Source organism: Taudactylus pleione, unplaced genomic scaffold (genome assembly GCF_031769625.1).
Source record: "Taudactylus pleione unplaced genomic scaffold, aTauple2 ptg000061l, whole genome shotgun sequence".
Lineage (NCBI taxonomy): Eukaryota > Metazoa > Chordata > Amphibia > Anura > Myobatrachidae > Taudactylus > Taudactylus pleione.
Genome location: NW_028284463.1, coordinates 18,805,468 through 18,949,646, shown reverse-complemented (window position 1 = coordinate 18,949,646; position 144,179 = coordinate 18,805,468). Strand labels below are relative to the sequence as shown.

Here is a 144,179-nt window from a genome sequence, read left to right as displayed (position 1 = left end):
CTGCACTCGCATCAAAGAGTTCATCAATGGGGTGCTTCCAAGATCAGATTTTTACACTGATCCAATTAGATGTCCACACTTAATCCAGTCTCCTAGATAGGAGCACTCACTAATAAAACAAAACCGAAACGTCGACAATACCGTTTATATGGCTAAGTGTGGACAACATCTTTAACCCTGAAGAATAAAATAATGAAATTTTTTTTGGACTTATTATTTGATATTTTTATTGGTGAGTGTTGAGACTGGATTAAGGCCCTCATTCAGGCCCACTCGCGAGCGGCTGTCCGCTCGCAAGTGGGTCGATGGTCTGCACTGCGCATGCGCACGACGGAGGGAGCTCCGTCGTGCGCATGTGCGAGACGTGACGAGCAAAGGACTTTCCTTTGCTCGGAGTGTCTCATCAAAGGGGGCATGCTGTCGATGTTGACTGACAGCACACCCCCTTTGGTGGGCGTGCCGGGGGCGTGCCTGCCAGACGGAGGCGTTCCCAAGGGAACGCCTACTGTCTGAAGCCGGCCCCACTGACATCACTAGTAATGTCAGTGGGAGTGATTTTGGCTCTGATAGAGCCAAAATCACTCCTGGCCTTGCGGTTGAAAAACTCAACCGCAGGCTTCTGCTAGCAGTGGCGATGGTCGCGATGGTCAAGACCATCGCGACCATCATCCTGCTCGCTCGTATATGCCGTGGGTGGTGACCCACAGCTATACGAGCGTCCAGGAGGACGCTCCATATTACTGGAGGTGGGCCCTGATTCAGAGCGAGCGCTCTGAATCAGGGCCTAAGTGTGGATATATATTAGGGATGAGCGGGTTCGGTTCCCTGAGAACCAAACCCACCCGAACTTCGGGGATCCGAATCCCTCTCCGAGGCAAAACCTTGAGATCTGCTGTCGGATCTCGAGGTTTTGCCTCGAGCGGCCATTTTAAAAAAAATGCCTTTGCCTTTAATGGGCAAAGTGCTGATTGGCTGACAGAGCCGTCTGTCACGGCTCTCAGCCAATCAGCATTATGGTGCTCATTTGCATGTAGCACGGACTCGTGAGATCCGTGCTACATGCATCTGTGTGACTGACAGTGACACAGAGCACAGATGGGTCAGTGAGACCCGTCTGTGCTGCTGTGTATTTCAATGACACAGATGCACGCACGGACCAGGAGATCCGTGCTACTTGCATCTGTGTCATTGACACAGAGCACTGACGGGTCCGTGAGACCCGTCTGTGCTGCTGTGGTAAAAAAAAAAAAAAAAACCTGTGTAAAAAAAGAAAAAAATGGCGTGCACCCCCCCAAAAAAGAGCAACCAGCCCCGGGCATTAGTGACCCAGTGCTGGGTGTGCTTAAATACAGGGGACAAACGACGTAGGGGTCCCCTGTACTTAAGCACAACCAGCACCGGGCTAGTCAGAACCAGCGCTGGTCGCCAAAATACGGGGGACAAACGATGTAGGGGTCCCCCGTATTCTGCGCAACCAGCTCTGGGCTCTGATCCGGTCCTTGTTCTGGAAATACAGGGGAAAAAAATTAGTAGGGTTCCCCTGTATGTTCCAGAACCAGCACTGGACTTTTTCTAGCGGGGGGCTGATGCCACAGCCAGGGGAGCCCATTCACAGGGCCCCCCAGCCGCAGCATCAGCCCTGACCGCTAGTCAGCCCAGGCCGGGGATCCCTGGAGAGCTGGGGACCCCCCCAATAAAGGGGTCACCCTCTCCAGGGCACCCCAGGCCCAGGCTGATAGCCCGGGGCTATCCCTGCCACCCCTGGTGGCGGTGGGTGGCGGGTTGATTGTGTGGTGTGGTGTAAATAAAGAATATCAAACATTGTCTTTACAAGTAGAACTGCAAGTCCCAGCTAGCCTGCCCCGCATGCTGGTACTTGGAGAACCACAAGTACCAGCATGCAGGGCATTAAGGGCCCACTAGTACCTATAGTTCACCTGTAAAAAAAATGTTTAAAAAAACACAGGACACACACACCGTGACAGTATAAGTTTATTAAACATACATACACACACACACACATGTACACATACTCACCTATGTAACCTGTAGCATCGGTCCACTTGTCCGGTAAAGTATCCATAGGGGACCTGTGAAAAAAAACATACTCACCATCTCCTATGCGAGGTTCTGTCCTCTTCGTTCCAAAGTAGGCATCCCCGGACTTGGCAAAAAAAAAAACGAAAACGCGATCCACGAACTTAGTACCGTTCTATAGAACGGTACTTCCCGAATGAGAGCTTAGCGGCGGGGTATCACCATGGAAACCCCGCTGCTAAGCGTTCATTGGCTGAGAGAGGCCATCTCCCGTCTCTCAGCCAATGAACGGCTCCCTCCATTGTAGTCAATGGTGGGATCCGCAAGGTTATTAAAGTTTACCCTGCGGTTCCCACCATTGACTACAATGGAGGGAGCCGTTCATTGGCTGAGAGATGGGAGATGACCTCTCTCAGCCAATGAATGCTTAGCAGCGGGGTTTCCATGGTGATACCCCGCCGCTAAGCTCTCATTCGGGAAGTACCGTTCTATAGAACGGTACTAAGTTCGTGGATCGCGTTTTCGGGTTTTTTTTTTGCCAAGTCCGGGGATGCCTACTTTGGAACGAAGAGGACAGAACCTCGCATAGGAGATGGTGAGTATGTTTTTTTTCACAGGTCCCCTATGGATACTTTACCGGACAAGTGGACGATGTTACATAGGTGAGTATGTGTACATGTGTGTGTGTGTATGTATGTTTAATAAACTTATACTGTCACGGTGTGTGTGTCCTGTGTTTTTTTAAACATTTTTTTTACAGGTGAACTACAGGTACTAGTGGGCCCTTAATGCCCTGCATGCTGGTACTTGTGGTTCTCCAAGTACCAGCATGCGGGGCAGGCTAGCTGGGACTTGCAGTTCTACTTGTAAAGACAATGTTTGATATTCTTTATTTACACCACACCACACAATCAACCCGCCACCCACCGCCACCAGGGGTGGCGGGGATAGCCCCGGGCTATCAGCCTGGGCCTGGGGTGCCCTGGAGAGGGTGACCCCTTTATTGGGGGGGTCCCCAGCTCTCCAGGGATCCCCGGCCTGGGCTGACTAGCGGTCAGGGCTGATGTTGCGGCTGGGGGGCCCTGTGAAAGGGCTCCCCTGGCTGTGGCATCAGCCCCCCGCTAGAAAAAGTCCAGTGCTGGTTCTGGAACATACAGGGGAACCCTACTAATTTTTTTCCCCTGTATTTCCAGAACCAGGACCGGATCAGAGCCCAGAGCTGGTTGCGCAGAATACGGGGGACCCCTACGTCGTTTGTCCCCCGTATTTTGGCAACCAGCGCTGGTTCTGACTAGCCCGGTGCTGGTTGTGCTTAAGTACAGGGGACCCCTACGTCGTTTGTCCCCTGTATTTAAGCACACCCAGCACTGGGTTACTAATGCCCGGGGCTGGTTGCTCTTTTTTTGGGGGGTGCACGCCATTTTTTTCTTTTTTTACACAGGTTTTTTTTTTTTTTTTTTACCACAGCAGCACAGACGAGTCTCACGGACCTGTCATTGCTCTGTGCCAATCACACAGATGCATGTAGCACGGATCTCCCGGGTTCGTGCTACATGCAAATGGGCACCATAACGCTGATTGGCTTCCTGTCTGCCACTGCAGTGCCACTCCTAGATGGGCCACGTGTTTATGCCGCCCACTTGTGTCGCTTAGCATAGTCATCCAGCTACCTCGGTGCAACCTTTTCGCCTAAGAACAATATTGTGAGGTGTGAGGTGTTCAGAATAGAGTGGAAATGAGTGGAAATTAATGTTATTGGGGTTATTAATAGCGTAGGAACAAAAAAAGGCCCATTTTATGTGATTTTAGCGTTTTTTAATTTTTTAAGAAAAAATCCAGATCCAAAACACAAAACCCAGAACCCAAAACACGGAAGGGTGGTTTTGGCAAAACCAATCCAGATCCAAAACACGAAGAAAGATCCAGATCCAAAACCAAAACACAAAACACGAAAAGTGGCCGGTGCACACCCCTAATATATATATATATATATATTAGGGGTGCTCCTATGCTATTATTAACCTCAATAACCTTAATTTCCACTCATTTCCAGTCTATTCTGAACACCTCACACCTCACAATAGTGTTTTCATGTCCAAAAGGTTGCACCGAGGTAGCTGGATGACTATGCTAAGCGACACGAGTGGGCGGCACAAACACGTGACCCATCTAGGAGTGACACTGCAGTGGCAGACAGGATGGCAGTTAGAAAAACTAGGCCCCAAACTGTACATAATGCAAAGAAAAAAAAGAAGTGCAAGATGGAATTGTCCTTGGGCCCTCCCACCCACCCTTATGTTATATAAACAGGACATGCACACTTTAACAAATCAATCATTTCAGCGCCAGGGTCTGCCACACAACTGTGGCTGAAATGATTGGTTCGTTTGGGCCCCCACAAAACAAGCTGGCAATTAATGTGTCCCTGCACAAACTGGCTCTACGGAGGCAAGATGTCATCCTCATCCTCCTCATCCACCGATTCCTCACCCTCTTCAGTGTGTACATCCTCATCCTCACAAAGTATTAACTCGTCCCCACTTGAATCCACCACCACAGGTCCCTCTGTACCTTCTGGAGGCTGGTCTCCCTGGAAGAGCTGATAATTCATTTTGATGAACATCATCTTCTCCACATTCTGTGGAAGCAACCTCCTACGCCTTTCGCTGACAAGGTTCCCGGCTGCACTAAACACTCTTTCGGAGTACACACTGGAGGGGGGGCAACTCAGGTAAAATAGAGCCAGCTTGTACAGGGGCCTCCAAATTGCCTCTTTTTCCTGCCAGTACAGGTATGGACTGTCTGACATGCCTACTTGGATGCTGTCACCGATGTAATCCTCCACCATTCTGTCAATGGTGACAGTATCATATGCAGTGACAGTAGACATGTCAGAAATTGTTGCCAGGTCCTTCAGTCCGGACCAGATGTCCAAACTTGGTCCTGCCTGCCCTGCATCACCGCCAGCGGGTTGCTTAGGATACCTAAGTTTTTTCCTGGCAGCCCCAGTTGCGGGAGAAAATGAAGAAGGAGCCGTTGACGTGTCACGTTCCGCTTCAGCTGACAGTGTGTTCACCAGCAGGTCTTTGCACCTCTGCAGGCTTGTGTCGGCCGGAAAGAGAGACACCACATAGGCTTTAAACCTAGGATCAAGCACGGTGGCCAAAATGTAGTGGTCTGATTTCAACAGATTGACCACCCTGGAATCCTGGCAAAGCGAATGAAGGGCTTCATCCACAAGTCCCACATGCCGAGCGGAATCGCTCCGTCTTAGCTCCTCCTTCACTTTCTCCAGCTGCTTCTGCAAAAGCCTGATGAGGGGAATGACCTGACTCAAGCTGGCTGTGTCTGAACTGACTTCACGTGTGGCAAGTTCAAAGGGCTGGAGAACCTTGCACAACACGGAAATCATTCTCCACTGCGCTTGAGTCAGGTGCATACCCCCTCCTTTGCCTATGTCATAGGTGGATGTATAGGCTTGTATGGCCTTTTGCTGCTCCTCCATCCTCTGAAGCATATAGAGGGTTGAGTTCCACCGCGTCACAACCTCTTGCTTCAGGTGATGGCGGGGCAGGTTCAAGAGTGTTTGCTGGCGCTCCAGTCTTCGGCACGCAGTCGCTGAATGGCGAAAGTGGCCAGAAATTTTTCGGGCCACCCAAAGCGTCTCCTGCACGCCCCTGTCGCTTTTCACAAAATTCTGCACCACCAAGTTTATTGTGTGAGCAAAACATGGGACGTGCTGGAATTTGCCCAGATGTAATGCCCGCACAATATTGGTGGCGTTGTCAGATATCACAAATCCCCAGGAGAGTCTAAGTGGGGTAAGCCACTGGGCGATGATTTCCCTCAGTTTCTCTAAGAGGTTGTCGGCGGTGTGCCTCTTACTGAAACCGGTGATACACAGCGTAGCCTGCCTTGTAACGAGCTGGCGTTTCTGAGATGCTGCTACTGGTGACGCTGCTGCTGTTGCTGCGTAAGGTGATACATCTACCCAGTGGGCTGTCACAGTCATATAGTCCTTAGTCTGCCCTGTTCCACTTGTCCACATGTCCGTGGTTAAGTGGACATTGTGTACAACGGCATTTTTCAGGACACTGAGTACACTTTTTCTGACGTTTCTGTACAGTCTCGGTATCGCCTGCCTAGTGAAGTGGAATCTAGACGGGATTTGGAACCGGGGACACACTACCTCCATCAATTGTCTAAATCCCACTGCACTAATGGCGGATACCGGACGCACGTCTAACACCAACATAGCAGTCAAGGCCTCAGTTATACGTTTTGCTTCAGGATGACTGCTGTCGTACTTCATCCTCCTCGCTAAGGACTGTTGGAGGGTCAATTGTTTAGTAAAAGTAGTGGTGTTCCTACTTCCTCTCTGGGATGATGAACGACTCCCAGCAGCAGCAACAGCAGCAGCGGCAGCAGTAGGCGTAGCAATGCAGGATCCTCCAGAGGAATCCCGGATAGGAGAGTCAGTCATGCCAGTGACATGGCCTGCAGGACTACTTCCGATCCTGACTAAGGAGGAAATTGACGAGGAGGGAGTTGACGGTGTGGTTTGCAGGCGCTTGGATACAACAGGACAACGGGATTTAGGTGTCCCTGGACTGCTTACGGTCTTAGCCAAAGTTTCTGAACTTGACAGTAACTTTTTATGAACGCGCTGCAGGTGCCGTATAAGGGAGGATGTTCCTAGGTGGTTGACGTCCCTACCCCTACTTATTTCACCTTTACATATGGTACATATGGCAAGACAGTTGTTGTCCGGATTTGGATAGAAATATTGCCAGACCAAAGAGGTGGAATGTTTGGTCTTCTGCCCAGGCATGACCGTGATGGGCTTTTTCATCCCACGGACAACAACTGTCTCCCCCGGAGCCTGATTTAAACAAACCACATCACCATCAGAATCCTCCTCGCCAACTTCCTCCTCAGCGCCAGCTACACCAGTATCCTCATCCTGTTGTACTTCAACAGTGACATCTTCAATTTGCATATCAGCAAGTGGACTGTGGGTGCTCCTTTCAGCACTTGCAGGGGGCGTGCAAATGGTGGAAAGAGCCACCTCTTCCCGTCCAGTGCTGGGAAGGTCAGGCATCGCAACCACCACCACACTTGGACTCTCCTTGGGGATTTGTGATATCTTCTTAGAAAGCACAGTTCTTCGCTGTGCTTTTGCCAGCTTAACTCTTTTGATTTTTTTAGTGGGAGGAGGGCTTCCATCGTCATGTGAAGCTGAACCACTAGTCATGAACATACTAGGGATCGACCTTAGCCGTTCCTTGCCACTCCGTGTCGTAAATGGCATATTGGCAAGTTTACGTTTCTCTTCAGCTGATTTAAATGTCTTTTTCAAGGTCATTTTCCTGAACTTTGCCATTTGGGATTTGTATGTGCCCTCTACTATGACATTGGGCATCGGCCTTGGCAGACGACGTTGATGGCATGTTATCGTCTATGTCATGACTAGTGGCAGCAGCTTCAGCACTAGGAGGAAGTGGTTCTTGATCTTTCTCTATTTTATTTTTATCGGAGAAAGTTTGGTCCTCCATTTATGTTATATCGATTTGATATATACGTGCGGCTAAACACAGAAAATAATTTTTTTTTTGGTTTGGACTGGAGTGTACTTTGTGGGTTACAGCACCCTTTAACGGTCAAGCCAGCCGGCCCTTTACTTATGACACAGGCGCACTCTTGGCACTACTTTGTTGATGCACGTGCGGCTACTGCGCACACAATTCACAAACACAGAAAATAATTTTTTTTTGGTATGGACTGGAGTGTACTTTCGGGGGTTACAGCACCCTTTAACGGTCAAGCCAGCCGGCCCTTTACTTATGACACAGGCGCACGCTTGGCACTACTTTGTTGATGCACGTGCGGCTACTGCGCACACAATTCACAAACACAGAAAATAATTTTTTTTTTGGTTTGGACTTGAGTGTACTTTGGGGGTTACAGCACCCTTTAACGGTCAAGCCAGCCGGCCCTTTACTTATGGCACAGGCGCACGCTTGGCACTACTTTGTTGATGCACATGCGGCTACTGCGCACACAATTCACAAACACAGAAAATAATTTTTTTTTGGTTTGGACTGGAGTGTACTTTCGGGGGTTACAGCACCCTTTAACGGTCAAGCCAGCCGGCTCTTTACTTATGACACAGGCGCACGCTTGGCACTACTTTGTTGATGCACATGCGGCTACTGCGCACACAATTCACAAACACAGAAAATAATTTTTTTTTTGGTTTGGACTGGAGTGTTCTTTGGGGGTTACAGCACCCTTTAACGGTCAAGCCAGCCGGCCCTTTACTTATGACACAGGCGCACGCTTGGCACTACTTTGTTGATGCACGTGCGGCTACTGCGCACACAATTCACAAACACAGAAAATAATTTTTTTTTTGGTTTGGACTGGAGTGTACTTTCGGGGGTTACAGCACCCTTAACGGTCAAGCCAGCCGGCCCTTTACTTATGACACAGGCGCACGCTTGGCACTACTTTGTTGATGCACATGCGGCTACTGCGCACACAATTCACAAACACAGAAAATAATATTTTTTTTGGTTTGGACTGGAGTGTACTTTGGGGGTTACAGCACCCTTTAACGGTCAAGCCAGCCGGCCCTTTACTTATGACACAGGCGCACGCTTGGCACTACTTTGTTGATGCACGTGCGGCTACTGCGCACACAATTCACAAACACAGAAAATAATTTTTTTTTTGGTTTGGACTGGAGTGTACTTTGGGGGTTACAGCACCCTTTAACGGTCAAGCCAGCCGGCCCTTTACTTATGACACAGGCGCACGCTTGGCACTACTTTGTTGATGCACGTGCGGCTACTGCGCACACAATTCACAAACACAGAAAATAATTTTTTTTTTGGTTTGGCCTTGAGTGTACTTTGGGGGTTACAGCACCCTTTAACGGTCAAGCCAGCCGGCCCTTTACTTATGACACAGGCGCACGCTTGGCACTACTTTGTTGATGCACGTGCGGCTACTGCGCACACAATTCACAAACACAGAAAATAATTTTTTTTTGGTTTGGACTGGAGTGTACTTTCGGGGGTTACAGCACCCTTTAACGGTCAAGCCAGCCGGCCCTTTACTTATGACACAGGCGCACGCTTGGCACTACTTTGTTGATGCACGTGCGGCTACTGCGCACACAATTCACAAACACAGAAAATTATTTTTTTTTTGGTTTGGACTGGAGTGTACTTTGGGGGTTACAGCACCCTTTAACGGTCAAGCCAGCCGGCCCTTTACTTATGACACAGGCGCACGCTTGGCACTACTTTGTTGATGCACGTGCGGCTACTGCGCACACAATTCACAAACACAGAAAATAATTTTTTTTTTGGTTTGGACTGGAGTGTACTTTCGGGGGTTACAGCACCCTTAACGGTCAAGCCAGCCGGCCCTTTACTTATGACACAGGTGCACGCTTGGCACTACTTTGTTGATGCACGTGCGGCTACTGCGCACACAATTCACAAACACAGAAAATAATTTTTTTTTTGGTTTGGACTGGAGTGTACTTTCGGGGGTTACAGCACCCTTAACGGTCAAGCCAGCCGGCCCTTTACTTATGACACAGGCGCACGCTTGGCACTACTTTGTTGATGCACGTGCGGCTACTGCGCACACAATTCACAAACACAGAAAATTTTTTTTTTTTTGGTTTGGACTGGAGTGTACTTTCGGGGGTTACAGCACCCTTAACGGTCAAGCCAGCCGGCCCTTTACTTATGACACAGGCGCACGCTTGGCACTACTTTGTTGATGCACGTGCGGCTACTGCGCACACAATTCACAAACACAGAAAATAATTTTTTTTTGGTTTGGACTGGAGTGTACTTTTGGGGGTTACAACACCCTTTAACGGTCAAGCCAGCCGGCCCTTTACTTATGACACAGGCGCACGCTTGGCACTACTTTGTTGATGCACGTGCGGCTACTGCGCACACAATTCACAAACACAGAAAATATATTATTTTTTTAGCACTTGGGGGGAGCACCCCTGATGGACAGAGCACCCCCTGGACAACACTACAGCACTCCTTTAGGACTGGGACACTGCACAGGACTTTGGAGTGGACACAGCCCCTATGGAGAACTGACTGCACAACACAGTCCAGCCAGCCCCTATGGACTTTGAAGTAGTGGACAACAACAGCACTACACTACACTACACTACACAGCCCTAACTCCCACCCTCCCTCTTCACTGTCCACAGCCGAGTGAGAAAATGGCGCCGACGCGGGTACCTTATATAGGATCCAAAACCCGCGAGACTCGGAAGGCGGGATGATGACGTTTTGCCTCGATTTCAGATCCGAGTCAGGCGGGAAAAGTCGGGCCTGACTCGGATCGGACTCGGATCGGGGGGGCTCGGGGGGGTTCGGATTTCAGAAATCCGAACCCGCTCACCCCTAATATATATATATATATATATATATATATAAAATCCCCATAGGCGGCACTCCGCGCAAATATAAGACAACAAACAGGATTGTGATGAACTCACACACTGACGTTTCGGGATCCTTTATTGCCCCGTTTTCAAGGTAACCAACACATTTATACTCACGCCGCCCGACCATCAGGTGAGCGTCTCAACCAGACGCGTCAGTGCCGGAAGACGCTCACGTGATGGTCGGGCGGCGTGACGTCACCATATGGCGACCCGGACCTGGAGCCCCTGAGGGCGCGAAACTACACAAGGTGTTATGTGAGTATACATTTGTTGTTTGTTTGTATGTGTTGGTTACCTTGAAAACGGGGCAATAAAGGACCCCGAAACGTCGGTGTGTGAGTTTATCACAATCCTGTTTGTTGTCTTATATTTGTGCGGAGTGCCGCCTATGGGGATTCTACATGGGGAGACAACTTGTCTTTCTGAAAGGAGGGCACCTGCTACACCGTTTACCTTATTGGGAGTGCCACCCGCGGACTTTCTATATATATATATATTAGGGATGTGCGCCGGACCATTTTTGCCGGATTTGGATTTGGTTCTGATTCGTCGTCCGGCTTTGGATTTGGATTTGGATTTGCCAAACTGCGGTGACTGGCTTTGGATTTGGATTTGGATTTTTTTACAAAAATTGACAAAAAAAGCTAAAATCACATAAATTGGTCTTTTTTTTCTTCCTAGAGTATTATTAACCTCAATAACATTAATTTCCAGTCAATTTAGACCATATCACAGCTTATAATATTATTTTCAACATTATTGGCCAAAGGTTGCAGTGAGCTGACTGGTTACCAAGTGACAAAGCAGCGGCACAACAACACAGACACCACAGTATAAAGCACATCTATGACACATTGCCACACAGCAGTGGCAGAAATTAAAAGTAGTGCACCCACCCAGTGGGTACGGCCAGCAGAGTCACAGTACTTGTTTACATAGTGGGCTACGGCCCAAGGAGTCACAGTGCACAATCTTATTCACATTACACCGCACATAGGGCCTGATTCACATTACACCATAAAGTAGTGTCTCTTATTTATGTTACGACAGTAGTGCCCCTTTTACACAATGCCCACAGTAGTGCCCCTTTTACACAATGCCCACAGTAGTGCCCCTTTTACACAATGCCCACAGTAGCGGTGTCCCTTACACAATGCCCCCAGCAGTGGTGCCCCCTATGCAGTCCCCTTAGTAGTAGGGTCCCCTATGCAGTGCCCCCAGTAGAATGCCCCCCAGTAGTATGCCCCCCATTAGCAGGCCCCCCCAGTAGTATGCCCCCCATTAGCATGCCACCCAGTAGTATGCCCCCCATTAGCAGGCCCCCCCAGTAGTATGCCCCCCATTAGCATGCCACCCAGTAGTATGCCCCCCATTAGCAGGCCCCCCCAGTAGTATGCCCCCCAGTAGTATGGCCCCCCCAGTAGTATGCCCCCCCAATAGTAGGCTGCCCCAATAGCAGCCCCCCCAGTAGTAGGCTGCCCCAGTATTAGCCCCCCCTGTAGTATTAAGCCCCCCCCAGTAGTAGTAAGCCCCCCCCAGTAGTAGTAAGCCCCCCAGTAGTATGCCCCCCCCAGTAGTATGACCCCTCAGTAGTATGGCCCCCCCAGTAGCAGACCCCCCAGTAGCAGACCACCCCCCAGTAGTAAGCCCCCCCAGTAGTATAGCCCCTCAGTAGTATGGACCCCCAGTAGCAGACCCCCCCTAGTAGCAGACCCCCCCAGTAGTATAGCCCCCTCCAGTAGTATAGCCACCCCCAGTAGCAGACCCCCCAGTAGTATAGCCCCCCCAGTAGCAGGCCCCCCCAGTAGTATGGATCCCCAGTAGCAGACCCCCCCCCCAGTAGCGCCCCCGGCCCTTGCACAAGTAAAAAAAAAAAAAACGTACCTGTATCCCCGCTCCCGCGCCGTCCGCTCTGCTGTCACACGCTGAGGAGGGAGCCGGAAGATGGAGCTAATGTGTGAGCTCCAGCCGGCTCCCTCCGTGCAGCAGCCAATGAGAGTCTGTGTGACTCTCATTGGCTGCTGTAACAAACACACAGCTGCCGCTGGCAGCTGTGTGTTTGTATCTGTGTAGGGCAGAGCGCTATCACAGTGCTCTGCCCTACACAATAGGAGCCCTGATGGGGATCCGAGTCAGGCGGGGAACACCCGAAAAGGGTTCGGGTGGACTCGGATCCCCAATGTTCGGAGCGGTTCGGATTCCACAGAATCCGAACCGCTCATCTCTAATATATATATATATATATATATATATATATATATACATATACAATGGTGGATAGTCCGGCACTAGATCCTTCAATAAGGATAATTGCTAGGGTGCCTTTCCAAGTATAAACTGAATATAAATGCAAAGAAAGGACGGCACTCAGAGACTGTACAACAAAACACACAACTACAATCCTGTAGTCAACGTTTCGAAGGGGAGACCTTCTTTATCAAGGCTGGAAAACGATATGACAGAAATAACAAAACTTAAATACCTTATCACATCACCGACGTGTCTTGTGCAGCAAACTCCGATTCCCAGCTGAGACACGGTGACGTCACAGACGTGACGCGTCGATGGCCGGGGACTCCCTGGGGGGAGTGGTGAATTGTGAACCCATCACCATGGTTACAATACAGACATGGAAGGCACACTGACATACGTGCTTTCCTGTTACAAAATAAAAAGCATATCAATGACAGAAATATGACTGTGACAGCATAACACAAACATAATGGAGAAAGACAAAATTATGTATATAGCCAATACTGCAGTATAGAAGCGCCTATATTTAGACAACAGAAGAATGTATGGAAAACATATTAAAGAAAACATGTGAGGGACAAGGTCTCATTGAGACCACGGGGTTGCACAGTCTATAGCCTATGAATCCACTTGGCTTCCTTTTGTAGCTAAACTCGATCTCTATCGCCTCCCCTTAGATTAGGGGGTACCCAGTCTATCATTTTATAATCGTAGATAAGTTATGATGATGTTGAAGCAAGGACTGCCATATTCTCAATTTTTACGGATTGTACGTATATGCAGTGAACCAGAGGATGCTATTCAACAAATTGATCTAATGATGAGGAAATTTACACAACGTGGCTACAACCTCAAAATTCTAAATAAAGTAAAGACAAGGGCATTATCCATGGACAGAACTGTTACTTTAAAAAGTAAACCCAAAGAAAAACAAAACAAATCGATTGTCTGGACCCCAAATTATACTACAGAAAGTACTGATTTAGTTACAAAAGCGAGAAGTATTTGGCCCATTATATCTGAAAACATTCAAACTCCTACTCTTTACAAGAAATCCATTCTCCCTTCATTCCACAGAGGTAGAAACATCAAGGATGTGGTTGTGAAAAATGATATCAGTTCCCTAAGGCAAAGATAAACCTACACATTTTCTTACTCGTAAACCAGGAAATTATAAATGCACTGGCTGCATCACATGCAGATTTTTGGAAACAGGAGATACTTTCACTCATCCTAGATCTTGTAAGCTTTACCATATCAAATTTGCACTTATCTGCTCTAGCAGGTTTATCATTTACTTCATCCGATGTCACTGCGGTTTACTCTATATTGGTAAGACTACACGGCAAATGAAGGAGAGAATGGCACTGCATAGATCCAGTATCAGAGCAGCTTTGGAAGGCAAAAATTCAGACCTTCCTGTACCTAGACATTTTCAAAGAACATCATCCTAACTTATCTACGATTCGTTATAAAATGATAGACTGGGTACCCCCTAATCTAAGGGGAGGCGATAGAGATCGAGTTTTGCTACAAAAGAAAGCCAAGTGGATTCATAGGCTACAGACTGTGCAACCCCGTGGTCTCAATGAGACCTTGTCCCTCACATGTTTTGTTTAATATGTTTTCCATTCCATACTTGTTGTCTAAATATAGGCGCTTCTATACTGCATTATCAGGCGTTAGCTTTTAATTATTATATACATAATTTTGTCTTTCTCCATTATGTTTGTGTTATGCTGTCACAGTCATATTTTTGTCATTGATATGCTTTTTATTTTGTAACAGGAAAGCACGGATGTCAGTGTGCCTTCCATGTTTGTATTGTAACCATGGTGATGGGTTTCACAATTCACCAGTCCCCCCAGGGAGTCCCCGGCCATCGACGCGTCACGTCTGTGACGTCACTGTGTCTCAGCTGGGAATCGGAGTTTGCTGCACGAGACACGTCGGTGATGTGATAAGGTATTTACATGGACGGTCAAGGTGAAAGGATCCAGATCAGCTGCACTGCACAATCACACTGGGAGTACTCACGGACCAATGAACCGAAGGGTGTGGGGGCCCCCCTTGCAGTTCTGTCCTTAGGTTCCCGACGCCATCCGTTATGCCTGGTGGCCGAGTTGACAGCTGCCGATGCAGTGTGTAACGTATTATGGAGTTCTATTTTCATATATATAATTTAATTATATGTATATATTCGTGAGTACTCCCAGTGGCGCTGTGATTGTGCAGTACAGCTGATCTGGATCCTTTCACCTTGACCGTCCATGTATGTTAGCAGTTCAGCGGCAACTCATCTGTTTTTAACACAGTAATATTTGGCTCTCTAATAACACTCGGGTCATCTTGGGCTTACACAATATTTACTATATATATAAGTCCTTTATCAGAGCTACAATTAATGTCGGAATATTGCACGAGTTTTACAGCTAAACGTTATCTATTTCTTAATTGCTGTTCTTCTAAGGAACTGGGACATATTTTCCACTATACCATTAATACGCATTCGCTGTATCCACTGGAGATCAACATCAACTGCAATATTTTTTTTTTTTTTTATATGCTACAAATAATACTGACAGTAACTAATTTTTTTTGTGGAAACATTGTTACTTGGTACGATAAGAGCGCTCTACAGTACCAGATTCTATCAGTCATACAATTTTCCTTAGTCGGACTGAAAAGGTGTTTAATCACAGTCACTGGCAACCATTTTTATGGTTTATTATTTGATTGGTGAAATTTTTCACACAATCCCCATTTTTATTTTTATTGATATTGTCATGAATGTTAATATGTATTAAATTTACTATCTATTTATGCTCATACTCACCACCTGCTTGTGTTTTAATTCATTAATTAGTAAATCATTATATATGCTACATAAAGAGAGCGCAGATTCCCCATTTTCTTTCTGCATCCAATTTGTTATGGCTAGGTGACGCCTTCCCTATCCAGGATTCCTCAGAAGAATCCTTCAGCGCTAGGCCTGCTGCTGCTGCTGCTGCTGCTGGGGATGGATCTTCATCCCAGAAGGGGACCAAAAAGACCAGTATTTAAAAGAAAAAAAAAACTGACTGTGAAACAATCCTTTGCAAGGAGCAATAAGTATGACAGCTCTTACCCAGTATCAAAATTGAATATTGAAAACAATATTGTGAGCTGTGAGGTGGTCAAAATTGACTGGAAATGAGTGGAAATTAATATTATTGAGATTAATAATACTCTAGGAATTTTGGGAAAAAAAACAAAAACAAAACCAGTCACGGCAGTTTGGCAACACCAAAACCGGACGACAAATTACTGTACAACAAAAAACAGCAATAATGGTCCGGCTTACATCTCTAGTTCTTAGTGAAAGGATAGGCAGCATTTTAATGAAAGTGTGTTGGATATTCTGTTATCTCAGTTTCTTTTGAAAAAAAAAAAAAAATTAAAATGTATACAGGTTGAGTCCAGGTCATTGAAACGTCTACAAAATGTGATATTCCTTCAGGCTAATTCTAATAAATCAAACCATTGGGCCTGATTCAGACCCATGCGCAAATTGCGGCCGCTCGCTGGCAAAAAGGGGCTGGATATTTAAATTAAGCGCTCGCACTGCGTCTCGTAAGGACGCCCTCTATGTATTAGCGAACCCCGGCTAGTGTATAAAGATGCCCCCTTGCCACTCGCAACACACATCGTCTCCGGTATTTGAAGGATTAATCGTAACATCAAGAGCCATCAGAGCTGCTCGCAGCACTTCAGGTAGACCTTACCCTCCCGCAAGCACTGCGAGCAGTTCAGGGTAAAAAACAACCAAGTGACGTGTACAATGACGCTACGTTGCTAATTATGCACACCCATTAAACTCCGATCTGACTGTCAGACACGCCTGCATTCGCAGTACCACTCCCTCGTTCACAAGCACCTTCCCCTGTTACCACCCACAAACTGCGCTATCTGTCACTCATTCCACTGGGCAGTCTTTTCAGGGCGAGTGAGCAAAATCTGATCACTCATACTAGTCTGGGCACGCGCACTGCAACTTATATGCATGCGCAGACGGGCGACCATCACTCAGAGCGAGCGTGCGCAACTTAGTGTCCGAGTCTGAATCAGGCCCATCGTCCCATGTGGGTGTATTATTGTGTACAGTATATCATGCTACATATGCAAATATATGTACTTTTTAATGCGATTTGATAGGGAGAAGATTTTCCTTTTAGTACTTTGTTACAGTACTTTACATTTTCTTTATTTTTGTTTTCGTGGCCTCGGTGGAATATTTCAAGTTGAGCCAATCTTATTTTGTCATCCCCAGGGAGGAGAGTCATGTATAATATGCACATCTTTAGCGGAAGCAAAAAACTTTGGGCCTGATTCAGACCCACTCGCGAGCGGCTGTCCGCTCGCAAGTGGGTCGATGTTATGGACTGAGCATGCGCACGACGGAGGGAGCTCCGTCGTGCGCATGCGCCAGACGCGACGAGCGAAGGAAAGTCCTTCGCTCGTTGTGTCCGATCAAAGGGGGCGTGCTGTCAATGTTGATTGACAGCACGCCCCCTTTGGTGGGCGTGCCTCCCTGACGGGGGCGTTCCCACGGGAACGCCTCCCGTCAAAAGCCGGCCCACTGACATCACTAGTGATGTCAGTGGGAGTGATTTTGGCTCTGATAGAGCCAAAATCACTCCGGAGCTTGCGGTTGAAAACCTCAACTGCAGGCTCCGGCTCGCAATTTCGATGGTCGCGATGGTCTCGACCATCGCGCCCATCACAATGCACGCTCGTATAGCCTGTGGGTGGTGACCCACAGCTATACGAGCGTCCAGGAGGACGCTCCATGAAAATGGAGCCCGGCCCTCATTCAGAGCGTGCGCTCTGCTCAGAGCGTACGGCTCTGAATGAGGGCCTTTGTTCTTGTGTTCAACTTCCCACCGATGGAAAAGACATTTATAATAAAGGAATATTAACCCCTTGGCTAAAGCACAATAAGGGGTCTATGGTCCTGATTCAGGTTGGATCACAAGGCTGCGTTCACACGCAGCCAGCCGTTGTTTGCATGCTGCACATATATATAAGACGCAGTTCGGTAAGCGATCACAGTAAGCACGCAGAGTCTTCACACAGTGATTGACAGGAACTGACTATTTGAGGGTGGCGAAGGGGGGGGGATCAGAGAAATGCAGGTGTGCCTGGGCGTTTAAATGCTATTACAGGGGCGTGCATAAGCCCCTGCGATAGCATACGCTGGCAGAGGTCTAGATGGCGACAGGAAGTTCAGCAGTTTGTGTGGTAGGATCAGGTCAGCCACAACTGTGCGTATGGTCCCGATGTTACCGATGTTTTCGCTGACTTGTGGATGCATGTAATGGGAAGTGGGCGGCTTTATACAGTGGCGGGCGTCTTGGTATAGAGCTGCGGTTGCTGTGCAATTTGCATTCATTAGCATATTTTGACAGCGAGCAGGGTGCGTGCGAACGCAGCAGAGGCAAACCAACCTGAATCAGGCCCTATGACAGCCATGAGCTGATTGGTTGGTACTTTATCTCTCTCCAAGGCTTAGTACATCTACCCCTTATTATGTAAATTTTGCACATGATGTTTTCAGACCTTTATTTAATGACCCTAAACAATCATCGAGCCACAGCAACTGCCACCGTATTGTGGGTTGAACATGTGTAACCAATACATTACATTAGCACAGCTTGTTGAGTGACCAAGAACCAGTGACATCACCGAGACATGAGGCACAAAGTTGTTCATGCTTCATTGATGTCACTTGTTTCTATTCACTGTTGAAAATGTGTGTACAATTTGCTGTTCTAGCAGAGTTGTGTACACATCAGCGGATATATAAAGAACCCAACTAGTCTAGTGGAAATTAACCAGGAAGTGTGTTTTATTGTGTACACCTGTACTCACTGTTACACTGGTTTTGTCCAAGACATGAAGCGGAGCCTGTAGCGGAGTGGGGTTAGGCAGCATACAAGCCGGTGACTGTCTCATGTACTGTAGCAACAGTTCAGGCAAAGGAACAGTGGAGGTAAGTGGTTACTGGTCTCAGGTCTGAGGAGCTCATAGTGTAGCAAGATGGCACCGCACATGCACAGCTAGGGTATCGGTGGCCATCTTGATAAGGGGACAGTAGTTTCCCTTTAGGAGCCATGCTGTTGGAGACTGCGCAGTACCGCACTCCACTTCTAACATTCACTAGGTGCAATCTCTGAATACCATTTCAGCCCACAGAATGGTTGTGTTTAGTCTCTACTACTCCGTACAAGAGACTTTAGTGACAACCTCATTTCCAATTGTGGTGTAGAACTGAATGTAAAGTACCATGTACATCCCAGGCTCTCAAACTGTGGTATGTGTAACCATGTGGGCTGGGCTGCCATCAGAAATTGTGGGGCCTGGTATTGACAAAGTACACAGGGCCCCCTCCCTCCCCACGGGGGGAGGGAGGCTCAGGGCTGAGAGGGGGGCAGGACAGTGACGGCTGGCGGTACTAGAGGGGAGACGCACGGGGCAGGGAAGTCTGGCTGGACTAGCTGGGGAGACTCAGGGCAGAGAGGGGGAGCACAGGGAAGGTCAGGCACTATGTATTACCAGGTTGTGCTTCTTCAGTTGGCGCGCTGACGGCCAATCAGGATCATATATGTAGAGTTGCACTGTGACTGGAACTGTGCTGCTGCACCCACCAACATTTCACACATGGTGCCGGGCCCGAGCCAATCAAAGTTTACAGACCGGCAGCCAATCAGGAGCGTCTGCTACTGATTGGCTGCCGGTCCGGGAGCTTTGATTGTATGGCGCCGGGTGCGAGCCAATCAAAGCTCATAGACTGGCAGCCAATCAGGAGCGGATGCGCGCTCCTGATTGGCTCCCGGTCCTCGAGCTCCGGCTAGCTTGCGGATGGCACCATCTTTGTAATTGTAATGCAGCACTGTCAGGCGTTATATCAGTACTCCATGGCTGCCGGCGCAGCACTGCAGCCACCCAGGCCCCCCTCTGTCTCTGCTCTATCCGGGCCCTGGACTTGAGGCCCGGCGGCTCCTACCTGATGGCGGCCCTGCATGTGGGTATAGTAAGTAAGCAGATTCAAGCTTAGTATATATTACTTAAATAACATAATCTTTTTCAGTAATATTAAAGCATCTAAATGTATGGGGAGTGGTTTGGGTACTTCTAATCACTTAATGGTTCCCAGCAATCAAACTGAAGCTAGGTACTCTACAATTAGCGGCCGCTGATTGGCTGGCGGGTCCGGCTTCAGACATTTTACATGTGGGGTCTCCCGTCACCAGCCGGGTTTTTGCCAGGGCTCGGCCAAACTCACCTATATCTGAAAGGCACCAACCAGGGAACATGTTCCCAGGTTGGCGCCCCTGCTATTGACCAGGGTTTTTCCCAGGACGTATGTCCCGGGTTGACAACCCGGGTTATGTGTGAATGGTGCAACCCGGGATATTACTCCCGGGTCGCCCAAAGAAGCTCTTGATTGGCCAGCCGGGGCAACCTGATGCATGCTGATGACATCATCAGCTGCACTTGACACGTCCTCGCCTCATGAATGTCTTCAAGTAGTATTATTTAATATCTTATCGAGATTAAAACGGCTTTCCACCTGGGCAATGATTTATTAGTCTCATTCTGCACAATTCATGTAATGATGATAATTTAGCCATGCCCACATATATGAAGATAGTGCTGAAAAGGTCTTCATCCAGCAGCAACATTGATCCAGTCAATCCTTTGCATCACTTGTCCTGTCCAGTGTCACCATCCCCCTGTGTGTGCACAGATTCAGTCATTCAGCCAGAGCCGGAACTAGGGGTCCCGGTTCCCAGTGCAGGCCACGCCCCCTCCTCGTGTTGTTATATGGAGGGGGCGAGGCCACAATCGCCAGGAATTACAGCAATGCCCGAAGCATCCTCAGGATGTTCCGAGAGGCCGCCAGGGCAACAGAGTCCACATCTGATGCGTCTCAAGGACACTCCAAGCGGCACTGCTGCGGAGATTTTGGCTGCAAGATGACTTTCCAGGTACCCTTCTAGCCAGATGCAGGGGCTGCGGGTGAGCAGTGATCCCAGCACAGAGCTTTGCGTTCTGCGCAGAGGCATCGCTTGCACACTCCTAGTTACGGCTCTGCGTTCAGCGATCAGATTGGATATGCACGTTTGGACGACATAATAAAGTCAGATGAATAACTTGAAAGATGACACATAAACTGCCTTGCTAGGAGCTTCACTGTATGCACGAAATGTCATTATTGTGGGACAGCAAAGTGTCCCCTTTAAATGGCAAAACTGTATAAAACACTGAAAAACCTTGCTTATGTCTGAAAGGGGTCGACCTGGGAATTTCCCAGGTCTCAGGTGTAGTGTGAAATGGGGTCTTCAAAAAAATGGGATTATGCAGAGGTGAAAAACCTGGGTCTGAGCGGGGAAATTCCTGGATCGTATGTCTGGAATTTGGCTTCAAAAATGGCTTGGTGGCTGGTGAGGGTATTAGTGTTCTGCAGAATGTGGCTGATGTGTCCTGAGGTTGTGTTTTACATTGTTGGCGCCTACATACAGCAAGTGGGCACTGGCATCCATTTACATTCTCATGATATAACTGCCAAGGTAATGAAGTGTCTGTAATAAAAAAAACTAAAACACTTTCAATGATACTGAAGACTCCAGCAGGGATTCATTATACATTCGTTATCTGGGCTGTCATTGTCTCAATTTAGTGGTGCAGCCAGCTGGGAAACAGGTCAAAGGCCAGGACAGTGCGTTACAGGAAACTCTCCATCACTTGCACATAAAAGAGCTGATAAGTCAGCTGCTATTGCTGGATATAAAGTGCGGGATTGTATCTTGTGCTTATGTGAGGGCACAGGAATGAAGGAATATGGTTTTATAAGAGTATGACATAGGTACTACTGTAACTTCCTATGAAACGCAAGTGTCATTACTATATGTACAATAAACCACTCTAAACCATTTCTGTAGGAACAGTAAAGAGGGATATAAAGGCTCCTGTAAAGGGGGGCTCGTTCCCGAATTTTCCAACTTTGGGGCCTGATTCAGCAAGGATCGCTATTGCGATCGCAATAGCGATTACGCACGCAGTCTCACTGCGAAGAAATGCTAATGATTGCAATCGCAATGCCACACACAGTCTAACATTAGGATGCCTCCTTTACCTCACACATTCATAATAAATAGCAAGACTGCGAAACCATCGGAAACATAGAGTACCATCGGAGCCTCACGCACACTTGCGTCTGACCTTACACAGAAATTGCCAACCTCAGCACACACAGTGAAAGCCCCTGCAACAGCGTTGAAACACACTGACATGCCAGCATTTTGCCGACCCCCCCCCCCCCCCCGGCACCAACCCCAAACTGTGCTTCCTGTCACTCACTCTGCGATGGGTCTGCAGTGGAGACTTTGCTCACTGCGATGCTTACGCATGCAACAATCATCCGATTGCGTGTGTAATCGCAATAGCGATCCTTGCCGAATCAGGCCCTTGGTTCATTACTCGGTCAACATCTGAACCAAAAGCAGCAGCAGGTCCTTAAAGCTTCTAAAATGTTCTAAAATTAAAAAAAAAAAAAAAGGCTTTTAATTGTAATCTGTAAAGAAATATAACGAAATAACTTTGTATACTCAAACTGTTTTGCTAATGAATCATTATAGTTTGAATTTGTAGTAGAATATTTTTTCTCTTTTATTCACCAGAATCAGAAGTGCAGGTCCGGTAATGCGGGACGTCCCCGAAAATCAGCTTTGATTGGGAGAGTGCAAAATCCCTGCTTCTAGATTAATTATTAACACTTAAGTAATATAAAATATAATTCAGCCACGCCTGTAACCAATAAAGAGTTGCAGACTTTGTGCTAATCACTCATCTTTAAGCCTAATAATATACTCGAGAGAGAGGTCATTATCTGAAATTATCTACTGAACAGTTCATTCACTTCATAAAGCACTCAATGGGGAAGCTACACGCGTGCTCAACAGGCAATGCATACGATATGACTAACGCAATAGCACAATCTAGACTTTAAAAAAAAAAAATTGGATCCTTAGCGAGGTAATGTCACGGTGTGCAGTTGCGCATTTTGCAAAAATTACGGTCCCCCAGCATCGTACATTTCCTGCGCACCCTCTGCGTGCGACACTGGCTGCCGTGAGGTGTCGGCACGTCGACCGTTACTCCGGCACTTTGCAGACATCACTTCTAGTGGAGGAACAGGCATCGTTTGTTTGTGTACAAAAATATTTATTTGCCAAATCGTGCATCGATGTATGTAATGTGAGTCGCCATGTGCAGAGTTTCTCAAAAGTAGGTTTGTTTCTTCTCTTTAACTATATATCCCATTAAACTAATTTTCTTCATGAGGAAAATATAAAACATAATACATTAACACACTTTATACATAATTAAAGTACTTTACCAGTTTGCTGCGCATGCAAAACCAATCTATACAATAGCTGTAAGGTGCAGGCATCACATTACTGATTAGAGATGAGCGGTTCACTTTTGGCTACGATCTTCCCGACGAGTTCGGTTCTCAAAACGAGGCAAAACGTCATCTTTCATGGACATCTGCGCCTAGACGTTTTGCCTCTTTCTGAGATCCGAACTTGGCGGTAAAGTCAGACCCAAAATCGAACCGCTCATCGCTACTACTGATGTTCACCGATGGACCCACTAGACCCGCCGTACCAGGTAAGTCACCATTAGACCACCAGGGACATATTGTCGACATTCTAATTAATTTCTTCAGTGTCTACATGAAAACTGTTGTCGTGGTCAATGTTGACATGCCAAGCATGCCGACGTTAAGACCATGCCAAAATTCTGATGCCAACGCTATCAATGTCAATATGATGAATGATGACAAAATATTCTAATAGCCTCTTAACAGTTATTGGCCGCCCTATTTTTTACATGTGAGCCTCCTATTGGTCCCCTGCAATGTATTTCATTAGACTTACAGACAGCAAGTTTGGTATCCATAGAGGACATTGCTTCCATGGACACAGCCTTCTGATAAAAATCTTCAGATTAATCTCTTAGTGACCATCTACATTCTATCTACATCCTGCTGCGCTGGGTGAAACCGGTGCATAGATATCCATCGTGTTGTCTTGCGTGGCCATTGGTTTTCAGAGGACTACACAGAAGATGGTTCTTTGGGTTCCCGGGTGGTCAATCAGCAAAAAGTAATGTAGGTCTCCTATGTGCCCTAGCAATAAGAGGGCACTTTTTGACAGACGCCCCGCCACCTCTTTGATATACTGTATGAATGGCACACATATTATATATACACATACCGTATATATATATATATATATGAACTGTACCCTAGAATCGTCTACAAACTTCCATACAACAACAACAATATATGCTGAGTGGAACGGCTCGGCAGCACCACCTGGTGTTCACAAAGGGTTACTGCTGGTATGGGTGTTAACATTCCATTAATGTTCTTTCATCATGTTTGCTCTCTCTGCTGTTTTTCCCAAGTCAAAGGCATGAAACACAACTTGTTTTAAATAGTAAATGAGTATTTTCTGCATCTCCCCTTGCTGAGTAAAACATAGGTACTCCTATGTCTTTATGCTTTGTTCAAAAGATATTGCTGAGCAAGGTAATAAAACATTCTACCATTTTGTACTATAGCCACTGGGTGGCGCTATAATATTGCCTGTGGATCGAGAAGTACGGGCTTTCTCTAAATCCAAACAAATATATAGACAAATATTTACCTGTGCACACTAGGTTACACCCGTGCAGGGGAGTAACGTTGACCATGTCCCTTTCTTTACACCCTCCATCCTGGGGCTCATTGTCCTCTTCCCAACCGCGTTTTCATTCCCCACTTCATGTCTCTGCTAAGGTTATTGTAGACGACAAGAACCCTTGCGCAAGCATTGATGACGCAGTACCACTGAGGTCATGGAATGTAGAACGTTACTAACCGTTAATAAAAAATAATACCACACTTCACTTAAATACAATATCGGGAGTATATGCCATTTATTTCATGTGTTTACTTATAATACACATATGGGATCTCTTATCTGGAAACTCTTATCAAGGAAATTTGAACCAGAGAGAATGGAAGTAAATCATTTGCTGCTGCTCTATGATGTCATGGAACAAAGATATGGGGGTAAATTCACTAAGGGTCGAATTTCAGTTCCATTCTAATTAGTGGCGATTTTGAGGTTTTGAGGTGATTTTTTTTTTTTTTTTTTTAACAATCAGGTATTTACTAAAGACAAAACTGACTCAAAATCCCCAGAAATTCGACTCCACACACAAATAGAACTTCAAATAGACCATCAGTACTTCCCCATAGCCATCAAGTCAACCCAAAATCGACATATTTAATAGAACCATCAGAAATAGTTCTATTTGATTTGAAATAATGTAGAATTGTCTGAAAACTCAATATGATGGAAAAAAACATGGAAGAGAAGCATGTGGGGCAATCTGGCTGTATACTGTACATATCAGGCATTTAAAAGCATAGCAATGATTTTAAAAATAGTGGATATGCAAATTAGCACTTTGATGAAGATGTTTGTGGGCAATACAGAGCATGTGACATGTTTTGGCCAATAGGAATACTTTTTCATTTTGGGTGTCAATGTTGGGTCGATTTTTGTGAATAGAACACATTTAGAACTTCAAATAGAACTTTAATTATAGAAACCAATGCACCATCAAAATCAGAATGGAACCCAAAATCGACTGTTAGTAAATGATCTGTTTTGAATAGAAACACTGTGGTCGATTTTGTGGGGATGTTGGTTCTATTATGGTTGATTTTGAATGGAACCAAAATCGACTTTTAGTAAATTTACCCCATGGTCGTCAAATGCCTCTGCTTATAGTCGCTGTGGAATAACCTAACTAGAAGGGGAATATAAGGCTAGTGGGGTGAAAGACATAAATAATACTCCAATGCATGAGGTTTCTGATTACAAAGCAAATACCAGCATTCCGAATAATAGGTCCCATACCTGTACATACATACCATTATAATATCATTTTATAAGAGATAATAAATTGACAATATCCATGACGATATAAAGGCAAAATATTGTTCAAAAGTTAAAAAATTTTTTAACTAAAATGTGATAAACAGAACCAGAATATATTTCGTAGATGTGCGTCATGTTGAAAAAAACAAACAAACGTCTATTGTTTCTCGATAAGAGAACTAGTGATAGAGAGCCCTGGGGATCTCCTGTGTAAAACGAGAATGATGGTAACTTTCAATATCTCAGTACATAGCATTTGTCTTTGTCCATTACCTGTCCCTCTGGCATGAATAGTGATTAAGTCCCAGCAACATTCAGCCATACATAGCACATATTAGTATGGAAATGTGATGTGTGTTTACATTACAATGCTGGATCCACTTCACGGGTGTTTTAAATCTGTCCATGGACCAGACATGTTGTTTCACAGCTGTAATTGCAGACAAAAATAGCCTCACGTGAACTGACTACCAAGTGTTTTTCAGTGACTTTCACAGTGCATTGTTCTGTGGAGGGATGTGAGGGGTGGATCGGACAGGGTAATGCTCAGGATGTGAGACGGGGACGTCATTATCAACTGAAGGAATCAGAGATGACTTTTCCATAAATACTGCAGTCAGAGTTCATTTATATGTGACTCAGTCGTATTTATTGATAGGAGCACGGTCATCTTTAAATTGATTTAGTTCAGGACCCCCCCCCTCTCCCTCATCGCATTGAGTCTCGTTTCCAATCCACGATAAGCCATAGCCATTTGCCTTGAGTGCTCTGTCAATATTTACATACTCGGCAGGAACAGGGGTCGTGTTTCAGACCTTGCTTGTTTGCATGTGCCCATTGACTTCCGAGTTACGCGATGAGAGCATGGTTTCCTGAATGCGGCTGCTTTTCTCCTGCCTGTTTTCGGTCAGGTCAGCGTCTTTGATGCCGTTGCTTTTGCGAAGGCAGAGAACCTTCTGAAAGCTCTGCTTGAAATTGTCTGACAGGAAGCCGTAGAGGATTGGGTTAGCGCAGCTGTTGGCGTAGGACAGGACAACCACAAAGAAGTACACGCCAACATAAGCTGGTTCATTCGGCACAATAAACGTTAAGTTTACTATGTTGAGGATGTAGAATGGGAGCCAACAAAACACGAAGACAGCCACTATGATGACCACCATTCTGGTGACTTTACGTTCTGATTTCCGACGCCTAGTGGATCCAACACGAAGACCAGATGATTTCACCTTAATGACAATTAAAAGATAGCAGAGGCAAATCACCAGCAGAGGTCCAAAGAACCCCAACACTGATGTGTAGATAATGAATGCAGTAGACCAAATATTGATTGGATCTGGCCAGTTTATGTTGCAAGTGAGGAAGTCTTGCTGGATGTCTGAGAAGATGATGACTGGGAGAACAACGAGAAATGAAAAAGTCCAAACAGTGGCACTGATTAGCTTTGCCACCCGAGGTCTCCTCCACTTGGTTGACTTGATTGGGTGCACCACAGCCAAGTAACGGTCGATGCTCATCACAGTTAGGCAGAAGATGCTGGTGAATTGGTTTATACCATCCACTGTCATCACCAGCCTGCAGAGAAAAGTGCCAAAAGGCCAATACGAGAGTGCATTTTGGGTGGCAAGAAAGGGCAGACCCAACATAAAGAGAACATCTGCAACCGCCAAATTCAGGATGTAGATGTTGGTGACTGTCTTCATCTTGGCATAACGGAGGACAACATAAATTACTAGGGTATTTCCACTGAGTCCGATGGCACATACCAACAAATAAATAAAAGGAATGACTACGGAGCTCATCCCTGACATTGAAGGCTCCACCTCTGTACTGTTCTCAGTGAAATTTTTGAATGCCGTGAAATTGGGCTCCCTTGTCCCAGGCTCTAGGAGAGACGCCATTGGAAGAGAAATGGCTTCCATTTTTTTGTTACGACTTAATCTCCCTCAGGGCAATAAGATCAGAGTCCTAACTTTCACTGAAAGACAAAAAAGGGCACAAAACACTGGTTATTGGTTGAATTGATATAAAACTATTAGATGCACGCAAGATTACCAAAATGATAACTCAACAAGATGACATTCGTTACATATTGTAATTATATTGGCTAAAAAAAATAGCATTTTTAATAAATACAACCGGTCGGACAACTTCAAAGTCCCTATAGCAAATCTAAAGGAACGGGAAAAACATAATTCATATTCCTTTAAGAGGGGGGAAATCCTTCATAACTTCATAATTGTAGCCAGACTGCTGGTAGACCTACAGTGTATTACATTATTAATGATGGTAGCTCTATATTTCTATTTATTACACTGGTCTGCGTCATTTCATGAGGTTAAGGTTTTTTTAGGTGATGTTTTATAATTAGTGGATGGGGAATTCAAAAAAACTCAACTCATTTTGCTCAATCAGGTCAGGTCTCAAGTTTAAAAAAAGTTCACATTTTGTAAATAAGTTGGAAATTATGTTTATTGTTTCAAAGCAGAGTTACATTTGCATCAATTGTACAGTATATATATGAAATGGTACACAAATACAGTTATTCTGGACGAAAGGATATTTTCAAAGACTTTTGTGTGTGTTTTGCACCTGGTACATCTCTCTTGAGGCACCAGCAATAGTACGCTAGCATCATAGGCAAACGCAGGGGGGGTTTCCATCTGCCTGGAAACCCCCCTCCCCAGCACAAACCATGACCACAATAGAAATAGTAAAATAATAGAATATTACTAGCGCTGCATGTTCTTCTCAGTATCACAAATTAGCACCACCTGTGGATCTTTTAAAATGTGTCAGCCAGTAATAAATACACCTGTGCACCAACTAGGAGATGTGGAAAACATGCACTGCTAGTGGTGCACTGCCAGGGCCGCAACTAGGGGTTGGGCTAAAGGTGCACGTGCACCGGGTGCCAGAATGCAGGGGGTGAAAAAAGGCTGACTTAACCCCTGCACACCCCGCGCAGTCTTGTAGCGCACAGTGACTTGGGGGCTGCAAATTCCATGCGGACGACTCCATCCGCATGGGCTCTGCTGAAATCGGCCATCCAAAAATGGCCACCGCCGAGGAGAAGACAGATGCTAGAGGTCCTACTGGACCTCTAGTGTCTGTTAGGCTAGCGCAATGCACATAGCATTCCCGGAAGTGCCGGGAACGCTGGCGCTACCAGGAGAAGATGCAGAAAGCTGCATCTTCTCCTGTGAAACACCCTGGCAATGAGCGTGAAACCCCCTGGCTATGAGCGTGAAACCCCCTGGCAAAGAGCATGAAACCCCCTGGCAATGAGCATGAAACCACCTGGCAACGAGCATAAAGCCCCTGACAACGAGCAGGTAATTTTAAAGTATTTAAAAGCCTTACTGTGGGGCATAAAATGGTGTCGGGCAAATATTTAAGTGGTACTTTGGTAATAGGTATTACAGTGTGTGGCATAATGTGTAATGGGCATTATGATGTGTGGAATAATGTTAATCACTACACCAGGGACGTCTGACTAGTACACTGCCTTATGGAGGAGCAAGGACAAAATCCAGGTACGGGAAGGAAGGGGGCGCAAAATTACTGCCTTGCATCGGGTGACAGATATCCTAGTTTCGGCCCTGGCACTGCTATAGACCATCAATAGGGTTAATTATTAATACTGTATAATAATACACTATCCAGTACATAAGGAGACCGATATGTACATATATGTCCAGGGGAGTGCTAAGTTCTTCTGCTGCTCCCTCTGACTCCCGGACTTGTTCCAATGCTCAGGAATGGTGCCCACATGTGACATACTTTAGAAACATTCAGCTCAGACAGGATGGACCTACTTCTGTATCTAATGGCGTACTATGATCGCTGGTCCTGTATATGCTGGAATTATGCAACACAATATACTTTGTATGTAACATATTAAAGCAGAATAAGTGATAATTATACCCTCTTCATGGCCTGGCCACACTCACTCTAAAATCAAGGATTTGGAAACCCCCCTCTAGAAATCCTGCATTTGCCACTGAGCATATTCACATCCCAGCGGCCTAGGTACCTCTTTTCCATCACTCCAATGTCTTGTACCATTTCATATATATACTGTACATTTGATGCAAATGTAAGTCTGCTTTGAGACAAAAAACAATATAATTTTCAAAGTATGATATAATTTATTTAATATAACTTTATTTATTGAAGTTATTGAAATATGAACTTTTTTAAACTTGAGAGAGCAAAAAACCTGATTGGGCTAAATGGGTTATATTTTTGAATTCACCATCCACTAAGTAAGTATAACCGATCACCTTGACCTCAGTAAAAGGAAATGTAAAATGCAGACCAGTGTTATTTATCGACAGTTAAGCCGCATACACACTAGACGATGTGTGTATGCAACGACACCGCCAGCAGCGGGCCCAGCAGGGGTGCCAACATCGGCAAGTGTATACACACTTGCTGATGCCGACCAGCAACGAATGACGGCGGGTTGGCCATGCTGGCATCGCTCATAATATTCCCAGATTGGGCTGCATGGACAGCCGACTGGGCATATTGTTAATGACCCATCGTTGGTCTTTAGGACCATACACACTAGACAATACACAATATCGTTATCCTTCATATCGTTCTCTTTTATAGTCTAGTGTGTACGCGGCATTACTTATATAGTGTACACATCTCCTCAGCACTTTGCAGATAATATTTGGCCATTCACATTAATCTTTGCTCCAGTGGAGCTTACAATCTATATTTTCAACCACACACACTTTAGGGTAGGGGTTCCCAACCACGGTCCTCAAGGCACACTAACAGTCCAGGTTTTAAGGATAGTCATACTTAAGCACAGGTGACTTAATTAGTACCTCATTTATTTTTATTTAATGTGCTTAAGCATGGATGTCACTAAAACCAGGACTGTTGGTGTGCCTTGAGGACTGAGGGCCTGATTCAGAGCCGCTCGTAAGCGGGCGCTCGTTCGTTCCGAGCGATGTTTGCCCAACTGCACATGCGTACGGATCGTAATACGCATGCGCGAACCAGTCAGTGCGGACGAAAATCGTTTGTTCGCTAAATAGCGAATGCCTGCTAATATGAGTGACAGGAGGAGGCGTATGTGGGTGGTAACAGGGGAAGGTGCTTGAAAACGGGGAGTGGAGATCAGAACGCAGACGTGCTTAAAGGTCAAAACGGGCGTTTTATGGGTGTGCATAATTAATACAGCAGCGTCATTGACCACGTCACTGGGTTATTTTATAGTCAGAACTGCTCGCAAGATTGTGGTAGGAAAAACCAACCACAAGAATAGCGAGCAGTTCATACGCTGGTCGATGTACTCGATTAATCTAATAAATAGCGGACATGACGTAGGATGCGAGGGCCAGGGGGCGTAGTTATCCAAAAAACAACCGCAAGTTTTGTTCGCTCGTTCAGACATAGAGGCGTGAACAGACTGCAAAGAGCGAACGGTTCATTTGAATAGCCACCCCCTTTTTTCTGAATGAACGACCGCAAATAGCGTCCGGCTCTGAATCAGGCCCTGAGTTTGGGAATCACTGCTTTAGGGTATAGCCATTGATGGCTGTCAAGTAGTGAAGTTTTTTTTCTCAGCAGACCCACCCCCTTTCCTGATTGGCCTGCTGCTCCCCTCTGCAGGGATGGCCATTGATGGTTTCCATCGAAGGTTTAATTTAATTGATGTAAACTTCAAATGGCACCATCAGTGGTTAACCCAGTGATGGCCATCCCTAATCTAGGGTTAATTTTTTTGTCAGAATCCAATTACCAGCATGTTTTTTTTAATTTTTTTTTTATTGTTGATGGAAACCAGCGCACCAGATGGAAACCCATGCAAACACGGGGAAACATACAAACTCCACACCGTTTGGTCCTTGGTGAGAATCGAACCCAAGACCTCAGTGCTGTGAGACAATAATGCTAACCATTGCACCAACCGTGCTGCTTGCATGGATATAAAATCTCTGGTGTGCATGTAGATTGCATAGTATTTAAAAAAAACATCAAGTTTATTGCAAACAGTTAACCTGTGCACCAAAATAGAATCATTGTCTACTGACGATTATATCAGGACGTAGAACCAGTGACCTTCTAATGAATCTGTATTCAGGAGCTAATGGTTCAGTTTGCAAACGGCCACCTTGCTACAACTGTGTGCAGCTTGTGGGTAATATAAATACTGCAGCACCCGACTGATAGTAGTTTTAACATCGCATTAAAAAGCTGTCTTTCTGTGCTTTGTTTGAACTACTTTACTTAACTGTGAACTGCCCATTTAGCCTTTTTTATTTTTTTAAATATAAAGTTAAATCCATTTGAAGCATTATTGTTAGATGTCCTCCTACAAATTATAGTGTATCCTTTTCAAAATCTCTCTTGATGAGAGACCAATGTGCATACTTGCCTACTTTTAAATCTCCTCTCTGGGAGAAGCCAGGAGAGGAGATGCAGCTGGCAATTTTTGGGGTTTTCGGGCTCCTATGTCATTAGGCCCTGTCTCCGTCATGGCAAACTGCCGCAAATTGTGGAACCGTGAGGAGGGGCGGGGCTAAACTATGCAGATCTGCGTCATTTAGCCCCGAACCTTCCATACGGAGCAGTGATTCCCGGCAATTATCTACATATCCTGCCCACTTCACTAGGAGGTGGGTGTGTTGCGGGAGATCCGTACACTCTTCAGGGGGTGAAGGGGACTGCCCCAATATTTGTGAGCCTCCTGCAACGTCCAGAAGAGTAGGAAAGTATGCCAATATGGCATTTAGTTACACAGGATCCTGGCTTTCCGCATGCTACTGTATGTGGAGTTTTTTTCAGTACACAGAACAGATTAGGCTCAGAGGGTTGTTTCAAAGCCTCTCTGCTCACTAACATTATGTGCCACATGACTGTGGTTACAGCTGTAGTCAAGCCCTGCAGAATTATAAATAATGTATAGCAGACTGAGGAAACCATCCAAGGAAAAACAGTAATGTCAAACATTATTTTATAATCTGCCCTAGAAGTTTATGTAAAAAAGAAAAAAATAATGTAAGAAATATATGTTTAATAGGTTTTACCTTATCCAATATGACACATTTTTATCACAGAACAAATTATTTTGTGTTTAACCAATTCTGGCAGAAAATATTATTATTTACAGTACATTGCAGATCTAGGCAGTAACATCTTGACAAGAGGGTAGACGGTATTCTGAGCAAAGTTTGCTTATAAAACCTCAATTACTCCAACATGTTCTAATACGTCAAGGACACCCAGATTGCCTCTTATACTCTCCCTGCAGTGAGAAAATTCATAATCCTGTGCGCAGGCCTGGCTTATCATAAAACACAACATCTGTTTACTCAATTCGCCTTCCTCGCATCAATAACCCCAATGTAACAGAGAGACCTGCTGAATCGTATGCATAGTCAGGTAAGGGAATACAGTACATCTTTATTCAATATAGAAATTCATTGGGGGATATTTACAAAACAAAAAAAAAACTGAAAAACAATTAGCAGCGATACAAGGTTCTGTAACCCATTGTAACCAATCTGGTTCAATCATACTTTTTAGTTAAATAAAAAAAAAAAAGCCAACATCTGATTGGTCCTCATGCATTACACCCTCTTTTCTCACAGTTTCCCAGGCACCAGGTTCAATAAATGTTCCTTATTTTACATTCATTCATGTACATGGATCTTTTATTTAGTTGGAATACACAAGTTGTTTTGGGTGATTCCCGGGATGTAGTTACAATCCTGGCAGTAGGGATTCTGGTGCTCAGAATACTGGCGCCGGAATCCCGACAGCAGTTGGAATCCCGCTGCCAGAATCCCGACCGCCGCAATCTTGATGGCAAGTATTAGGGTTAGGGAGAGGATTAGGAGGTTTAGGGTTAGGCAATAAGGCAAATGTAGGATTTCTAGAGGGGGGTTTCCAAATGCTTCATTTTAGAACAAGTGTGGCCAGTCCATGAAGAGATGGCCTCTATATGGACTGGCCACACTTGCTCTAAAATCAGCACTTAACCAGCTATAATATATGTGATACGAAGTATAGTGTATGTAGTAATTCTGACATGAACATGACCAACGATCACACTGTGCCATTATAACCGGAAGTAGGGCTTGAATGTTTTTATTTCAAATGTGGGCTCCATTGCAGATCATTTGAGCAAGTTCGGGAGTCTGGGGGAGCACCAAAAGAACCTTGCACTGCTCTGGATATATATGTACAACTTGTAATAGTGTATTGTTAAAGAGTATTAATAATTTATACTATAGATGGTTTATTTTAGTGCACCCCTAACAGTGTTTTCCAGATCTCCTAGTAGGTGCACAAATGTATTCATTTACTGGCTCACACATTTTAAAAGATCAACAGGTGCTGCTAATTATTTCATTTGTGACATTGAGAAGATCTTAAAAATAAGCAGTATTATATGCTATTTTTATTGTGGTCATCATGGTGTGGGCTGGGGAGGGGGTTTCCAGGCAACCGGACACCCCCCTGCGTTTGCCTATGCAAGGGGAGGGTTAGGGTTATGCTGCAGGGGGAGGGTTAGGGTTAGGCTGCAGGGGAGAGGGCTATGTTTAGGCTGCGTGTGGGAGGGTTAGGCTTAAGCTGCAGAATGGGGAGTGTTAGGGTTAGGCTGCAGAATGGGGAGGATTAGGTTAGGCTGTGGGGGGAGGGTTGGGGTTAGACTGTGGGGGGAGGGTTAAAGTTAGGCTGCGGGGGGAGGGTTAAAGTTAGGCTGCGGGGAAAGGGTTAGGGTTAGGCTATGATTGGGGATGATCAGGGTTAGGCTGCGGAGGAGGGAGGGTTAGGGTTAGGTTGCTGGGGGGAGGGTTAGGATTAGGTTGCGGGGGAAGGGTTAGGGTTAGGCTATGATTGGGGAGGATCAGGGTTAGGCTGCGGAGGGGGGAGGGTTAGGGGGAGAGGGAGGGGTTAGAAAACTTATCTAGTTGGGTTGGTATTCTGACCGCCAGTGTCCTGACCTCTGGGATGCTGTACCCAACCCAGATTCCCATACTGTATGTAGGTTTATTGTCTCTCCCAAGGCAATAACTGTACAGTATGTCTATTATGAGATACTGTACTTTCTTGGTAAGGTGGCAGATGAGGAATATTTCTGAGTACATTGAAATAACAGACATGTTTCTGAGAACACAATAGTAGTGAATTTGTTGGATAATACGTGGTGCTGAAGAGCTGTTTATCAGACCTGTGAATTGAATTATTAAGCACAGAACATTTACCTTTTAGTTGAGTATTAGTGGTGCACTTGCCTAATTGTGAATCTTCCTCCCCAGAATATCCCTGAGACAATGTAGAATTAGGAGATACGGGGGCATCACAGCACTAATTGCATAATCACGGCATCATGAATCGGACCACCCAGTGTACTGGGAAAATAGGCAGCATCCGAGAGGCTTGTTCACTCTTCCAGGAGAGCTCCCCGAAGTTCAGGAGAATCCAGGAGAGATTTCTGCACAACTGCTTCAATGTTTCAGACACTTTATTATTTTCACAGTGATTAGAATATTGGACATTTATGTGTGGTACACTGGTACATTACCTCAACCGTCACCAAATACTGTATGCAGAAATGTTATACGGCTCACAGTAATCAGCAGCATTCACCAATATCTGAACCTGTCTACTGTACAGCACAAGAAACTGTACAGACTTTCATTTTTTTTTGTGCAATTTTAAATAAAAAAAGCAACCAATCAGACGCTTGCTTTTATCGCCTAGCCTTCACCAAACAGATAAAAATGTATTTCTGATTGGGTTCACGCAAATTTTCTGCATAAGTATAACATTGGTGAATGAGCCCTAAATACAGTAAGGCCTCCTGTTTTTCTGTGCTGCAGATGGAGAGGTCGAGATGTTGGCAAATGCTTTCTGTAGACAACTGTTACAGTGACATCTGGAGGTTACACAATGTGCACACAATTCAATTTATCAGACACAGGGAATACTTCGGAGGTGGATGGCGATATTCATTATTCGCACAAACGGCCAATGTTCTCTCTTTTGCGCATGCGTGTTCATACAGAGATACAGTCGCGATTTGGACGCAGGATATTTGAATTATATTATGTGTTCCTAGGTGGCAACTGGGAAGCAACATGGCGGGTTGCAAGAAAAGCGCCCAGGGCTCTATTCATCATGTTAATTATCGGGGTCCGAATACTGAACATTTTTTCACGGCGCGAGCGCCAAACAATTCATCATTGCTCAGGCGCGGATACGGCTGATCCGAAAATCAGCTGTCTCACTATAACTTTTCACTGCTCCTTTCGGAGAAGTGTTACTGGCGCGCCTGTGTGACCTACAGGTCACGTATGAGCACAAGAGCCTCGGCGTCCAAAAAGATCCCTTTTCACGGCCAGGGACTCCTTCCTATAAGGAAAGAGCGGGTTGCGGGAGCTCTCAATATTGTGAAAGTCCCTGTGTAAACAGCAGGGTTAGAACTATAAATCAATACTTTCATTGTCTGAGTCTTACTGTAGATCAGTGTTGGATAAGCTGTGGTACTTCTAGGCGCTGTGAAACTACAAGTCTCAGCATGCCCTGACAGTTATTTTCAGAGCATGCTGTTTTAGAGTTTTACATCCTATTGACTGGGATCAGCGGTCTTTTCATATACATTGCTCTGACATCGGTCACATAGCAACACGAGTGGACAATAAGATAAAGGAGTCTGATTTCTCTCAGTGTGAGACTGTTACAGTCTATTGTTATAGCTGCTACCAAATGTCTCTGACCTGACACATGGCTCACAGTGGGTCCTGCCAACCGATTATGTGTGATCCGGGGATTCGTCACAGTCTGGTCTGCACTACTCCTCGTACACGTCTTCTTATTGTGGGGCCCATTTATCAAGGATCGCTTTTGCAAAGCGATCAGGGCATGCCAGTAACGCCCCCGATCGCTTTGTGAAAAGCGATCTCTTCGGCCGGATTTATCATCCGGGACATGCAGGGACACGGCTCCTTTCCCTGCGATGTCTCCGGAGAGCAGCCGGCCACTGCAGGGGGTGGTGCGCATGTGCAGTCCCGTGGACTGCACATGCACATCCGCCATAGCCGGGGAGGGTTCCGGCGGATACCTCCACCGGCTAGTAGTGCGCAGTGTTGCCCATAGGCTACAGTGGCTAACGCCACCTTCAGATGGCGTTAGCTGCCGGGGCCAATATCTGGAATGCATCGCATTCCGGATATTGGTAAATTTGGCAGCATCGTTTCCCCCATAGAAACCTATGGGGGAGGCGACTGCCAGTGGCAATGGAGGGATCACAGCCCATTTATCATACATACGGTATGATAAATGGGCCCCTGTACCAATGATAAGTTATTTCCCTTCCCTACTGTGCCCTCTAGTCACTGTGCTCTGCATGTAGTGATAAGTTGGTGTAGCCCAGTGGAGATGGACTGTAGGCAGGATCCAGATTCCTGACAATCACAATAAAGACAGACGGTGAGTATTAGGGTTAGGGTTAAGCACTAAGAGTACAGTACTCCTCTCTTCCTGCTTACCAGTGGCGGGCTGGGCCGGGGGGCAGGGTGCCATGTGCCCCCCGGGCCTCAGCGTCATGCGGGCCATGGGCCGGTGCAGTCTGTGTCACTGTGACACAGACTGCACCGCGTGTATAGCACTGACCGGACGGAGTTCGGTCAGCGCTACACAGCACAAACACACAGCCGCCGGAGCCGGCAGCTGTGTGTTTGCTGTAATCAGCAGCCGCTGAGAGTCTGTCAGACTCTCATCGGCTGCCGCTGCTCCCACTGCGGGAGCCATCTTCCGGCTCCCGCAGTGGGTAATGGGAGAGCCGTCATCATGACGACGTCTCTCCCATAATGCAAAGCGGCCAGAGGAGCCGGTGGAAGCGTCGGGACCAGGAGCGGGAGTTTCAGGTAAGTGTTTTTTTATTTTTTTATTAAGTCTCTCTCTCGCTACTGGGGGCACTACCAGGGGGGATTACTATGGTGGCACTACCAGGGGGGGATTACTACTGGGGGCACTACCAGGGGGGGATTTCTATGGTGGCACTACCAGGGGGGGGATTACTACTGGGGGCACTACCAGGGGGGTGGATTACTACTGGGGGCACTACCAGGGGGGGGACTACTACTACTGGGGGCACTACAAGGGGGGGACTACTACTACTGGGGGCACTACAAGGGGGGGACTACTACTATTGGGGGAACTACAAGGGGGGACTACTACTACTACTGGGGGCACTACAAAGGGGGGCTACTACTGGGGGCACTACAAGGGGAGGGGACTACTACTAGGGGCACTGCATAGGGGGGAGGGGACTACTACTAGGGGCACTGCGAGGGACCACTGCTGGGGGCTCTATATAAAGGGCAATACTGGGGGTACTGCATAGGGGTGAGACTACAACTGGGGCCACTATTTAAGGGACATTGCATAAGGGTTACCACTATTGTGGGCACTGCATGGGGGGGTGGACTGCTACTGGGGGCACTGCATAGGGGGTACCACTATTGGGGGCACTATATAAGGGGCTTACTACGGGGGGCACAAGGGGCACTGAACAAGGGGACCACTACTGGGGGCACAAGGGGCACTGCATAGGGGGGGATCACTACTGGGGGCACTACTGGAGGCCTGCATAAGGGTGTTATCTCCTGTGGCACTGCATATGGGCACTACGACAGGGGGCTGCCCCTAATCTTTATTTTTACCTTACATTAATCCCATATGGACCCGCCTCCTCCCTGAAACACTTGAGTGGGGGCGGTGCCGTAGCACGCACGTTCTTCGGGCACCCTGGCTACACGCTACTCCTCTGCCAGGGCCGCCTGCATGCATTTGCCCCCCAGGCTAAAAGTTGCCAGCCAGCTACTGCTGCCTACCCCATCTGTTTCACCCCTGTCTGTCTGTCCCTCCCCCTTAGAATGTAAGCTCCTATGAGCAGGGCCCTCTACCCTCTTGTGCATCTCCTTACTATACCTTCATCTACTTCTTACTCTCTACCAGGGCACCTAACACTTGATTGCTTTGCATTGTTGCTTATCTGGGTGTTATGGTCGTGACTGTAGCAATGTATATTATCCATGTCCTGTAATGTATTGTACTGTACTGTAAGTCACTGTAAATCAATCTATTTGTTTATGTACTTTGTAAGGCGCTGCGGAACACTTGTGGCGCCATATAAATAAACGATAATAATAATAATACTAATAAAAAGTTGAGGTTAGGTTGCGGTAGGGGACGGTTTAGGTTTAGGCTGCTGGAGGGGGCGGAGGCATACTTGCCGACTTTCTGGCTGCTCCTTCCGGGAGGGAGCAGCCAGATCGGCAGGGCAGGGAGGCGTGGCCAGTACAAGGAGGGCATGGCCGGGCGGGTGTCTGGCATTTGTGGGTGTGGTGGGGTGGGGCCAAACAATTGCATCATTCTGTCCCCGCCCCCGCTACACAAATGCCAATAATACAGGTGCTGTGAAGCAGGGGGCGGGGACAAAATGACCGGCCCCCCCTGCTGCGGGGGTTTAACTGTTATTCACGGGAAGGCTTGCCTGCCTTTCCGAGGGGGCCGGGAGCTGTTCCCGATTTTTGGGAGGCTCCCGGCCGAATCGGGAGGGTAGGCAAGTATGGGCGGAGGCATTATTGAAGAATCCATAAAACCAAAAAATTTAAATGCAAACTGATTTTATTGACTGTTTCCAAGGACAGGGAATTTGGCATGTACCTCAGAATATACTAATCAGACACATAGGACCTGACTCTGAGCTGAAACTGTGCACCTGGACAAACCATGCTCCAAAGTATGGGGGGCAAATACATGTATAATGTTTGCATGCAGTGTAAATACTGGTTGCTTCTGCATGTAGCCCACAAATACACGGACAGCTTCATTCTTGCACTGCAATTTAGATTTGGGTTTGGATACACCACCTCTCACATCTACAGAGCTTATTCAGAGATGGACGCTAACGCCGCAGTATGCAGCTGCTGTGCGTATATGTATGCAAATGTTGCAGCATCCTGGATTGATACTTTTGTAAAAACCGCCCTCAAGTGTTTTGGTTCGGATTCGGTTTGTTTTCTGGATTTCTTTAAAATTGCTAAAAGCAGCTACAATCGTGTCATTTGGACCTGTTTACATGCAATCCAAAACCAGAGATTTATTTTTGAAATCAAACTTACAGCAGACCTGAGCCAGGACTCTGTTCTACTTAAACCCTAAAGTGATCCGAGCTGGGACTAGATTTCACTCGGAACCCCGAAGTTCGGGTGTGTTCGGCTTTCAGGAAAACCGAACCGCTCATCTCTAATACAAATACAATTAAAAATGGGTACTCGCCCCTACTATTTGTCTTTTAAAAGTTTTATAGATACCTTAATAATAACCCTACCAAATCTGTACACACTGGGCCTGATTCAGCAAGGAACGCAGTTGCTAATACGAACGCAATCGGCCGATTGTTGCGTTCTGCGCATGCGTATGCATCACAGTACGTGAACTAGCTATTGCGATTGGGATTGCGATCGCAGTGACTACACAGACCCATCGCACAGTGATTGACAGGAAGTGCCATTTGTGGGTGGTGACTGGGGCATGGTCAGGGCAAACGCAGGCGTGCCAGTGCGTTTCAACGCCTTGGCAGGGGCGTGCATAAATTATCCACTGCGATGCCTTACGCAGTCTGAGGCCTCATAGCGTGCGTGGTTGTTAGCAATTTCTGAGTAAGGTCAGGTCTTCTGCAATGGTTTCACAGTCTTGCTAAACATTACCGATGTGTGCTGAGTAAAGTGGGTGTCCTTGTGTAGTGCTGCGAGGGAATAGCAATCGCAATGTATTAGCATACTATCGCAGTTGAACTGCGTGTTTAATCGCTATTGCATATGAGTATGGTAGTGAGTCAGACCCACTGTCATGTTCCGCTAAATAGTCCAAAACTTTCGGCTGCACATTTTGCCCAACAGAATGTGGACTCAGGGCCTAATTCAGACCCGCTCGCGAGCGATGAGCGCTCGCAAGCGGGTCGATGTTAGCCCAGTGTGCATGCGCCCGATGGACCCGGCTCCGTCGTGCGCATGCGCGAGATCCGGATAGCGACGGCCAAGCCGTCGCTATGGGTCTCGGTACAAAGGGGGCGTGCTGTCGATGGTGAGTGACAGCACGCCCCCTTTGGTTTGCGTGCCGGGGGCGTTGCTGCCCAGACGGAGGCGTTCCCCTGGTAGAGCCGAAAGCACTCCAGGGCTTGCGGCAACGAGACCCTACCACAAGGGTCTCATCGCAAGCCCGATGGTCGCGATGGTCTTGACCATCGCGACCATCTTTTTGGCCGCTCGCTACAGCTGTGGGTGGTGACCCACAGCTATGCGAGCGGCCAGGAGGCCGCTCAAAAAAAACAGAGGGACGGCCCTGATTCAGAGCGAGCTCTCTGTCAGAGCGTCTGGCTCTGGATCAGGGCCTCAGGTTCAAGTCCTGCGCCAACCACATTATGCATCAGAATTAATAGTCTGTAGTCAACGGTCACTCCGCAAAATCAGAACTTGGGCGTTGTAGTACCAGAACTTCGCACCGCTCTACAAACTGGGCTGCTAGATGCTCTATTTCATACTTTCCTACATTTTCAGCCTCCACTCAGGGAAAGACCAGGATGGAAATTACAGTCGGAAGTGCAGGAATGGCAGCTATGCAATGCCACGAATCGCAGTATCACCCAGCGCCATGCTCCTGGACTGTCCACTTTACTGGGGAATACAGTCTCCTGGGACTGCGGGCAAACTCCCCTGAAATTCAAAAATCCATGAGTTTATGTTAGCACCAACCTAGATCTCGCCAAGTAACCAACATGTTTATTATTATTCATGTTCCATACACAACTTCATGCACTGGATGTTTTTGCACCCAGTTTTCCTGCCTACTCATGGTAGACAAGAAAATACTCCAACAAGTGAACCTATTACCTGCAAACAGCGGAAGCAGCCATTTTGTTGGCTCAACCAAAGAGATAATACGTTGGAATTTTTAGGAACAGAGTAGCGGCATTGGAAATACAGTGAACTAACACTGGGTGGAATTATGGTTATGCAGAGCTCCCTTAGAGAGCAGACAATAAGGTGTTAAGTGTATAGCCCAGTAGGTGGTGCTGGTGACAGTTAGTCTGCACATGGTATACTGTAGGTTAATCAGGTCTTAGGTTTATTAAACCAGGTAGACCAATAAGTAGCATAAGACACAGGGATATAACAGGTGTACAAATAGTAGTATTAAAGCAGCCTAGAGCATTAGGGTATCGCTTTGCGTTGTAGTGTGCCTGTTGTTAGAATGATATATGACTCGTTGGAAGGTTTCGCTATTCCCCTCTAATGTAGCAGTGGTGAAATAATGTACCTGTGGTACTCAGGGGCACCGAGAGGGGGCGGGGAGCGTGTACTAATTACCCGGGGTTGTTGGAAGGGGCCCAACACCGCACCCCATCCCTCTTACCTGTCCCGCTGCTGTGTGCTGGGCTGTAGTGGGAGACTGCAGCTGCGGAGCAGCAGCAGCAGTCTCCTCTCCTCTGCCTGTGGAGGGGAGTGATCACACTGATTGCCCCCCCCCATGGATTTGCGACGGGCTGAGGGGCTCACAGCGCCCCCCCATCCCCAGCGCAAATAATAATTTAAGGGGGCATGACCACGCCTCCCGCGCTTAAGGCACGCCACCCTCAATAGTAATGGGGCACGGGCCGGCTGTCAACCACCTTGGCTGTCTCTATAGACACTGTAACGCTGACTGTATCTGGAGAGTCTCAGAGGTGCATCCATTAGCATGGCCTTGTATGGAGGTCATGCCCACTCTGGGAAACTTAGCTAAAAAAAAATTGTGCTTCCAGCCAACCAATGGGAATTTCTCCACCTCCCGTGCACCCCAGACGAGCCCAGGTAGTCAGTACCTGCCCTGCCCATCTCTGCGACCTTGGAGAGAAGAAACAAAAAGAAATGACAACCTGGAATTTATGTCTAATATTTCATGGAGAGGTAACTCTTGTAACTGAACACTAATTCTCCATTTGCTCATGAAATCGAAATGTTAACTGTAACGGAGCCTATAAATATCCTCGGGAATAGCTTTGAAATGGAATAATTGAAAAGTATTAATAGTGTCTAATGTAAAAGTACACTCAGCGCACTCCATAAGCGTGTACAGAAGACACAGCGGCCGGCTGGTCCTTGGGAAGCTGGACATCCTATAAACTTTAATTACAGGTAAGCCAAGGACTGGGGCAGAATATATGCTTAAAAAATATTTGTAAAAAGTATTCTAAAGATTGTGAAGCCTATTTATCAATAAAGCCCAAGGGGTAAATTTACTAAGAATCGAGAATGGTCGAGTTTAGTTTGTTTTAATCTCAATTAGCATCGCCGAATCTCGGATGATTTTCCTGTTTTTCATCTCACACATTTACTAAGAAGTGAGTTTAGCTGAAAGTGAGTTGGCCGATGGTGAAGCAGATCGAGATATCTCCCCTAAGTTGCCAGTAAAGATGAGATAGCAGCCTTCACATATCAGTGAGATATGTGCTGGCTGCTTGTGTGTTAAGACCTATAAAAAACGGGTTAAATGTTATTACAAAAAATGATGCAGGGTCCCCCCCCCCTAAAGCATAACCAGCCCCTGACTTGCCAGCCAGTCCTGGTTCTTACAATTATGGGGAACAAAATGTGTAGGGTTCCACAGTAATTTAAGAACCAGCACCAGGCAGCAGGGCCAGACCTGGTTTTAAATGTACGGTGAAAAAAATCTGTGTGAGGTTCCCCCTATATTTTAAATAAGCTCCGGACCCTGTCTAGCGAGGAACTGATGCCACAGCCAGGGGAGCCCTTTCACCGGCCACCCCAGCTGCAGCATCTGCCCTGACAGCTAGTCAGCCCAGGCCAGGGATCCCTGGGGAGTTGAGGATCCCCCCCAGTAAAGGGATCCCCCTCTCCAGGACACCCCTGGCCTAGGCTGATAGCCGGGGCTATCCCCGACACCTCTGGGCGATAGGGGTGGGTTTATAGTGTAGGGGTAGTGTAATAATAGAGAAGTTTTCACATTGTATTTACAGTAGAACTGCAGGTCTTGTGTATTTTTTTACCCATTTCTTTACAGGTGAACTACACGTACCAGCGGGCCCTTAATGCCCCGCATGCTGGTACTTGTGGTTCTCCAAGTACCAGCATGCAGGGGAGGCTTGATGGGACCTGTAATTCCACTGTAAAGACAATGATGAAAAATCTAATTTTTACACTACACCTTACACTATCAACCCGCCACCCACCACCTTGGGGTGGCAGGGATAGCCCCGGGCTATCAGCCTAGGCCAGGGGTGCCCTGGAGAGGGTGACCCCTTTATCGGGGGGGTCACCAACTCCCCAGAGATCCCTGGCCTGGGCTGACTAATGGTCAGGGCTGATGCTGCGGCTGGGGGGCCCGGTGAAAGGGCACCCCTGGCTGTGGCATCAGTCCCCTGTTAGAAAGTGTCCAGGGCTGGTTTTAAATATACGGGGGACCTCACATCATTTTTTCTCTCCGTATATTTATAACCAGCTCTGTCCCTGCTGCCTTTTGGTGGTTCTTATATTACAGTGGATACCTACACATTTTTTCCCTGTAATGTTAAGAACCAGGACAGGCTGGCAAGCCCTAGGCTGGTTTGTGTTTTTGGGGGGGACCTCACATTTTTTTTTTTACAAATTATCCCTATTTTATCCATTTACAGAAAGAAACATACACAAATCACAATGATTTGTGTATGTTTCTGACCAGAGTTTGAAAAGTGATTTTGACAGAGAGTTTGCTCCTATCTCACCCGAGCTTGTCATCCCAATTTTTGGTAAACTTGAGAGATGTATGTTTTAGGTGAAAAGTACTTCCAATTTGGCCCGATGGTGATTTGATTTGAGATTGCTTTGATTTGAGATTATGAGTTAGATGAAAGAAATCTCTCTCTAACTCACCCGACTTTGCCTTTAGTAAATTTGCAAGCAGGGAAAAAAATCAATAAATCACCCGAGATGGTCATCTCGACCTATCTCGAATCTTAGTAAAGTTACCCCTTATAGTCTAAAGAGAGAGAAGCACAAAGCAGTTGGCATATAGGAGGATTGCCTTCATTTAAGTAGTTATCGTCAGACGCTTTATTTATATGTGCTAGAAGATTTTTTCTACAATAAAAAGTAGAGATGTGCGCCGACCCCCGTGTTTTGGTTTTGGATCTGGATCTCCCCTGGTTTTGGATCTGGATTAATTTTGCCAAAACCTCACCTCCATGTTTTGTTTTCGTGTTTTGGTTTTGGATCTGGATTTTTTCTTAAAAAAAACAGATAAAATGGGCCTTTTTTTTGTTCCTACAGTATTAATAACCTCAATAACATTTATTTCCACTCATTTCCAGTAAATTTTGACCTATTCACAGCTCACAATATTGATGTTTTTCATCTAGTTATAGGGCCAAAAGGTTGCATCCAGCTTGCTGGCTCAAAACTGATTGATATAATTATTAATAGAGTTGAGGACTGTGCAAAGATGATGGTTGGGATACCCTTGAGGACTGAATAATTGATAGTTGGTGCAGCCCCTGGCTGTAAAATTGATAATAAATTAATTAAAAAACAATTCATTGATACAGCCCTGGGCTGAAAAATTTATAATAATTTAATTAAAAAAGTAAAAAACAATTCATTGGGTGCAGTCCCTGTCTGAATAATTAATAAAAAGAAATTCATTTGTGTAGCCCTTGGCTGTAAAATTGAAAATAAATAATTAAAAAACAATTCATTGGGTGCAGCCCCTGGCTGAATAATTAATAAAAAACAATTCAATGATAATAAATTAATTTAAAAATAAATCATTGGTTCCTAAACCAACCATGATAATTTAAAATGTCAGGCAGCAATGCCCCAATCAGCACGTAATGGAATGGAAAAAGGTGCAAGATGGAATAGTCCTTGGTCCCTCCCACCCACCCTTATGCTGTATACGCAACAGGACAGTTTAACAAACCAGTCATTTCAGCAACAAGGACTGCTAATTGTGGCTGAAATTATTGGTTTATTTGGACCCCCATAAAGCAAGCTGCCAATGTGCATTGGACATGGAAATTAAAATGATCCCATACACAAACTGGCTTTACATTACAAGTTGTCATCATCCTCGTCATCCCCATCAGTGTGTACATCCTCTTCTTCACACAATATTAATTTTGTCCACGCTGGATTTCACCATAGACGCCTCTGTAATTTTTTTATGTAATTGTTGATAGAGGTCTTCCTTGTGGAATTTGTAATTCATTTTAATGAACATCATCTTTTTCACATTTTGGGGAAGTAACCTCCTATGCCGATCACTGACAAGGTTGCCAGCTGCACTGAAAACTCTTTCGGAGTACACACTTGAGGGAGGGCAACTTAAGTAATGCAAATCCAGTTTGTGTATGGGACTCCAAATTGCCTCTTTTTCCTGGACTGTCTGACATGCATATTAGGAAGTTATCTCTGAAATAGTCCTCCACCATTCTGTGAATGGAAACCGTATCACACATAGTCATGGTAGAAGACATGTCACTAGTAGGCAGTTCTCTCAGGCCTGACCAGATGTAATTTTTTGGTGAACGATCTGCATGATTAGAGGGCATTCGGTAGGGAAAATTGAGTCTTTTCCTGGCAGCTGCAGAAACTGAAGGAGGAGATGATAGAGTTTCATGTGCGGCTGCAGCTGACAATTTTTTTACCAATATCTCTTTGCACAGTTTTAGATTTTTGTCTGTTGGAAAAAAAGTCACAAGGTAGGACTTAAACCTAGAATCCAGAATGGTCGCCAAAATATATTTTTCAGATTTCAATAGATTGAAAAAATGTGCACCACCAAATTAATTGTGTGAGCAAAACATGGGACATGCTGGAATTCGTCCAGATGTAATGCTCTCACAATATTTGTGGCATTGTCCGAAATCACAAATCCCGAGGAGAGTCCAAGTGGGGTAAGCCATTTAGCAATGATTTCCCTGAGTTTTTCTAAGAGTATCTGAGCGGTATGCCTCTTAGTGAAACCAGTTATACAAAGAGTAGCCTGCCTCTGTATCAGCTGTCTTTTGGTAGATGTTGCTGCTGCTGTTGCTGTTGTAGGCAATACACCTACCCAGTGGGCTATCACAGTCATGTAATCCTTAGTTTGCCCTGTCCCACTTGTCCACATATCAGTGGTCAAGTGGACAGTGGGTACAAGGCATTTCTGAGGACATTAATAAGGTTTTTTTAATGTCCTTGTACAGATTTGGAATTGCTCTTCTAGAGAAGTGGAATCTAGAAGGGACCTGGTAGCGAGGACACAGGACCTGAATTAACTGTTGAAAACCCACTGCAGTAATAGGGGATACTGGACGCACATCTAATACCAGCATAGCTGTTATGGCGTCAGTAATCCGCTGTGCAACTGTGTGATTGCTGTCATACTTGTTTGACCTTGCAAACGATTGTTTGACAGTTAATTGTTTTTTGGAGGCTACACTACAAGTAGTCTTCCTCCTGGTCCCCTTCTGGGTTGAAGATCCACTGACAGCAGCAGCAACAGGCGTAGTCATCAAGGATCCTTCTGAGGAATCACGGATAGGAGAGGAGTCAATCATGCTTCGAATACCAACATTGGATGCAGCAGGACTACTTCCGATGACGAATAAGGATGTTGATGATGCAGGTGTTGGTGTTGGAGATCGAAGGCGCTTGGATCTCACAGAGAGGGAGCAGGTAGGAGACACTGGACTTGTTACGTTTTGAGTCTTGGAACTTGGCGACGTACACTTTGATATTTGATGAATCCGCTCCAAGTGACGTAACAAGGAGGAGGTTCCTAGGTGGTTTAGGTCCCTCCCTCTACTCACTCTTGCACGGCAACGGACACATATGGTTTGACAACTGTTGTCCGGATCAGGGTTGAAATAATTCCACACGTGAGAAGTGGATTTTTTTGCCTTTTGTCCCGGCATGACAACAATGGGCTTTGGCTTTTTCAATCCATGGACAACAGCTGTTGCCTTACTTACACAAAGGACATCCTCGGCATCAACATCCTCATCACCAACATCTTCATCATCAATATCCTCATCCTCCTTAGCACCTTCAACTACCAAAATATCCTTCTCCTCCATGTGCAATTCCACAGAAGCATCCTCGATGACTACGTCTGCAAGTTGTTGACTGCCCTTCGCCACATTTATAGAGGACACACAAATGGAACTTGGAGGATCGTCCAGTACACTAGTATTTAGGTCTGGCTCACACATGGCAACCGCGACACACTTGCACTCTCCTCGTGGATTTGTAATTTTGATTTCTCAGGGCACACAGTTGTTTTTTCCGAAGGGCAATCAGCAGTCGTCCAAGGTCTTATCCTTTCCTTGCCACTTCGTGTAGTGAAGGGCATATTGGCAATGTTTTGTTTATCTAAAGGCAACTTGCCTTTTGAGTTTTTTTCTTACTTTACTTCTGTAAAAGTAGCTTTACCATATTGATGGCGTGACTTAAGCCCCGGGGCATGGGTCTTCATAGAGGACGAGGAAGTTGACGGCCTTACACTGCTGGCGGCAGCTACAACATGTGGTTCTTGGCCTTGCTCTCCTGTCATGCCTTGCCCTCCATATTTTCGGTGGTCTTGAAGCAGTGTCACAAGCACCAATAATGTAGCTAAGGTGCAGTTACAAAAATTCACACACGTGCAGTCGTGCGCTCACACAAAAATATTAGACCAAAAAAATACACTATTTGTTTGATTTATTTCTGGTCCAGACCTTGGGCCCAGAGCACCGATTGATCACGCCTGGACTCGGGCAGCACTAGGTTGCAACTTGCGTTGCTGGCTGGATCTTGTGCGGACCTGCGGTTAAGCCAAACATGCACGCACGCACACGCAGAAAAATATAAACGACACTTTTATTGAGTTATTTTTTTTAGCACGACTGGAGTCGGGCAGCAGCACTACTTGCGTTGCTGGCTGGATCTTGTGCGGTACTGCGGTTAAGCCTAACACGCACGCACACACACACAGAAAAATATAAAAGACACTTTGATTTATTTTTTGACTATATATTTTTTTTTTGAGTCCAGAACTTGGGCCCAGATGGACACAGCACCAGCCCAGAAGTATGTGCACTAGTCCAGATGGACACAGCAGACAGCAAAGCACCAGCAAGCACAGGAGGACACAGTAGACAGCACAGACAGCCCAGATGGATCAGCAACAGCCCAGATGGATACAGCAGACAGCACAGTGACAGCACCAGCCCAGAATGGATCAGAACCAGCCCAGGACACAGCAGACAGCACCAGTACCTCTCCCAGCCCTACATTACCCACCCTCCCTGTTCAGTCTCCACAGCCGGAGAGAAATGGTGTCCGTCCCATGGTCCCTTACATACTACATCATAGAGACGAAAGTTTGCGAACCGTGAGATTTCAGACTCTATAGTTTTGCCTCGATTTGGAGATCCGAGTCGGCGGGAAATATCCGAGCCCGTCTGGATTCGACTTGGATCCCCTTAGTTCGGGTGGGTTCAGTTCTCTTAGATCCGAACCCGCTCATCTCTAATAAAAAGAAGTACGTTAATCTGTTAGCCTATTGACAGCGATTGACTTTCACACAACCACAGGATCCACCGCGCGTCAGGAACAGAAATTCCTATTAGCCAACAAAGTCCTAAACTTTACAAGTGATAGTAGATTTAGTAAATTTCAAGTCACAGTTTCCAAGGGAACATACAAAACTCTCTAGGTCAGTCTATCGCCCAGGATTACAATACAGGAATGAAAAGGATTTTTGATTCAAGTCATCTGCAAAGGACTTTTTTTGGCCTTGTGAAACTTTTCCTTTTTTTTATCATACAGTGACACTAGACAAGATACTAGGGAAAGAAGAGTATACCTACTATTGGATATCACTAGGTAATAAACAACAATTTATATCGTATCAAAATAGATAACTGTAAAGAATTGTTGGTATTAACATCTTATTCATGTGATGAATTTATTTTTGTGTGATACTTCATAATATGCTTATACACCATTATCTTTAAACGTATAAAGAAAAAGAATATATATTGTTTGTGTATAGTTACTTACCTGTCTTTTCTGAAGCATTGCTGTATCTGAGACAAGCCCTGGAAGAATAAAAAACAGGAAGAACGTGAGTTACTGATATAGCTGAAAAGCAATGAAAGTATATATTATCTGAAATCACTACACTAACGATTTGGGTTTTCCCAGGTAGACTTATATTGATCATAAAATACTTGGATGGAGGCACTGATTAGATACAAGGTTATAACAGTTAACAGATGTGAAGGGAATTGGTGACCTCAGATAGGAAAAAGGGGGTTACATTTGGAGGCACAAAGCTGAGATCGAATAGTTAAAGAGATCTCCTGTATACCAGATAGGCAAATGGCACAGCTTCAAGGGAAAGATGTACTGGAGTGGTACAAAACGAAGGGAGTCCCAGCATTGAATTGTTTAGTTTTGACGGGAAACTTGAATGGCGCCCATAGTGCAGAAGTAGAGGATGCTTTGGGAAAGTATAATGGGGTGAAAGGGCCCAGAGTCATAGATTGTCAGAAGGGAGATTCTGGGATTATCTGTGCAGTATTAATAGCCACTCAAGAACCATTAGAGAGGGAGGTAATTCTGTCCATGATTCCCGCTGTTGATGGAGAGGGGAGGCGGTGAAAAATTGTCTGGCCAATAGTAGACCTAAGAGAAGAAGTAGTAGGTGACTTCCCTACTTCAACCAACCAAACTACAGATAGGGAAGAGGTGAACCCCCATGGGACTTAATGATGATCAAAGTCAAAGTGCAGTTTTCCTCACCGGAATGGATAGAATAGTGGGGGAACTTGGAAGGATTTATCACGAAGTGGGATACCGAAGGCTGCGGGTATTCTCTGGGACCCGTTCAGTTCCAGTAGTAGAAGACAATTACGAGATATGGTGGGAAAATATTATACAATTGTCTGAAGAGTGGCATTTCCCCGATTCCATGAAAAAACAACATCTGGTTGAGAGTTTGAGGGGACCAGCTTCTGAGGTGATACAAGCTACATGAAGAGATGACCCTAATACTGAATTCAAAGACTATATGGCTGCATTGGATTTCGTCATACTTACCAAGCTCAAGGGGAGAGGCTTGCTGTCTATATACATCGATTAGACAAACTATTACATCGAATAGTGGATTCACTCAAGAATTAAATGAGAGATGGATGCAGCAACTTTTAGAGGGGGCCCTTATATCAGGCACAATTGCACAGAGGCTGTGATACACCACAGCTAGTAGACAACCCCCCTCATTCATGCAACTGATGAGGGAGGTCCGACAAGAGGAGGCATTAGTGGAGGCCTGTGAAAAGAATATTAAGAGAGTTAAAATGGCGGTACCAAAGCCAAAAAGTTACCAAACTCCTGTAGAGGAACTCGCAGAAGAAATAAAAAGTCTGAAAGGGACAGTAGAACAACTTGTTCTACAGCTGGCTGAGGAAAAGAAGAGGAGAGATTTACCTTGAGATCTAGCAAGGGGCCGAGGAGAAGAGCGACAAGAGACTTTGTATAAGCAGCAGAGGTGTTTCAGATGTGAGAAGCCTGGACATAGGGCTTTTGAGTGTGACCTGAGGTGGAATAATGATGATGATCAATGCCCACCGAGATTTGGCTGAGGCAGAGGAGAGAGGCCCTCGGGAAATGCCAGAGGGAGGTCGGTGAACCCCGCATCAGCTCCCTAGAAGCCTCACAGGAAGTAATGGGGTGTTACCGTGGATATAACGGTATACCTGATGGACTGATGGGACCGGCTCCACTGATCCCGGCTTTTGTAAACAACAACCCATGTACTGTCCTTTTAGACAGTGGATCCTAGGTGTCCATTGTCTTTGAAGGGTGGTACCGGAAGCATTTGGCAGACATACCAATTTTGCCCTTATCCAGGTTGGTGATATGGGGTCTTAGTGACAACAGTTATCCCTATTTGGGATATATCCCAATAACTCTCAGATTCCCATCTGAAGTGGCAGGTGTAAATGGTGAAATAGCCACCATGGCCCTCATTTGTCCCAAAGCACTGGGAGAAGAACGTGATGTTGCTACTGTTATTGGGACTAATGCTAATTTGTTCAGAACTCTGGCTCAATGGTGTCGCGAAGCTGGGGAAGAGAGATACCCCACTTCTCTAAAGATACATCCTAATTGTCTAAAAATCTATCAGGAATTAGAGGAGGAGAAAGGTGTAGATCCTGTTGAATGAAACCCTGGGAGTTTTAAAATTTGCTTTCCTGGGAGCAACATAGACGCTGATGCTCAGGACCAGTTAGTAAAAGGTTCGGTTTTCTCCCAACATGAATGGGATCTCGGTTTGGCTACGGAAGTGGAACATCCTATACGCTTGACCAATGAAACTCCATTTAGGGAGAGATCACAGAGATTGGCACCAGCCGACTTCGAAGAGATGCGACTCTGTGGCATCTTAAGATGTTACTAGACAGCGAGGTCATCAAAGAGTCCAATAGTCCTTATGCGTCCCCTATAGTAGTTGCTCGGAAGAAGGATGGGGGGATCCACATGTGTGTGGACTACCGGACTCTCAATAAATGCACTATACCAGACCAGTACACTGTACCAAGAGTTGGTGAGGCCCTGGATTGTTTAAATGGGAGCCAATGGTTCTCTGTTTTAGATCTGCGGAGCGGGTTCTACCAGATCCCAATGAATTCAGATGACGGTGAGAAGACAGCTTTCACTTGCCCATTAGGGTTCTTTCAGTTCCTACGTATGCCACAGAGTGTGAATGGGACCCCCGCCACTTTCCAGAGAAGCATGGAGAAAGCGGTAGGAGGCATGAATCTCCGGGAAGTGGTGGTGTATTTAGATGATATAATAGTGTTCGGCAAAACTCTGGAAGAACATAATTGTCATCTATTGAAGGTCCTCGATAGATTGATGCAGCGTGGGTTTAAACTTTCCTTGGAGAAGTGCAGGTTATGTCAGCAGTCAGTGAAATACATTGGACACATTGTCAGCCGGAACAGAATCTAAGCTGATCCTGCCAAAATTGAGGCAGACCCCGGAGATTGAAAGAGCTGCGCTCTATTTTGGGGTTCTGCGGTTACTATAGACGGTTCGTCCCACAGTTCTCCAAGATCGCTAAACCCCTTACCAACTTAACAAAAGGTTGTCCCCTTCTAAGAAAGGGGCGAGTTTAACCATAAAGAGGGAAAAGGATCTGTTTTCCATATCAACGAGGAATTTGCGGATCGGTGGACCAGGCAGTGTGAGAATGCATTTGGGAGTTGGAAGGAAGCGTTGACCAATACCCCGGTTCTAGCATATGCCGATTCATCTAAGCCATATAATCTGCACATTGATGCTTCATTTGATGGACTGGGAGGGTTTTTTTTTATCAGAGTCATGCTGATCATCTACGCCCAGTGTTTTACATTAGTACAGGACTTACATCCAGTGAAAAGAACTATCCAGTCCACAAATTGGAGTTCCTTGCTCTAAAGTGGGCAGTCGTGGATAAGCTACTTGACTACTTGTATGGGGCGACCTTTGAAGTGCACACCGATAACAACCCACTGACCTATGTCCAGACCACAGCCAAGCTGGACGCCACTGGGCATAGGTGGCTTGCTGCTCTATCCATCTACAATTTTCATCTTAAGTATCAATTCCGGAGTCAGCAATATTGATGCAGATGCTCTCTCCTGGATCATTCACGACCCTGTAAGAACCAGAGGTGAGGATTGGGTGGAGGTATCGGCTCTCGAGGTCAAGGGGATATGTCATCGAATTCCTTCATGGAAATTGACTGGAGAATGTGTGGTTCCCCTGGGAGCTATAGGGAGTGCCCTCCCTTTGGCCTTTTGTTGGCTGTCCCAATTAGAATTGGGAGAACTACAGAAGGTGTCATGGAGAGAGATAGCTTTGGCTCAAAAAGAAGACCCTCCCATCAGAGAAGTTTTCAGAGCTGTGGAAGAGGAATGTGGACATCCGTCATTGGGTAAGAGCCATGTTAAAGCCCGATCCCTTTACAAACAGTATAAACGGTTGTGTATAAAAACTGGGATTCTATACCTAAAGACAACAACCAAAGGCAGTAGGGTTAGATTGCAGATGGTCTTACATGAAGAATTCCACTCTACAGTTCTTAGATCCCTGCATGATGATCATGGCCATTTCGGTTTCGACAAAACCTTTGGGTTAATTTCGGACCGGTTTTATTGGCCAGGAATGGCAGAAGACATAGACCAACATTGCAAGACTTGTGGAAACTGTGTGGTACCCAGTAGGAACACTCCTTTGAAGAACATACATACAGCTGGGCCAATGGAGCTAGTGTGTGTAGACTTTTGGAGGGAGGAGGGAAACAAAATATCCTGGTGGTCACTGACCATTTTACCCGCTACTCTCAGGCTTTTCTGACTCGAGATCAGAGGGCTATTACTGTGGTAAAGATCTTGTGGGAGAGGTTTTTATTGCCATTATGGTATGCCTGCTCGACTGCATTCCGAACAGGGGTGAGATTTTGAGGGTAGATTGATTCAGGACTTATGTGCCACCTGTGGCATAAAGAAGTCTTGCACCGCCCCATATCACCTGCAAGGAGACCCCCAGCCCAAAAGGTTTAATCGTACACTTCTTGGCATGCTAGGCACCCTGGATCCTAGATGTAAGGCTCAGTGGAGTCAATACATATGTAGTTTGGTCCATGCGTACAATTGTAAAAATGAGTCCACGGGATACTCCCCTTACTTTCTAATGTTTGGCAGAGAGGCTCGACTACCCATAGACATCTGCATGGGATTGACATCAACAGATGCTAGTCCAGTTCCGCATTCTAAATACATAGAGTGGTTAAGAAACAATTTACAGACCGCCTAGGACAAAGGAATAAGGTCCAATATGATGTGGGTATACGTGAGCATACTTCGTCCAGGAGACAAGGTGTTTGTACAAAATTTAGGGCCTTCGCAACAATATAAGTTTAGCAACAGATGGAAATCGGAACTATATGAGGTGGTAGAATAGCTTCCTGGCATCCCCTCTTACAAAGTCAAACCCGATGGAGCCCCTGGCTCCGACTTACCATTGACAGCACCTGCTTCATTTGGGAAGAGAGCTCAGGATGCCTCCTGGGTCTCAGACTGAAGAAGGACCAACAGGTGTATTACAAGAGAAGTCAAAAAGAAAACTGCCAGTGGAGGAACCACATAGGGGAGAGGATATACAGTATATGAGGAATTTGGTGAAGGCTGTTACTTCCGAGAAGGTTTAGCTTTAGGCCAAGTTGAAAAATATCAGAAAGTTAAGACTGGAGAGCCTAGTGTTTACTCTACAGATGAGTCTAGCACCCTCCAAGGCCCATCAGTATTGGGGTCACCAGAACAATCCTTTTGTCAGAGGGACAACTATAGAAATGGTGAACTAATGGACATTGGTTCAGAATCATTGACTAGCGAAGATGGAGGGCAATACAAGGGTGATGCCGACAGAAAGGCCCGTTTGAGGAGGAGTACCATACCTCCCACTATATTCACTTACGACGAATTTTGGAAGCCCTCAGACCAACTACGTCTAACTCACCCTAGTATAATATGCACTTTGGCCTTATTTCGGGTGGAACTGTGGAAGACAGAAGTTGGGGGAGGACTTAGGATGAAGGTGTGTTTTACATTCCAAATGGGTTGGTTGGTGTCCAGGTAAAAGGTATTTTTAATAACCTTTGTCCCTCCACCAGGGGGAGAATGTAACACCATGTGTTGAAAGATCCATACATTTGCATGACACAGTAAATGAACATATATATATATATATATATATATATATATGCATCCATGTAGTAAAGGTTATTTTAATAATTTGTGTGTATAGATGTAATATATGTCTGTAGTTATATCACTTAGTTGTAGTGGCAGTATATTTGTATTGTAATTGGGAGATGATTATATTGATCACTCTCTATGGTATAGAAATGTATATGGGACTTATGGACACAGTGGAAGCAATCCCCCTATATGAATGCTAATGACACGATCACATCCAGCACCCAATATTATATGCAGTCAGAGTGGCATACCAACTATTTGGAAAGGGGACTGTAATTTCCACACTGCTATTATTATATTAGTTTTAACAAGTACTGTTAACCCACAACATTAAAGGAGTCCTAAGCCTAGCCGACAGTAGTGCACTTTTCAGTGAAGCAATTAAAACCATCTGCATTGGATAAGCCATCAAGCAACTGACATCTAGTATAACCCCTACATTGGAAACTAAGGCAATCCGTGCACACATATATCTGTGCATTATTACAGCACGCTCTCAGACTTCTCTGCGGGCTTAATTTGTGGGGATATAAAGCTCAGTCAAGAGAGAGAAGCATAAAAAAGTTGGCATATAGGAGGATTGCCTTCATTTAAGTAGTTATCGTCAGACGTTTTCTTTATATGTGCTAGAAGGTTTTTTCTACACTAAAAAGAAGTACGTCAATCAGCCTATGGACTGCGATTGACTTTCACACAACTCAGGATCCACCGCGCGTCAGGAACAGAAATTCCTATTAGCCAACAAAGTCCTAAACTTTACAAGTGATACCAGATTTAGTAAATTTCCAGTCACAGTTTCCAAGGGAACATACAAAACTCTCTAGGTCAGTCTATCACCCAGGATTACAATACAGGAATGAAAAGGATTTTTGATTTCTAAATAATATCTGTCTGCTGAGTTCTAGTTTATCATCTTCCAGTCATCTGCAAAGGACTTTTTTTGGCCTTGTGAAACTATTCCTTTTTTTTATCATACAGTGACACTAGACAAGATACTAGGGAAAGAAGAGTATACCTACAGTACTATTGGATATCACTATTTAATAAACAACAAGTTGTATCGTATCAAAATAGATAGCTGTAAAGAATTGTTGGTATTAACATCTTACTCATGTGATGAATTTATTTTTGTATGATACTTCATAATACGCTTATACACCATTATCTTTAAACGTATAAAGAAAAAGAATATATATTGTTTGTGTATAGTTACTTACCTGTCTTTTCTGAAGCATTGCTGTATCTGAGACAAGCCCTGGAAGAATAAAAAACAGGAAGAACGTGAGTTACTAATATAGCTGAAAAGCAATGAAAGTATATATTATCTGAATTCACTACACTAACGATTTGAGTTTTCCCAGGTAGACTTATATTGACCATAAAATACTTGGGTGGAGGCACTGATTAGATACAAGGTTATAACAGTTAACAGACGTGAAGGGAATTGGTAGCTTAGTGACCTCAGATAGGAAAAAGGGGGTTATACATATAAGCACTGTGACTCTGCTGGCATACCCCAGTATATACATATAAGCACTGTGACCCTGCAGGCCATACCCCAATATATCCATAGTAGCGCTGTGCATTTGTGTGGCTGCTGTGATGCTTACTTTTTTTTTATTGTTTTATACTGTATTTCGACTAAAATCACAAATATACTTGCAAAATGCTCTTATGCCTTTTTCAACCTTGATATGGAGATACTGTACCAACCTTGTTGCCTTTTTTCTTAAACTTTCATTCTAATGTGTAATAACAGATGGGCTTGGCTTTCCTTGATCAGAACAGCCATGTTTGGTCAGATGCAACTCAAGCATAAAAAAAGAGAGGATATTTTGTGATGGTATCAGGAGATATTCTTCCCCCTCCCCTTCCAGCCTTCCCACACATAGGACCTCATTCAGAGTCGGTCGTAAGCGGCCGCTCGGTCGTACCCAGCGATGTTCGCAAAACAGCGCATGCATAAGTTTTGCAATGCGCGTGCGCAAACTTGCTGTTGCGATCAGAAATTTTTCTCTCCTTCAACTTGGCCAGGTCGTTAGTTTGAGTGACAGGATGAGGCGTTTGTGGGTGGTAACAGGGGAAGGTGCTTGTGAACGGGGGAGTGGAGATCTGAACGCAGGCGTGCCTGACTATGCAAACGGCATTTTATGGGAGTGCATAATTAACTAAGTAGTGTCATGGCACATGTGACATGGGAGGTTTTTACACTGACATGATCGTAGTGCTTAAGAGAGGGTATGGTCAACCTTAAGCTCTACAACCAGCTCCGATGGTTCCCGATGGTCTCTATTAATCCTTATATGCCCGGAGATGACGTGTATTGCGAACGAGAAGGGGGCGTGTTTTTAGTCTTACGGCCGCATCCTCCCCTTGTTCATCCAGCTAACGATCCCATCTTAACGATGCAACTTGCGAGCGCTTCATTTGCATATCCGGCCCCTTTTCCCTTACGACCGCGCGGCCGCAACGACCGACTCTGAGTGAGTCCCACAATGATGAGAGATGTTTACTGCCAGACTTTAATAATCCCTCTGCCCCCTTCCTGTTCAGAGCTTCCGTTTTCTGTGCTAACACATTAATAGTTCTTCCACCCGTTCAGGAATCCAAATGGGCTGGTGCAACACCGGCATTACTCCCGTCGGTGGGAGGGCCCAAGCAGGGGCGTTTTTAGAGAGGAGGGGGCCCGTGTGCAGTCTCCGACAGGGGGCCCCTCCTCTCCGTTTGGCAGCCGGCTGCGCACTGAGCGGTGCGTGGCCGGCACCGCACTTATAGACTCTGGCCACTAGAGTGTGCCCAGAGTCTATAGCGCATGCACAGGTCACCGGGAAAATGGCCGTGGTGGCCATTTTCCCTGTACTGCGCATGTGCAAACGACAGGAAAAAGGCAGCAACGGCCATTTTCCAGATGTTTTTTACAGGCGCAGACACCGGAGCCGACCTTGGGACTATGGTGAGGTAAGATTTATGGGTGTAGGGTGTGCGGTGCGGGCCCCCCTGGACCCAGGGGTCCATGTGCCTCGCACACCCCGCACCCATTATAAATACACCCCTGGGCCCAATTCCATCCTGCACCTTTTTCTTTGCATTATGCCCTGACCGTGGCATTGCTGACTGTCTTTTTGGGTAGATGACAAACATTATTTATATAGTTTATTAAACTGCCATCCTGTCTGCCACTACAGTGCCATTCTCTTTCCTACTGTAGATCTGCCATGTTGGTAATTGAACTACCACAGCCGCTGAAATTTTTACGGCCACAGGCAGCATCTCCTGCATGCCCCTTTCATTTTTTTTTAAAAAAAATCGAAACCACCAACTTTATTGGGTGGGCAAAACATGAGACATGTTCACACAGTTGTAATTATTAATTTCTGCCCTAGCAGTCTAGTGCAGGGGTTCCCAACCACGGTCCTCAAGGCACACTAACAGTCTAGGTTTTAAGGATAGCCATACTGGAGCACAGGTGACATAATTAGTACTCAGTTATTTTGATTTAACATCTATGCTCAAGCATGGCTATCACTAAAACCAGGACTGTTAGTGTGCCTTGAGGACCGAGGTTGGGAATCACTGGTCTAGTGTGAGCTCTCCTTCTGGTGTAACTGTGTGAAATGGCGCCCGAATCACCGCGAGAGAGACTTGTATCAAATTCAAAACCCATGAAAAACAACACCAGGATGATGACGTTTTGCCTCAATTTTGAATCCGAGCCTGGAGGGAAAACCCCAGCCAGGGCTCGGATCCCGTCAAATCCTCCTCCTCCCTCATAAATTTGCTGTGGAATCCAATATAAATCAACCCTTCCTTTCACTGCCTTCAACTACACACATACTCCATCTCCTTCAGGCCTCTTAATTAATAAAAACATATGCTATGTCACCGCACAGCCAGCATAGAGACGCCCATTGCCGCCCACTACCGCTATCTTACATCCGTAATATCTTGCAGTCCAGCGTATACATTGAGTGTGTGTGTATGGCAGTGTCTGTCTGTACAGTATAGTCTGTGTGTACGGCAGTGTATGTGTACGGCAGTGTCTGTGTGTACGGCAGTGTGTGTGTACAGCAGTGTCTGTGTGTATGACAGTGTGTGTGTACGGCAGTGTCTGTGTGTATGGCAGTGTGTGTGTACAGCAGTGTCTGTGTACAGCAGCGTCTGTGTGTACGGCAGTGTCTGTGTACGGCAGTGTCTGTGTGTACAGTATTGTCTTTGTGTGTGAGCACTTTTGGAGGATATGGGTTATACCTCATTAAGTGTGTACGGCACTGTATGTGTACGGCAGTGTCTGTGTGTACAGTATTGTCTGTGTGTATGGCAGTGTATGTGTACGGCAGTGTCTGTGTGTATGGCAGTGTGTGTGTACGGCAGTGTCTGTGTGTACGGCAGTGTCTGTGTGTATGGCAGTGTGTGTGTACGGCAGTGTCTGTGTGTACGGCAGTGTCTGTGTGTACGGCAGTGTGTGTGTATAGCAGTGTCTGTGTGTACAGCAGTGTCTGTGTGTACGCCAGTGTCTGTGTACGCCAGTGTCTGTGTACGGCAGTGTCTGTGTGTACGCCAGTGTCTGTGTACGGCAGTGTCTGTGTGTACGGCAGTGTGTGTGTGTACAGCAGTGTCTGTGTGTATGACAGTGTGTGTGTACGGCAGTGTCTGTGTGTATGGCAGTGTGTGTGTACAGCAGTGTCTGTGTACAGCAGCGTCTGTGTGTACGGCAGTGTCTGTGTACGGCAGTGTCTGTGTGTACAGTATTGTCTTTGTGTGTGAGCACTTTTGGAGGATATGGGTTATACTTCATTAAGTGTGTACGGCACTGTATGTGTACGGCAGTGTCTGTGTGTACAGTATTGTCTGTGTGTATGGCAGTGTGTGTGTACGGCAGTGTCTGTGTGTATGGCAGTGTGTGTGTATAGCAGTGTCTGTGTACAGCAGCGTCTGTGTGTACGGCAGTGTCTTTGTGTACGCCAGTGTCTGTGTACGGCAGTGTCTGTGTGTACGCCAGTGTCTGTGTATGGCAGTGTCTGTGTGTACGGCAGTCTCTGTGTACGGCAGTGTCTGTGTGTACGCCAGTGTCTGTGTGTACGGCAGTGTTTGTGTATGTGTACAGCAGTGTCTGTGTGTACAGTATTGTCTTTGTGTGTGAGCACTTTTGGAGGATATGGGTTATACTTCATTAAGTGTGTACGGCACTGTATGTGTACGGCAGTGTCTGTGTGTATGGCAGTGTGTGTGTATGGCAGTGTGTGTGTACGGCAGTGTCTGTGTGTATGGCAGTGTGTGTGTATGGCAGTGTGTGTGTACGGCAGTGTCTGTGTGTACGGCAGTGTCTGTGTGTATGGCAGTGTGTGTGTACGGCAGTGTCTGTGTGTACGGCAGTGTGTGTGTATAGCAGTGTCTGTGTGTACAGCAGTGTCTGTGTGTACGGCAGTGTCTGTGTGTACGGCAGTGTCTGTGTGTACGCCAGTGTCTGTGTGTACGGCAGTGTCTGTGTGTACGCCAGTGTCTGTGTGTACGCCAGTGTCTGTGTGTACGGCAGTGTTTGTGTATGTGTACAGCAGTGTCTGTGTGTACAGTATTGTCTGTGTGTATGGCAGTGTGTGTGTACGGCAGTGTCTGTGTGTATGGCAGTGTGTGTGTACAGCAGTGTCTGTGTGTACGGCAGTGTCTGTGTGTATGGCAGTGTGTGTGTACGGCAGTGTCTGTGTGTATGGCAGTGTGTGTATAGCAGTGTCTGTGTACAGCAGCGTCTGTGTGTACGGCAGTGTCTGTGTACGGCAGTGTCTGTGTGTACGGCAGTCTCTGTGTACGGCAGTGTCTGTGTGTACGCCAGTGTCTGTGTGTACGGCAGTGTTTGTGTATGTGTACAGCAGTGTCTGTGTGTACAGTATTGTCTGTTAGTATGACAGTGTGTGTGTACGGCAGTGTCTGTGTGTATGGCAGTGTGTGTGTACAGCAGTGTCTGTGTACAGCAGCGTCTGTGTGTACGGCAGTGTGTGTGTACGGCAGTGTGTGTGTTTACGGCAGTGTCTGTGTGTACGGCAGTGTCTGTGTACAGCAGCGTCTGTGTGTACGGCAGTCTCTGTGTACAGCAGTGTCTGTGTGTACGGCAGTGTCGGTGTAAGGCAGTGTCGGTGTACGGCAGTCTGTGTGTACGGCAGTCTCTGTGTACGGCAGTGTCTTTGTGTACGGCAGTGTCTGTGTGTACGCCAGTGTCTGTGTACGGCAGTGTCTGTGTGTACGGCAGTGTCTGTGTGTACGGCAGTGTCGGTGTACGGCAGTGTCTGTGTGTACGGCAGTCTCTGTGTACGGCAGTGTCTGTGTGTACGGCAGTGTCTGTGTGTACGCCAGTGTCTGTGTGTACGGCAGTCTCTGTGTACGGCAGTCTCTGTGTACGCCAGTGTCTGTGTACGGCAGTCTCTGTGTACGGCAGTGTCTGTGTGTATGGCAGTGTGTGTGTACGGCAGTGTCTGTGTGTACGGCAGTGTGTGTGTATAGCAGTGTCTGTGTGTACAGCAGTGTCTGTGTGTACGGCAGTGTCTGTGTGTACGGCAGTGTCTGTGTGTACGCCAGTGTCTGTGTGTACGGCAGTGTCTGTGTGTACGGCAGTGTCTGTGTGTACGGCAGTGTTTGTGTATGTGTACAGCAGTGTCTGTGTGTACAGTATTGTCTGTGTGTATGGCAGTGTGTGTGTACGGCAGTGTCTGTGTGTATGGCAGTGTGTGTGTACAGCAGTGTCTGTGTGTACGGCAGTGTCTGTGTGTATGGCAGTGTGTGTGTACGGCAGTGTCTGTGTGTATGGCAGTGTGTGTATAGCAGTGTCTGTGTACAGCAGCGTCTGTGTGTACGGCAGTGTCTGTGTACGCCAGTGTCTGTGTGTACGGCAGTCTCTGTGTACGGCAGTCTCTGTGTACGCCAGTGTCTGTGTACGGCAGTCTCTGTGTACGGCAGTGTCTGTGTGTATGGTAGTGTGTGTGTACGGCAGTGTCTGTGTGTACGGCAGTGTGTGTGTATAGCAGTGTCTGTGTGTACAGCAGTGTCTGTGTGTACGGCAGTGTCTGTGTGTACGGCAGTGTCTGTGTGTACGGCAGTGTCTGTGTGTACGCCAGTGTCTGTGTGTACGGCAGTGTTTGTGTATGTGTACAGCAGTGTCTGTGTGTACAGTATTGTCTGTTAGTATGACAGTGTGTGTGTACGGCAGTGTCTGTGTGTATGGCAGTGTGTGTGTACAGCAGTGTCTGTGTGTACGCCAGTCTCTGTGTACGCCAGTCTCTGTGTACGCCAGTCTCTGTGTACGGCAGTGTCTGTGTGTACGGCAGTCTCTGTGTACGGCAGTGTCTGTGTGTACGCCAGTGTCTGTGTGTACGGCAGTGTCGGTGTACGGCAGTGTGTGTGTATGTGTACAGTATTGTCTTTCTGTGTAGGCACTTTTGGAGGCTATGGGTTATACTTTATTAAAGGGAAACACTCTGCCATCTGCTGGCTGTTTGTGTGTTACGATGACAATCGCACACAGCTCTTCGTTTGAGCAGAGAGAGAAGGTTTCACGTGCAATGTGCGGTTTGTCTTTTCCTGCACGTTGCTGCTTTTTCTTCCACTCACCTCATCCTCCACCCTCCAGCTACAGGGAGTGTATGAGGAGCACTGTTTCTACCTCCAAAGGCGCTTTACAAATATCTGCAGCATGAATATACCGCTATACCACAGCCTGTGCCCTTACGTACTGGTTCTTACAGCTCCGTTAGGAGAAAAGAAACACTTTCCATTGTTCAGTCATTCCCTTCTAGTGTGATATTCATTGCAGCATCCTTCCGAAGTCTATTGATTTATTGACATCAAAGCTAAAACACAATAAATCAAGATAGCTAATGAACTGCTATCTTGCCTGTAGCCAAGTAACTCTATTATTATGGATCGGCAGCAAGAACGACTTCCCCAGGCTAATCTGTACTGTATGTACTGGAAAATAACATCGTCCCAGCACAATAATATTTCAGTGGAATATACAGTGTATTTTCTTAACTATTTGTTTTTAAGAATGAATACACTCAGTAGCCCCTGTGTTAGATGTCACTCAGTAGCCACTGTGTTAGCTGCACCTTTCTGGTATCCCCTGTGCCCCCAGAGCAGCCTGAATTCTCCATGGCATACACACAACAAGGTGCTGGAACATTCCTTACACACTCTGGCCTATGGTGACATTATAGCATCGCACAGTTGCTGCAGATATATCGGCTCCACATTCATGCTGTAAATCCCCCGTTCCATCACATCCTAACTAGGGATGAGTGGGTTCGGTTCCCTGAGAACATAACCCACCCGAACTTCAGGGATCCGAGGCAGATCCGAGTTGAATAGGGTTTTCCCGCCTGATTCACATCTGAAAACGAGGAAAATGTCATCATCCCGCTGTGGAGAGTGAAGAGGGAGGGAGCTGGGACCTGTGCTGTGCTGTTGTTGTTGCACGCTGACGCTGTGCATAGGGGCTGGCTACTGTTGTCCATATAGGGGCTGGCTGTTGTCCTGTCCATAAGGGCATGGCTGGCTGTTGTCTATAGAGGGGATGGCTGGCTGTTGTCCTGTCCATAGGGGCTGGCTGGCTGTTGTCCTGTCCATAGGGGCTGGCTGGCTGTTGTCCTGTCCATAGGGGCTGACTGGCTGTTGTCCTGTCCATAGGGGCTGGCTGTTGTCCTGTCCATAGGGGATGGCTGGCTGCAGTGCTGTGTTGTCCAGGGGGTGTTATGTCCTTCAGGGGTGCTCTTCACCCACCCCCAGTGTGAAAAAAAAAATTAAAAAAATTGTGTGTTAGTGTTAGCCACACTTGTCATCAGTGCAGTGCAGTGCTGTGCTGCTGTCTTTTAAGGGTCTGCTGCCTCTTTTCAGGGGTTCACCCCAGTGTTAAAAAAATTAAAATATATATTTTTTTTGTATGGCGTGTTAGCCACACCTGTCATCGGCGTAGGTGCGCAGGGGTGCTGTGCTGCTGTCTGTCCAGGGGGCTGCTGGCTCCTTCAAGGGTTCACTCCAGTGTTCCAAACAAAAGAAAAACATTTTTTTGCTGGTGGTTGTGTTCGTAGTGAGTATGGAGGACAGTCACATGACCGGAAAGCAGGATCCATATACCAGTCTTGTAGCTGCTGGCAGCAATGATGATGATGATGTAAGGCTGTCAATGTCATCTATGAAGGCCGATGTACCAGGGCTTAAGTCAGGCCAAAAAGTCAGGCTAAAAAAAAAAATCAACTTTTACCCTGTTAAACCAAAATAAATGTCAGCTTTAGAGAAACAAAAAATTGGCAATATACCATTCACTACACGAAGTGGCAAGGAAGGATAAGGCATTGACCTGTATTTACGATGACTAATGGCTCTAATGATAATTTAAGCCCCTCTGATTTTAGGAGAGATACAAAAATGTAATTGTTAAGATGAGTAAGACACCGGAACCAACTGTGTGCTCTGAAAAATCACAAATCCCTGAGGAGAGTCCAAGTGTGTCCGCTGTTGATATGTGTGAGCCAGACCTTTCTAATACTGTACTTGAAGAGGATCCTCTTTCCACCATTTGTGTGCCTTCTGAGTCTGATGTAGAAATCGAGGATTTCTGTGGAATTGCACAAGGAGGATGAGGAGGATATTTATCTAGTTGGTGATAACAACAAGGATGAGGAGGGTGAGGATGTTGATGGCGAGGATGTTTGTGTAAAAACTGTAAATCAGGCAACAGTTGTTGCCCATGGTGGGAAAATCCCATTGTTGCCATGCCTGGGCAAAGGACCAAAAAATCCACTTCCATTGTGTGGAATTATTTCCACCCAAATCCGGACAACCTTTGCCAAACCATTTGTAACCATTGCCAAGTAACATTTAGCAGAGGTAAGGACCTTAACCATCTTGGAACCTCCTCTGTTACGTCACATGCAGCGCATTCTTCAAATCGGAAAGGGTAATTCAAATTCTAAAATTTGGGGGACAAAAAAACGAACAACAATCAGTCCAGTGTCACCTAGCTGCTCCCTTCTATCTGGATCCAAGCGCCTGCAATTTCCACCACCAACACCGCTATCATCATCAACATCCTCATTCATGATCGGAAGTAGTCCTGCATCCAAATTCATAAGCATGACTGACTTCTCTTCTATCCGTGACTCCTCAGAAGGATCCTTGAGTGCTACGCCTGTTGCTGCTGCTGGGGGTGGATCTTCCTCCCAGAAAGGGACCAAGAAGACTACTAGTATTAGTAATTTAAAAAAAACAATTGACTATTAAACAGTTTCACAGCGGATGACTGATGCCATGACGGTTGTGCTAGTATTAGATGGTGAAATAATAAAAAATGAGGATGATAGTGTGGACTAAGTGCAAAAGGAGGATGAGGGGGAAATTTGTGTCCTATCTGACGCTAATGTGGATGTTGATGATGAGGATGTGGTTTGTGTAAATCAGCCACCAGTGGCAACAGTTCTTGCTCATGATAAAAAGAAAGTCAGAAAAGCCACGTCTTGGGTGTGGAATTATTTTAATCTTAATTCTGACAACAGTTGTGAAGGCATCTGTTCCATTTGTAAAGCCAAATTTAGCAGAGGAAGGGACGTTAACCATCTAGGCAACTCCTCCCTGTTACGTCATGCAATTTGTTTAACAAAATTATAATAATTTGTAAATTAATAACAAGCAGTCCAGAATCAGCTACCAGCAGATTGGACCAGCACATGCAATCCCCACCACTAATTGAAGTTAGTCCTTCCAAAAAATGTTTTGCGGGTGCCCAAACAAACCAAGGAGTTCAGCCACGAAAGTGGCCTAGTCGCTAAAGTGCTTAGTTTGTTAAACTTTTTTAATATCCCACATAAGAGTGGGTGGGAGGGACAATTCCATCTTGCACCTCTTTTCTTTACATTTTGCAAAATTTGGTGAATTGCCGACTGACATTATTATAGTTTATTAAGCTGCCATCCTGTCTGCCACTGCTGTGTGGCAATGTGTCATAGATGTCCTATATTTTTTTAAACTGCCGTGCATTTGTGCCGCTGCTCTGTTGCTTACTTTAGCCAGCCAGCTCGCTGCAGCCTTTGGCCTATATTGGTGAAAAATAGTGAAATCAATATTGTGAGCTGTGAGGTGGTTAAAAATGCCTAGAAATGCCTGAAAATTATTATTATTAAGGTTAATAATACTGTAGGAACAAAAACAGGCCCAAATTATGTGGTTTTAGCTGTTTATATCATTTTTGGAAAAAATACAGATCCAAAACCAAAACCGAAAAATACAACACCAAGAAAAAAGATCCAAAACCAGATCCAGATCCAAAACCAGGGGAGATCCAGATCCATAACCAAAACACGGGGGTCGGCGCACATCTCCTAATGGTGCCCTATTGTACTGACATCTGGTGGCTGTGGAGGCCATTGGAGGGCGATGAACACATTTCCATGTCGGCGGAACTACCTTGAGATGACGTGTGCTATGTGACATGGGGGTCTATTCTGCAATAATTTTTTTACATAAAAAATACAGAAACTATGATTTCCGTATTTTTTATGTAAATCTCCTATTCAGCAATGGGATAATGGAGAAGATAACGCAATTATCTTCTCCATTAATTCCCATCTCGCTGAATACCGCACTGTAGGGATCAGCCATTGATCTCTACAGTGTTTAACACTTTTTGCTAATCAGCAAAGCAAAAAGCGTTAAATCACTCTAAAAATATTTACTTTTTATAGCGCCATCTCAGAAGGGCGTTATATGGGGAAGATACTTTAATATCCCGAAAACTGCAGGGACAGAGGGAAATTTTCCCATAAGTCCATGCAGCATCTTTTAACTCCTCCCAGTCTCCGTCGCTGCTTCCCGGTGACCGCCGGCAGGTAACACCAATTAGAGCCTGTTAAACCTGCCGAAAGTGATTGACATGTGTATACAGGCTTTATACTAGCCTGTATACATTATTATTATTATTATTATCCTTTATTTATATGGCGCCACAAAGGTTCCGCTGCGCCTTACACAGTACATAAATGAACACACAAGAAAAACAGTTATTAGCCGTACAAAACAATGCAGGACAAGGACATTGTTTATAGACATAGCTGCATAACACAAGCAGCAGGACATGAGCAACCACCTGTTAGGTGTCATTGTGGGGAGTTAGGAGTAAATGATACTATAAGTAGGGGGAGGAGAAGCACGTGAGGGAAGAGGACCCTGCTCGTGAGAGCTTACATTCTAAAGGGGAAGGGCAGACAGACAAGGGTGACACAGAGGGGTAGATAGTGAGGAAGGAGCATGGAGCAGTGGGTTAGGATATGTGCTGCGGAATGTGTGTGTATAAGATGACCTGATGTTATGTCAAAATTAAGTCCTTCATTCATCTATCTCTATGTCAACAAATAGATTTTGATTATGTGTTATTTACATGAGAGATATACAAAATAAAGTTGTAGCACCTTAATTATTGTGTTACATTGCAGCATCTAAATACATCCAGATAAAAATGCAGCTATTATGGGACTGTCCCGCTATCCTAATACAGTAGTGACTACTTTAATCCCAGCTGCTGGGTGCTATGCCATGCTCCTATCAGTGGGTGCATCTCACATGCTAGACCCACCCACAAATGGGTGCAGCCATGCCCAACATGTTGTGGTCCCACAGGTTATTGTTGTGCCCGGGCCCAGAATTTGTCTTGGCAGCCCTGGAGGTGACAGGCAGAACCAGGAGGGCATAGGGCTTAGTGGTGGGGTAACAAGACCATGGAGGGAGGGAGGTGGCTGAGAGTGGAGGAACAGGAAAGGCCGGGGAAAGGAGCAGAGGGTTGGAAGGCAGACTGATGAGAGAAAAAAGGGGGAACAATAAGTGGAGGAGACAAGAGGGGGAAGATAGAGATGGATAAAGCAGAGGATTATGTGGGCACTGAATATTGGGGGTGTTTGAAGTAAGCGTGTTCATGCTGTGGACGAGGTAATAAGTGAGATGAAAACTGGAGTTAAATGTTCAGAAATACAGGTAAAAGAACAGCGCTGCTAATTTATGAGCGCAGCTAGAAAAGTGATATATAAAGAGAGGTGTGCGAGTAGTGGGTGCAGGAATTAGTTATTAAAAGAATGATTAAGGTGAACATATGTGACGCAAATGAAAAAGGCAATACAAGTATGAGGGGAAAAATTACAATGTACAGAGACCATCCAGTCAGAAATTTTATGAACAACAGAGATCAATCAATAGGAGCAGCACGCAGATAGGAGGGTACTTGCTATGTCCAAGCAGTGAGTGCAGCAAGGAGAGTCCTAGGTATTCATACAATGGCAGATGGTGAATTTGGAAACTCACATAAATATGTTGCTTGATGTCGGTCAGAATGTGTTCTGGCTTTGAGGATGTTTTCCCTCAGTTTTCCTCCAGCTTAACTCCAGCGTAACTGCGTCTTAGTTATTAAATTGTAATTACACTTATAATCTAACGCTTTGAGTCTTTGCAGCCTTATACATGCATATTTATGTGCGATTATATTTAACATTTATATACAGTATAAATGTTAAGTATAAAAGCACATAAATATAGATATACTGTATACAGGCTAGTATAAAGCCTGTATACACATGTCAACCAATTTGGATAGGCTGGAGATGTACTTACCCCGTCGCCAGTCACCGCAAGCAGGGACAGAGACTATTTCGGAGAGCATGACTGAGCATGAGCAGAGGAACAAACAGAAGGGATTGTTTTCAGAATCCCGAAAACATCCCTTCTGTGACATCGCAGGGACAGCGCGTTACCGCAACCACTGTCCCTGCACAAAATATTGCTGAATAGCAGCAATAAATGATCATAGTTGATAAAAACTCGTGTCGATGTTGTCCGATAATTTTCTGGGAAACATCGTCAGTCACTCTTGCTGAATAGATCCCCATGGCGCATTATCCTGCTGGAAGTCACCATTAGAAAATGGTTAGACAGTGGCCATAAAGGATGCACGTGGCCATCAGTGATACTCAGGTAGGCTGGGGGATTTAAATAATGCTCAATTCTTCATAAGGGGCCTTTTGTGTGCCAACATTCCCCACACCATGACGCCATCACTAGACTGAAACATTATGGATCCATGGATTTATGTGGCCACACATCAAGGTGCAGACACCATGTTTTTGGGTTCCGGCAGTGTCACCTTACTGCCATCTGTGTTCCCACTGGCCACCTGCAGCATCCGTAAAACCTGAGGGCACTCATCTGTAACGTGTCATTTTGCATCATGGGTGTCGCCATTTTGAACTGTATCACATGATCCACCCTGACAAACCAGTCTCCAGCAATTCTGGTCAGAGGATTTAACGAGCCTATCAGTTACAAGGGCACCATATTTAAACCAGGAGCTGCTGACTGCACATTGCAAGTACAACATCATTCACAGAGGATCAGTACCTTGGCTCCTGAATCTGTTTTCCAACTCTGCATGATGTGCCAGTTATCCAGTGCAATCTAGCAAACCCATAGGCAAACGCAGGGGGGGTTTCCGTCTGCCTGGAAACCCCCCTTCCCAGCCCACACCATGACCACAATAGAAATAGTAATATAATAGATTGTTACTAGTGCTGCAGGTTCTTCTCGGTATCACAAATGAAATAATTAGCACCACCTGTGGATCTTTTTAAGATGTATCAGCCAGTAATAAATAACCTGTGCACCAACTAGAAGATCTGGAAAACATGCACTGTTAGAGATGCACTGCTATAGAGCCCAATATGTACATATACAGTATGTCCAGGGCAGTGCTAGATTCTTCTGCTGCTCCTCCAGGCTCCCGGACTTGCTCCAATAGTCTGGAATGGTGCTCACATCTAAAATAAATACGTTCATCTCAGGCAGGATGGCCCTACTGCTGCATCTAATGGCTTACTGTGATCACTGGTCCTGTATATGCTGGAATTAGTACACACAATACACTTTGTATGACGCTTATTAAAGCTGGTTAAGTACAAATTCTGCCCTCTTCATTGACAGGCCACACTCGCTCTAAAATTAAGCATTTGGAAACCCCCCTCTGGAAATCCTGCGTTTGCCACTGAAACCTGTTTCCGCATTTGCTTCATAAGCATACTGCTTCAGTGTGTTCCAGCACACCAGCTCCAGTGATTACATCAGCAAATCTCCAGTGCAATCCAGCAAACCTGTTTAAGTATTTGCTTCATGATGCATTCTCCCTCAGTGTGTTCCAGGGGATGTAGTTACGATCCCGGCGGTCTGGATGCCAGGGCACAGAATACCAGTGCCAGAATCCCGACCCCTGGCTTCCCGATGTTAAGTGTTAGGGATAGGCTGCGGGGGAGGGGTTAGGGTAAGGTGAGGGAGGGGTGTGTTAGGAGTTAGGTTACTTACTTGCAGATGTCGGGATTCTGTCAGGATGTCGCTGTTGGTATGCTGACCGCCGGGTTCCAGTACCCAACCCATGTTCCAGCACACTGGCCCCGAAAATTACTTCAGCATATCTCCAGTGAATTCATCAAACCTGTTTCAGCATTTGCTTCAGAAATCAGCCTGCCTCAGTATGTTCTAGCATACCTGATCCAGTGATTGCTTCAGCATATCTCCATTGCTATACAGCATTCTGACTCTATCATCATCAGTCTCCTACATTGCTATACAGCATTCAGACTCTATCATCATCAGTCTCCTACACTGCTATACAGCATTCAGACTCTAACATCATCAGTCTCCTACATTGCTATACAGCATTCAGACTCTATCATCAGCAGTCTCCTACACTGCTATACAGCATTCAGACTCTATCATCATCAGTCTCCTACACTGCTATACAGCATTCAGACTCTATCATCATCAGTCTCCTACATTGCTATACAGCATTCAGACTCTAACATCATCATTCTCCTACACTGCTATACAGCATTCAGACTCTATCATCATCAGTCTCCTAGACTGCTATACAGCATTCAGACTCTATCATCATCAGTCTCCTACACTGCTGTACAGCATTCAGGCTCTATCATCATCAGTCTCCTACATTGCTATACAGCATTCAGACGCTATCATCATCAGTCTCCTACATTGCTATACAGCATTCAGACTCTATTATCATCAGTCTCCTACACTGCTATACAGCATTCAGACTCTATTATCATCAGTCTCCTACACTGCTATACAGCATTCAGACGCTATCATCATCAGTCTCCTACACTGCTATACAGCATTCAGACTCTATCATCATCAGTCTCCTACACTGCTATACAGCATTCAGACTCTATCATCATCAGTCTCCTACACTGCTATACAGCATTCAGACTCTATCATCATCAGTCTCCTACACTGCTATACAGAAGTCAGATTCTATCATCAGTTACTGCATTTTCTATATAGCATATGACTTTGTATCCAGCTACCTGCATTACCAAATGCTTTCTGCATTTTACTCAGTCTCCAGCTACCAAAACCGAAAAATACAACACCAAGAAAAAAGATCCAAAACCAGATCCAGATCCAAAACCAGGGGAGATCCAGATCCATAACCAAAACACGGGGGTCGGCGCACCTGGAATTGTCCTTGGAAATGTTGTATAAACATGACATGCACACTTTAACAAACCAATCATTTCAGCGCCAGGGTCTGCCACACAACTGTGGCTGAAATGATTGGTTCGTTTGGGCCCCCACAAAACAAGCTGGCAATTAATGTGTCCCTGCACAAACTGGCTCTACGGAGGCAAAATGTCATCCTCATCCTCCTCATCCACCGATTCCTCACCCTCTTCAGTGTGTACATCCTCATCCTCACAAAGTATTAACTCGTCCCCACTTGAATCCACCACCACAGGTCCCTCTGTACGTTCTGGAGGCTGGTCTCCCTGGAAGAGCTGATAATTCATTTTGATGAACATCATCTTCTCCACATTCTCTGGAAGCAACCTCCTACGCCTTTCGCTGACAAGGTTCCCGGCTGCACTAAACACTCTTTCGGAGTACACACTGGAGGGGGGGCAACTCAGGTAAAATAGAGCCAGTTTGTACAGGGGCCTCCAAATTGCCTCTTTTTCCTGCCAGTACAGGTATGGACTGTTTGACATGCCTACTTGGATGCTGTCACCGATGTAATCCTCCACCATTCTGTCAATGGTGACAGTATCATATGCAGTGACAGTAGACATGTCAGAAATTGTTGCCAGGTCCTTCAGTCCGGACCAGATGTCCAAACTTGGTCCTGCCTGCCCTGCATCACCGCCAGCGGGTTGCTTAGGATACCTAAGTTTTTTCCTGGCAGCCCCAGTTGCGGGAGAAAATTAAGAAGGAGCTGTTGACGTGTCACGTTCCGCTTCAGCTGACAGTGTGTTCACCAGCAGGTCTATGCACCTCTGCAGGCTTGTGTCGGCCGGAAAGAGAGACACCACATAGGCTTTAAACCTAGGATCGAGCACGGTGGCCAAAATGTAGTGGTCTGATTTCAACAGATTGACCACCCTGGAATCCTGGCAAAGCGAATGAAGGGCTTCATCCACAAGTCCCACATGCCGAGCGGAATCGCTCCATCTTAGCTCCTCCTTCACTTTCTCCAGCTGCTTCTGCAAAAGCCTGATGAGGGGAATGACCTGACTCAAGCTGGCAGTGTCTGAACTGACTTCACGTGTGGCAAGTTCGAAGGGCTGGAGAACCTTGCACAACACGGAAATCATTCTCCACTGCGCATGAGTCAGGTGCATACCCCCTCCTTTGCCTATGTCATAGGTGGATGTATAGGCTTGTATGGCCTTTTGCTGCTCCTCCATCCTCTGAAGCATATAGAGGGTTGAGTTCCACCGCGTCACAACCTCTTGCTTCAGGTGATGGCGGGGCAGGTTCAAGAGTGTTTGCTGGCGCTCCAGTCTTCGGCACGCAGTCGCTGAATGGCGAAAGTGGCCTGAAATTTTTCGGGCCACCCAAAGCGTCTCCTGCACGCCCCTGACGCTTTTCAGAAAATTCTGCACCACCAAGTTTATTGGTGGCGTTGTCAGATATCACAAATCCCCAGGAGAGTCTAAGTGGGGTAAGCCACTGGGCGATGATTTCCCTCAGTTTCTCTAAGAGGTTGTCGGCGGTGTGCCTCTTACTGAAACCGGTGATACACAGCGTAGCCTGCCTTGGAACGAGCTGGCGTTTCTGAGATGCTGCGACTGGTGACGCTGCTGCTGTTGCTGCGTAAGGTGATACATCTACCCAGTGGGCTGTCACAGTCATATAGTCCTTAGTCTGCCCTGTTCCACTTGTCCACATGTCTGTGGTTAAGTGGACATTGGGTACAACGGCATTTTTCAGGACACTGAGGACACTTTTTCTGACGTTTCTGTACAGTCTCGGTATCGCCTGCCTAGTGAAGTGGAATCTAGACGGGATTTGGAACCGGGGACACACTACCTCCAGCAATTGTCTAAATCCCACTGCACTAATGGCGGATACCGGACGCACGTCTAACACCAACATAGCAGTCAAGGCCTCAGTTATACGTTTTGCTTCAGGATGACTGCTGTCGTACTTCATCCTCCTCGCTAAGGACTGTTGGAGGGTCAATTGTTTAGTAAAAGTAGTGGTGTTCCTACTTCCTCTCTGGGATGATGAACGACTCCCAGCAGCAGCAACAGCAGCAGCGGCAGCAGTAGGCGTAGCAATGCAGGATCCTCCAGAGGAATCCCGGATAGGAGAGTCAGTCATGCCAGTGACATGGCCTGCAGGACTACTTCCGATCCTGACTAAGGAGGAAATTGACGAGGAGGGAGTTGACGGTGTGGTTTGCAGGCGCTTGGATACAACAGGACAACGGGATTTAGGTGTCCCTGGACTGCTTACGGTCTTAGCCAAAGTTTCTGAACTTGACAGTAACTTTTTATGAACGCGCTGCAGGTGCCGTATAAGGGAGGATGTTCCTAGGTGGTTGACGTCCCTACCCCTACTTATTTCACCTTTACATATGGTACATATGGCAAGACAGTTGTTGTCCGGATTTGGATAGAAATATTGCCAGACCAAAGAGGTGGAATGTTTGGTCTTCTGCCCAGGCATGACCGTGATGGGCTTTTTCATCCCACGGACAACAACTGTCTCCCCCGGAGCCTGATTTAAACAAACCACATCACCATCAGAATCCTCCTCGCCAACTTCCTCCTCAGCGCCAGCTACACCAGTATCCTCATCCTGTTGTACTTCAACAGTGACATCTTCAATTTGCATATCAGCAAGTGGACTGTGGGTGCTCCTTTCAGCACTTGCAGGGGGCGTGCAAATGGTGGAAAGAGCCACCTCTTCCCGTCCAGTGCTGGGAAGGTCAGGCATCGCAACCACCACCACACTTGGACTCTCCTTGGGGATTTGTGATATCTTCTTAGAAAGCACAGTTCTTCGCTGTGCTTTTGCCAGCTTAACTCTTTTGATTTTTTTAGTGGGAGGAGGGCTTCCATCGTCATGTGAAGCTGAACCACTAGTCATGAACATACTAGGGATCGACCTTAGCCGTTCCTTGCCACTCCGTGTCGTAAATGGCATATTGGCAAGTTTACGTTTCTCTTCAGCTGATTTAAATGTCTTTTTCAAGGTCATTTTCCTGAACTTTGCCATTTGGGATTGTATGTGCCCTCTACTATGACATTGGGCATCGGCCTTGGCAGACGACGTTGATGGCATGTTATCGTCTATGTCATGACTAGTGGCAGCAGCTTCAGCACTAGGAGGAAGTGGTTCTTGATCTTTCTCTATTTTATTTTTATCGGAGAAAGTTTGGTCCTCCATTTATGTTATATCGATTTGATATATACGTGCGGCTAAACACAGAAAATAATTTTTTTTTTGGTTTGGACTGGAGTGTACTTTGTGGGTTACAGCACCCTTTAACGGTCAAGCCAGCCGGCCCTTTACTTATGACACAGGCGCACGCTTGGCACTACTTTGTTGATGCACGTGCGGCTACTGCGCACACAATTCACAAACACAGAAAATAATTTTTTTTTGGTTTGGACTGGAGTGTACTTTCGGGGGTTACAGCACCCTTTAACGGTCAAGCCAGCCGGCCCTTTACTTATGACACAGGCGCACGCTTGGCACTACTTTGTTGATGCACGTGCGGCTACTGCGCACACAATTCACAAACACAGAAAATAATTTTTTTTTGGTTTGGACTGGAGTGTACTTTCAGGGGTTACAGCACCCTTAACGGTCAAGCCAGCCGGCCCTTTACTTATGACACAGGCGCACGCTTGGCACTACTTTGTTGATGCACGTGCGGCTACTGCGCACACAATTCACAAACACAGAAAATATTTTTTTTTTGGTTTGGACTGGAGTGTACTTTCGGGGGTTACAGCACCCTTTAACGGTCAAGCCAGCCGGCCCTTTACTTATGACACAGGCGCACGCTTGGCACTACTTTGTTGATGCACGTGCGGCTACTGCGCACACAATTCACAAACACAGAAAATAATTTTTTTTTGGTTTGGACTGGAGTGTACTTTCGGGGGTTACAGCACCGTTTAACGGTCAAGCCAGCCGGCCCTTTACTTATGACACAGGCGCACACTTGGCACTACTTTGTTGATGCACGTGCGGCTACTGCGCACACAATTCACAAACACAGAAAATAATTTTTTTTTGGTTTGGACTGGAGTGTACTTTCGGGGGTTACAGCACCCTTTAACGATCAAGCCAGCCGGCTCTTTACTTATGACACAGGCGCACGCTTGGCACTACTTTGTTGATGCACGTGCGGCTACTGCGCACACAATTCACAAACACAGAAAATAATTTTTTTTTTGGTTTGGACTGGAGTGTACTTTCGGGGGTTACAGCACCCTTAACGGTCAAGCCAGCCGGCCCTTTACTTATGACACAGGCGCACGCTTGGCACTACTTTGTTGATGCACGTGCGGCTACTGCGCACACAATTCACAAACACAGAAAATAATTTTTTTTTTGGTTTGGACTGGAGTGTACTTTCGGGGGTTACAGCACCCTTAACGGTCAAGCCAGCCGGCCCTTTACTTATGACACAGGTGCACGCTTGGCACTACTTTGTTGATGCACGTGCGGCTACTGCGCACACAATTTACAAACACAGAAAATAATTTTTTTTTTGGTTTGGACTGGAGTGTACTTTCGGGGGTTACAGCACCCTTAACGGTCAAGCCAGCCGGCCCTTTACTTATGACACAGGCGCACGCTTGGCACTACTTTGTTGATGCACGTGCGGCTACTGCGCACACAATTCACAAACACAGAAAATAATTTTTTTTTGGTTTGGACTGGAGTGTACTTTCGGGGGTTACAGCACCCTTTAACGGTCAAGCCAGCCGGCCCTTTACTTATGACACAGGCGCACGCTTGGCACTACTTTGTTGATGCACGTGCGGCTACTGCGCACACAATTCACAAACACAGAAAATATATTATTTTTTTAGCACTTGGGGGGAGCACCCCTGATGGACAGAGCACCCCCTGGACAACACTACAGCACTCCTTTAGTACTGGGACACTGCACAGGACTTTGGAGTGGACACAGCCCCTATGGAGAACTGACTGCACAACACAGTCCAGCCAGCCCCTATGGACTTTGAAGTAGTGGACACAGCCCCTATTAACAACAGCAGCACAGCACAACACAGCCAGCCCCTATGGACTTTGAAGTAGTGGACACAGCCCCTATTAACAACAGCAGCACAGCACAACACAGCCAGCCCCTATGGACTTTGAAGTAGTGGACAACAGCAGCACTACACTACACTACACTACACAGCCCTAACTCCCACCCTCCCTCTTCACTGTCCACAGCCGAGTGAGAAAATGGCGCCGACGCGGGTACCTTATATAGGATCCAAGGCGGGATGATGACGTTGTGCCTCGATTTCAGATCCGAGTCAGGCGGGAAAAGTCGAGCCTGACTCGGATCGGACTCGGATCGGGGGGGCTCGGGGGGGTTCGGATTTCAGAAATCCGAACCCGCTCACCCCTAGTTTAAACCTCTAGGCTTGGGGCTGGCGTGGGTGCTGGTCTTAGCAGCCTATGGTAGAGCGGGGATGTATTCTTTGTAGGAGGCTATAAATTGGCATGGGCTGTAGGTCAAAGCCTTTTTGTTTCCAGTCTCTTTCTTCCCTCCCTCCCTTTTAATTAGAGATGTGCGCTGACCCAAGTGTTTTGGTTTTGAATCTGGATTCATCTTCGTGTTTTGGTTTTAGCAAAACCACCCTCAAGTGTTTTGGTTTTGGATCTGGTCTTTGTTTGTTTTTTCCACAAAAACTGATAAAAAGTGTTTAAAAACAGCTAAAATCTTGTAATTTTATGCTATCCAGAACCCGAAATTCAGATTTAAAATGCAAATTCCCAACTGTGAAAAGATCAGAACTGCGACTCTTATTTATCCAGATCTCCTCAGGAGATCAGACCCGCGACTGATTTATCCAGATTCGCAAAATTCGGGTGGTTTTGGATTTCTGGAGAACCGAACCGCATATCTCTACTTTTAGTATGTTTGATGTTTTTAGCATTGGCTGTTTTGCTCAGGAAAGAACAGCAGGTCATTATTTAGTTGAGGTGCACTCCCTTCGTTGGCTGGCAGTTGGCTGTAACGCCCTAAGTGTGGGCAGGGTCATCACCATTTAGTTAAGTGATTTTCACACATGACACAAATGAAAATGATAGAAGGTTTTTAGCTGGCCTAGGGGTCCTGATCTCTCAACTGCATCCGTAATCGCTATTGCGTTCATCTCTGTATCAGGCCCATAGATCACACTTTTTCCCCATACTGGTATTTGGCCTGAACCACAACTGAACCTCTTGACCATGTTTTCATGCTTTTCATGCATTGAGTTTCTGCCATATGATTGACCGATTTGGTGTCTGTGTTAACGTGCAGATGTACAGCTGTATCTAATAAAGTGACCATTCTGTTACCAACATACTGTTTTCCCCAAGGTAGACCATTTTATCTAGAAACGTTTAGCACAAAGTGTTTATGTCCTATAATTCACGCTTCCTACTGACCCAAATTTACAGCATAAGTGAGGACAACTTAACCTAGAATTAATTTACGTTATTTTGGACCTAAAAGAACATGGGTTTATGGAAGCTCTCACTTTGGCCGGGATGTACTAAAGGGAAAATGCAGCAAAAACCCCGAAAACGGGTTTTTTACTGCATTTCCATATGTACTAAGGCCCGGACGCACTTTTATCGGTGCATAGGGTAACGCCAGAAAAACCTGGCGTTACCCTATAGAAGCCTATGGGCTTCTTACCGCACCTTGCTCCCGCCGTTTTGCCGCTGCCTCGCCGCCCCGCCGTCGCCCAGCGCTAGCCCCATTCACCTGCTGTCCAGGGTCGCCAGCCTGCGCTCCTCCTGGGTCATCTGCCTCCTCCTAAGCTTCTTCCGGGTGCAGGGAGGAGGAGGAGGAGCCCGGGGCTTCCTGCACAGGTGACCAGCAGGAAGCTCCCGGGGCTCGGAGGGGGCGGGGTCCCACGGAGACCCCGTCACCCGGCGTCGGGTACTTCGCAAAGTGCAGCTCTTATCGCAAGAGCTGTGCTTTGCGATACTAATCGCATTTGTTAGTACATATGCGATTAGTAAGGTTGCGGTGACCGGCGGAATGGTCACCGCAACCTTAGTACATCCCGGCCTTTATATGTGACTTTCCCCAAGTGGCAGGTTCTTATCGGAGCAAGAGAATCTTAAATAGTGCAGAAAAATAATTTCAGATTTCCACCACACGTCATCATAAGAAATGAAGGGTAAGAGGGGAAATTTGCAAACCTTCATGAATTGGTCATTAAGAACACTGAGAAAGATCGTGGGCCGAATGTACTGTAATAGGGTGGCAAGATTGCAGATTTGTGGGCGATTTTGCAGCAGCATTTTTTCATGGTAAATCAGATGGTTACGTAGAATTTCTTGGAATGCTTGGAATTCCAGTGAATCTGATCAGCATTAGAATTTTGAAAAGGACGTGGGCATTCCATGCCAAAGAAGGTGGCGCATGACGGGCTGGAAGCTATTTTGTTGCATTTGCCACACAAAAGGCAGAAAAACGTTGTGTTTTAGAAAACTCCATACAGTATGCTCTGGGATTTCCAGAACGTGGAAGAATTACTGCCGAAAATGCCGTCTCCCTCCAATAAAACTGTATACAGTTCAATGAGATAGACTAGATCACTTGTTCCCAAACTTTTTTTGAATCATGACACCCTACAATATCAGCATTTTTTATATGCCACCCCTGGGCCAAAAGTTTCTTATTGAGAAATTCAGCAAAAATGTGCTTATAATTTATGTCACCCTTAGGTTCAGTTCATACTTGCCTACTCTCCCGGGACTGTTGGGAGCCTCCCGAAAATCGGGTGCCGCTCCCGACACCCCGCAAGACTAGGCAAGTCCCCCGGAAAGCCCCGCTAACCCCCACGCCAGCTGCAAAATTGGGCGGTGCGGGGGTGTGATGACGCGATTCGCGCTGAATTGCGTCATCGTAGCCCCGCCCCCCGCCTTATAATGCCAGTAATATTGGCATTATAAAGAGGGGGCGGGGCCACTATGACGCGATCGCGTCGGCACGCGCCGGCTATGCCTATTTGACCTGCCCCCATCCTCCCTGCTGGACGGACCTGCCAGCCCCCTCCCGGATTCCCCTGCCGAAATGTCGACAAGTATGGTTCAGTTATGTGGTGGTTGATAGGGTTGTGCTTCTCTTTGTCCACATATATGATTGGCAGTCATTATCACTGGTCTTGCCTATCACACTGACTAAAAATAATTTTATCTTGTACTGGACCACAAGGCTACCATCAGAGTTTTGGGGCCCGGGACTAACAAAATAGGCAGGGCGCCCCCAAGCCTACCCCCCACATCCCCCGATGCCCCGCGTGGGTGTGTATACAGTATATAACTAAAACAGGTGGCCCAGCTCACTCTATCCTCCTCAGACTCTCCCTCTCGATTCCTAGCCAGGCGGTCCGCACTCCCCGCATCCACTGCTGCAGACTTACCTGAAGGAGGCTCCTTCTTTTCCCGGGCAGGGTGGCTGGCAGATGCAGCTCCTCTCTCTTCCAATGGCGCGGTGTGACGTCACGCACGCCGTCTCAAAGAGAAAAAAAAAGTTTTATTGAACAAGTGGATGGGCGGGAGAAGCGGCCTCTGTAAATCAATCAGGTCCGGCGCAGCGGGTTCCCCTTTCACTTAATAAGGAGTAGTGGGTGGTAGGAGCGGGCGGGCCACTCCTTTCTGCCAAGTGTCCCGGCCCGTGACTGTTGGTCCGGCAGTCCCCCCCTGATGGTGGCCCTGCTGGACCACCAACCCGTGGCAAGCCATGCAAGTGCCCTGAGCAGGGGTGTATCTATAATGGGTGCATGGTGTGCAGTGCACATGGGCCCCCCTGGGCCCGCACAGAACACCCTGCACCCATATTATCTAACACTTACCTCTCCGAGGTCCTGCGTTGGATATCTCAGTGCTGCTCAAAATGCCGGAAAATGGCCACTGCGGCCATTTTTCCAGCATTTGGCGCATGCTCAGTGAGGAACTTGCCGCGAAAATAAAGGCCGCGCCATTTCCTCGGCGATCTGCGCATGCGCCGTAGACTCTGGGCACACTCTTGTGCCCAGAGTCTACTGATGCTGTGGTGGCCAGCCAGCCACGTCAGTTGGCTGCCGGCCCCTGGGCAGAGAGGAAGGGGCCCGGACGGGGAATGCACATGGACCCCCATGGATGCCCCTGGCCCTGAGGCACCCCAGGGTGCCATGGCACCTAGTTTGGGAACCACTGGACTAAACTATGATCCCTGCATGCATTTACAGTGCATGATTTCCACAGGTTCAGGTTGAAAGGACGACAATAAAATGGTCGACAGTCAGTAGGTCGACAGGGACAATAGGTCGTTACATAAAAGGTCAACACAAAATTGGTCGACATTTTTATTTTCTATGGTTAGGATTAGGCACTTACAGGAGGGTTAGGGTTAGGCACGTGGAGGGACAGTTAGGGTTAGGCACTTGCCCCGATGGTTAGGGTTAGGTCCTGTACTAGGAGGGACTGTTAGGATCAGGCACCAAGGGAAGGGTCAGGTTTAGGGTTAGGGTGAAGATTAAGATTAGAAAAAAAAATGTCACCCAATCTTGAGTCGATAATTCACATGTCGATTTTTGACACTGTTGCCCTTTTGTACCTGTTGATCTACATCAATGTCGCCCTTTTGTACCTGTCAACCTTTTATCCCTGTTGACCTATATGCTGTCAACTTTTTTTTATTGTCGATCTATTGAACCACACCCATCTCCACATATCCCCGGTTAAGTAAGGGCGTACTAGAAGAATCGTGCATGGTCAGTCATATAGGTGACATAGAAGGATAGACCTGTTTATTTTTTGTTGCATGCAGGTGTATGCGTGTCTAGAGATTCCAGTGATATCAAATTACAATGACCCTAAGCCGCTGAACCGAATCTGCTGTGTGTTTAATTCCCATTTAAGTCACCGTGTGGTCACGCACCCCTCTCCTGGCAGGAAACGGGAGCTGCAGTTGATAGCTGGTTGCTGGAGAGACTGACTCAATGCTCCCATAGACTGAGATTCCATGTTACTAAGCTACTGACCAAATGCTGATTATAGACAACTAGCGCACTCACTCCTGTACTCAGCTGCACGTAATGCTCATCTATCTGCCCACTTCTCTAACGTGTACCTGCATTATCCTGACCCGGCTCCAACAGTCCCTCAGTATTTATTTTGCTCTCAGCCAGAGAAAGTTTGCCTGTACTATCCAAGACACCATCAATTATTAACCTAGATAAGACATTTGTTCTGTGTAGATAAGGGCACAGGTTGAGAGAGATGGAAATTTTGATTGACTCCATCTTAACTCTTAACTCCCCGTGCTCTGACCCTCTCTAAATTCCGGTACTCAGCCAGTGACCATCCCGTCAACGATTTTCCAAAGTTCATTTAGGCCACCGTTAGTCTTGTGGTTCTCCATCTGATGTGGAACTAACTACAGGTCCCAGCTTGCATTGTGAGCCAAAGGATGGCTGGGCATGCTGAGACTTGTAGTTCCATAAGCTGCATCTTGGCTTAGCTTGTGGTAGACATTTGCTAAGTCTGAGCCACAGAAAATAATTTGCAATACCTCCCATTTGTACCAATTTAGGCAGGACTAGGCACACTCACGGTGGTTGTGACAGGTTCTTAACTTGGATGGCCGCGCTCCTTTTTGCCGCAGATTTGTGGTTACCGATTCCTCCAGGACAATATTCAGAGTTATGCTAAAGGACCCTCGTTACATTATTAAATTAAAGTCCCTGCCCTTATTTCTTTATTGTGCTATGTTAAACACATCCTACAGGCTTGCCTACCCTCCCGATTTGGCCGGGAGTCTCCCGATTATCGGGTGCCGCTCCCGGCCACCCGGGGAGGCAGGCAAGCCTCCCGCAAGCCGCCATCCCTCCCTACCCCCCTGCAGAGTTACTAGCACAACCCCCGCAGCGGGGGGCCCGGTGATGCGATTCGCGCTGAATCGCATCATCGTAGCCCCGCCCCCCGCTTTACAATGCCGTTGACTCCGGAATTGTGAAGAGGGGGCAGAGACGCGATGACGCTATCTCGCGGCCACGCCCCCGCAACAACATTAATGTGCGGCCACGCCCCCCGCTGTAAGCTGACATTCAGCCCCCTCTCTGGAAGGGGGGAGCTGAATGTCGGCAAGTATGCTTTATAAATGACCCTCTTAGATGATATTATTACAGGTTGAGTCTCCCTTATCCTAATGCTAGGGGTCCAGAAGTGTTTTGGATTTTGGAATTTTGGGGGATTTTGGAATATTTGCCTATACATAATGAGATATCTTGGCGATGGGACCCAAGTCTAAACACATAATTCATTTATGCTTCATCTACACCTTATACACCTTAGCCTCAAGGTAATTTTATACAATATTTTTAATTATTTTGTGCGTGAAACAAAATCTGTCTACATTGAACCATCAGAAAGCAAAGGTGCCACTATCTCAGCCATAGTTTCAGATTAAGGATGACCAACCTGTAGTAGTAGTATTAGTATTTATTAGTACTAGTAGTAGTATTATCATTAGGCTGTGGGTTATAGTGCTATCTATATAATACGTGTCTCTGCTGTAAACTTTCAGAGAGATGCAATATTACAATAGAGTACCCTTATATATTAAATGCAGGGTGCAGTGTAAATACTTCACTTATTGGTTAAAGACTTAAAAGTGATCTAGTCGTATAAAACATAACACTCAGAGGTAACAGACCAATATTATGTCGTTGACATATTATAAAACTGTTTTCTCCCCAGAAACGTGTCTTTCTTCGAAGATAGATCATCAAGTGATCCGATGGATCTAAGCTCCCAGATGCCAGCTGGGCATGATATGAATTAATACTATTACTACTGATTCTTGAGACACTGACTACAGGTACAATCTCCAAACCTTGTAGTGTATTCTACACTTAGCTTGGATTAGGTGAAATTCAATGGCGGTGATTGAGAGTCGTATGGCATGAACATCGCTGACACATTGGACGCATTAGCGATGGAAAAAATGCTAATGCAGCCGGAAGGTCCTAAAGGTAAAAGACACCTACTGCCGGCATTGCAGATCCGAGTGCTGCGTGGGACACGATGGTCGCAGCCATCGGCCATCTGAGTAAGACCGGCGGAACTGCTCAGCCGGGGCCAGGAAGCCTGCGTGGGAAGACGCAGACCCTTGCCACGCCTACAAAATCTTATGCTGGGCACCCGGGACATGCAGTGTATAACGACGGCCCAATATTTCGTACCATCGAGCGTCGCCTTGCCAGGTCGGTTTATATGTACCCGGCTTAAGAGCAGCGTTTCCTCAACTACAGTCCTCAGAGACTCCTTACAGTGCATGTTTTCCAGATCTCCTCAGTAACACAAGTGAAATAATTAGCTCCACATGTGGACCTTCTAAATTGTGTCAGCCAGTAATGACTGCACCTGTACAAACAACTAGGAGATCTGGAAAACATGCACTGATAGGGCTCCCTGAGGACTGGAGTTGGGGAAACACTGCCCTAGAGCAGAGGTTCCCAAACTCCGCCATGATGGTTAAATCAAATTGACTGAGGTATTAATTAAGTCACCTGTGCTCAAACATGGATATCCTTAAAACGTGTACTGTAATGGCATAGTTTGGGAACATCTAACCTAGAGGATAAGAATAGATAGGGAGAATTACATCTACTTTGTGGCCTGTTGTCACCAAAAGAAAAATAGGGACATTTCAAGAGATAACGACCCAGTGAGGAATCTTTAAAAACAGGGAAGTGCTAAGTACTGTATAGTGATATGTTGGTATTATATAGAGATTAATAGTGATAACGAGTTCTGGGTTCCTGACACTGTTTGGATTCAGGGTCACAGACACAGCCAGGCATATTTGCCTACTTTCAGATCCCTCCTTCCGGGAGGGAGCGGTCAGGCTTCCACAGGCGGGGGGGGGGGGGGGTGACGCAGCGATGATGCTCCATTGAGGGCTGAAATTAACAGCATTGTGAAACAGGAGGTGGGGCAACGATGACGCGATTCAGCGCGAATTGCCTCACCGGACACCCCCCCCCCCCCCCGCTGCAGGGATTTCCAGTGTAACCGCTGGGGGGGAATGTTGGGGTGTGAATGTTATTACATTATGTGCCATATTTTTGCTCCGCAGGTGCTCCGGAGTCAAGGTTACGTCAATACAGACAATGATGAATGGCGAGCAACTCAGCCAGTTGCTCACTGACAATGATGGCGGCTGTGAAACTTAAGGTGCCTACACACATAGCGATATTTTACACGATTTGGCCGATTCCGATGCATCGGAACGACAGATTGTGTAAAATATGCCCAGTAAGTCGTGAGTCCCCACTCACGATCACGATGCGATGCACGTCCCCGCTGGTCGCACATCGCATCTTCAGATCTGCCGTGCTGTAGGGCAGATCTGAAAATTTAAGTCACGATGCACTGGATATTTAGGAGGCACGATAGATTGTGTGCCAAATTGGAAGCTTTTCAGACCAAATCGTGTGCACGACTGTCAGGGAGTTCCCGGGGAGAGTTCAGGGGAAATCATACACATCATGGGAACGTGAGCACATCGCTATGTGTGTAGGCACCATAAGTGTATAGATGAGGGCGGTCCAGCCACAGAGCTGTATAGAACTCTTCTTATAGGTGAATATAATAGGGAGCAATTATGGGCGCCTTGCATTCACAGCTGGGATTATGCCATACAGACACAGGTAAGATTCTGGGACACAGAGCCACTTAGGATTCTGGGTGACAGACACACAGAGGATTTTGTGGTGCAGGGGAGAGATTTATCGAATCTTGGACAAAGATAAGGTGGAAAATCTGCTCATACTGTAGCAACCAATCGGCTTCTGTCATTATTCTAGCACGGCCTATTAAACTGACAAAAGCTGATTGGGTGGTACAGGTTGAGTCTCCCATATCCAAAATGCTTGGGACCAGGGGTATTTTGGATATCGGAATATTCCGTATTTTGGAATAATTGCATATTATAATTAAATGTCTTGGAAATGGGACCCAAATATACACACAGAATGCATTTATGTGTTATATACACCTTATACACACAGCCTGCAGGTCATTTTAGACAATATTTTTTATAATTTTGTGCATCAAAAAAAGTTTGTGTACATACATGAAATTCATTTATGTTTCATATACACCTTATACACACAGCCTGAAGGTTATTTTATACAATCTTATTAATAATTTGTGCCTTAGACAAAGTTTATGTACATTAAACCATCAAAAATCAAAGGTTTCATTATCTCAGTCATGCTGAAAATATTCCGTATTTCGGAATATTCCATATTTCGGAATATTTGGATATGGGAGACTCAACCTGTACTCAGTGGCGTAACTAGGGCAGGGCGAGCGGGGTGCGTGCCCTGGGTGCCGTTGGACCGACGGCGCGGGGGGGCACCGCCGGCCACGATACCGGCCCGCCCGCCCTAGTTAGCTAGTGTAGCGCCGACCGCAATGAGTGCGGTCAGCGCTACACATTTACACAGGACCGGCGCTAGGCTTCCAGCTGTGCTGCACACCTGAGCCCGTTCCCTCCCCCTGAGCGCTTGCCCAATAGCGCCAGGAGGCGGGCTCAGGCTGTGCATAACACACACATTGCTGCCAGCGCTGGCAGCGATGCGTGTGTTAAACAGCAGCCAATGAGAGTCAGATAGACTCTCACTGACTGCTGCAGCACCCACTGCAAGAGCCGGACTTCCGTCCGGCTCCTGCAGTGGGTAATGGGACAGATGTCATGACGTCATAACGTCTGTCCCATAATGCTGAGCGCGCCAGCCCGGGAGGACTGGCGGGCGGCGGGAGCGGCGTCGCGGACCGGAGCAGCAGCAGCGTGGATTCAGGTAAGTATATTTTTATATATATTTTTTTTTAAACCTATCTGCACTACTGGGGGCACAATGGGGGAGGGGGGTGGCTACTACTGGGGGGGACCTCTACTGGGGGTGGGGGCACAATGGGGGAGGGGTGGCTACTACTGGGGGCACCATTATTGGGAGGACCTCTACTGGGGGGGGCTACTACTGGGGGCACTTAATCGGGAGGGGGAACCTCTACTGGGGACTACTACTTGGGGGGGAACTACCACTGGGGGCATTTTAAAAAGGGTCTACTACTAGAGGCACTGCACTCGGGGGACCACTACTGGGGGCAATAATAGGAAGGGCCACTACAGGGGGCACTGGATAGGGGAGATCACTACTGGGTGCCTGCATAAGGGGACCACTACTGGGAAAACTGCATGGGGGGGGGACTACTGCTCGGGGGACTATATAAAGGGCACTGCATAGGGGGGGACTACTACTGGGGGCACCATATAAAGGGCACTGCATAAGGGGATACCGCTACTGGGCGCACTGCATTGTGGGGACTGCTACTGGGGGCACTGCATAAGGGGGAACACTACATGGGGCACTGCATTTGGGGGGGGCCACTACTGCGGGTACTGAGTAAGGGGAACTAATTGGGGACTGTATAAGGGGGGCCACTACTGGGGATACTGTATAAGGGGCACTACTATGGGCCTGCATAAGAGGGACCACAACTGCATACTGGGGGTTCTGTATAAGGGGTACTACTGGGGTTAAGGTGCATATGGATAGGAATGTTCAGTGTGAAAATAAAGGGGTGTGTCATGTTGACACGCCCCATTTTTAAGTGACCACGCCCATTTTTTGCCGCACGCGCGCACATCGGGGGGGGGGGGCCTCGCTTTTCAAATTTGCCCTGGGCTCCAAATACCCTAGTTACACTACTGGTGGTACTTTCTCTCTCTCTCTCCTCTTTATCTCTCTCCAAGATTTGCTAAATCTCCCATAAGGCAGGAATTCTGGAATGCAGACACTGCTGGATCATACATGCCTACCTTCCTGGTTTTCGCGGGAGGCTCACGGTTTTTGGGTAACCCTCCGCACCCCCGGAAGGGTAGGCACCTCGTCCACATTCTGCCCAACTGTGTAGGGGGCGGGGCATAATGACGCAATTCTCAGTGAATTTAGCCCTACCCCTTATTTAAATTTAAGCTGATCGCAACAATTTGTCGCGAAGGGGGTGGGGCTTAATCATACTTGACGACTATCTGGCTGCCCCTTCCGGGAGGGAGCAGCCAGATAGGCATGACTGGGGGGGTGTCAACACACGGGGGCGGGGCCGGCCTGACGACGACTGTTTGCGGGCAGGGGGCGGAGCCACGCGATCATGTCATTTGGCCCCGCCCTCGCTACACACTGCCGATATTACAGGCATTGTGAAGCAGGGGACGGGGCCAAAATGACGCCATTACGCGTGAATTGCGTCACCGCATCCCCCGCAGCGGGACATTTACATGTAATTACTGGGGGGGGGGATAGGAGGGGGAGGGGTCGGCGGCAGCCAGGAGGCTTGCCTGCCTTCTTGGGAGGTCGGGTGCGGCGCCCGATTTTCGGGAGGCTCTCGACCAAATCTGGAGTGTAGGCAAGTATGGCCTAATGACTTGACCCGTCAGGCCCTGCCCCCATTACAACCCACCTGCTTCTCCTACCAAGGCATCTCCCGGGGAGCAGCCAAAGGTAGGCAACTATGAGCTGGATACAGACACATTCTGAGCTGGATACGGACACAGATAGGATTCTAGGAAGCAGTGAAAAGTGTGGAGAAGTGTGCCCTGTAGAGCAGTTACCCATGGCAACCTATCAGCTTTGAGGTAGCATTTATTAAGTACAGTCTATAAAATAATAGGTAGGAGCTGATAGGTTGCCATGGGTAACTTCTCCACTCTATATCTATACACTGTTTCACACATCTACCCCTAGGTAACAGACACAATGGAAATTCTGGGATACAGACAGAGTAGGGATTCCGGGATGCAGACATAGGGCTGTATTCAATTAGCGATGAAATCGGACGATTTTCATAAAAAAACAGGCGAAAATGGGAGGGGCAAAAAAACAGGAGAAAAAAGTTTTCACCATCTCAGAGCAGATATAAAAAAATGCAAAATCCCAATATTTGACTAAAAATGAAGGAATTTCTTTCAGAACCCTTTGGACCCCCCCCCAGAATGATAAATAACCCTAAACATTTTTGAAAGTTGCTTAATTTGGCAAAAAACAACCGTCAAATATTTGGAGAAAAAAAAGAAAATTGTTGAAAATTAGTTTAATGTATTGGGTCTGGTATTTCGGGGGCGATATGGATGCGTCCAATATTTTAAACATCCCACGTGGTTGCAGCGCTTTTTTAATGGTTTTTAAAAGTATGCTTTTACAACATGAAAATATACTTGCACTCATTTTAACGTACCCTAAATTTACGTGGAACAGTAATTTCCTGAGAAAAAAACATAGCTTTCTATTATTTTTTTACGTTTTCTCGTATACGCAAAGTACCGCCAACCGACGCAATTTAAGTTCCGTAAATACTTTTATTATGGCCAATAATACACTTCTAAATTATTTTCCGATGTACTTCAGCCATTTTCTGGGGTACAGACGCAATTTCCTACTTGTCCAGACTTTTTTTGCCTATTTATGCCTGTTTTTTGTCAAAAATTTTTAGTTTTCACCTTTTTTTGGCAAAAATTGGCCGATTTCGCGGCTAATTGAATACGGCACAGAGTGAGAAATGTTGGCTAGAGACAGAGCAGGAGTTCTGGGATAGAATCAAAGTGGGGATTCCGGGATACAGGTATAGCCGGAGCTCTTTGATACAGACACAACGGGGAAGGTTGGATAGAGACAGAGCAGGAATTCTGAGATACAGACAGAGCAGGTATACAGACACGGCAGGCACTGCGAGTTACTGAAACATCAGGGATTCTGTATTACAGACACAACCTGTAACTTATCAGTATAAAAAAAATGTAACACACTATACAAAGCTGTTTGAGCCAGGCATGCTGTAATTAAAAGAAGAAAAGACTTCATAGCCTAGAATGAAAATAAATACAAGATAGAAATCTGCAGTAATCAAAATATAACAAATACCAACCACAGATAAACAGATGCAATATCCATATAAGCATCGGCATCCCAGCAGTCAGAATAACGACACTACCAGGTACAGTAAGTACCCTAACACTAACCTCTACCCATACCCCTAAAGGTGCCCATCCACTATATGATTGATGTGAGCGATTGAACGATAATGATATCGTTATCGTTCAATCGCTCATAAATCGTTTGCAAATCGTTCGTAAAAATGTCTATAACGACCAGCGATGTGCGCTCCTGCTGGTCCTTTAGACATCTATCATCGGGCAAACAGGCTGGACAACCTGACGATAACTTCAGGTTCAGGATATTTGCAGATGATTGATGAGCCTGCACTGAACGACTGCTCATTCAGTGCAGACTCATCACAGACTGACAAACGTTCTGCACAATTACAATGTCGTAATCGTGCAGTCGTTTTCAGCTCATCTAGTGGATGGGCACCTTAACCCTCCCTGCCCGGTGCCTATACCTAACCTCCCCCCTAGTGCCTAAACCTTACCTCCCCCTCCTTGCACCCTAAACCTAACCATCTCTCCTTAGTGCCTAACCCTAACCCTCCCCCTAGTCCCTAACCCCTAACCCTTTACTTACTTTCGGGATGCCGGCGGTATGGATCCTGTAGCCGGGATCCCGATGCTGTCGGGATTCCGGCGCCGGTATTTTGACCATCGGCTTCCCGTACGCCGGGATGCTGACTACATCCCTTGCCGGGTTATCTTCATGAACTGTTAAATGTAACAATACCATCTTCCTGAATAATACTTATTTCCAATTAAAGCCAAGAAGTAAAATATCAGCCACAAGGCAGGAGGAAAATCACATGTTGGTCTACACCATAAAATGAATTACTCACCCTCAGGAGATGATGAGGAGAGAAAAGGATTCTGTTGAAATCTACGTATGATAATGTGCCCAGCAGTCCTTGCTATATTGGTGGGTCTTGCTACAGTATGTTCAGCAGGAATAAAAGTCTCAACAAGAAAGGGCTGGCAGGTCATGCTGGAACTTGTGGTCCTACATCAACCGCGAGGGGTACACTTGCTTACCTCCGTCTTCAAAGTCACAATGTGAGATTATACCTCACTGTCCTACTAACTGCATGACACAAACATATTTCCACCAATACTGCTCCTGTCCATTAAAAGTTCTAAGTAATTATAAAATAATAATAATAATACTAATAATAATAATTGGATTTGAGCCTGATTAGAGACTACCATAGAAAAGCTTGGCTTACCTGAATTAGTCCCTCTCATCACTGATCCTCTTAGCAAGTTCTCCATGTCCGCAATTATCTCTCTGATCACACTGAGGAGATCCCCAGCCCCACAGATGTCGCCCCCCCTCCCAGCATTTCTGGCACAGATCTCTTCCCGTGTCGTCCAGTTGTGGTATTACCATCCACCTGTCAGTCCCGGGTCAGCGGCTCTATTCCAGGAGCATCGTCACTTGATCAGGTCTTGGCAGTGGGTCTATTATGAAATCCCATGCTGTGAGGTTACGGTGATTGCGTAGCCTTTCCCAGTTACAGGCACATAGCGCTCACTCTTTCTGTGACCAGTGCAACAGAGCAAGAGGCTGGCTCCTTTGTTCATTCATGTGGATGAAACACTAAGTGGGATCCTTAGCAGTGAAGGGACTTTGTGAGTCCTCCTGCACAACAGGTGCAACCTTTATCCTTTGCTGGCGTGCTGAACGGTGATGCCTGGAAACGCAGCAAGTGAGGAACTAAGTATCTCTAGCTAATATATATACACACACACACACATATATATATATATATACATATATATCAGTCTCTTTCTGCTCTGCACTGTAGCTCCCCTGTAGATGAAATGCCTTTGCCTCTGTGCAGGACCAGACTGTGCGGAGAGCAGAGCACACACAGCACACGCACAGCACCGTCTAGCTCTGCTCTGGACTTATTACACATTGCTCTGCCAAATCAAGTGTGTGATTGATTCAGCCGCTGTGCCGGGAGGAAGGTGTGTTGTGGGTTTCCATTGGAAATGATAAGCCCTTGCTTATCCAGCCACTGTACGAGAGGAGTGGGAGGGGGGTGGCATGCCATCATGTATTACTGCCCAGAAGGGACCCTTAGGGCTCGATCACACAGCCACAGATTCTAAGTATTTAACTTGTGCTCTTTAAGCCTTTTGAACGCAAATTGATGCAGACAGACGAATTAATAATGTAATGTAATTAATAATGTAAGCGAATGGACCTGTACGCACACGGCTTGTGACCAGCCCCGGCTTTGTATCAATTTAAATGTTGCTTTCAGCGTACAGACATATACACTCAGTAATAGTATATAGGCGTTCTATGCGAGCACTCAGTAAGTATATGTAAACATATCATACAAACTCGGCACTCACCTTCTCATACTCCAGACTGTAATTCATATAAATTCAGGGAAGTTAAGGTGCCCATCTACTAGACGATTAAGTTGAGTGATTGAACGATAACGATCATTCAATCATTCAGAAATAGTTTCCAAATCGTTTGCAAAAATGTCTAAAACGACCAGCAATGTGCGTGCCCGCTGGTCGTTCAGACATCTATCATCGTGCAAACAGGCTGGACAAACTGACGATAATGTCAGGTTGAGCATGTTTGCAGATGATTGATGAGCCTGCACTGAACGACTGCTCGTTCAGTGCAGGCTCATCACAGACTGACAAACGACTGCACGATTACAGTGTCATAATTGTGCAGTCCTTTTCATGTCTGCTAGTGGATGGGCACCTTTAGTTCCAAAGTTTTGCAATAATTTGTCTAGTTTACCAACCACGTCACTTTCTTCCCTTTTGGTCCGTCCCTACACTGACTTTAAAATATGAGGATTGCTCTGCTACATTTGGCTCCAGCTATCACCCAGATTTTAAATACAAATAATGCTTCTCCCATGTGTAAAGAGACAGAACCACACCCAAGCATATCAGTTAACACACACACACACGCTTGTAGTCCGGCACTCCATTTTACAAATTAAGAAGTGGCTCTGGTGCCTTCTTTAGGGGGCATGCAACCCCCAAATGTACAGTCCATGAAGAAGACGACACTCAGACACTTGCAATTGAAGAAAAAATGTGGTATTTATTTTCAACGTTTTAGGGAACGAATCCCCTTCGTCAGAACACACAACATAACAATACAATAATTCACTCCTTATATACGTAACCTAACATATCACAATTAAAACATGTGAACTGCATAAACATCAAGGTGGAAATTAATTAACACAGTCCAATCCTGGTGTTGTGCGGTTCTGTCAAACCCAACGTCATTAGAAGGGTCACACCACCAATAGGATCTGTGTAGATCAGTGGTTCTCAAACTCGGTCCTCAGGACCCCACACAGTTCATATTTTGCAGGTCACCCAGCAGCTGCACAGGTGTACACATTACTCACTGACACATTTTAAAGATCCACAGGTGAAGCTAATTATTTCAATTGTGATTCTGTCAGGAGACCTGCAAAATATGACATGCACTGTTTGGGGTCCTGAGGACCGAGTTTGAGAACCTGTGGTGTAGATGAACGTCAAATTCTGTAATTACCTCCACCTGTGAAAATACTTGCCATACAAAAACAAACAAACAACAGGGCAAAAACTACAAATATGAAAAAATATAAAACATATGTAGCATGTCATTTATGCATTTATGTATTATATCAAGAAGCCCCAGTAGTAAGGTTGTTCTAATAAACCGTATTAACGCAGTATTATTCAAATAGTAACTAAAGGCCCCCATACATCAGCAATTGATTGAGGGAATTTGCAGTCGATTGTGTCAAATATCCGCAATGTATGGGCCTCATAGATCTCAGATTGCAATCAAAAAGTGATTGGAATTGTTAAATCAGATTGTCCAACATGTTGGATGTCGCAGATGGATTGGGGCTGTAGATTGCTAGTGTATGGACATGATCAGCAGATTTGCAGACCTTTACTAGTAAAATGATGGGCCTTTCAAGATTGGCAGAACTGTGGGCCTAATTCAGACCCGCTCGCGAGCGCTGAGCGCTCACAAGCGGGTCGATGGTGCCCTAATGCGCATGCCCACGACGGAGGGAGCTCCGTCGTGCGCATGCGCGAGACCCGCATAGCGACAGCCAAGCTGTCGCTATGGGTCTCACACCAAAGGGGGCGTGCTGTCGATGGTGACTGACAGCACGCCCCCTTTGGTGGGCGTGCCGGGGGCGTTGCTGCCCAGACTGCCGGCCCCACTGACATCACTAGTGATGTCAGTGGGAGTGATTTTGGCTCTGATAGAGCCAAAAGCACTCCTGGGCTTGCGCCAGCGAGACCCTACCGCAGGGTCTCGTCACAAGCCCGATGGTCGCGATGGTCTTGACCATCGCGACCATCTTTTTGGCCGCTCGCATAAGCTGTGGGTGGTCACCCACGGCTATGCAAGCGGCCAGGAGGCCGCTCCATTTTTAGGTAGGAGGGCCCTGATTCAGAGCGAGCGCTCTGGTCAGAGCGTCCGGCTCTGAATCAGGCCCTGTGTTTGATGAAAATGATCTGCAAATCACTGAAAACGATCTGTAGGGATCGGTATGAAATACCGCCGGATGCATGTCCCGACGCTGGAAGACCAGCAGCGAAGATCCCGACAGGTAAGTATTTCACCTATTACTAACCCGCCCCCCTAACCCTCCCTTAGGGGTGCCTAACCCTAACCTTCCCCCCAAGTGCCTAACCCTAATCCACCCTGGTAGTGCCTAAACCTAACCCCCCCCTTCCCCGCTGCCTAAACCTAAGTCTCCCATGGGGGTGCCTAACCCTCCCCCCCCGGGGGTACCTAACCCTAATACCCCCTTTTCTTAGCCTAACCCTAACCTTCCCAGGGGGGGTTGCCTTACCCTAAATCCCCCCCCGGGAGCCCCTAACCCCCCCCCCCCCGGCTGTCTGCGCCTGGTACCCGGCTTACCTTCAATTGGTATGCCGGGCGTCGGGCTCCTGGCGTAGGTAAATGATTCACTTAACAAGCTGGCTGCAACTAATGACTGCTTGAGCATACTGTTACTAGACAATCAGATGCTAATAGAAGCAGGGCACCATTACATAGACCAGATAGCCAAATTGTATTGTTACAACACCAATCTGTGTTGACAAAAATCCACACAAAGTGCAGATTACCCACAAACTATTTAAGCCCTGTTCCCACCTCTTAATGACTGGGGAACACGATCAATTTCCTATATCTCAAGTTGGCTAGCCCATGTTTTGCTGGCGAGCCGCTGGTTGCTCGCTTGTGCCACATTGTAGGACTAAAAGTTTACTGAAACATCTTCAGATGGCGAGTGCTACCGCAACCCGCTCCTACCCTATGGGAAGAAGTCCTGGGATGCGAAGAGGGATCCTTTCAGATTCCTTCGCCCCTGTCTAGATCCTTTCACCAGAATCCGGGGCACTTGTGTGCATACGTGTCCCATAGGTCACGCAGCTCACGCTGGTTTCACTGCTCCGAAAGGAACAGTGAAAAAACTCGTGGAGACATCTGATTTTTGGATCAACTGTCTCTGCGCCGGAGCAACGATGAATTGCTCCGGCGCTCGCGGCGAGTAAGAGTGTTAATTATTGGGGTCCGTTCGGATCCTGATAATTAACATGATAAATATAGTACATTAGAGAGGTATTACATTTCATCATCAAACTCTTCTGGTGGTAACGTCAGTCCCATTGTGTGATATATAAGTATTCCCTAAATGTTTGGATAGTGATATCTTTAGGCTACTTATTAATAATTACAGCACATCAAAAACTTCAAATAACTAAAAATCACAAATGAATTTCATTTTATCCAAAGGTTCTTATTTCAGTGTATTCCTGAATGCATGGACTGAAATACACGGGGTTAAGTATAGTCCCTGTGCTTTAAGCTCACCTCTGCTGCAGATCTCCAGCCCCTATATCTTGTTATATCTAGGGGTGTGCACCGGCCACTTTTCGTGTTTTGTGTTTTGGTTTTGGATCTGGATCTTTCTTCGTGTTTTGGATCTGGATTGGTTTTGCCAAAACCACCCTTCCGTGTTTTGGGTTCTGGGTTTTGTGTTTTGGATCTGTATTTTTTTGAAAAAAAGCATAAAAACAGCTAAAATCACAGAATTTGTAGGTTTTTCTGCTCCTATGCTATTATTAACCTCAATAACCTTAATTTCCACTCATTTCCAGTCTATTCTGAATACCTCACACCTCACAATAGTGTTTTTATGTCCAAAAGGTTGCACCGAGGTAGCTGGATGACTATGCTAAGCGACACGAGTGGGCGGCACAAACACGTGACCCATCTAGGCGTGAAACTGCAGTGGCAGACAGGATGGCATTGAAAAACTAGGCCCCAAACTGTACATAATGCAAAGAAAAAAAAGAGGTGCAAGATGGAATTGTCCTTGGGCCCTCCCACCCACCCTTATGTTGTATAAACAGGACATGCACACTTTAACAAACCAATCATTTCAGCGCCAGGGTCTGCCACACAACTGTGGCTGAAATGATTGGTTCGTTTGGGCCCCCACAAAACAAGCTGGCAATTAATCTGTCCCTGCACAAACTGGATCTACGGAGGCAAGAAGTCGTCCTCATCCTCCTCATCCACAGATTCCTCACCCTCTTCAGTGTTATGTACATCCTCATCCTCACAGAGTATTAATTCGTCCCTGCTGGAACCACAGGTCCCTCTGTACGTTCTGGAGGCTGGTCTCCCTGGAAGAGTTGATCATTCATTTTATGAACATCATCTTCTCCACATTTTGTGGAAGCAACCTCCTACGCCTTTCGCTAACAAGGTTCCCGGCTGCACTAAACACTCTTTCGGAGTACACACTGGAGGGGGGGCAACTCAGGTAAAATAGAGCCAGTTTGTACAGGGACCTCCAAATTGCTTATTTTTCCTGCCAGTACAGGTACGGACTGTCTGACATGCCTACTTGGATGCTGTCACCGATGTAATCCTTTAACAGACAGACGCACACTTGTCGCTGCTGCTTTGAGGATTCAAGTGCGGCTACAGCCCACACAATTCACAAAGACAGAAAAAAAAAAAGAATATTTTTATTGTTTGTGGAGCACACTTTGAGGGTTACACCACCCTCTAACAGACAGACGCACGCTTGTCGCTGCTGCTTTGAGGATGCAAGTGCGGCTACAGCCCACACAATTCACAAAGACAGAAAAAAGAAGAAGAATATTTTTATTCTTTGTGTAGCACACTTTGAGGGTGTCACCACCCTTTAACAGACAGACGCACGCTTGTCGCTGCTGCTTTAAGGATGCAGGTGCGGCTACAGCCCACACAATTCACAAAGACAGAAAAAAGAAGAAGAATATTTTTATTGTTTGTGTAGCACACTTTGAGGGTGTCACCACCCTTTAACAGACAGACGCACGCTTGTTGCTGCTGCTTTGAGGATGCAAGTGTGGCTACATCGCACACAAGTCACAAACACATTAAAAAAAATTTTTTGATTTTTTGGAGCACTTTGTCTGTTAAAGGGTGTTGTAACTCTCAAAGTGCTCCAAAAAATCAAAAATTTTTTTTTAATGTGTTTGTGACTTGTGTGCGATGTAGCCACACTTGCATCCTCAAAGCAGCAGCGACAAGCGTGCGTCTGTCTGTTAAAGGGTGTTGTAACTCTCAGACGCACGCTTGTCGCTGCTGCTTTGAGGATGCAAGTGCGGCTACAACCCACACAATTCACAAAGACAGAAAAAAAAAGAACAATATTTTAATTGTTTGTGTAGCACACTTTGAGGGTGTCACCACCCTTTAACAGACAGACGCACGCTTGTCGCTGCTGCTTTAAGGATGCAGGTGCGGCTACAGCCCACACATTTCACAAAGACAGAAAAAAAAAGAACAATATTTTAATTGTTTGTGTAGCACACTTTGAGGGTGTCACCACCCTTTAACAGACAGACGCACGCTTGTCGCTGCTGCTTTGAGGATGCAGGTGGAATCTAGACGGGATTTGGAACCGAGGACACACTACCTCCATCAATTGTCTAAATCCCACTGCACTAATGTCGGATACCAGACGCACGTCTAACACCAACATAGCAGTCAAGGCCTCAGTTATACGTTTTGCTTCAGGATGACTGCTGTCGTACTTCATCCTCATCGCTAGGGACTGTTGGAGGGTCAATTGTTTAGTAAAAGTAGTGATGTTCCTACTTCCTCTCTGGGATGATGAACAACTCCCAGCAGCAGCAACAGCACTAGTAGGAAGTGGTTCTTGATCTTTCCCTATTTTATTTTTATCAGAGAAAGTTTGGTCCTCCATTTATGTTATATTGATATATATACGTGCGGCTAAAGCGCACACAAACACAGAAAATATTTTTTTATTTTTGCTGGAGAGTAGTGCACTTTGTGGGTTACACCACCCTTTAAGAAATGAGCCAGCCGGCTCTTTACTTATGGGACACAGGCGCACGCTTGGCGCTGCTCCTTTGTTGATGCACGTGCAGCCACAGTGCACACAAGTCACAAACACAGAAAATATATATTTTTTTGGTTTGGAGTGTACTTTGGGGGTTACAGAACCCTTTAACGGTCAAGCCAGCCGGCCCTTTACTTATGACACAGGCGCACGCTTGGCACTACTTTGTTGATGCACGTGCGGCTACTGCGCACACAATTCACAAACACAGAAAATAATTTTTTTTTTGGTTTGGACTGGAGTGTACTTTCGGGGGTTACAGCACCCTTTAACGGTCAAGCCAGCCGGCCCTTTACTTATGACACAGGCGCACGCTTGGCACTACTTTGTTGATGCACGTGCGGCTACTGCGCACACAATTCACAAACACAGAAAATAATTTTTTTTTTGGTTTGGACTGGAGTGTACTCTGGGGGTTACAGCACCCTTTAACGGTCAAGCCAGCCGGCCCTTTACTTATGACACAGGCGCACGCTTGGCACTACTTTGTTGATGCACGTGCGGCTACTGCGCACACAATTCACAAACACAGAAAATTATTTTTTTTTTGGTTTGGACTGGAGTGTACTTTCGGGGGTTACAGCACCCTTAACGGTCAAGCCAGCCGGCCCTTTACTTATGACACAGGCGCACGCTTGGCACTACTTTGTTGATGCACGTGCGGCTACTGCGCACACAATTCACAAACACAGAAAATAATTTTTTTTTGGTTTGGACTGGAGTGTACTTTCGGGGGTTACAGCACCCTTAACGGTCAAGCCAGCCGGCCCTTTACTTATGACACAGGCGCACGCTTGGCACTACTTTGTTGATGCACGTGCGGCTACTGCGCACACAATTCACAAACACAGAAAATTATTTTTTTTTTGGTTTGGACTGGAGTGTACTTTCGGGGGTTACAGCACCCTTAACGGTCAAGCCAGCCGGCCCTTTACTTATGACACAGGCGCACGCTTGGCACTACTTTGTTGATGCACGTGCGGCTACTGCGCACAGAATTCACAAACACAGAAAATAATTTTTTTTTGGTTTGGACTGGAGTGTTCTTTCGGGGGTTACAGCACCCTTTAACGGTCAAGCCAGCCGGCCCTTTACTTATGACACAGGCGCACGCTTGGCACTACTTTGTTGATGCACGTGCGGCTACTGCGCACACAATTCACAAACACAGAAAATATATTATTTTTTTAGCACTTGGGGGGAGCACCCCTGATGGACAGAGCACCCCCTGGACAACACTACAGCACCTCTTTAGGACTGGGACACTGCACAGGACTTTGGAGTGGACACAGCCCCTATGGAGAACTGACTGCACAACACAGTCCAGCCAGCCCCTATGGACTTTGAAGTAGTGGACACAGCCCCTATTAACAACAGCAGCACAGCACAACACAGCCAGCCCCTATGGACTTTGAAGTAGTGGACAACAGCAGCACTACACTACACTACACAGCCCTAACTCCCACCCTCCCTCTTCACTGTCCACAGCCGAGTGAGAAAATGGCGCCGACGTGGGTACCTTATATAGGATCCAAAACCCGCGAGACTCGGAAGGCGGGAAGATGACGTTTTGCCTCGATTTCAGAATCCGAGTCAGGCGGGAAAAGTCGAGCCTGACTCGGATCGGACTCGGATCGGGGGGGCTCGGGGGGGTTCGGATTTCAGAAATCCGAACCCGCTCACCCCTAGTTATATCTTTTATTCAAGCACACCGGGATAATGTTAATGATATATCTATACTAATAATATAATAAGAACGTTGTGTCTTTGTGTTCCAAGTTGGTGCAAAAACTACTGAACCAATTTCCATGAAAACTGCATCATTGTGTAGTGGAAACTCCTAGAAATAACTTGCACTTTGGCCCTGATTCAGAGCCGGACGCTCTGACCAGAGCGCTCGCTCTGAATCAGGGCCCACCTCCATAAATATGGAGCGTCCTCCTGGACGCTCGAATAGCTGTGGGTCACCACCCACAGCATATACGAGCGTGCAGGATGATGGTCGCGATGGTCTTGACCATCACGACCATCGCCACTGCGAGCAGAAGCCTGCGGTTGAGTTTCTCAACCGCAAGGCCAGGAGTGATTTTGGCTCTATCAGAGCCAAAAACACTCCCACTGACATCACTAGTGATGTCAGTGGGGCCGTCTTCCCTTGGGAACGCCTCCGTCTGGCAGGCACGCCCCTGGCACGCCCACCAAAGGGGGCGTGCTGTCAATCAACATCGACAGCACGCCCCCTTTGATCAGACACTACGAGCGAAGGAAAGTCCTTCGCTCGTCGCGTCGTGCGCATGCGCAGTGCAGACCATCGACCCACTTGCGAGCAGACAGCCGCTCGCGAGTGGGTCTGAATCAGGGCCTTTGTTTCATCTCCATCTGTCAAGTTAAAGCTGAGAAATAACAAAAACAAAATGTATTGACATCTTCAATGCAAGAGACAGGTGTGGCACAATGCGTGCGGCCGGTAAGGGGTTGTGGGGAGAGGTACTTTGGGCCCGCGTCCACTTATACCCCTTTCAGATATATAGCAAAAACCCAGGTTTTGTACGTGCATCAACCCAGGTTTTTGCCTTGTGTGAACAGAACCGACCCAGGTCTAAGTCCTACGTCCATGACCCTGCTCTGTACCAGGGTTTTTTCCAGGTGCAACCCGGGTAGGCTCTAGAGCAGTGATTCCCAACCATGGTCCTCAAGGCACACTAACAGTCCTGGTTTTAGTGATATCCATGCTTAAGCACAGATGGTTAAATCAAAATAACTGAGGTACTAATTAAGTCACCTGTGCCCAGCTATGGTTAGCCTTAAAACCTGACCTGTTAGTGTGCCTTGAGGTCCGTGGTTGGGAACCCCTGCTCTAGAGTGATGGCATCCAACCCTGTTTTTTAGACCCGGTTTTAAGAAGACTCTCATTGGCTATTCCATGCACCTGCAGATGACATCAACTGCAGGCATCCGGACCACATGGCTGGCGAGCAAATTAATTTTATACCTCTTTTCCACCAAAAACCCAGTTCCAACCTGGCTTTTTGGACATGGTTCCAATGCAGGTCAGACCCTATTTACACTGCACCTTCGATCTGGGTTACTCCCAGGTCAGCCCTGTTCACACTGAACCCAGGTCTGCTCTGCTAAACTTGTGAGGTCATAAAAAGTGGGAGGTGATTGCTCCACAACCACCAATCAGCTCATTTTAGGCATGACCCAGGTTGGATAACCTGGGTTATGCCGTTTACACTGCACCATTACCCAGGTCCATCCTGGGTCAGAGCCTAGTAGCTACCTGGGTTGGATTGCTGGATCACTTGACCCGGGTTATTTTCCAGGGACCCTTTTACACTGAGCTGCAACCCGGGTAGACCCAGCAAAAACCCAGGTCTTTGCTCTGGTGTAAAAGGGGTATAAGTGTGTATTATTTTATGTTTAACTTTTTTATGTGAAAATTTGTTGTCTTTGTATAGACCAGGGTTAGCCAACCTCGAGAGATACTAACAGTTCACGTTTTCTAGACCACCTAACTAGTGCACAGGTGTATTCATTACTCACTAACACATTTGAAAAGATCCACCCGAAGAGCTAATTATTTCACTTGTAATTCTGTGAAGAGACCCGGAAAACATGCACTGTTCATAGGCAAACGCAGGGGGGGTCTCCGTCTGCCTGGAAACCCCCCTCCACAGCACACACCATGACCACAATAGAAATAGTAATATAATAGAATGTTACTGAGAAGAACATGCAGCGCTAGTACATACCTCCCAACATATGTTGGGAGGGAGTCAGGACTTTGCTGGGAGGGAGTTGGGAAGGCGCGTGCGCCTGAAAAGGGGGCATGGCCTAATCATAAAGGAGGCGTGGTCAGATGACACACCCCCATTTACATCACTAATGGGGCGTGCCCAGCATCTCAATAGATGCTGTGCGCATGCGCACAGAGTCTATTCTGCCTCTGCATACACGCTGCTCTGCATAGCAGAGTTGCGTGTATTCTTCCCCCAACTTCCCCCCCACTGCGGGACACTGCAGCCCGCGGGCGGGACAGTCCCAGAAAAACGGGGCTGTCCCACTAAATGCGGGACAGTTGGGAGGTATGCTAGTATCACAAATTAAATGATTAGCACCACGTGTGGATCTTTTAAAATGTGTCAATAGCCCTGGGCTATCATCTTAGGCCAGGGGTGCATTGGAGACTCCTTTATTAGGGGGGTCCCCAGATCCCTGGCATGGGCTGACTAGCGGTCAGGGTTGATGCTTTGGCTGGGGGGCCCGGTGATAGGGCTCCCCTGGCTGTGGCATCAGCCCCCCGCTAGAAAAAGTCCGGTGCTGGTCCTGGAAAAAACAGGGGAACCCTACTCATTTTTTACCCTGTATTTCCAGAACCAGGACCGGCTCATAGCTAAATGCTGATTGCACTAAATATGGGGAACCCCTACGTCATCTGTTACCCATATTTTGGCAACCATGACTGGTTCTGATTTGCCTGGTGCTAGTTGTGCTTAATACAGGGGACGCCTACATTGTTTGTCCTCTGTATTTTCACAACCAGGACATGCGGTGAAAAGCCCGGGGCTGGTTGCGTTTGGGGGAGGGGCACTTCCCTTTTTTCATTTTTATTTTACACAAATTCAAATTTTAACACAGATGCATAGATGGATCTCACTGATTCATCCATGCATCTGTGTCTTATTTTCTCAGATGCATGCCCAGCGCCAGTGAACACACAATTATTTCAATTAGCAGCTCCACCATTTTGTGAGTGACAGCAATCTCACTCTGTGAGAGTGCTGAATCTGCAGTTAACCACATGGTGTCATGGCATACCATATCTGTATTACGCAAGGAACACGTCCATTAAGGCGCCAGCCTCAATGATCGTAATTTCATTGCTTTTTGAAGTTTGAGTGGCAGAAATTCAATAGGTTTTGTGAAATTTCAGATCATGTCTAAGAAGCCTTAATGGGACAGAATTCTTGAATAAAAGCATTTTGATTTATTTAAGTATAGGTTGAATAACTGCATTATCTTTTAAAGATGTGTCATCTGCTCAGCTCAGTGCTTTCCATCTGTCCATGTATATGTCGTTATTATAGCACTATTAACTTTTTATAGCGAACACATCTGCCAATAATCTATATGATGTGCAAACAAACAATTAATTGTAGAAAGACTCACTACTGAAAGCACTTTTTACATGGCCGACCATTGAGGAAGTGCTTTGCCATTGGGTTTTACAGAACATGATGGAGTTTACACTAAATTCCCATTTCCAGACAGACTGTTTCATCCTCATTGAGGCTCATTAGTTTATGGTAAGTATCTAGCTCTACACTGAAGGTTCCTAAGCAAAAATAACATTTGCTAAGAAGCTTTAACTACTGTGCATTTATGTATACTCTGTAGTACAACAAGGGATACATTTGAGATAAAAGGAAAAATCATGACAATTGCACCACTTGTTACCAGCAGGTGGCGATAGAGAGCCAAGACATTTTACAGGGCTTACAGATTTGCTTTAGCTCCTTGCAGGGACCTACTGAGCTGTACACTGTTGGATATGATAGATAAACACAATAGAATTACAGACCTATATTTTGGGGCATTTATATGTTTATATTAATACATTCTTTTCTGAACGGGATGCCAGATAGTTGCAATCGGAAGATCAGCACAGCTGACGAAGTACGTGGTCATTGTCCGGCCGTGGCAGCTGGGCCGCCTGCTTTGATGCTAATTGGAAAATAATAACTCCTGCTGCAGACGATATCGCTGCAGACACACATCGTCTAGTGTGTATGCGGCTTTAGACAGGAGGAAACTTGGTCGTCCTCATGCGGAAGCACTTGTTGGGCTGGCTAGCTGCTCACCTTCCCCAGTAAACACTGTCATATTGCAGCTAATATCAGGCAATTGGCACAGCATACATGACAAAACTAAAGTGATGCACCTTTAATAATCTCCCCACAATTTCTGATGGCAACCCTGACTGTATGTACAAATGTATTTATCTTTCCCAGTTGTTAGCACAACTTTTTGTCTTTTAAGTATAGTAGTATATTCTGTTATATTTCCTTCATATTTTTGGAAAAACAAGTCAGTGACCTTACGCTATATATATTTATATTATCATCTCTATCTGTTATGTTGTATTTGCTACATATTTTTGTGTAAAGAAGTCAGTGACCTTAAGCTATATATATCTGTATTATCATCTCTATCTAATATGTTGTATTTCCTTCATATTTTTGTGATAACAAGTCAGTGACCTTAAGCTATATACAATATAAGGGCACAGTTATGCCCTTATATTAAGGCTGAATCTAAAAAAATGCAATTTTCCCATAGAGAACTCCCAAGGGAGGGGCATGGAGTTTAAGGGGATACACCTCAAAAGCTATTGGAGGTACCATGCTGAAATTTGGCAGGGGTGGGTAGCACTGTTGCTCGGTGCTGCGTGCTGCATGCCAAATTTCAGGGCAAAAACATAAAAAAATAAGGATTTGGGAGTAATCTAAATTTCCAACCATCAGTTTTTTCTCACACTGTCAATTCGGACCACTTTTCTACTGTTCTGTATGGGAGATTTTTGGGAAGGCGAATTTAGACTTGTGGTTTGTTTTATTAGGTAGCAATGTTCCAGGGTAGGTGCTTTTGGGGTTTAGATAATTGAGAAAGTTACAGTTTTTAAACTATTACCTCACGAATCCGCCATTATAGCGATAGGAAGTTTCAACTTGTTGCGCAGCCTCAGTAGGAGCCTCCAGCAATTGTACTCACTGTGGCTTTACTTGGGTGCACCAAGATGGCAGGTCAGTGTGGGTGGTAGTGGCGGTGGGCTTGGGGGAAGGAAGCAGCCGTAAGCTGCGGCCGGAACCCGGGAGAGGGGGGGTAGTGGGTGTTAGCTGTGGCCAGGACCCAGGGATGGTAGCGGTGGTGGTGTGAGCTGTGGTGCAGGTGGCAGGACATGGGGAAGGTAGCAGCAGGCAGATGCAGGCTCGGATCTGAAAGATCCGTGATACCTGATTCTGTGTATAAGTAAATAAACACAGAAGCAGGGACGGGATCAGTGAGACCCGTCTGTGTTTCTGTGTTTTAAAAAAATAAATAAAACTTATGTAAAAAAAAAATGGCATGGCCCCCCCCCCCCAAATAAACAACAACCAGCACTAGGCTTTGGAAAGCCAGTACTGGTTGTGCTAAATACAGGGGATAAACGATGTAGGGGTCCACCGTATGAAGCACGAGCAGCACCAGGCTTTTCAGAACCAGTCCTGGTTGCCAAAATATGGGGGACAAATGACGTAGTTGTCTGCCGTATTCAGCGCAACCAGCACTGGGCTCTGATCTGGCCCTGGTTCTGGAAATACAGGGGGAAAAAATAAGAGTTATGATATAACATACCTTTGTTAACTCTTTTTCTTTGAGGTCCGTAGGGTCCACAGAAATTACCTTGGGATGTAGCTGGAGTTATCCAGGCACCAGTCAACAAGCTTTAGCTCCCAGGATGCACTGGGTCCTCCACCATACATACCCCGCCCCTGGCTACAGGAAGTCAGTTTGTTATCAAGCCCAAGCAGGAGCAGGAAAGAAAAATTGAAAAGGAAGGAAGTACCCTTGCATTCCAGACACACTCTCTATAAGAAGAGGGAATCATAGAAATACAACAGAAAATAATTTCCCAACAACAACAGGTGCGTTAAGGTGGGTGCTCTGGACCCTATGGACCTCGAAGAAAAAGAGGTAACAAAAGGTATGTTGTACCATAACTCTTATTTTCTTCTTCGGGTTCCATAGGATCCACAGAAATTACCTTGGGATGTCCCAAAGCAGTTCCTCCTAGGGGTGGGGACGCTCCTGTGTCTCTGTAGAAAGGAGAATCGTACGCCTAAAGGAAGCATCCTGAGAGGCAAATGTGCCAAACGCATAAAATTTGACAAAGGTGTGGACGGAAGACCATGTGGCTGCCTTGCATATCTGTTCAGCAGAGGCACCCCATCGCACCGCCCACGATGGTCCCACAAATCTCGTAGAATGTGCTGCAAAAATGTCCGGAACAACAAGATTAGCTTGTGTGTAAGTGTGAGAAATTGTCATACGCAACCATCTGGCCAAAGTCTGTTTATTATATTGCCAGCCTCGCTTATGACAGCCATACAACAGAAATAAAGAATCTGTCTTTCTAATGGAGCTAGTGCAGTCTACATAGAAATGTAGAGCCCGCACAACATCCAATGATGCTTCACCCGCTGAAAGGCCAGAAGCTTGCAAAGCCGGAACCACAATTTCTTCATTCATAGGAAACCAAGTTACCACCTTACGAAGGTAGCCGGACTTGGTATGAAGAATAGGTCTATCCTGATGAAATATTAAAAAAAGAGAGCGAAAAGATAAGGCTGATAAATCAGAGACCCTGCGGGCCAAAGCGATAGCTAGAATAAAAACTGTCTTCACTGTCAACCACTTCAGGTCTACTGATTTCAGGGGTTCAAATGGAGGAGCCTGTAAAGCCCTGGGTACCAATGTCAAATCCAACGGGCCTACCTGGGGAACAAAGGGAGGCTGAACCCTCAAAACACCCTGAAAAAATATTCTTACATCAGACAAGCTGGCAACCCTTCTCTGAAACCAAACCGACAGTGCCGAGGCCTGCACCCTCAGAGTAGCCAGACGGAGACCTCTGTCCAATCCGGCCTGAAGAAAAGAAAGCACTGGAGAGACCCTAAACACCTTAGGGTCATACTTCCTAAGTTCACACCACTGAAAAAAATGAGTGCCAAATTCTGTAATAAATGCAGGCAGAGGAAGGTTTCCATGCCCTCAACATTGTCTGTATTACAGAATCAGAAAAACCTTTTGCCTTTAAGATGGAGGCCTCAAGAGCCATGCCATCAAAGACAGCCAAGGAAGGCCTGGATACAGGCAGGGACCCTGTATTAACAGGTCCTGCCTTGGAGGAAGAGGCCACGGAGTGTCTATGGAGAGACTCTGCAGGTCAGTGAACCAATGGCGTCTGGGCCAAGCAGGAGCTACCAGTATTACTGTACTGCTTTCCTGCTTGACCTTCCTGATGACCCTGGAAAGAAGGGAAAATGGAGGAAACAGATACGCCATTCTGAAATTCCACCTTACTGCCAGAGTGTCCACAAATTTGGCCGCAGGATCCCCGGTCCTGGACCCGTACCTGGGAACCCAGTGGTTTTGCCTTGAGGCTATGAGGTCTACCTCTGGAAGACCCCATCTGTCCACTAGGTTCTGAAATACCTGAGGATGAAGAGCCCATTCTCCATTAGGAAGTCCGCTTCCCAATTTAGGACTCCTGGTATGAACACTGCCGATATTGCCAGGAGGTGACATTCTGCCCAGACCAATTGTACCTGGACAAGCCTGCCTTTTAATATTTCCTGAGCCTAAAGAAGCACTCTGAATACTGCCCTTAGTTCCAGAATATTTATAGACAGAAGACTTTCTCTTGCCATCCACTTTCCCTGAAAAGTGTGACGACCTGTCATTGCACCCCATCCTCAGAGGCTGGCATCGGTTGTGAGGAGAACCTAATCTGGAATCCAGAATGGGCGACCTTTGTTGAGACGACCCGTCTGCAACCACCAAGACAGGGACAGTCGAACTTCTGGCGAGAGACTGATTGTCTGTGCCTTTATTAGGTGGTACTCTCCAGTTAGAAAGGAATAAGCTCTGCAATGGTCTGGAGTGGAACTGGGCGTACTCCACCATGTCGATAGTCGACACTATGGAACCTAGGACTTGCATTGCTGCATGGATTGATACTGATTGACTGAGAAGAAGCTTGCATATCTTCAGCTGAAGAGCTGCAATCTTGTCCTCTGGTAGATAAATCCTTTGTGCCAGAGAATCCAACCTTGCCCCTAGATGCACCATCTGCTGTACTGTAAGAAGTGATGACTTTTTCCAATTTACAATTCACCCATGTCTGTGTAGACACACTACCATCAGTCTGAGATGATGCTGCAACTCTAGTGATGACTGAGCTAATATCAGCAGGTCATCCAGATATGGCAGAATCCTGATTCCCTGACGCCTGAGGCAGGCCGTTATGCCGAGGTGCCGTTGATAATCCAAAAGGAGGTGCCTGAAATTGGAAATGCTCCTGTAAGACTGCGAACCGCAGAAATTGCTGGTGGGATTGTGCAATTGGCACATGAAGGTATGCATCTTGTATATCCAAAGATAGCCATGGAACCAGGGGATTTCATGGTAACACAATCGACAACAGAGTTTCCATGCGAAACCTGGGCACCCTGATAAACGTGTTGAGACCTTTTAGGTTTAGAATAGGCCTGTGAGACCCGTTGGGTTTCTGAATCAAAAAGAGGTTGGAGTAATATAGCTTTCCCCATTGATTCACTGGAACCGGGATTATAACCCTCGATATCAGCAGGGAGTGTATAGCCTGCTGGAGGGCTAAGGCTTTCGTAGAACCCGCTGCCGGAGTTGTGCTGAAAAACCTTTGTGGGGGCTCCTCCAGAACGTAAGGGTGTACCACTGGGAGACCACCTCCCGAACCCAGGCATCTGTTGTTGTAAGATGCCAGGTGTCTGAATACTGAAGAAGTTGGCCTCCCACCCTGGGATCCCCCAGAGGGAGGCCCGTCCCATCAAGCTGCAGGCTTGACTTCTGACCTGACAGCTGGACATCTGTTTGGCCAGGGCTTCCTAGACTGTGGTTTCCTATAAGCATTGGATCTGGTGGAAGACTGACCTCTTGCTTTTCCTTGCAGCCAGAAGGACCGAAAGGCTGACCGCTTAGGTTTAACAGTGGATGCTGAAGGTAGACCAGCCGTTTTAGAGGCTGCCACTGTAGCCACAATCTTGTCAAACTCTGTGCCAAACAAAATGCCCCCTGAGAACGGAAGGGATTCCAGAGCTCTCTTGGACTCTGTATCTGCCTTCCAATTCCTCAGCCAGAGGGCTCTCCGGCCACCACTGAACCTGCTGATGCTTTGTAGGATAATATCCTCGCATCTAAAGCTGCCCCTCCAAGTAGGACGCTGCTTCTTTAACATAAGAGAAGGTTGTCAGCTGTTCCCTGGAAGCTTCTGGAAGAGAAATTTCCAGTGTCTTCATCCATTCCTCAATGGCCTTAGAGACCCAAACTGTAGCCATGGCCGGTTGGGTAACCGCACCCAACAGAGGAAATATTGCTTTAAGACAGGCTTCAAGTTTCCTATCTGTGGGACAATTAAACGAGGAAGCAGAAGGTATAGGCAATGTGGTACTCTTAACTAAATGTGCCACATGTGCGTCCACTGATGGAGGAACCTCCCATTTAGTGCATTGATCCACTGGAAAGGGGTAGAAGGCTTCCACCATCCTTGTAATATGGAACTTCCTATCTGGCAATTTCCATACTTCCCCCATGAGATCCGACAGATGCTCAGACTTGGCAAACTCAGGTTTTATAACCCTCTGGCGTTTAAACCCTGGAGCCTTTCATTGCACTGGCTCCTCCTCGTCAATGTGTAACACAACCTTGACTGCCCTAATTAGATAAGAGACATCTGCAGCTGGAAAATGGTCTTCCTCTTCTGAGGGTGATTCCTGAGAGGAACCCTGTGTATCCCCCCCCGTTGTCAGAAGATGTACCAAAATCTGAAGGATGAATGGTGTGTGAAGCCGACCTCCTTCTGGACTTTGACTGTACTGGCCTAATCGTCTGTTTAGGCTGCTAATGACGAAGCCACATTCTGACTTGGATTAGCATACATGTCCAACTAGGACGGATGCATCTGGGGGAAAACCATAGCAGGTTACAAATGTTAAGAGGGCCCCATCATTGCAGCTGGCCCAAGGGCTGCCAATCTCTCCGCAACTTGTGCCATAATCTGGGAAAAGGAAGCCCAGGAGGGTTCCTGCCCAGAAGCTGGTAAATTTGACTGATGTGGAGACTCCTTGACACAGCGGCCACATAACTCATCCTGTATGAAACTTGTTTGGGGACTGCTCCTGCAGTCCCACTGACCACATGGTGCTCCTGCACCAAACAGCAAAAACTGACTTCCTGTAACCAGGGGTGGGGTATGTATGGAGGAGGACCCAGTGCATCCTGGGAGCTAAAGCTTGTTGACTCTTTGGTGCCTGGATCACTCCAGCTACATCCCAAGGTAATTTCTGTGGATCCTATGGAACCCGAAGAAGAAAATGCTTAGGGTCCCCTGTATTTTCCAGAACCAGCACTGGACCCTTTCTAGCGGCTGGGTGATGCCACAGCCAGGGGAGCCCTTTCACCGGGCCTCCTAACCAAAGCATCACCCCGACCACTAGTCAGCCCAGGCCGGGGATCCCTGGTGAGCTCGGGACCCCCCCCAATAAAGGGCTCCCCCTCTCCAAGGTACCCCAGGCCCAGGCAGATAGCCAGGGGCTATCCCCATGCAGACTAATACAGTTGGGAGAACACACAGCTGTAGGGATTGGGTAAGTTATAGCAGCATGGAGGCGAAGATAGTGAACATGCATAGACAGAGTATGATAGTTTTAGAAATTAGGGAGCTGAATGTGTATAATGAATGAGATGAATGTATTGAGTGAGAAGGATGTTGGAACCCACTGGAATTATTGTGGTGACCAAATGGGAAGATTGTGAGCACTGAGTGGGTTGTGGGAGCCACATAACTGCTCATACCTCAGTTGCATAGACTGCATGTGTGTATTCCAATGAGCACACAATTCTGTGAACTAGCAGCTCCACCATTTTGTGAGTGACAGCAATCTCACATTGTGAGAGTGCTGAATCTGCAGTTAACCACATGGTGTCATGGCATACCATATCTGTATTACGCAAGGAACACGTCCAATAAGGCACCTAAATGATCGTAATTTCATTGATTTTTGAAGTTTGAGTGTGAGAAATTCAACAGGTTTTGTGAATTTTCAGATCAGTCTAAGAAGCCTTAATGGGACATGTGAAACCGTAAGGTTTTTTGTCCATGGAATTTTATTCCTTTTTTAAACTGTATTAACTATCAAGGTTTGGAGGAGCAAACCAGGCCACCTGCAGGGGAGAAGAGCAACAAAATGGTACATTAGCGCAGGTGGAGGAAGGCCGGCACACAGGAGGTGTTTTGGGATGTACAGGGAGAGATGGCTGCGGGTGCGGGCTGCAGGAGTGCGGGGCAGCAGCAGCAGGGTGCGGACCAAGAGCCGCAATGGTGCTCCCTGGTGCTGGGCATGCATCTGAGAGAATAAGACACAGATGCATGGATGAATCAGTGAGATCCATCTATGCATATGTGTTAAAATTTGAATTGTGTAAAATAAAAATTCAAAAAAGAGACATGCCCCCACCCCCCAAGCACAACCAGCCCCGGGCTTTTCACAGCTGGTCCTGGTTGTGAAAATACGGAGGACAAATGACGTAGGGTCCCCCGTATTAAGCACAACAGCACCAAGCTTTTCAGAACTAGTCCTGGTTGCCAAAATCTGGAGGACAAATGACGTAGTGGTCCCCCGTATTCAGGGAAACCAGCATTGTGCTCTGAGCCAGTCCTGGTTCTGGAAATACAGGGGAAAAAATGAGTGGGCTTCCCCTGTATCTTCCATAACCAGCACCGGACTTTTTCTAGCGGGGGGATAATGCCACAGCCAGGGGAGCCCTGTCAACGGGCCCCCCGGCTGATGCATCACCCCTGACCGCTAGTTTGAGTGTCAGAAATTCAATAGGTTTTCCGAAAATAATATTATATACAATAACAGAACCAGATTTTCTTAGATCTGCAACCAAAAATAAACATTTTAATATTTACAAATTGGTCTCCTTTGGTCCACTGAATGGACTAGGGCCCTCATTCAGAGCCGCTCGTTAGCGGCAGTACGCTCGTTCCGAGCGATGTTTGCACATCTGCGCATGCGTACGCTTTTTAGTACGCATGCGCGAACCAGTCAGTGCGGCCGAAAATCGTTTGTTCGCTATATAGCGAGTGCCTGCTACTTTGAGTGACAGAATGAGGCGTATGTGGGTGGTAACAGGGGAAGGTGCTTGAAAATGGGGAGTGGAGATCCGAACGCAGGCGTGCTTAAAGGTCAAAGCGGGCGTTTTATGGGTGTGTATATTTAAAACAGCAGCGTCATTGACCACGTCACTGGGTTATTTTATAGCCAGAACTGCACGCAAATTTGTGGTAGCAAACACCAACCACAAGAATAGCGAGCAGTTCATACGCTGGTCGATGTACTCGATTAATCTAATAAATAGCGGACATGACGTAGGATGCGTGCGGCCAGGGGGCGTTTTTAACAAATAAACGAGCGTATGTTTTGCTCGTTCGTTCAGACTTAGAGGTGTGAACAGACTGCAATGTGCGTACGGATCATTTGAATAGCCACCCCTTGTTTTTAAACGAACGACCGCAAATAGCGTACGGCTCTGAATGAGGGCCTAGGGTTTTCTATGCTATTTTTTATTCTAAGGGCTAGATTCAATTACTTGGGCAGGGGCATTTCATGAGAGGAGGGGGCCCGTGTGCAGTCTCTGTCACGGGCCCCCTCCTCTCATTCCGGTGGCCAGCAGCGCAATGAGCGCTGCGTCACACTGATAGACTCTGGGCACTAGAGTGTGCCCAGAGTCTATAGCGTATGCGCAGGTCACCGGGAAAATGGCCGCGGTGGCCATTTTCCCTTTACTGAGCATGCGCAAAACAAAGGAAAAAATGGCCGTGGTGGCCATTTTCCAGGTGTTTTTATAGCGCCGACATGTGACTCCGGAGAGGTAAGTATAATATGGGTGCACTGCACACCCTGCACCCATTATAAATACGCCCCTGTACCCGGGGGTTAAGAGGCCAGGACTATTCAATTGCAGCCTGCACTTACTGTACAGAGGATGTCTGTTCACAGCCTCCTGAGGTGCAAAGAGAAATCTGCAGTAAGGGCCCCCTTACCACCGCAAGTGCCTTAACCAATAGCTTCAGACACTTAACCTGAAATCTATGAAGTAATGTGCGTTAGCCGGGGAGCTTACTGAACAAGCAGATGGGCTTGTAATTTAATAGCTGTGGGCATTAATGACTGGGAGGTATAAGCACACGGTAAGCACCGCAAGTGGATTGAATCCGGCCCTAACTTTCTAAAAATATTTGACACTAGTGGGTGTCCCCTTTTTTTTTCCTGTCTATTCCCTTGTATGCTTCCCTTTCCTTATGTCTACACCTCTCTGTCCTGACTGCCCCCTAAGTCTCATTCTCTCCTACCCCTTGTTGCTCACTTTCTCTCAGTGGCATCACAAGGGGGTGGGGCCGCACCCGGGTGTCACCCACCGAGGGGTGACACCAAAATGCCGACTCCTCCTCAGCGACAGGAGCCGGGTGCTGCACTGTAGCATTATGTGAGGGAGCCGGCACTGCACACAGAGTAAACCCCTGGGGAAGACCGCCCCTCCGGGACCCCCTCAGTGACTAAAACGGGGGTTTGGACCGTGAGTCCACACCCCTAACCACTCCCCCTGTCTGTGAGGTCACACCCCTTTTGTCGTGCGCACTGCAACCCTCCCCCCTCCGGGTGTCACCAGGGAGAGGGACACCACTGTTTTCTCTTCTACCCCTCTTTGCCCATCAGTCCTTACTGACCCACAGTCTCTCTCTCCTACCCCTCCCTACACCTGAGTATCTTTCTCTCCTGCCTCTCGTTTTGCTCTCCCTCTGTTTTTCTTACACTCACCTGTACAGGTGTCCTAAGCCCTGGAGAGTGATAAAGTGGATGGATATAAAGTACCAACCAATCAGCTCCTAACTGTCATTTTTCAAACACAGCCTGTAAAGTGAAAGTCAGGAGATGATTGGTTGGTACTTTATCTCTCTCCACTTTCTCTCTCTCCAAGGCTTAGTACATAGACCCCCCCCCAGTCCTCCTACGTGAGCCCTTGATCTTCGGCTCAGTCACCAGCGGAGTGTCAATGGCTGTAGGTATACATCTGTCCTACGTGCACCACAGGTCTGCGGCTGGCAGGGGATGCAGTCACTATCCCGATGGTTGGCATCCCGGCTCCAGAATCCCCACCTCTGACATCCCGATGGTAAGTATTAGGCTTGGGGTTAGGGTAGGGGGAGCGTTAGGGTACTGACCTGCAGGCGTCAGGATTCTTACTGTCGGGATGCCGCTATTGCTATTCTGACTGCTGGCATCCCGACCGCCGGGATCCTGTACCCAACCCGCTGGCAGGTGACGCAGATACAAGCGCCATGCACATACTGTAATATCAGATGAGCATTCATGTGCCGAAATGATTTACAATGCAATGACTGAATTTAAATCTGCGTTCATCCTTATTACATAGTAACTAATAATAATAAGAAAATAATGTTATATTTTCTCCTAAAGCGCTTTATGTACTGCATCATAGGATAGTGTGTTGTCACCACACTGTACTTATACTGTATGCTGCAGAACAGCACAAACACTAAGAAATCACTGCTTGTGTCATTCATTTGCACAACTAGACAATAACCATTAACCGTCATGCTCGCTGCCTAGGGTATGTAGTCAGGAAGCCAGCGGTCGCAATGCCGACCGCCAGCTTCCCGATTGTCAAATCCCTGCATGGGACTGATAGGCGTTGGAGTCCCGACGCCTATCATTATCCACCCGCCGAAATCCCGAAACCCGGCATACCGAATGAAGGGACCTCTTAGCCGCGGTAGGGGCGGGGGTTAGGTTTAGGGACTCCCGAGGGGACAGGGTTAGGAACCCCCCCTGGAGGGATAGGCTATGGGAAGGGGGGGTTAGGGTTAGGCACCCCCAGGGGGATGTTAGGGTTGGAATCCCCCCGGGAGGGTTAGGCTTAGGGTGTGGGGAGGGGGGGTTCGGTTTAGGCACCCCTGGGGGGAGGATAAGGTTATGCACTGGGGGGGAGGTAAGGGTTAGGCACCCCTAAGGGAGAGTTAGGGTTAGGGGAGGAATGGGGTAGGGATAGCCTACTTACCTCCGCTGTCAGGATCTTCACCCATCGGGCTGCCGGCATTGGGATTTCAACTGTCGGCCTCACGTCCGGCGGTCATACATACCGTTTCCCTGCCTAGGTGTCATCCCTGATGCAGATTTGTCCTTTGTTCCCCAAATTTAGGGGCTTATTCATCATCGGAGGCCGTATGGACTCCGATGATTAAGTATTGGTCGCACTGCGAGGGATACTTAAGTATCCAACTAGCAGCGGGGGTAACTTGACACCGGAGCAATTCATCATTGCTCCGTTGCGGGGACAGCTGCTCCGAAAAGCAGCTGTCCCCTCGGTTAGTATCGCAACTATAGAATTAGCTGCATTACTTACCTCCTCCCCGTCGGCCCGGCTACGCATACGTGAACTGAGGTCTTTAAGCCCCACCCCCTACACGGAGACCCGCAATCGCCGCGGAAATGCTCCCCATTCTGCTCACTTCACTAGGAAGTGGGCAGAAATGCGGGAGGAATGCCTACCCTTCCGGGGTTGCAGGGGGTTACCTGAAAAATCGAGAGCCTCCCGCGAATTCCGGGAGGGTAGGCATGTATGTGTTACATCTTGGAGACATATCCATAATATACCCCTAGCTCATACAAGACACTACAAGACCTTGAATTCATGCCCTCATTATCTCCTGCATTGATTATTGCAATAGTCTCCTTACTGGTCTTCCCCTAGACTTTCACCACTACAAACTATTTTGAATGCAGCTGTGAGGCTGATCTTCCTCACATATGGTTCCTCTGCTGCTCCTCTCTGTCAGCCCCTACTGTACATCGGTTGCCTGTATTTTACTGAATTCAATATTAAAAAATCTTCTGCTTACATGCTAGGCTATAAACAACACATACTCCGTCATACATCTCCTTACTTATCTCACAATATCCCTCTGTGTATCTGTGTCTCTCACCCACACTCATTACCTGCTCCCATTCATAGTTACAGGACTCTGGGCCTGATTCATCATGGATCGTAACTGCAACAGCGTACGCAGATCATACTGTGCATGTGTATGCACCGCATTGTGCGTGCGTTGGCATTGCGATGGCACTGCGATCATCTACGTAGATGCAAAGCCATTGCAGATCAAGCGGTGGGACATCAGCGTTTGGGGGTGGTGACAGGGGAGTGGTCGGAGAAACGCAGTGTCTGTCCATTTGAAAGCTGTTGCATGGGCGGCGCAACCCACTCAGCGAAACCTGCACTGCAGGGGGGCGCCAGGCTGGGGAGGCGCCAGGCTGGAGAGGCACTTTTCCCGCAGCTGCTGCTGAGCCAATTGTTGCTGCTGCCGGCTGTATGACAGGACATTTGGGATGGAGCACTCTTCTTTTTTTTTTGTTTATAGCACTAAATCTTAAGTGTCTCTGCCTGCAGCCACCTCACAGCTGTCACACTATCTCCATGTCACCCTCTGCCTCTCCTCACCCACAGCCTCTTGCTGTAACCCTCTGATTTCCCCTGTCATCCTCTGCTTCTTGCTGTCACCCTCTGCCTCTCGCTGTCACCCTGTCTCTCCCTGTCACCCTCTGCCTGCCTCTCCATCACCCACTGCCTCTCCATCACCCACAGCCTCTTGCTGTCGCCCTCTGCCTCTCCCTGTTACCCTCTGCCTGCCTCTCCGTCACCCACTGCCTCTCCCCATCGCCCATTATCTCCCTGTCACTGTCTGCCTTTCACAAAGTCTTCTGCTTCAGTTTTTATGATGGCAATTTGCATATACTGTACTCCAGAATGTCATGAAGAGTGATCAGATGAATTGCAATTAATTGCAAAGTCCCTCTTTGCCATGACAATGAACTTAGGGCTCGATTCAGACCTGCTCGCTAGATGGGGGGCATACTACAGGGGGCCTGCTACTGGGGGGGCATACTACAGGGGGCCTGCTACTGGGGGGCCTACTACTGGGGGGGCATACTACAGGGGGCCTGCTACTGCGGAGGCATACTACTGGGGGCCTGCTAATGGGGGGCATACTACTGGGGGGCCTGCTACAGGGGGGCATACTACTGGGGGGCATATTACTGGGGGCCTGCTTATGGGGGCAACCTACTGGGGGGGCATACTACTGGGGGCCAGCTAATGGGGGGCATACTACTGGGGGGCATACTACTGGGGGCATACTACTGGGGTCATACTACTGGGGACCAGCTAATGGGGGGCATGCTACTGTGGGGCATACTACTGGGGGCCTGCTTATGGGGGCATACTACTGGGGGGGCTGCTAATGGGGGGCATACTACTGGGGGGCATACTACTGGGGAGGGCATGCTACTGGGGGCCTGCTAATGGGGGGCATACTAATGGGGGGCATACTACTACTGGGGGCACTGCATAGGGGCCCTACTACTAAGGGGACTGCATAGGGGGCACCACTACTGGGGGCATTCTGTAAGGGACACTATTGCTGTGTGCACTGTATAAGTGGCACTACTACTGTGGGCATTGTATAAGGGGCATTACTACTGTGGGCTTTGTGTATAAGGGTCACTACTGTGGGCATTGTGTAAAAGGGGCACTACTGTGGGCATTGTGTAAAAGGGGCACTACTGTGTGTCGTAACATAAATAAGAGACACTACTTTATGGTGTAATGTGAATCAGGCCCTATGTGCGGTATAATGTGAATAAGATTGTGCACTGTGACTCCTTGGGCCGTAGCCCACTATGTAAACAAGTACTGTGACTCTGCTGGCTGTACCCCACTGGGTGGGTGCACTACTTTTAATTTCTGCCACTGCTGTGTGGCAATGTGTCATAGATGTGCTTTATACTGTGGTGTCTGTGTGGTTGTGCCGCTGCTTTGTCGCTTAGTAACCAGTCAGCTCACTGCAACCTTTGGCCAATAATGTTGAAAACAATATTATAAGCTGTGAGGTGTTCTAAATTGACTGAAAATTAATGTTATTGAGGTTAATAATACTCTAGGAACAAAAAAAAAAAAGACTAATTTATGTGATTTTAGCTTTTTTTGTCAATTTTTGTAAAAAAATCCAAATCCAAATCCAAATCCAAAGCCAGTCACCGCAGTTTGGCAAATCCAAATCCAAATCCAAAGCCGGACGGCGAATTAGAACCAAATCCAAATCTGGCAAAACTGTGCCGGCGCACATCCCTAGTTGTAATTGTGCGTGAGGGGCTGATGTTACTCGATGTTCTCGATGTATACTCAGGACTGCAAGGTGTTACAGATGTGAAATAATGGTAGTGGGCATCTCTATGCCACTCTGTGCAATTCCCTCCCTGGCACAACAATCCTTCTCTAGCCTCCAAACCTACAAGCATTCCCTGAAAACTCACATAACCTCCATAAGCTAGTTATCCCCACACTACTCACACTAACATTCATTACTCTCCTGCCATACTAAAAGAATCTCTGACCCTGAATGGATGACATACTGTCTCCCCACAAAGCACTTTTTCCCATTGCTATCTGGTGACACCAATATAAAATATGTAGCACTCAACCTCACGTATCAAACTCCTGATGTCCTCTAGATTGTAAGCTTGTGAGCAGCGCCCTCTTACCGTTTGTCTGTCTGTTATTGCCCAGTCTTTAGTTTTATTACTGCATTTGTCCCCAATTTTAATGCTCTACCTATGCTGGCACTATATAAATGGATGGATGCTCACAATGATAACAATAGTTATCCAAGCTATTCCCAAACAATGTTTTATTTATATATATATATATATATATATATATATATATATACACACACACACACAGTATGTATATACATATATATATATATATATATATATATATATATAGCATGGAACTGCAGTTGTATTCAGAGAGATTGAGGGCCTGATTCAGAGACGGGCGCTATTTGCGCTCGCTCGTCCAGAAAAAGGGGCTGGCTATTTAAATTGACTGTTCGCTCTTTGCGGTCTGTTGACGCCTCTATGTCTGAACGAGCGAACAAAACATGCGGACGTTGTTTGTAAAAAACGCCCCCTGGCCGCTCGCATCATACGTCATCTCCGCTATTTATTAGATTAATCGAGTACATCGAAAGGCAAATGAACTGCTCGCTATTCTTGTGGTTGCATTTTCCTACCGCAATCATGCGAGCAGTTCAGGCTAAAAGACAACCAACTGACGTGGTCGATGACTCTGCTTTGTTAATTATGCACACCCTGAAAACGCCCGTTTTGACCTTTTGGCACGCCTGCGTTCGGATCTCCACTCCCCGTTTTCAAGCACCTTCGCCTGTTACCACCCACAAACGCCTCATCCTGTCACTCAAATTAGCAGGCATTCGCTATTTTGCGAGCACACGATTTTCGACCGCGCTGACTGGTTCACGCATGCGTACTAAAACCCATACGCATGCGCAGATGTCGAACATCGCTCGGAGCGAACGAGCGGCCGCTTACGAGTGGCTCTGAATCTTACGACGGCTTTCTGTGAGCTGGAAACAGATGTGTGACCAGGCCGCTGACCATTGAATTTGAATTGTGAGTAAATGTATGATCTCTACTGTCTGAGATTCCAGCAGTTCCCAGGTACAGTATAACGGAGGTAGACAGCAGCTTAATGCAGAGGGAGGTAGTGAAGATGTGTCCTTCCACACAGGCACCATCAGCTCACTATCACAGGAGAAGCACCATGTCCGTATCCAGGGAGATGGGTCATGTTCATCTTGCCGGGGGGCTTAAATTATTCCTGGATCACAATATACCAGCAACCTGTACAATTGCATTCCGGCTTCATTTCATGGCTCCCAACATCTGAATACAATTTCCAGGGACACTGGGCCTGATTCAGCAAGGAACGCACGCTAGCAGACGCACGTACACATCCCCTGCGAGAATATGCTAATCAGTGCACACGTACGGAGACCGTAGCACAAGGTACAGACACCCAGCCCCATATTAAGCCACCCATCTCCCTTTACTCACAGCCTGATCAGTACGCAAGATAGCGTAAACATCGGTAACATCGAGAACCATCGGACCCATACGCACAATAGTGGTTGACCTGACCTGCCGCAGGATTTTGGCCGCTTCCTGTGTACAGCTTACAGTATGGCTGCGTATGCCTTAATTATTTACGCCCCTATAACGGCGTTATACCGCCTGCGTTCACCTGACTACCCCCCCATCGCCACCCACAAATGGCACTTCCTGTCAATCAATATCAGATGGGTCAGGCTAGTTTGCGCAGGCGCAGTGCGATGCGTGCACAGTTCAAAAACATCATCTGAGTGTGTGCGTTCTCTCCTTTGCGTTCCTTGCTGAATCAGGCCTACTGTTGCTAGACTGTTGGATCTATTAGGATCATGCGCGGCTCATTCCGAGCCGACAAAGCGATACTATACATCCAACAGGGGACGACAACTGCGAGCAACAAAGTATTGAGCAAAGGCCTCTGCGACCAAAGCGAGCAACAAAGCAAAGACTGTGAATACTTTTGTACATGTGATTTCTTAGTTTGTTTTTTTTATTAAATTTGCATAAATCTAAAAAAACTTTTTACACGTTGTCATTATGGGGTATTGGGTGTAGAATTTTGATGACAAAAATGAATGTATTCCATTTTGGAATAAGGCTGTAACATAACAAAATGTGGAAAAAGTGAAGCACTGTGAATACTTTCCGGATGCACTGTATACTAAGAGCAGGCACTAAGAGTTTTGAGGAGATCATTTTCTTACACCAAGGCATGCCAGTGGACATAGACGTGTACGGCCTCCCCCACCATCTATGTGGACAGTCATTTTTAGTCTTAAGGTGCGTACACACTGGACGATAAAGTGGACGACTGAACGATAACGATATCGTTATCGTTCAGTCGTCCACTTTATCGTCCATTTTTAACCCCAAAAAGATGAACGATAACGACAACGTGCGTTCCCGCGGGTCGTTCGTCATTATCGTTCATCGGGCTGACATGCAGGCCAACCTGACGATCTCATCAGGTTGCTGCATTTCAGGGAATGGGGGAGAGAGCCCGGCGCTGAACGATATCATTAATGATATCGTTCAGCGGCTGTGCTCAATGTCATGAACGACATTGAGCACAGCCTGCCGGGGACAACACTACACGATATCGCTCAGGGAGCATATCGTGTAGTGTGTACCCACCATTAGGGGTATATTTACTAAACTGCGGGTTTACAAAAGTAGAGGCCTATAGCAACCAATCATATTCCACTTATCATTATCTAGCACCTTCTAGAAGATAATAGCTAAAATCTGATTGGTTGCTATGGGCATTACCTCCACTTCTATAAACCTGCACTTATGGTAGATATACCCCTAAAAAAAATGTTGAGTTGAACTCATTATTTGCAGCTTTGGGCTACGTGTAGAGGGCAAGTTTGGGGTAAGGGGTTAAAGGTGATGACCACCCAAATTGTTTATGTTACATATGATCTCCCCATCCCAGAACTGCACGGACCCTATGTCCCAAATTCTGAAAACTCTGTAGACAATGACCAATACTAGAGACCAATGACCAATAGCTCCTTCTCGGGGCTATAATGAGTATACTATCAGCACATTGCCTTGTTACAGCAGACTGGGAAATCCACAGCAGCCAATGGATCACATTTATCCACTATTACACTAAGCCGTGTATACATTCAATGTTCTCCAGGGAGCCAGCCCAGGAGCAGTGGGCTTTACCCATTCCAGAATGTGTAACAATTATCCATTGACAGTAAATGTAATGTTTTGAGCATTTACATTGTTATTATTTGTATTTTCCATTTCATTTATCATGAAAAGCACAATAGTGGGAATAAATCAGTGGAACACTCCCTGGGGAGGAAAATTTAGTTAAAGGGTGATGGAAATGATTTAGTATGTGGAAGTAATCGTGATCAATGAATCAATCCCTACTAGTTATAATGTTTTTACTTTGATATTTATGTCTTCTGGCAAAGTACTTTTACTAACGTTCTACCTTTTGTATTTTTATTATGTCTTTACAATGTTATCAGTGGAAACAATGTCACCTACAGGCTGCCAGTTACTAATAAATGGAAGCTGCCTAATCCATATGGATTATGTATCACAACAAAGCAATTTTATCTTCTCAGCTCTGAATCTCATCTTTGAAATTGCTGGTCTTGTACCCAGTCTGCGATGTAATGATTACCAAACACTTGCCCTCTCCTTATACCACAGCTCATGAAGAGGTGAGCAAAATATTCTGTTTCAGTTTACTAAACTCAAGAGCTTGCCATCTAATTTTAATGTCTTTTTTTTTTTTTTTTACATTTTTGTGGAGCATGACTATGGAAATTCCTCATTGCAGTGTAGTAGCGGCGGAGGTCTCAGTGAACGTACGTGTGCCATGGAGGATGGGAGAGAAGGGGTTAATCATTAAAGCCACCTTTTGTGCGTAAGAGATGCAAAGTCAATTCTTTGGCAGCTCCAAATATTGAACTCTCAGCTGAGCAAACGTGCCCTCCCTCCTCCTGCCAAACTAAACTCATAGTGACGCACTTAACTCTGAGCCAACCTCGGGTCAGGGGGCCACTCTGCTGTCTGTCGTCCGAGGAGTTACCAGGGATCCCGTAACATAAAGATCCAAGTGATGGGACCACGCACAGTGACAGCATAAATTGTTCATGTGCAAACAGTAACTTGCGCACAGAGCTGTATGTGACATTCCTGGGCACAGGGGCCAGTCCTACCCTTCATAACCCATATCTTTTTAATTGTGGCAAACACTAAGGAGTGGAAATGGCTGCTGCAGGGCAGAGGGGCAACGGCTGATATCTGAAGTATTTGCTGGAATTATATAGTGACAACCCCTCAATCAGCCCTCTGCTATAGAATAATGTCTCTGGTAGGGAGCACGCTCAGTCCTATGGTTTCCCTCACCACTGATGTGCAATCAATGCACTCGCAGGACACCACTGTCATGCTCTCTCGGCACAGGTCCAGCAGCAGCCAGGGTGCTGGCGGCGTCATACCACTCTGCATGTATCGGGCTCCTCTGCTTTCTCTCTTCTCGGCACTAGTTATCGCTGTGCCTTTGTGGTAACTAGCGGGGTACACAGTAAGGCATTGCAGTAGCAATCTTGGGAAAGTGCACCAACATTACCTAGCCTTTCCTAATACCTGACCTGTTGTACGAATGCGCCAGGGCTGGCTGCACGTGCTGCAATATTGGCATGTCGGTCAACTATCATTGTGGACATGGCAGGAAATGTGGTCGGAAGATGACTGCTATTGGCCTGTGCGTGCAATCTACCAATGATCAGACCAAACATCAGACGGGGTGATATTCCAAAACCATACCCCCGTCCACCCAGGCTGCATCTATTGCATAAAGGACACTGGACCTCAATCAGAGGCGGTCGAAGCGGCCGCACGGTCGTACGGGAAAAGGGGCCGGATATGCAAATGATGCACTTGCATGTTGCGTCCCTAAGGTCGGATCGTTAGCTGGCCGACCAAGGGGAGGAAGCGGTCGGATCACAAAAAAAGCCCCCATCTCGTATGCATTACACGTCATCTCCGGCCATATAAGGATTAATCGCGACCATCGGGTACCATCGGAACTGGTCGTAGAGCTTAAGGTTGACCATACCCTCTCTTAAGCTCTACGATCATGTCAGTGTAAAACCTCCCATGTCACGTGTGCCATGACACTACTTTGTAATTTAGGCACTCCCAGAAAACGCTGTTCGCATAATTAGGCACGCCTGCGTTCGGATCTCCACTCCCCCGTTTTCAAGCACCTTCCCCTGTTACCACCCACAAACGCCTCAATCTGTCACTCAAACTACCGACCTGGTTGTGTTCTAGAAGAGAGAAATTTCTGATCGTAGCGGCTAGTTTGCGCACGCGCAATGTGAACTTTACGCATGCGCAGTTTAGCGAACATCGGTGGCGTACGACCGTGTGGCCGCAACGACCGACTCTGAATGAGGTCCACTGTCCCTTTCCCAGAACACCAGACCAACATTTGGGCAACATACCGCGCTCCCATTAAGCTTCTTCTGGATTCTCAGATTCTAGTCATTTTCCATGTGCTTTTAGATCTGACGAATACCTATAACTGTATAATGGTACTGCAGTGGGTGAGTGCCCCCCCCCTCACATGCCTTACTCCCCAGGCCCTCTGCTGATGAAACTAAATGCTCAGAACAGGCCATAAGAGCTCTTAACAGAGCATAGAGGGGTTCTGAGAAGTCCCTGCCAAAATGTAGATCTGGGGTGGCACTGGTGCATCGATGACTGTATGTAAAGAAATTGGCATCCTGTTGAGCGTTAATCTCTAGCATTTGTACCCACAGAGCATTAGACGCTGGCCTTTTTAAGCTGACCTGGCATTAGAGGAATGCTCATTGGTTGCCAAGGGTTACGGTATTGTTCACATTTGCAACTGTTAACTGCACTTGTAATCCGGGAGATCAGAAAAATAATAATTAAACATGGCTTAGTCCTTTTAATCTTGTTAATAAAACTGTATCAGAAACGTAGCTTCAAATATTTTTATTATTAACTGCACTAGAATAATCTGCAACACGTTGACCTCATACAATACCCCAGTGATAAGGAAATAATGTTCTGTAAGAGCATACAGGGCCGGATTCATTACCGATGCGATTACGCACGCAGGTCTGCTGTGAAAATATGCTAATGAATGAAATCGCCAAACCATCGCACAGCCAGCATAGAGACGTCCACTACAGCTATCTCACATCCGTAATACCTCACAGTCCTGCGTATACATCGGGAAAGTCGAGTAACATCAGCCCCTCATGCACAATTACATCAGGTCTGACCTTACTCAGACATTTCTAACCTCATCGCACGCAGTGAGTACACAAGCTCACAAGCTGTGTATGCCGCCACAGTGGCTAATTTATGCACGCCCATGCAACAGCGTTCAAACGGACAGTCACGCCTGCGATTCTCCAACCACTCCCCTATCACCACCAACTACATGCTGACATCCTGACTCTCGGTATTCGATGGCTTTGTGTCTACGTAGGTGATCGCAGTGCGATCACAATGCTAACACGCACGTGCACTGCGAAACATGTATGCGCAGTACGCACCTTCGGCCGATCTGCGTACACTGTTGCAGTTGTGATCCGCGATTAATCAGGCCCAGAATATGATTGCACTTTCCAGCACAATGCCATAAGATGAGACTGCCATTTGGAAAGAAAAAGAACCAAGAAGTAGAGGGGAAATATACGTTAAATACAGCAAATTATTTCTTCAAATAAGACTGATTAACACACAAATCAGCAGTACATAAGATGCGACCTCCTGATCCCGAACGTTGCAGAGGCGTTGAAAGCCATTTATCGGCTAACGCTCCTGCATCGGGACAGCGTACACACCTAGACAATCTTGATATGGAAAGAACGGCCTGACGATTGTATAGCTGTGTACCCAGCTTAAGATAGCAATGTGCGCGGACCCCTGTGTTTCGGCTTGGTTCTAATTCATTATCGGAAGGAATGGAAGGAACAGGGAAATGTCTCCTCCCCCGGGGGGCAGAGTGCAGATGTCGGGCAGACATTTTATCTGGACGTGTATGCCCGGCATTAGACGCATGCAACTCACAATCAGATCTATACTGTAAATTATATATAATAATATAATAATAAAATAATGGCCAGATCTTCTTTGCTATATCAGTTAAAAATCAGCCTCAAAACTTTAATTTGTTTGTCTTTAATCTACAGAACATTTTCTTTCCCCCGTAGAGAAAGACTAAAAAGCTATATTTGTGGTCCAGAGAGACACTGGTCTTAGGAAATGATTATGAGGAACCAAGATAAAGCTGCCTAGAGAGCATTGAGCTTTCTAGCTTAGGATGTCTGAAGACTGTCTGCATAAATTGTCATTTGCAGCGAGAGCCACGCAGTAATAACGACTTCGGTAGTTGATGTAGTGTTGTGCGCTAAATGTATTCATAATTACATCAAGTTAATTGCATTTAATTTGGAAATGCACACAAGAGGCTTTGATGAATGTGCAGCTGGACAAAAGAAATAAAGTACTGGATTTTAATTTAGAATCTTATTATAATGGCATTTAGCTGCCACCAGACCTATCTTTTCAGTTGAAACTTTGCAGCAAGTAAGGAAAGTGCCAAACAAGTAACAATTTGAATGGAGAGTTACTTATTTTAATTGCTCACCTGCTCATTCAGTTAACGAGCAGAATGTTGGTAATTACAGTCATAGCTAAAACTCATTTGTAGATCTGACGTCCTTACATCCAGTCTTAAAGCACCCCCTGGGGATCTCACAGGCTTACAAAAGCTCCTTGATCACAGATGACACGGAAATGAAAGAGAAATGATCACTGCTCAGGTGAGAATGCCGGTGATTATGTGGGTGAGGAGGTTAGGAAAGACACTTTAAAGGCAGAGATTTTAGATCTTGTTAAACTCGCGGCACACTGAGCATGGTGCTGAAAGTTTTAATGGATGGGGCTACAAGAGGGGGGAAGGCGGGTACTACTTGCTCAGGTCGGTTCAGAGGCCTGGCGGGGGTCCAGGTCAGTTGCTGAGTCCCAGTCCTTGCATAGTGCAATGCACCAGGGAAGGGATTTGTAGCAGCATTTGCATATAGTAACATAGGCAATACAGTACCTGCAAAATATGCTGCAGTGTAATACCCCTTTTACACCAGAGCTAAAACCCGGGTTATTGCAGTGTTATCCAGGGTAGCTCCTTGGTGTAAAAGGGGAGAGTGTTGGCTTCTCGGGTGGAGTGACCCTGGAATCCAACCCAGGTAACTAGCAGGGTTTAACACGGGAATAATCCATGAAACCCTGCAGTGTAAATGGTGCGATCCGGGTCACGGTGACCTGGATTGTGCCGCATGCCTGCCGATTGGCCGGCTACAGTGGCGCTTGGAGATGACGTAATCTCCAAGCGTCCACTTCAACGTCTGAAAAGTCGGGTCACTGCAGACCCGGCTCTGGTGTGAACGGAACCAACTCAGGAATATCCTGGGTCGACGCCAGGGAAATTCCGGGTCTGATCCAGACTGGAACCCTGGGCCTGATTCAGAGCCGCTCGTAAGCGGCCGCTCGTTCGCTCCGAGCGATGTTCGCACAACTGCGCATGCGTATGGGTCATAATGCGCATGCGCCAACCAGTCTTTGCGGTCGGAAATCGAGCACTCGCAAAATAGCGAGTGCCTGCTAATTTGAGTGACAGGATGAGGCGTTTGTGGGTGGTAACAGGGGAAGGTGCTTGAAAACGGGGAGTGGAGATCCGAACGCAGGCGTGCCAAACGTTCAAAACGGGCGTTTTAAGGGTGTGCATAATTAACAAAGCAGCGTCATCGGCCACGTCACTTGGTTGTTTCTTAGCCTGAACTGTTCGCATGATTGCGGTAGGAAAATCCAACCACAAGCACTGTGAGCAGTTCAGACGCCTTTCGATGTACTCGATTAATCTAATAAATAGCGGAGATGACGTAGGATGCGAGCGGCCAGGGGGTGTCTTTACAAAATAGCGAGCGCATGTTTCGTTCACTCGCTCAGACATAGAGGCGTCAACAGACCGCAAAGAGCGAGCGCTCAATTTAAATAGCCGGCCCCTTTTTCTGAATGAGCGAGCGCAAATAGCGTCCGGCTCTGAATCAGGTCCCCTGTTCCAACCTCCGGGTCAGACACGGAATTTCAGTATAAAAGCAGTATAAGGGGTAAATTTACTAAGATGGGAGTTCTTTTTAAGAAGTGAAGTTGCCCATAGCAACCAATCAGATTCTACTTCTCATTTATCTAGCACCTTCTTGAAGAGAATACCTGGAATCTGATTGGTTGCATGAGCAACATCACTTCTTAATAGAACTCCTGTCTTAGTAAATTTACCCCTAAGACTCAGAATAAGGCCTAACGAGGAGATTTAATAAAGGTTTGAAAGAGATAAAATGGTGATAGATAAAGTACCAACCAATCAGTTCCTAATTGTCACGTTACTGGCTGTATTTGAAAAATGACAGATAGGAGCCCATTTGTTGGTGCTTTATCTACTACATCTGAGAGGCGTGTCCTACAACTGACTTACATCCAAATGTAAATGAGCCACAAAGCAGTCAGTAAGATCTATTTGTTGATGAAAACACACTGATATATTTCAAGGCTTGCTCATGTACTGTATTGTGTTTTACAACAGTTTCCATATACTGTAAGTGACCAAGAGAAATCTTATATGAAGATGCATGTAGCCATAAGGATCATTGGGCCTGATTCAGACCCACTCGCAAGCGGCTGTCCGCTCGCAAGTGGGTCGATGTTGTGCACTGCGCATGCGCACGACGGCGGGAGCTCCGTCGTGCGCATGCGCCAGACGCGACGAGCGAAGGACTTTCCTTCACTCGTTGTGTCTGATCAAAGGGGGCGTGCTGTCGATGTTGATTGACAGCACGCCCCCTTTGGTGGGCGTGCCGGGGGCGTGCCTCCCTGACGGGGGCGTTCCCAAGGGAACGCCTACTGTCAGAAGCCGGCCCACTGACATCACTAGTGATGTCAGTGGGAGTGATATTGGCTCTGATAGAGCCAAAATCACTCCGGGCCTTGCGGTTGAAAAACTCAACCGCAGGCTCCGGCTCGCAGTGGCGATGGTCGCGATGGTCAAGACCATCGCGGCCATCAAACTGCACGCTCGTATAGGCTGTGGGTGATGACCCACAGCTATACGAGCGTCCAGGAGGACGCTCCATAATTATGGAGGGCGGCCCTCATTCAGAGCGTGCGCTCTGCTCAGAGCGTACGGCTCTGAATGAGGGCCATTGTGCCTTATAACCAATGCAAATGGCAATGATTATACCATTTGAATGTAAATATCTCCAATTTATTTTTTTTTTTCCCCAAGTATATAACAGCTACATAATGAGGGTAATGTGTAATTAGGGAGATTATTAGACTCGTCAGGGAGATTGTTACCATTATATCAGGGAGTCTCCATGACAATTAGGGAGAGTTGGCAAGTATGCCTTACACCCCAACAATCATCAGCATTTTCAGATTTTCATATCTGGGATTTATGGTTATTTGCACTTCAATAGGCATATCAGGAGCGTACACGCACCAAAGGAGCACAGAGAGGCCTTAGCAATGCACTTTAGCTACGTCTTCTGAGATGTGACAATATTATTTTCTCCCCGTATCTTTGAAAATGTTCTCTTACTTACAGAAATGATGCACCTACGTAAGACAAATGCAAAGTTTGGGCCTTCCAGCTTTGTCAGATGCATATATTTAGGGCTGCACGTATCATAAGATTTATCTTACGCAGACTACAGGTGTGCGTCTCACGCAAATCCACAACCACAATGTCTGATTGCTGGTGTTTCCCCAGGATAATTCCTTTCTTCCTGTCCTAGTACCAGTCCTTTAGCGCCTCCTAGTGGCGTCAGGGAAACACCAACCTGGCTTCTAAGTGAAGATACACATACTGTACGTTACAAAAATGAAAACTTAACTTGAATCCAAGGTTGCATCGGTCTTATCCTTCTTTACATAGTCACGTAGCCCAGGAATACACACTGTGGACCTAATACAGAGATTGGCGCTAATGCGATCTCAGCTGTGATTTTGTATGCAATGCAACTGCTAATGTTAGCAAAGATCACCCGAGCATAAAGACGCCCACTGCTGCCTTCTTTCCTGCGTGCGACGACGCATACCTGTGCAAATATCGGTAACATCAACGCACATCGGCGGCCATCGTGCCCTTGCAGCAGGTCTGACCTGCCTCAGCCTTGAGAGCTCTTCTGTCACGCAGAGCTGCGTAGGCAAACGCAGTGGCTAATTTATGCACGCCCACGTAACGGCATTCAAATGGTCAGACACGCCTGCGTTTTCCTGGCCACATCCCCAAACACTGACTTCCCGTCAATCACTGTTCAGTGTATTCCGATGTGCGACAGTAATCGCAGTGCGATCGCAGCGCATGCACAGTGTGGCTTATAAGCATGCGCGATGGTAAATAATCGCTCATTTGCATGAGTGACTGCCATTTTGCCCGTCTCTGTATCAGGCCCTCTGTTATTCGCATTTCATTGGAAACACCTTGAAGTAATTGTCAGTTTTGTCGCACATAGTGAAAAATCCAACTTTAAGGGGTATATTTACTAAAGTGAGAGTTTTCAGAAGTGGAGATGTTATCCATAGCAACTAATCAGATTCTACTTAACAATTAACTAGCACCTTTTAGACGATAATAGCTATAATCTGATTGGTTGATATGGGCAACACCCCCACTTCTATACAGTAAGCCCGCACTTTAGTAAATGTACCCCTAAGAGTCACAATCATCCTGTATATTGTATACTGAACTGTTGTAACCCTTTATTACCTGCGCGGCTGAAAGAAAGGATTGCATTAAATTCTTTCTTCAGTCTTTAATGTATCACTCATAACTTTCACACCTCAAAGTCGACATTTCTGTACGGTCCTAATAATAACTTTTACATTACATTAATGTTACTGTCAGCATTGCTGTGGAATAACAGAATTTTTGCAAACTAATTTGATCTTGTTAACTAGTTAACACAAGCGCTGAGCATAGATAAACAGAAAGACCAGCAGCTGCTGACAGATGGCTGCTACCACCTTAAAGAAAGAGAAATCCAAAATTCAGTATATACGTACAGCAGCGCTTGGTCCTAGTCTATTGGATCTACAGATGTTACCGTGTTAAATTAAAAGACTATGAGACCATGGAGTCTATTTACTGAGCAGTGTTAGGAGAAGTGAAGAGTGAAAAGTGATAAGGTACCAGCCAAGCAGCTCCCAACTGTCATTTTTCAAACACAGCCTGTGAGATGGCAGTTAGGAGCTGATTGGCTGGCACCTTATCACTTTTCACTTCTCCTAACACTGCTTAGTAAATAGACCCCATAAGATAAAATGTATACATATAATAAAAGTATATAAATTTAATAAAACAGACAATAAATAACTTAGTCAATTATGACCAATAAATTAATAAGATCAAACTTACCCAATATAAATAGAAAACATTTCATGAATAGAAAAATCACAATGAAAAAAAGAAAGAACCTTAGTGAAGACAAATTAGCAACAAAGTATGATACTGGTTGTTGTTACTATAATAACTATTCTTTTTTGCTACAGTTCAATGATTATTTTTCGAGACAGCTCTCCCCTGGAGATGGACAATTAATATCAGTCACAAAGATCTCTAGAAAGTAAATGTCTCTGACCTCCGTTTATTTGAAAACAGAAAGATAGGAACACCACCCTCCACGGCTGAAAATTGACAGTTGCATAATATCAATTGTTTCAGCATAAATTATCGATCTCCAGGGGAGAGCTAGCTCGAAAAATAATCATTGAACTGTAGCAAAAAGGAATAATTATTAAAGTAATAACAAGTATCATACTTTGTTGCTAATTTGTCTTCACTAAAGTTCTTTCTTTTTTTCATTGTGGTTTTTCTATTCATAAAATGTTTTATATTTATATCGGGTACGTTTGATCTTATTAATTTATTGGTCATAATTGATTACGTTATTTATTGTCTGTTTTATTAAATTGACATGTTTTTTTATAATTTTTTATATATATATATATATATATATTCTTATGGTCTCATATTCTTTTAATTTAACACGGTAACATCTGTAGATCCAATAGACTAGGACCAAGCGCTGCTGTATATACTAATTTGATCTTGTAATTATGAATAATTATCAACAAATGGTGTTGGCTTACTGTAGACCCTGCTGAGAGATGGGTACCGTTTGCAGGGGCGTATCTATAGTGGTGCAGGGGGGCCCCGCATCGCACACTCTGCACTCATAATATACTTACCTCTCCGGAGGCCCGCGTCGGTGCGGGGGTCCGGCGCTGTAAAAACGTCTGAAAAATGGCCGCAGTGGCCATTTTCCCATCGTTTGCACATGTGTATTATAGGGAAAATGGCCGCCGTGGCCATTTTCCTGGTGACCTGTGCATGCGCTATAGACTCTGGGCACACTCTAGTGCCCAGAGTATGTAACTCCGGCGCTGGCCGGGCACAGCTCAGAGCGCTGCCAGCTGGCGAACAGAGAGGAGGGGACCTGTGACAGAAACTGCACACGGGCCCCCTCCTCTCTAGAAATGCCCCTGACCATTTGTGACGCTAATCTTACATATCTTACTCCCCGTGATGCTGTCAGATCACCCTTGTCTCCTCTTCCAGAATGTCCGTGAAACTCCTGGATTTCAAGTAGTTAAGGTGGGTACACACTGACGATGTGTGCCGGACCGATAAGGCGGCCGACGGGCCAAATCATAATGATATCGTCTCAGTGTGTACCCGCCTTTATAATGGACTCCCAGAAGAGCAGGAAAGCCTCCTGGTTCCTTCCCGCTTCACTAGGGAAGTGGGCGGAGCTAGGAGATGGTGACGCATTTCGCATCGCTATGCCCCCTGAACTTGCCAATTATATCTACTCCATTTCATCTCCCTGGGGAAATCCCCAAATTCTGCAAACATGTTACAGATATTGATATAGGAGTAGCTGGCTGGAAGGACCACAACTTTCTGCAGACAGTGGCTTTGTGAAATATTCCTTCACCGCACCCTTTACTGTTCACCATACACCGGGACACAAAGCCTGCATGCTTCTAATGCTGGGCACACACTTGCCGACGTATTGTACTATGGGTACACACTGAGCGATGTAATGAACGACGGAATGATCCTGCTGAACACTTTAGCAATTTTTTTTACTACAGCCTATGAACAGATTGTAAGCCAGTATGGAATCAGGTGGTGGCTCCCTGTGTGTCAGCTGAGGCAATGTGCTCTATGAGAGAGGTACCTGTTTTTCCACTAATGTGCCCACATCTTCTGTCACTTTAATCTTTTCTACCAATAGATTGCAAGCTCTTGCAGACCAGGCCTTCTCTAACTTTCCTGTTGGTCCGTGCATCACGTAACAGACTATGGGGTCTATTTACTAAGCTGTGTTAGGAGATAAAGTGAACGGTGATAAGGTACCAGCCAATCAGCTCCTAACTGCCATGTCACAGGCTGTGTTTGAAAAATGGCAGTTAGGAGCTGATTGGCTGGTACCTTATCACAGTTCACTTTATCTCCTAACACAGCTTAGTAAATAGACCCCTATATACAGCACAAACTTTTGACCAACACTGCGGATTATGTGTCCACAATACCAGTAAATGTCATTAATAATAATAATAATAATATTCAGTTAGCAGGAAGATAAATTGCTTTTCGTTCATCAATCGGCCCAGTACATACCTGGTAGACAGAACAGCACCTGGAGAGCCACTAATTGGCTCATTTACTATCTAGGACTTTCTGTAAATACAGTGCAAGGAGTCAAACCTCTCAGAAGAGGTCGAACAGTATTTTGAATGCACCTGAAATGTCAGCATTTTATACATATTTTGTGTCTTTCAAATGGATAGAAGTTGGACGTGGCAGATAGATCTGCTCATTGCTATGGTAATAATATTCCCTGCCACCGGTCTCTCAAAGACATCAATAGCTGCTTCAGATCTTCACAAATCCTAGGATGTTTCAGTTTGGAAAGCTGAAGGAAGGCTCCCAATGAGCTCCCCGTACAGGTCTGTAATTATTTATGAAGCTGGATGGAGAAAGATTTTGATTCTGTATGTCCTGTCCCAGACCAGTGGTTCCCACACTTTGTTCTGCCAAGACACACTTAAGTGTGACATCCAGATACGTGAAACACAATTTTGAAGAAATAAAAATACCATAAATGTAAATAAAAGTAATCAAATATGTCCCACTTCACTTGAGAGCTCCCTGTCATTCAGTTACATAATCATTTATTTTAAATCGCACATTTATTAGCAGTCATACCCAGGACTTGAACCCAGCACCACTTACTTTGACATGGTACAAGGCTCCTGTAAGTACAGGAACATATGTGCACCTTTAGTTACAAACTCCTTTATTTAACACCCATATTTCTCAAAACTGTCATACCCTGGACTCAAACCTATCACCTCTCACATTGAGGTCAGACACTGTACACATGGAGCTATGGAGCACATGTCGCTATCTGCTCCTGCAAAGTAAGTCTGTGAACAGCGCCCACTGTCCTGCAGCGCCCTGTGCCATGGCACATGTCGCACCACCCTACTTACGGCCCTGGACCTAAGACCGCATTATTTTATACAACATCTAATACAATATATGTAATTCTCTGTGTCTTGCACCAGTAACTTTGATCCTGAAGGAGGCAATTTATCAGAGGGGATCTAGGATTTGCAAATAGCAAATATTTTCATGTTTTGAGATATAAAACATACATGGAATATATACAGCCTGAATTTGCATTGTTAAGTAAACAAGCTTCATTTACCCATGACAATTATTCACTCCTGACCTAATACAGATATGCACCAGCAACAACATTTCCTCTGTACCTATTGTGCAGAACTATTCATCCAGACAGACATTCACCCATCATGAATTTTCTCTGTCAGGTGCCTTGCTGAGGGATGTGAGATAAGGGCAGAGTGTTAGGAGCTGCGGGTGTGCTTACACAGAGAGCGCGCCTTCCTATATGGCTAAGACGATATCAATTCAATCAATAATAATGCAAGACAATGAAAGAGAAGAATAATTAAAATAAAAAGTTCCCATGGTGCAGTGCGGCAGTAGCTTCGTTAAACGTTTACACCAGAAATAACTGGGAGTTCATGCCTTTACTAACTTCTGCCAAAGGCTACTACCTTGGTGTTGAGAGATCAGCGTTCTGTTCCCCAGAACCAGCAGGCACTAGTACCTATGCGGCTCTTACAGCAGATCCATCCTGCTGAATGCATGTGAGGCAATGGCGTGCATCTTCCTCTTCCAGCTTCCTGGGTGCACGGACGTACATGCGCAGGACCTGGCCACAGCCACAAGGGCTGCAGAAACATGTTGTACCACCCCTGCTTAGGTGCCCAAGCACCCTGCTGGCTCCCACAGTGAGCAAGCACCAGGTGCACTACAATGCCCAGCAACCCCTTGCCTCCTCTAGGCTGACACTGAACCACTATGGTGCTACTACAAGATACCAGTGTGCGTGTTAATCACTGCCTATGCCGCTGTTACCCTATATCTGCTGTTCCCTAATAAACCCAGTTACCTTGTTAAGGGAAAACTGCCTAGATTAACCTCCTTTTCATGTTCCCCTGGTGCCTATTGATCTACACAGGATGCGGTTAACATCTCGACAACTGAGATGCCATCTGCCAGAACCCCGGCATCGGAATCCCGACTGCTGAGACAATGCCGGCGCCAAAACCCAACATGACTCTGGATGCTGATACCGCGATCCTGGCAGACGGCATCCCAATCGCAAGGACACCGGGGAAAGGTAAGTATCAGCCCCGGGGGGAAAGAGCTAGGTTTAGGTAGCCTGGGGGGACTTAGAGTTAGCCTGCGGGAGAGAGGGGGTTAGGGTTAGGCTCCGGGCAGAGGGGTTTAGATTCAGGCACCACCGGTTAGGTTGGGGGCTTAGGCATGAAGGGGGGAGGGTTAAGTTTAGGCACTTACCGGGAGGGTTAGGGTGCAGGAAAGGAGGGTTAGGTGGTAAATAGGACAGGGGAACATTACTTACCGTTCCCCTGTCGGGATTTGAACCATCGGGATGCCACTGTCAGTGTACTGACAGCCACCATCCCGTCCATCGGTATTTCATACCGATTCTGTTCTACACCAATAGGACATGTCAGCAAAAGGAATGCTATGGCTGACATGTAAATTGTATTTAAAAGCAGCAAACTAATAATACAATTAAAATATGGTACATTTACAATAACCTCAAAGTGGAAACGAATCAGAGCTAAGTAAGTAGTCACAGCTGGAAGCAGAAATGTAGCCCTCGTGCTCCCCTGGCAGGGGGAGATTGGCGGGGCCGTGGTGGCTGCCATGATACCCATCTAACGTCAAAGGAGAGAGAGAGATCTGGAGTGAGACCACTGAGAAAGTCTGTGAGAAACTACAGAGAAAGAGCTGGAATGTTGCAGCGTGAGCAGAGTGGGGAAGTGTTTAGCACCTACGAGAGGGGTAAGAGATGTCACTATATATGTTGGAGAGATGGGGAGGAGGAATTTCCCTGGAGCTTTATTGTTAAGGGACAAGAGGAGTCCCTTATGCATAAAAGCCCCCCCAGCAGCAATTTTTTTTCTCCCTGGCCTTCGTTCAGAATTCCTCCATCACGTGGCTTCCTGGCTCTTAATCTTCAAATGGGCTCTCAAGACCCATTTCTTCCTCAATGCTTTCCAGCGCTCATCCTAACCCACTACTCTATGCTCCTTCCTCACTATCTAGCCCATCTGTGTCACCCCTGTTTGTCTGACCCTCCCCTTAGAATGTAAGCTCTTGCGAGCAGGGCCCTCTTCCCTCACATGCTTCTTCTTGCCTTACTTTTACTTACATTTATAATGGCGCCTAAAACTTGGTTACTGACACCCTGCTGCTTATTTAGGTGTTATGCAGCACTGTTTATAAATCATGTACTTGTCCTGCATTGTCTGTACTGTTAATAACTGCTGTCTTGTGTGCTCATTTGTTTCTGTACTTTGTGAGGCGCTGCGGAACCCTTGTGGCGCCATATAAATAAAGGATAATAATAAAATAATAATAAGTAGAATCTTTTATCAATAACCATCAGCTACCTGTTTTCCACGGGGAGTCTGGGCTCTCTGCTGGGCTGTGCAGCCGGGTTGTGTGTGTGTATATATATATATGTATATATATATAACAGAGTTAAGGGAACAGGCACCATCTCCTGGGGTAGATGGTAGTGCACAGCAGCCGAGGTTTATGGTGCAACTGGCCTCAGCCACTTTTATTAAGCAGAAAAATGAAATAAAACATCAATAAATACCTTGACTGTTAGGCACTGACTAAACATCAGTCATTCCTAATGGACACTACAAAACATAAGATATGTCAACAAGTCTAGCTCACATGTATCAAGTAGCAGGTTTTCTCTCACAGACACTCTGCAATTCCTTTTCCCAGGCAGTGAGAGATAATGACCAGGTGAATTCTCTAAAGGCCCCCATACATCAGCAATCTGAAAACCACAATTGAACAATTTGAAGACAATAGCAATCTGCGCCCATACACTACAGATGTGTTTCAGTGATTTGCAGATTGATTTCAGCAAACACAGATCTTCCAATCTTGAAAGGCCCATCATTTTACTATTAATGGTCTGCAGATCTGCTGATCATCTCCATACACTAGCAATCTACAGCCCCAATTCATCTGTGACATCCAACATGTTGGACAATCTGATTTAACAATTCCAATCACTTTTTGGTTGCAATCTGCGATCTGTGAAGCCCATACATTGCGGATTTATGTACACAATCAATTGCAAATTGCAGGATTGCCACAAGAACCCTTAACCGGATTTTACCAAAACCCAAAAAGCCAAACATCTTCCTGGGGTTTTAAAACATAAGTCAGAAACCTAGAACAAATATACCTGCCCTCAAACACTATTCCATAGTTGCCAAGATTCTTGCTGCCCCCAGGTTGGCATAGCAGGGGGCGTGTTTTGTTCGTGAAGCAGCATTGTGGGCTTCATCCTGGCCCTGCCCCCTCTACACAATTGCTAGTTGTGGAGGGCCTACAGAGGGGGGGGGGAGTGTATTATACCCGGTGGCACTTGAACCGCCGCTGGGCGTGCAAGCACGGGTTCAAGGTTGCGGTTTTAGTGGGTAGGTCTTGGGCAGCCGTTGGCAGCCAGACTGCTGCTGTAGCAGGAATTTTTGTTTTCTCCCTGTCGCCGGCAGCTCTGCAGAAGCTGTGGGCCTATTTTAATGGGGTGGCCTGGAGTTACAGCAGCTCCACCTGCTCTATTGTTAATCCGGCCCTGAATGTAACTGCAGCCACAATATTGGAAAAACAACTCTAACAGCGCCTGATAGGTGGGTTTTTTTACCTTTTTTTATGTAAAAAAAAAAAAGCTCTTAAAAATAAAAATATAGGGAAAAAAAGATAAAGGGCCTCGCAAGCGGGTTGATGGCCAGGCAGTGCGTGCGCGAGCCCCGTAGCGAGTGAATTTTCACTCGCTGCAGGACTCGCTACAAGATGATGTCAGTAGTGAACTTCCTGCTCTATTAGAGCAGGAAGTTCACTGGGGCTTGCGGTGGACAAGACCCTACCACAAGGGTCTCGTTGCAAGCCCGATGGTCGTGATAATCATGACCATCGCCAGGCCGCCCGCTAAAGCTGTGGGTGGTGACCCACAGCATAGCGAGTGGCCTGGAGGCCGGTGAAAAAAAAACAGCCCGCCCTGATTCAGAGCGAGCGCACGCAAATAGCGAGCACCTCTGAATCAAGGCCAAAGTGCTGTCGAAGCCGGATAATTGGCTGAGACAGAATCGGTTTAAAATTAAATCTGCACGACGCCATTTTGCGAATGGTAATGAGACGACAGTTTGTGACTGGCCGTCCAGCGCCATTTTAGCGAATCTCGCCTATTATAAGTACATACAGCGATGCTATTATTTAGCGTTGTGCGATTCCCACACAATAGAAAGATGTTAAAAGTCATCATATAAATACAGACAGTCAATAAAACATATAAAATGATCAACTCTGCAAAACACGTACCATGGTGTACTCCACAAACACGTAGTTGCACAACGCTAACTAGCGTCTTTTCTCAATACCCCAATACTTGCACACTTACATAAAAGGTTCCCTAGCATTAAAGTGTAATATTCAAGGTTTATTCAGTATTAGTAATGTTGTGAAATAAAGGTTATTTTATATCTTAGGTTTAGTACATGGTAAGCACACCGTGTTTGGTGTCGTCCTGATCCACTGTGTTTTTGCAGATTTCCGGTATCATCGGTGAGAAGATCGCAACATGTGTCTGCAAACTATGGGCCTGATTCAGAGCTGCTTGCTCTGACAGAGCGCTCGCTCTGAAACAGGGCCGGGCTTTTTTTTTTTGGATCGGCGTCTTGGCCACTCGCATAGCTTTGGGTGCCCACCCACAGCTATTGTGAGCGGCCAGGATGATTGTCGCGATGGTCAAGACCATCGCGACCATCGCACTTGCGATGAGACCCTTGTGGTAGGGTCTTGTGGCCGCAAGCCCCAGATTTCGGCTCTAACAGAGCCAGAATCTCTCCACTGACATCACTCGTGATGTCAGTGGGGCCGCCCCCAAACGGCAGGTGTTCTCATGGGAATGCCTCCATTTGGGCAGCCACCCCGACAGCTTGCCCCCTTTGGTGCGAGACTCGGAGCGACGGATTGCCCGTCGCTAGAGGGATCTCGCGCATGTGCACAACGGAGCCCGCTCTGTCATATGCATGCGCTGTGGGCCACCATTGACCCATTTGCGAGCGCTCAGCGCTTGCGACTGGGTCTGAATCAGGCCCTATGGACCATAGAGAGTTAAACATTAAAATGTACTCTGTAATGTAGCCAGCTTAGATTTATTATGCAGCGGGAAAAAGGACACAAAGGGCTGTTGGAGGCTGGATTGTGTCCATACAAACTGACCTATGAACTATACTGTAACAGAAGAACCAGGAAGAAGAACCAATGGAATCATGCCAAACTGTTCTATTATATTGCCTATCTCTGCTAGAGTATATATGTGCGCTCTCTGAAACTGGATGCTAGTCTTCTTGCTTTGCTGTTGACGGAGGTTTCTACTTTGATGCCGGGATCTGGGTCCAGAGCGCATGCGTATGTAACGATTATACCTTGGGTCTGTATGATTTATTTGCGCTAATTGTATTTAGATCACAGCGTGTAACTATCTGTTTTTTTATGTTGAATAATAACTTTTTGTGCTTTGGAACCACAATCAATGTCTGAAAGCAATTATTTCTTGTGCGACTCATAATGCTAAACAGCGACAATTATTTTAGAGTGTATAGGTAGGTAGGAATCGATAGTGTGAACAGCAAACATGATTTTTCATACCACAAATTAGATTTTGACTTTATTGGCTATTGTATTGCAAACATATTCATGGCCATCTAACAGGTGACATTCGTTCAAGCATCGATAGCAATCATTTAACAACTACAAGTTTTCCTGCAAAAGCACACTTACTGGGAGGGGGCCGCCAGGTCGGTGCAATGGGTGCTGTGGGGTCGGCTGAAGGGGGCGGTGCGGGGGCGTGTCGGCCCAATCACATCATCGCGGCCCCGTCCCCCTCTTAATAATGCCGATATTACGGGCATAAAAAAGCAGGGGGCGTGGCTATGATGACATGATTCAGCACAAATTGCATCATCGAACCCCAGGACCGCCCACTTTCGCGTGCTGGCGGCGGGGTGCATTGGGGGGGGGGCGGCGGCCATTCCGGGAGACTTGCCTACTCTTGCAGGGGTCGTAGTGGCACCCGCTTTTCAGGAGGCTCCCGGCAGTCCCAGGAGAGTAGGCAATATGGATTAAAGAAGGTTTTCTTGCTTTTCAAAGTCTGTTATGTCTATAAGAGAAGGGTTATCTCATTACACGCAACTGTATGCCAAATGTCTTGTGAACCCCAGAGTATAGCTTTTGCATTGGTACAAGGGAAGCATGACAGGGTTACGTCAAGGAGCAATTTCTATTATGAAAGTTATTTGTGTTGGCTCAGGAAGAAATGAGAGGCTTTGGAGAGGCTCTATTATTAGTGTTGTTTTTGGACCTCCCCTAACACCCATTGATTATGTCTATGGGTCCTATTCATCATGACATAATTATCATTAGTGATAATTATGTTTTAAACTCGCTGCGAGTTTAAAAGATATTTTGGAGGCATTCATCATCATGCCTCATTCATCATGTCTCATTCATCATGCCTCCCTCACAAAAGTATCACTTCCGAAAAACTGCTCTTTATGCGGAGTCAGTTTTTCGGAAAAGTAATACTTTTCCCCTACAACTGAGTTTTCCACGTGGATTTCCTCACTGTTGCATGTCTATCCCCCCTCCCTCACTCTCTATTCCCTCCTGGCTAAAACCCCCTGCCCCTCGCATCCTACGGTCATAGGCAAATGCAGGGGGGTTTCTGTCTGCCTGCAAACCCCCCTCCCCAGCACATACCATGACCACAGTAGAAATAGTAATATAATAGAATATTACTAGTGCTACATGTTCTTCTCATTATCTCAAATGAAATAATTAGCACCTCCTGTGGATCTGTTAACATGTATCAGCCAGTAATAAATAACCTGTGCACCAACTAGGAGATCTGGAAAACATGTACTGTTAGGGATGCACTGCTATAGAGCCCAATATGTACATATATGTCCAGGGCAGTGCTAGGTTCTTCTGCTGCTCCTCTAGGCTCCCGGACTTGCTCCAGTGCTCAGGAATGGTGCCCACATATAAAATAAATACGTTCAGCTCAGGCAGGATGGCCCTACTGCCGCATCTAACGGCTTACTGTGATCGCTAGTCCTCTATATGCTGGAATTATGACACACAATACACTTTGTATGACGCATATTAAAGCTGGTTAAGTGCTAATTATGCCCTCTTCATGGACTGGCCACACTCACTCTAAAATCAAACATTTGGAAACCCCCCTCTAGAAATCATGCGTTTGCCATTGCCAGTGTCCGATCAAGCCCCCCCTGCGGGTGTCCAGTGCAGCTCCCCCTCTGTGTGTCTGAAGCGCCCCCCTCCTCCCCCCACGGATGTCCGATCACCACCATCCCCCCCTCCCCCACAGGTGTTCGATCACCACCCCTCTTGTAGGAGTCCGAGGCCCCCTTCCCACCGGTATCCGATGCAGCCTTCCCTCCCCCTGCAGGTGTCCGATGTGCCCCCCTTCCCCCAGCAGGTGTCTGATCACCACTAAAGCCCACCCTCCCCCATGGGTGTCCAATCCCCCCTCCCGCAGGTGTCTAATCCTCGGCGATTCTCCCCCCCCTCCTCGCCCCGCTGTATCCTCTCCCCACCCGGGCTCACCTGTCTTCTCTCGGTGAGTCCAGGTCACATGTCTGCAGTGCGAGCTCCGGGCTCGGCAGTGCAAACACAGCAGGGAGGATTCTGAATAGATCCCTGTGCTGTGACTACCTTGTAAATCTTCATAGGCTGCTGTCTAGACAGCAGCCTGTGAAGGTTATCGGGGGCTGAGCGCCATCTGAAAGTGGCGTGCAGTAACACCATCAAGTTCCGAAAAAAATGCTTTTTCGGAGCTTGATGAATTATCCTGACACTTATTTTTTTACAAAAGTATGTGAAAATGTTTATTTTCACATGCTTTTTGAAAAATAAGTGATGATGAATAGGCCCCTAAAACTGTTTACTTGCAATAAATTGTGTCTTATACTCTTCTTCTCTTGTTATTAACAGAATCTGATTCTCAAGAGACATATATACTGTGTTTCCAAATCCTTTGTCTTTATGTTCCTTTGATAAAACATTCGTATAGTATCAGGCCTCTGCTTTTCTTTCCTTGCTAGTAATAATGGTCTTTTCTTTTTTATTGTGTGTTTCCCACTGTCGTTCCCTGTATATGAGTCAGTGAGCTGTTAGACAGTGGAAGCTTAGATAGAAATCCCTGTCATATCCGTGCAATGTTAGACAACGTACTTTACAGTACCCTCTGGGAATTTTCTCATAGAAACACACCAAAGGTTATAGAAGCCGTCAGACATTGACAGTCATTTGCCAGTGGTTTTATTACACACTTTTCACTTTAAATTAAAAGGAGAAAAGTTGAATGACATTTAAACACAATGGGAATGAGAGTGTGTTGAACTTCTTAGGCAAGTTTGCATAACGTAAATTACCCGTAGTAGCCCTGCACATGCTGACGCAGAGAATACGCGCTTATGCGGGAATGCAGAGCGGATCCTTATGCCTGGGAATGGGCATGAAAACGCGGCCCAAGTACAGTAAGAGGGTGCTCGCCCCAATGCAGTCAGATGCAGAAAGCCAAGCATTGAAAGCCACCAGAGACCATAAGTATATAGCTACAGCAGTAAAAACCTCACATGTACACCAGAGAAATGGAAAACACTGCGCTGTGAATTATCTTTTGTATAACACCTCAATAGGGAGCAAAAATATGATTCAAATTTATTTAAGTGCATTTGCGTGCGCTCGCTCTGAATCAGGGCATCCCTATTTTTTTTAATTCCGGCCTCCAGGCCACTCGCACATCTGTGGGCGATATGCGCTCACGAGCGGGTCTGAATCAGGCCCTTAATCTACATAAGAGTTTTGAAATTGGAGAATATATATTTTATATTCTATTAGATTATTAGTGCACCGTGATTGTTCTGTATGTACAAATAATGTATAAATATTTAGTTTATCAGCCTCTGGTAATTCAGTTAATAAGCATAATCTTGCAATCACCCTGCTTTAAATTGTAAACACTACAGTATGTTTGGAAGAACCTTTTTCAACCCACAGTCCTAAATCGCTGCATTTTTGTGTGAAGCCGCAGTTACAAGAGAACACGTTGAATTGGTTCTGTAGAAGAAGGGTGATTGAACGCACTGTAGAGCTGGCTGACAGAGGTTACGGCACAGTAGAGCCTGCTATTCAATCTGCTAGTTTCAGCCTGGAGCTCTCGATCAATCGCAGAGCCCTGGAACTGCGCCGGCGTTGGTATAATGTGGTCCCG

At 46.4% G+C, this 144,179-nt stretch overlaps 1 protein-coding gene across 4 annotated transcripts; it reads right to left on the bottom strand.

The window, feature by feature from the left end:
* Positions 1-24,787: 24,787 nt before the first annotated feature.
* On the bottom strand, positions 24,788-137,625 carry SSTR5 (somatostatin receptor 5). 4 transcript variants are annotated; one of them, XM_088464946.1, is made up of 5 exons: positions 137,540-137,585; positions 91,454-91,921; positions 56,890-56,927; positions 49,923-49,960; positions 24,788-27,799 (listed from the first exon to the last, which is right to left on the bottom strand). In XM_088464946.1, the coding sequence occupies exon 5, from the start codon at positions 27,741-27,743 to the stop codon at positions 26,634-26,636; it is 1,110 nt and encodes a 369-aa protein (XP_088321072.1). In that variant the 5' UTR covers positions 27,744-27,799; positions 49,923-49,960; positions 56,890-56,927; positions 91,454-91,921; positions 137,540-137,585; the 3' UTR covers positions 24,788-26,633. The 4 variants fall into 4 exon arrangements, with proteins under 4 accessions (XP_088321072.1, XP_088321074.1, XP_088321075.1 ...); XM_088464948.1 differs by lacking the exon at positions 91,454-91,921 and having other exon boundaries at positions 137,540-137,625; XM_088464949.1 differs by lacking the exons at positions 91,454-91,921; positions 137,540-137,585 and adding an exon at positions 137,245-137,280.
* Positions 137,626-144,179: the final 6,554 nt, after the last annotated feature.

Coding starts and splice junctions, on each gene's coding strand:
- SSTR5 (XM_088464948.1), bottom strand. CDS start 27,743: ATGGAAGCCATTTCTCTTCCAATGGCGTCTCTCCTAGAGCCTGGGACA.